The 138,314-nt window shown below is 51.8% G+C and overlaps 8 protein-coding genes across 11 annotated transcripts in view; 6 read left to right on the forward strand and 2 right to left on the reverse strand.

Moving 5' to 3' along the window:
- Window positions 1-7,920: 7,920 nt before the first annotated feature.
- COQ8B (coenzyme Q8B) lies at window positions 7,921-23,155 on the reverse strand. Of its 3 annotated transcripts, none has more exons than XM_033158527.1 (14): window positions 22,979-23,155; window positions 20,716-21,015; window positions 20,174-20,240; window positions 18,982-19,068; window positions 18,600-18,722; window positions 17,426-17,511; window positions 17,035-17,175; window positions 16,754-16,835; window positions 15,541-15,634; window positions 14,364-14,505; window positions 12,430-12,537; window positions 12,267-12,332; window positions 10,843-10,929; window positions 7,921-8,257 (listed from the first exon to the last, which is right to left on the reverse strand). In XM_033158527.1, the coding sequence occupies exons 1-14, from the start codon at window positions 23,114-23,116 to the stop codon at window positions 7,955-7,957; spliced, it is 1,824 nt and encodes a 607-aa protein (XP_033014418.1). In that variant the 5' UTR covers window positions 23,117-23,155; the 3' UTR covers window positions 7,921-7,954. The 3 variants fall into 3 exon arrangements, with proteins under 3 accessions (XP_033014418.1, XP_033014419.1, XP_033014417.1); XM_033158528.1 differs by having other exon boundaries at window positions 18,991-19,068; window positions 20,716-21,018; XM_033158526.1 differs by having other exon boundaries at window positions 20,716-21,018.
- A 23,873-nt stretch (window positions 23,156-47,028) lies between these two features.
- On the forward strand, window positions 47,029-60,273 carry ITPKC (inositol-trisphosphate 3-kinase C). The gene is made up of 7 exons (XM_033158529.1): window positions 47,029-47,153; window positions 55,282-55,381; window positions 56,530-56,743; window positions 56,866-57,070; window positions 57,463-57,564; window positions 57,825-57,896; window positions 59,857-60,273. The coding sequence occupies exons 1-7, from the start codon at window positions 47,055-47,057 to the stop codon at window positions 60,058-60,060; spliced, it is 996 nt and encodes a 331-aa protein (XP_033014420.1). The 5' UTR covers window positions 47,029-47,054; the 3' UTR covers window positions 60,061-60,273.
- Window positions 60,274-63,900: 3,627 nt separating this feature from the next.
- On the reverse strand, window positions 63,901-71,663 carry C8H19orf54 (chromosome 8 C19orf54 homolog). The gene is given in 7 exon segments (XM_033158530.1): window positions 63,901-64,324; window positions 66,312-66,382; window positions 67,350-67,446; window positions 67,449-67,478; window positions 67,644-67,765; window positions 69,703-69,771; window positions 71,518-71,663. Coding segments are annotated over 6 exon segments (726 nt in total). The 5' UTR covers window positions 69,765-69,771; window positions 71,518-71,663; the 3' UTR covers window positions 63,901-63,980.
- A 576-nt stretch (window positions 71,664-72,239) lies between these two features.
- SNRPA (small nuclear ribonucleoprotein polypeptide A) lies at window positions 72,240-77,100 on the forward strand. The gene is given in 9 exon segments (XM_033158531.1): window positions 72,240-72,292; window positions 73,282-73,380; window positions 74,701-74,873; window positions 75,089-75,265; window positions 75,605-75,778; window positions 76,010-76,031; window positions 76,034-76,054; window positions 76,057-76,096; window positions 76,565-77,100. Coding segments are annotated over 8 exon segments (840 nt in total). The 5' UTR covers window positions 72,240-72,292; window positions 73,282-73,307; the 3' UTR covers window positions 76,725-77,100.
- A 2,586-nt stretch (window positions 77,101-79,686) lies between these two features.
- MIA (MIA SH3 domain containing) lies at window positions 79,687-83,357 on the forward strand. Its single transcript, XM_033159443.1, has 4 exons — window positions 79,687-80,062; window positions 81,881-82,014; window positions 82,756-82,866; window positions 83,093-83,357. The coding sequence occupies exons 1-4, from the start codon at window positions 79,930-79,932 to the stop codon at window positions 83,114-83,116; spliced, it is 402 nt and encodes a 133-aa protein (XP_033015334.1). The 5' UTR covers window positions 79,687-79,929; the 3' UTR covers window positions 83,117-83,357.
- A 5,042-nt stretch (window positions 83,358-88,399) lies between these two features.
- Window positions 88,400-93,062, forward strand: LOC117051839 (rho-related GTP-binding protein RhoU-like). Its single transcript, XM_033158532.1, has 3 exons — window positions 88,400-88,637; window positions 90,249-90,307; window positions 91,398-93,062. Exons 1-3 carry the CDS (start codon window positions 88,451-88,453, stop codon window positions 91,848-91,850), a joined length of 699 nt encoding a protein of 232 aa, XP_033014423.1. The 5' UTR covers window positions 88,400-88,450; the 3' UTR covers window positions 91,851-93,062.
- Window positions 93,063-102,620: 9,558 nt separating this feature from the next.
- Window positions 102,621-119,220, forward strand: RAB4B (RAB4B, member RAS oncogene family). Its single transcript, XM_033158533.1, has 8 exons — window positions 102,621-102,724; window positions 107,750-107,830; window positions 108,781-108,895; window positions 109,675-109,737; window positions 110,756-110,910; window positions 112,434-112,529; window positions 115,869-116,023; window positions 116,923-119,220. The coding sequence occupies exons 1-7, from the start codon at window positions 102,709-102,711 to the stop codon at window positions 115,982-115,984; spliced, it is 642 nt and encodes a 213-aa protein (XP_033014424.1). The 5' UTR covers window positions 102,621-102,708; the 3' UTR covers window positions 115,985-116,023; window positions 116,923-119,220.
- A 2,988-nt stretch (window positions 119,221-122,208) lies between these two features.
- EGLN2 (egl-9 family hypoxia inducible factor 2) overlaps window positions 122,209-138,314 on the forward strand; it is a 23,977-nt gene continuing 7,871 nt past the window's right edge. For both annotated transcript variants that reach the window (XM_033158534.1, XM_033158536.1), the window contains exons 1-2: window positions 122,209-122,308; window positions 123,097-123,830. In XM_033158534.1, coding sequence (XP_033014425.1) covers window positions 123,252-123,830 — 579 coding nt within the window. In that variant the 5' untranslated portion in view covers window positions 122,209-122,308; window positions 123,097-123,251. The remainder of the gene's footprint in view (window positions 122,309-123,096; window positions 123,831-138,314) is intronic.

The following is a 138,314-nucleotide window of genomic DNA, read 5'->3' on the forward strand; positions in this document are numbered from 1 at the left end:
CCGTATAGTTAAAGCTATGGTTTTCCCAGTAGTAATGTATGGAAGTGAGAGCTGGACCATCAAGAAGGCTGATCGCTGAAGAATTGATGCTTTTGAATTCTGGTGCTGGAGGAGACCCTTGAGAGTCCCATGGACTGCAAGAAGTTCAAACCTATCCGTTCTGAAGGAAATCAACCCTGAGTGCTCCCTGGAAGGACAGATCCTGAAGCTGAGGCTCCAAGACTTTGGCCACCTCATGAGAAGAGAAGACTCCCTGGAAAAGACCCTGATGTTGGGGACTTGCACCCCGATGAGCTGGGCTGTTGAGTAGTCTCTCACCCCGGAATTTTTCCTTAACAGAAACAAAACAGGATAACACCCCCCCTCCCGGGATGTTTTGGCTTGGCTGGCCATGTATCTCCTTCTGATGCACTCTTATTCATTTTATTTCTGCATTTATACCACACCTTTTCCTCCAAGGATCTCCGAGCGGCATTTATACCGTAATTCTCCTCCCCATTTTATCCCCACAACAACCCTATGAGGTAGGTTAGGCTGAGAGAAGACAGTGCCTGTCCCCCCCCCCCCGCCCAAGGCCACACCCAGTGAACTTCATTGCTGAGTGGCAGAATTCGAACCCTGCTCTCCCCCAGGCCCTGGTGCAACACAATAACCGCTACACCACACAGCTTCTGGGGCCAAACATGCCAGGAGGAAGCCCCACACACCTCTGGGCCAGCTTGGATGCCGTTTGCTTTTGCAAGGCAGGCGGGGGAGCCGAGTGCGAGGTGCGAAGTGGAAGCGATTCTGAAAACCCATCTCCCTTCAGCCGCTGTATCCGGTTCTCTGGAACAGCTCCAAAACACTCACGCAGATGTGATAAGAGCATCTCCTTTACATGCCGACAGGCTCGGCTTCAGTCGACTTGGCGTCTCCTGGCAGAGCTGGAGAAATTCACCAGCTGGGATCCTGGAGAGCTGCGGTGGTTGCTGCTGCTAGCCAGGGTGGGCAATATTGAGCCAGATAGGTCTGTGGCCTGGCTCAAGATAAAGCCACTTGCTGGAGCAAGTCAGGGAAAGTTCTTGTTTGGTTAGTGGGCAGCTCCTGAACCCGGCACAATAGCAAAAGCGCTCCCAGGCGTTTGCAAACATTGCTCTGCAGAGAGGATATTGTGTTGCTGAGGAAGAGTTCAGGAAAGGGCAGCCACAGGGATGCAGGCGATGGAGAGATTCTCCCGCAAAGCACACAGAAAAAAAAGGAAAGAGGGGAAAGGTTATCCCCCTCTCTCCTTTTTTAAAAATAAAATAAAATAAGTCTTTATTAAATTTGTGTTTCTTTAAAAAAAGAACAAAACAAAACATTAAATCTTTCATCACACAAATAATAAACATAAATTTACAATAATCTCTTTCAAATTATACATCAACTTTAAAATATGACTTCATATTGCTTCTACAACGGTTTTCTTAGTATAATACTCATTTCATTACTCTAACTGATAATTTAGTTACTCTCATTCTTACAAATGAACAAAAAACAGCAACAATATATATATATAATTTAAATCTCCCACGTGCGTAACTTAATCTAAGCAAATCATTAGTTCCGTTTCAAACCTTTTTTAAATATTCTTCCACATATTTCCATTCTGCTTTTGTTTTCTGTTTTGTATATCTCTTATTGCCACTGTCATCCTTGCTAAATTCATATATTCTATTAGCTTAATTTGCCATTCTTGGACTGTTGGTATTTTTTCTCCTTTCCAGGTTTTAGCTATAAGTATCCTAGCTGCGGCACATGCGTACAGAAGGATGTTTTTTCTGTCTTCAGGAATATTCTCAGGGGTCATACTTAATAGAAATATTTCAGGTTTTTTCCCAAATGTAATTTTCAACATTTTTTTCAAATTTTCATATATATTATTCCTCTCTCCTAATGCGAGAACTCGCAGGCATCCAATGCAGCTGAATGTTGGACGATTCAGGACAGATAAAAGAAAGCCCCCCCCCTTCATGGAGCAGAAAGTTAAACTGCGGAACTCCCTCCCACAGGAGGCCACCAAGCGAGATGGCTTTAAAAGATTAGGACTCAGCTACATTAGTCAGTAAACAACATTTTGAATTCATTATAAACATGCAGCACCAGATGGCGCCAGAGAGCAAAAAAAAAATTATATGCGATTTTTACATAGTTTTCTTCTTTCGTTATAACGATTTAATTTCTGACTTATTTATAGTGGGTCGTCCCCCCCCCCCCGTGTGTAGAGCTGTCCTTAGACCAATTCACAGACGAGGAGAGGGCTATCAATGGCTACTAACCAGGATGGTTGTGCTCTGCCCTCCACTCCTGAACACAAGGTGTTGGAAACTGCAGGGGGGGGGGATAAGGCTTTGGGGTCCGAATCCTGTTTGCAGTGTTCCCAGAATGGGCACCTGGTTGGCCACTGCGAGAACAGGAGGCTGGGCTAGATGGACCATTGGCCTGATCCTGCAGGCTCTTCTGAGGTTATTAGATCATCCCAATGCACAAGATACGTTCTGAGAAATAATCTCATTTTGAGCCTGCGTTTCCAGTGGACCCAAGCAGACATTTAAACCTACAGAGAATTTTTTAAAAATTTAAAGCTTCCTGGAAAGGGACTCTGGGATTCTAATTCTTTAATAGCAAATCTCATTGCTGCTAATATTATAGCTGCCCAGAGTGGCTGGGAAAACACAGCTAGATGGGTGGGGTATAAAAATATACCACTACTACTACTTTTACTGGGACACATTTTTTTTTGAAATTTCCTTATTTGGCTTTTCAGATTACAGTGGTACCTCGGGTTACAGACGCTTCAGGTTACAGACTCCACTAACCCAGAAATAGTACCTCGGGTTAAGAACTTTGCTTCAGGATGAGAACAGAAATTGTGCTTCGGCGGCACGGCAACAGCGGGGGGGGGGGGCATTAGCTAAAGTGGTGTCTCAGGTTAAGAACAGTTTCAGGTTAAGAACGGACCTCCAGAACGAATTAAGTACTGTACTTAACCTGAGGTACCACTGTAAAGCTTTACAGTCAATTATTCAACATACAAGGGATGTGGGTGGCGCTGTGGGTTAAACCACAGAGCCTAGGGCTTGCTGATCAGAAGGTCGGTGGTTCGAATCCCTGCGATGGGGTGAGCTCCTGTTGCTCTGTCCCAGCTACTGCCAACCTAGCAGTTCGAAAGCACGTCAAAGTGCAAGTAGATAAAAAGGTACCACTCCGGCGGGAAGGTAAATGGCATTTCCGTGCACTGCTCTGGTTCACCAGAAGTTGGTTAGTCATGCTGGCTACATGACCCAGAAGCTGTATGCCGGCTCCCTTGGCCAGTAAAGCGAGATGAGCGCCGCAACCCCAGAGTCGTCCGCGACTGGACCTAATGGTCAGGCGTCCCTTTACCTTTGCTACTATTTTTGCCTGAGTGGAACAGGCCTGTCTTCCTGGGAGCAAAGAGGGCATCCTAAGGAACCTAGATCTTGCAGACGTGGGACAAGAGGGTCATTGTGGTTAGAGTGCTGGGCTAAGGCCTGGGAGAGACCAGGGTTCAAATCCTGCCATTCGGCCATGAAGCTCACTGGGTATGACCTTGCGGGACAGTAATTACCTCTTGGCTTGACCTACCTTGAAGGGTCGTTGTGAATATAAAATGTAGTGGGGGGTGAAGTCTGCAGACCACCTAGCACCCTTGGATAAATGTCACATTGGTACAGTACAAATAACCAGGAGGAGATGATTCATTGGAGATGAACCAGATCAGGCTGGTTACCCCACAAAACAGTGAAAATCTATTTCATAGCGGAATCAGTGTTGTGAATGGGCATGACTGGGATTTTCTCTGTTTCTGCACTTTTAAAATTGATTTCCCAATATCATTTTTTTAAAAAAGTACACACATTTGTAACTGCCCACATCTTTGTGAAGCTGCTTGCTTTAAACCCTCCAGAGCAGTTCATATAAATTAACTGTATGGATCAATTCCAGTATCACCAGCTGTTAGCCGGAAAAAACATCTGCTGAGATGCTAGAGCGGTTAACCCTTTGGCTGGCTCCTTTCCTGGAACAGGAGGAGAATGCCAAGTGGGTCTTTATAAAAAAGGAGGCATCCTGCCCTCCCCCCCAAGGCAGACTTGCTTGCCCAGCCAAACTGGAGCCCACCGGCAGCAGCTCCCATTGGGGCTCCCCCCCATTGTAGGGAAATGGAGGCATAAATAATTGAACTTTATTTAGAGGTATTGATTGGCACACACCTGCCATTAGCTCCAGCAGAAGGCAAGCAAAATGTCCTTTTCTGTTTTGCCGTTCCTGGCTTTATGAAACTCACCTCCCTGTTTTCGTAGGAGGGAGAAAGCCCAAAGATTATCGATCTCTATGCACCCCCTGTGGTCCAGAGATCAAGGATGGTTGGAGGTGGTCTCGTGTGCCTGCTTGGATCAGGCCCCCCATGGCCCGTTCAATTGGCAGCTGATCCCATGAAAACACAAGGGGAGGAATTCCTGGGTAAAATCCGCACAGGGCTGTGCCTCAGTTAGCTTCCTTTTGCTCTGCTGTGCAGCTCAGCTCACTTCCTTGAGCTGCCTGGAATCACCCGCTGTGCCCTCTGCTGGGTTAACAAGGGGTGTGCAGCCAGAGTGGGGGAGGCTGGTGGATAAATGGGAAGTCCAGTGAACAGGCTGGATCAGGCCAAAGGGGGCCTCCCATGCGAGTCCGGGATGCTGTTCTCACAGGGGCCAACCAGATGCACATTATGGGAAACCGGCAAGCAGGATCTGAGCACAAGAGCAACTTCCTGGAGTTTCCAGCCACTGGGATTTAGAAGCACCACCAGAGAGCCCTCTCTCCCTCTGTGAATTTGTCCAATACTCTTTTAAAGGCATTCTCATCGGTAGCGATCACTGCCTCCTGGGGAAGGGAGTTCCGCTGTTTATATCCCATTATATCTTTTAATCTGTTTTTAGTGTGTCTTTCAACATGGGGGAATTTCACTGCATGCTGGGTGAAGGAGCCTACCCAGGGAGGTAAATCACATTTCTAACCATAGCTGTCAAGTATCCCTTTTTTGCGGGAAACTCCCTTATTCCAAGCCGTTTCCCGCAGTTATCCCTTATTGTTGATATCCCTTAAATTTCCCTTATTTCCGGGAAGGAGAGTTGGAGTCCGGAGATACTCCTTGGGTCCCTGCATTTCTCAGCCTTGCCTGCCTGCCTACCTCACAGGACTGTTGTGGGGATTAAATGAGGACTAGGACCAGGGAGCTCCTTGGAGAAAAAGGTGGAGTATAAATACCTAATAACAGACAGACAGACAAATATATAAAGAAGATAAAATAGATGAATGTTTCTCGGCAACAGGTGCTCAGATTAAGCATTGCTGCCCCTAACTGGAGGCAGAGCAGAGCCAACCTGGCCAGAAGCCATCAGTGGTCCTCTCCTCCTGCATGAATTTGCCTAATCCTTTCCTAAAGCCATCCAAGTTGGTGGCCATCGCTGCTCCCTGTGGCAGGGAGTTCCAGAGGTTAACCGTGTGCTGCGTGAATAAGTGCTTTTTTTTCTCTGCCCTGATTTTCTCTTTCCTGGGAGCTCTTTCCTGGTGCAAATTAATTTGTAGCCTGGGGGGGGGGGATTACCATGGCATGGACTGTGTCCCTGAGAACCGTAGACTGTCCCCAGGACAGGTGAGGGTGCTGATCCCTTATTTTCAAATCCGAAACTTGACAGCTATGTTTCTAACACATTTTAATCCTGGAAAACGTTTCCCCAGAAATCAGTTGCCTCTCTTTATCCTTCTCTCTCTGTTTTCTTTCTCCTTTCTCTCCCCCTTTCTTTTCTCCTCCTTTTCTCCCTTCCGCGCTGCCCTCCCTCTTACCTTAATTGTTACTAACCTTAGTTCTGTTTCTATAAACGTCTTTCTCTCATTTCCTTTTTTTCTTTTGGATTTGATTATCCTAATATGATTTCCCACAGATGGGGTCATCAAGTATGTGATCGTTGTCTAATGAGACGCGCCATGTTTCTCCCCATTTACAGGACTTGCTCAACTTTTCCATTCTTCAGGCACTCCCTCTGCCCCCCCCCAAAAAATAAAAGCAAGGATGAGAAGCCAAGACGTCAGAGCCACAGGACAGTATCAAAGCATTTATCTGAGCTTTAAAAAAGATTATATGATTTCTCCAATAAAAACAGATACCAAAGGGACGCGGGTGGCGCTGTGGGGTAAACCACAGAGCCTAGGGCTTGCTGATCAGAAGGTCGGCGGTTCAAATCCCCGCGACGGGGTGCGCTCCCGTTGCTCGGTCCCTGCTCCTGCCAACCCAGCAGTTCGAAAGCACATCAAAGTGCAAGTAGATAAATAGGTACCACTCCAGCGGGAAGGTAAACGGTGTTTCTGTGCGCTGCTCTGGTTCGCCAGATGCAGCTAAATCATGCTGGCCACATGACCCGGAAGCTGTACGCCGACTCCGATGACCAATAAAGCAAGATGAGCGCGGCAACTCCAGGTCGGACACAACTGGACCTAATGGTCAGGGGTCCCTTTACCTTTACCAAACAGTGAAAAGCCTTGCTAAATCTGCAGGAGCCAGTGGGAAATGTGACAGGTCGTTCTGACGGATCAAGTGCTTCTTTCACGTCCCTTGAATATTAGAGACTCTAGGAGGCTAATCCCCTCTCAGATTTTGGGGTCTCATCTGTTAGGTCTTTTTTTTTAAAAAAAGAAAAGCTAGACACGTGCCCCCCCCCCCCCGGCCATTTCCCAACTTCTGAAGAGAGGAAGCTTTTCCACCGGGGTGGGGTCTCAAACAGGGTCGGTTCCAGCAACTTCCATTTCCCAGACTGGGTGTTGGCTGTGTTAGGCGCTCTGGGGCGGGGCTGGGAGGCCCTCCCTGCGCAAAAAATGCCCCCAAACTGCAACTCATGGCTTCCCTGCCCGCTTTTGGCCCATAAGGAACAGCCGCTTGCTCTTCTGGTCCTCAGCACCTCCCCGTTTGGATGGCAGAGAAAACACACAGAGACCGTTTTTTCCTTTTAAAAAACAAAACACCTGGTAGCTGTAATGGGCAGAAACACATACAGACAGACACACACACACTTTGGCCACCCAAGTCAGGCCAGAGACCCTGTTGCTTCTGCCGGAAGAGGAGAGATGGATCCCTCTCCCGCCAGATCTCTAGCTGCCTTTCTCTCTTTTACAACACTTAAGCCTTCGTCTAGCTGCCCCAGGTTAAAGACACACCCAAAGTTTATATTTTAAAAGCAGAGAGAGGGGAAGGGTCCCTTTCACGGGTGGGACGAGCCGAAGCTCAAGGGCAGTGTAACAGCGCTCATGTTCTCCTGCTTCAAAGGCCACAGACGGAGGAAGCCAGGACTTTCCTGGCTGGAGTTAGGAACCGGAAACGGACGTGGGGAGGGTTGGATCTCCTTGGGGGGCACCAGCGAAGCTCCTTTATCATTCCCAGGAGAGTGACAGCCTGAGCTTCTTCAAGCCTCTTTGTTTGGCAATGAGAACCGTCGGTTCGTCCAAGGGAGTCGATTGCAGGGAGTGCCAAACCTCTCCGATTTGACCCTACCCTTTGGGGCAGCGGTGGCATCTCAGCTCTTGCTGCCCTGGGGACACCTGGAGGGGGCTGGAGAGCGGGCAGGAGGCCAAGCGAGGGCATGGGGCAGAGCTGGCTGGCGCTACCCCTTCGATTGCTCCAAAGAGACCGCCAGAGGGATCGAGGATGGAGAGGCCAGGCAGCTGTGTTAAGAGGGCAGGTCTGCCAGGGTCTAATACCGGCCAGCGGCTGGTCCAAAGAAAGACCCCCGCTTGGCAGAGATGCTGCCCCCAACACCGCAGAGGACCGCTGCCCCACACAAGCTGTCCCAGCAGCAGAATGGTCAGGGCTCCCTCATGGAGAGTTCCGGCTGGCTGGCAAGTGAGCCATGGGATCCACTCGCGAGAACTGTGGAGGATCCCCCTAGGCCCTGCCGGCCATGGGGGCTGGGCGCTCCCCGGCCAAGTATCGGGCATAGGCCTCTTCGAACATCTCCCGGCAGGGGATGGCGGCCCCGAGTCGGGCGCAGATGAGGAAGGATCCGGCGATCTTGCGGTGCAGCGAGTAGCTCTCCTCCGGAGGTGGGCTGAGGCGGTGCTTCAGCATGACGGGGATGAGGTCCTGGATGCAGCGAGTGGTGCGCTGGGTGCCGAAGTCGAAGGGGCCCGGCGTGGAGAAGGCCTCTCCCAGGATCATCACGGCGTCCACATGGGCGTCCTCAAACACCTGCCGGGAGAAGGAGGGAGGTCAGTCCAAGGGCAGGTGTTTCTGGGACTGGCTGCTCAGGTAGGGGGCCACAGGGGCTGAAAGGAAGGGGAAGAGGGGTTCCTGGGCATGGGCAGACTGCCTTTAGCACTTTCTTCAGCCTCGGTCAGACCCCACCTGTGCCCAGTTCTGGAGGCCACAGTTTAAGAAGGGCGTTCACGAACCGGAAGGTGGGCAGAGGAGGGAGACAGAGATGATCAAGGGTCTGGAAACCAAGCCTGATGAGGAACGGTTGAAGGAGCTGGGAAAGTTTAGCGTAGAATCATAGAATCATAGAGTTGGAAGAGACCACAGGGGCCATCCAGTCCAACCCCCTGCCAAGCAGGAAACACCATCAAAGCATTCCTGACAGATGGCTGTCAAGCCTGCGCTTCAAGACCTCCAAAGAAGGAGACTCCACCATACTCCCGGGCAGCAAATTCCACTGTCCAACAGCTCTTACTGTCAGGAAGTTCTTCCTAATGTTTAGGTGGAATCTTCTTTCTTGTAGTTTGAATCCATTGCCCCGTGTCCGCTTCTCCCTCCTCTAGATGACATCCTATTATATATTTGAACATGGCTATCATATCCCCCTTTAACCTTCTCTTCTCCAGGCTAAACATACCCAGCTCCCTAAGCCGTTCCTCATAAGGCATCGTTTCCAGGCCTTTGACCATTTTGGTTGCCCTCCTCTGGACACGTTCCAGCTTGTCAGTATCCTTGTTGAACTGTGGTGCCCAGAACTGGACACGGTATTCTAGGTGAGGTCTGACCAGAGCGGAATATAGTGGTACTATTACTTCCCTTGATGTAGACGCTATACTCCTATTGATGCAGCCCAGAATTGCATTGGCTTTTTTAGCTGCTGCATCACACTGTTGACTCATGTCAAGTTGATGGTCTACCAAGACTCCTAGATCCTTTTCACATGTACTGCTCTCAATCCAGGTGTCACCCATCCTGTATTTGTGCCTTTCATTTTTTTTTGCCCAAGTGTAGTACTTCACATTTCTCCCTGTTAAAATTCATCTTGTTTGCTTTGGCCCAGTTCTCTAGTCTGTTAAGGTCATTTTGAAGTGTGATCCTGTCCTCTGGGGTATTAGCCACCCCTCCCAATTTGGTGTCATCTGCAAACTTGATCAGGATGCCCTCAAGCCCATCACCCAAGTCATTGATGAAGATGTTGAATAAGACTGGGCCCAAGACAGAACCCTGTGGCACCCCACTAGTCACATCTCTCCAGGATGAAGAGGGAAAGAGGCTGAATGCTTTCTTAAGTAAGGGGAATGAGATAAGAGAATGAATCTACTTGCTGGCCACAAGAGAGAGAGGCACTGGGTTTCACTAGGGGGCGCTGCCCTACCTCGAATCGGCTAGGAAGGAGGGCTTGGGCCCTGGGCTCTCCTGTCTTGCGTTGTAATCCCCTATTCTGGGGGCAGCACCCTTGCAGGATTAGGCAGGCCCAGCAGCACAACATGGGATGGAGCTGGGTGTGGGTGGGCCCTGGAGGAGGCGAGGAGTGTGTGCAAGGAAGGAATTGTTCGTTGCTGCCCCCCTTTTCTTTCTTTTCAAATTTCAAAAGTGTCCACAAAACCTTCAAATAATCTAAAACAAACAGGCCAGAACCCCCACCCACAGCTAAATTACCCAATGGCAGAGGAACTGCCCAGAGGAGGGGGGGGCAGAGAATGGCTCCCCACTCCGGCCAGTATGGGACTCAGGACTTTGCCTTCCTAAGAAGAGCCTGGCTGTGGGATCAGGCCCAAAGGGGCCCATCTAGTCCAGCCTCCTATTCTACCCAAAAGAACCGAGGACTCCAGATAGACTGCTGCTGGATCTGGAGGCTCCATAAGAACGTTGAGAAGAGCCTGCTGGATCAGGCCAAAGGGGGCCTATCCAGTCCTGCTCCCACAGTGGCCAAGGAGATGATGCCTCTTTGGGGGAACCCACAAGGATAAGGGGGCGCTCCTCCCCTGTGGTACCCCTGGGCAAATGGTGCCCAGAAGTGTTGCTGCCTCTTGTCTGTGGAGGCAGAGCCCAGCCATCCTGGCTAGTAGATGCCAATGAATTTGTGCCAGCCCCTTCTAAAGCCATCTGGGTGGGTGGCCTTCACTGCCTCTTGTGGCAGGGAGTTCCACAGTTTATGTGCTTCGTGATGAAACTCTTTATCTGCATTCAGCTTCATTGCAATGACCATGAGTTCTAGAGTTATGATACTGAGAGAGAGAGAGAGAGAGAGAGAGAGAGAGACTTTCCTCTCTTCCAACAATTATCATTTTATAATCTCCTCTCTGTAAGCAGCAAGAACTCTGGTGCTCCTTGAGAAACTTAGCGACTGTTACCAACTAGCTTAAGGTGGACAGGCAGGGACAAAGACCATCGCAGCAGATCGGTGGCAGGGTTGGGGAGAGATTTAAACCTCCCCTCCTCTTCCTGCCCCCCCCCCGGCTCACAGCCTCTTGAAATCCACCCGCTTTGCCCAGGGCCCCCCAATGCCAACCCAAAACGCTGGTTCCTGCTCTGCCTGGGGCAGCTGGCGAGATTAATCTCCCGACGGACACGCTCACCTTGGTCTCGAACCCCGTCATGAACTTGAGGTCTTTGGACTTCTGCAGCACTTTGGCCCGGTCTCCGTCCGCTGCGGCCCTCACCACCTTCACAGAGAGGAAAGAGAGGGGCTGAGGTGGTGACTCTCCCCTGGATATTGGGGGGGGGGGGGCTCAGCCCTGCTCTAGCCAACGGCTGACATTATATAGCCATCACTGGAGCCCCACTTCCCCAACCTGCTAAATGTGTGTGGGGGGTGTGTGTGTGCTGCTATTAGGATTCTTTTAGTATTATTATTTTGTGTATTATGCGAGAAATGAAGTTACAGGGAACCAGGGAGAGGGCCTTCTGGGCAGCCTGCCCTGTGGAACACCCTCCTGTCAGATGTCAAACCACTATTTGACTTTTAGAAGACATCTGAAGGCAGAACTGTATTATTATTATTATTAATAATAATAATAATAATAATAATACTTTTATTTATACTCTGCCCATCTGGCTGGGTTTCCTCAGCCACTCTGGGCAGTTTATGGCATATACAGGTGAAACTTGAAAAATTAGAATATCGTGGAAAATTCCATTTATGTAAGCAATTGTTTTCATTAGCTACTGGAGTTTAATATATGAGATAGACTCACGACATGCAAAGAGAGATATGTCAAGCCTTTGCTTGTTATAATTGGGATGATTATGGCGTGCAGCTGATGAGAACCCCAAAGTTGGGATTGTTAATTTGGGGTTCTCATCAGCTGTACGCCATAACCATCACAATTATAACAAATAAAGGCTTGACACATCTCGCTTTGCATGTCATGAGTCTATCTCATATATTAGTTTCACCTTTTAAGTTGAATTACTGAAAGAAATGAACCTTTCCATGATATTCTAATTTTTCGAGTTTCACCTGTATAAAAAAACAGTAAAACATCAACCACTGAAAACTTCCCGATACAAGACTGCCTTCAGTTGCCTTCTAAAAGCTTTGTAGTTCTTTATCTCCTTGACATCTGATGTTTTATTGTGTTTTTAGTATTTTGTTTAGAGTGGCTGGGGCAATCCAGTCAGATGGGTGACATATAAACAAAATAATAATAATAATAATAATAATAATTATTCTCTGAAGTATGTTATTGTTATTATTATTAAAACGACAGAGATAACACATTATGGAAGTGATGGAAAAGGCCAGGAAGTTAAAATGGACACATGCAGGCGAGAGGTGACTAAAGGCTGATGGACTAAAGAAGGGTCAGTATGGAGACCCTGTCCTTTCCAACGGCCAAGGGGACGCCCACCTGTGTGATCTAGAAATCAGGGTTTTGTGCGGATGCAGGAAGCAAACAAACAAACAACAGAGAACGATGGAGAGAGCTTGAAGAGGCATCTATCCCAGGAGGGGTGTGAGATGCAGTGAAAGGAGGAGAAGATGATAACCGGCACTCACCTCGATGTAATTGTCAGTGAACTCTTTGCTGAAGTCTCGGCTGGCTCCAAAGTCCAGCAGGGTCACCTGCGAGGAATGAGGCCGAGGGGTTTAGACGCGCCTGCAGCCTCTCGCACCCGGCAACCATCTCCCCTCACCCCGGGAATCCAGCCCAAACTCCCACCTTGTGCCTCTCGGCATCGTAGAAAAAATTGGACCAGTTCGGATCCGTCTGCATGAAGCGGAACTCAAAGACCTCTCGGAGGCACAGGCGAAGGATGTGGGAGCAGATCTGCGGAGGGAAGGAAGAGGGAAGGAAGCCCTCCTTTATTTTTCAGATACTTTTAATGGAAGGAAAGGCAAAATTCACAGGAAGACAGTAAGAAGAGAAAGAAGGTACCAGAAGAAAAGCATTGGGCGGCAGCAGGACAGACACGGAACACGAATATTGTGTCTTAATAAATACTTTAAAAATATTACCAAATATTTTTACAAAAACGTTAATCTTAATTTCCTTGCTTTCTTATCACGTGTGCACCATGTGAATGGAGAGGCGGCAAGAATAAAATGGAAGACAATGGGCAAATTCTATCTTATTTTCATTAGCGTAACCAGGAACGGCCATCCATCCGTTTGCCTCCTCGTTCATAAATGATGTGAAATCAAACCATACTGCAAGAACCCTTCCTCTTTTACTAGATCCTAATAGAGACTTATTTTTTTTTCTGGCCAGGCTCTTGAGCGCCACTAGTCCAGAATGACTAGCTAAAGCGTTTCCCAGAACCTCGATAGAGACATTCTCGATGCGAGAGATGATTTTTCCATCTCTTTATTTGCTTCAGAAAATCAATTTCAAAGCGCCAAATACAGAGAAGGCACAACAGTTCGATCGGTTACTGGAGATGTTTCCTTTAATGCCTTGGCCCAGAAATCTGCAGCCTTGAGGTCATCCTATTGCAGGTGCCTGCCATTTGGCAGCATTTATGCTGCCCTCAGTGGGATGCGGGGGGCGCTGTGGTCTAAACCACTGAGCCTAGGGCTTGCCGATCAGAAGGTTGGCGGTTCGAATCCCCGTGATGGGGTGAGCTCCCATTGCTCGGTCCCTGTTCCTGCCAACCTAGCAGTTCGAAAGCACACGGTATAAGTAGATAAATATTTTTCGCTCCATAAGACACACTTTTTTCCTCCTAAAAAGTAAGGGGAAATATCTGTGCGTCTTATGGAGCGAATGGTGGTCCCTGGAGCCGAATTGCCCAGGGGCCAAAAGCAGATCGTGCTTTTTTTTTTTTTACAAAGAGAAAAGGGTGTGTGTTGAAAGGACCCGCTCAGCAGCTGATCAGCAAGAGATCGGGAGAGAGATAAGAGTCCCCGGTTCCCTTTCTCCCCGCCCCCTTGCCCAGGCCTCCATTGTTGAATGTGCTGCAGAGGGAGGTTGTTTGTTTCCCCAGCGACATGTGACTGGCTGATTAGATTATCTGTCTGGAAACTGTAGAAATGGCTCCCTTTCCTTTAGAAGCTGCAGAAATGTGAGTTGAACCCCATAAAAATGGGGCTTTTCCTCTTTGCTTTTCCCTTTGCAAAAAAAGCTGCACAAATTTGAGCTGATCCTCAAAAAAACAGGGCTTTTAGAGGAGGAAAACCAGAAAAAAATAATTTTTTTCTTGTTTCCTCCTCTAAAAATGAGGTGCGCCCTATGGTCCGGTGTGCCCTATGGAGCGGAAAAATACGGTAGGTACTCCGGCGGGAAGGTAAACGGCGTTTCCGTGCGCTGCTCTGGTTCGCCAGAAGCGGCTTAGTCATGCTGGCCACATGACCCGGAAGCTGTACGCCAGATCCCTCGGCCAATAAAGTGAGATGAGCGCCGCAACCCCAGAGTTGGACACGACTGGGCCTAATGGTCAGGGGTCCCTTTACCTTTTTATGCTGCCCTCATGGCAGTCTTCCCTGGGCAGGCAGGGAAGGGGATTGCAGCCGCTGGGGGGTGTGGCAAATGCTAGGAAGCTCTTCTATAGGGACGCTCCGTTTTGGAGGGTAACGCCATCCACTGACACAGAGGCCTCTCCTCCTCCACACAAGCTTTCTCTGTAAGGAGCCCTGCGTTTCTGGCCCCCGCCTCACCTCGTTCCGCAGCTCCTGGCTGAGCTCCTGGCAGCGGTCCAGCGGGACGCCCCCCGCCAGCTCCATCGACAGGACCCTGTGGGTGGACAGCTCCTCTACCACCTTGGGCACCTCGAAGAACGGGTCACCTTCCAGGAGGTGCCTGGGGGAAGAGAGATGCTTCAGCAAGGAGGCTCTCTCCAAGTGGGAGGGCCACAAGCCACCACGCCCCCCCCCCACAAAAAGGGTGGTTGGTCCTGAGGCTACAGGGGTCCTGCAGCCTGGTCCCGAAAGGTCCCAGACGTGGGGCTGCCAAGGAGAAGAAGCCACCAGGGGAGCCCGGAGCCTGCCGGGTCCCAGGACGAAGGGGAGTTTCGGGGATTTCTTCAATAGCTACGACACCGTGATGCTTAAGGCAACGTCACTCGCTCATAGCATCAGCCACTGCAGAGTCCCCAAGGGGGGGCGTCCTCAGGTCTATAAGTCGCACAGCCCTATAGAGAGGCCGTCCCTCGCTTTTGTTTTGCACCAGCACAGAAATTACGTCGCGTTTTCCAAGGCATTATTGCATTATCAGAGCTGGACGCCCGATTCAGCAAGAAGGACAGAGCACCTCCTTTCAATCAGCTCAAGGCTGAGTTTCTCCTGCACACGCATTCATAGAATCGTAAGAGTTGGAAGGGATCCCCGAGGGTAATCTAGTCCAACCCCCAAAACGCAGGAATTGCAGCTCTTGGCACATTCTTAATCCAGTCTGAGCAAGCTGTCAGATTCGCCTCCGCACTCTAGCTGTGTTCCTGATTACAACACAGTCAGGTTTCCTGATAGGAATTAGTACCCAACTAACTAGGGAGACGTGGGTGGTGGTGCTGTGGTCTAAACCACTGAGCCTAGGGCTTGCCGATCAGAAGGTTGGCAGTTCGAATCCCCACGACGGGGTGAGCTCCCGTTGCTCGGTCCCTGCTCCTGCCAACCTAGCAGTTCGAAAGCACACAGTGCAAGTAGATAAATAGGTACCACTCCAGCGGGAAGGTAAACGGCGTTTCCGTGTGCTGCTCTGGTTCGCCAGAAGTGGCTTAGTCATGCTGGCCACATGACCCGGAAGCTATACGCCGGCTCCCTCGGCCAGTAAAGCGAGATGAGCGCTGTAACCCCAGAGTCGTCCGCGATTGGACCTAATGGTCACGGGTCCCTTTACCTGAACTTCCGGGCGCACAGAGCCTCCCGCTGGTAGTCGCATTCCCACTCCAGCTCCTTCTGAAGCACCTGCAGGGTGTTGTCAGCAAAGAGGCCTGCAAGGAAGCAGAGACGGGCAGAGGCTGCTCACCCACAAGAGACTGTGGAACTGTGGAACTCCCTGGTGCAGGAGGGAAAGACCAGCCACCCACCTGGACGGCTCTCAAGGAGGACTGGACAAATTCAGGGAGGAAGAGAGGGCCGTGGCGCTCAGGTCCTGCTTGCAGGTTGCTACCTGGTAGGCCCTTGTGAGAAGATGGACTAGATGCGAAAACGCAGAGATTGCTCTTGGAATGTGAACAGGTTACATCTGTAATAGTACACTGGGCAAGGGATTTGAGGCATAACATTCAGATTGCAGATTGGGAAAAGGTTACGGAAAACAGATTTGAAATTCACAGCCTGTTGTACGCTGAAAGAAAATGATGTGTCAGTGGTATTTGACTCCTAGTAATCATAGTAAGCTAACAAAAATGTATAAAACAGGTACAAATACCTGCTGAAAATGTAAAGGGAAAAAAGGTACCTTTTATCGTATATGGTGGTGGTATAAGGCAATGAAGGCTTTCTGGGGAATGATATACAATGAACTGAAAAAAATGTTTTAAATAACCTTTATTTAAAAAATAAAAAACACCCAGAAGCCTTTTTATTAGGAATTTTATTAGGAATCCCAAAGGAACAGAAAAGAACCTTCATGTACGTGGGAACAGCAGCACGGATGCTATTAGGCCAGAGATGGAAAGAAGAAACCGGGTCCCTACCAGAGAGGAATAGCAAACCAAGCTATTAGACTACGCTGAAATTGCAAAACTGACAGGAAAGCTCAGGGACCAAGAAGACAAAAGCTCCCAAGAAAGAATGGGGGGAAATTATAACTGATTTAGGAGACCACTGTAAGAAGATGAAAATAGGATTTTAATCTCACTCGTAACAAATACTATGGACAGATATAAAATAGATTATGAAATAATATGCAGTTGAAAATGCTGACAATAGGACCCATGGAGGGGATGGGGGGGGTGAGTCTCGAGATTCAGATAAATCTCTCTATATGGATATATATTTGGTTTTGTTATAAATTTATACCTGTAAAATCAAATAAAAATGAAGAAAAAGAAGAGAGAAGATGGGACTAGGTGGGCTCGCTTTGGCTCACCTTGTTTTCTCCTTACCTTCTGGGAGCACCATGCTCATCTTGAGCACCGCCAACAGGTTATCCACATCGCTCCGGATGCTCTGGGCAATGCCTGGGTACTGCAGGAGGAGAGGAGGGAGAGGGAACATCAGGACCAGCTAGGCTGCCAAGGGCTTCCAACCCCAGCAGACCCAGAGACTTGTCTCGCAGTCAAAGTCTCTCCCCCTACAGGCTCCGCCCTCGCCCCGTAGCCAGAGCATCTTCCTTGCGTGCACAGTCCCGGGTTCAAATCCCGGCAGCGTCTGAGCCAACGCCTACCTGGATCTTCACGGCCACTTCGGTCCCGTCCTTCAGCACCCCAAGGTGCACTTGGCCGATGGAGGCGGCCGCAAAGGGCGTTTCCTCAAAGGAGGCTACTCTGTCCCGCCAGTCGGCACCCAGTTCTTCCACCAGGACGCCCTGGAAGGGGAAGAGCAGAGAGTCCCTGAAGCAAAATGTTGGAGAGAGCTGCCTCAAACCGGCAGCGGCTGCCACCTGAACTGAGACAAACCCTGCGGGGCTTTTCCTACACTGGCAACGTCTCAGTTTGGCGGCTGAGCCGGACTTCCCTGCTCAGAGCATCCATGCCAACCCTCCCACCCAACCACAGGCGGAGGGCAAAGGCGGCTTCCCTCGCAGCCCCCTGCCACCCCACCCCACAGCAACGCACCATCATCTGAGAGGGCGGCATGAAGTCGGCGCTTTGTCGGACGCGCTCGAAGATCTGCTGCAGCTGTGGGCTGATGAAGCTGTTGTCTGCGGGGAGAAGTGGGCGTCCCGAAGAAACCGTTTTTTAAATATTGTTTGCAATGCTGCAGCCCACCCTGCTGGCCTGGAGAGGCTCTTTGATTTTGGCTTGGGAGGGCAGTCCTTCGATGGGTGTGGGGGACTCCCTGGTCCTGAATGGGGTAACTGTGCCCCTGAAGGACCAGGTGCGCAGCCTGGGAGTCATTTTGGACTCACGGCTGTCCATGGAGGTGCAGGTCAATTCTGTGTCCAGGGCAGCTGTCTACCAGCTCCATCTGGTACGCAGGATGAGACCCTACCTGCCTGCGGACTGTCTCGCCAGAATGGTGAATGCTCTAGTTATCTCCCGCTTGGACTACTGCAATGCGCTCTACGTGGGGCTACATTTGAAGGTGACTCGGAAACTACAACTAATCCAGAATACGGCAGCTGGACTGGGGACTGGGAGCGGCCGCCGGGACCACATAACACCAGTCCTGAAAGACCAACATTGGCTCCCAGGACGTTTCCGAGCACAATTCAAAGTGTTGGTGCTGACCGTTAAAGCCCTAAACGGCCTTGGTCCTGTATACCTGAAGGAGCATCTCCAACCCCATCATTCTGCCCTGATACAGAGGTCCAGCTCCGAGGGCCTTCCGGCGGCTCCCTCACTGCGAGAAGTGAGGTTGCAGGGAACTAGGCAGAGGGCCTTTTCGGTGGTCGCGCCTGCCCTGTGGAACGCCCTCCCATTAGAAGTCAAGGGAATAAACAACTATCTGACTTTTAGAAGACATCTGAAGGCAGCCCTGTTTAGGGAAGTTTTTAATGTTTGATGTTTTCTTGTATTTTTAATGTTCTGTTGGGAGCTGCCCAGAGTGGCTGGGGAAACCCAGCCAGATGGGTGAGGTATAAATATATTATTATTATTATTATTATTATTATTATTATTATTATTATTATTTAATAATATAACCTTCCAGGCTTGGAGGGACGGACCTCTCTGGAATTTTCCCAATGCCGACCAGCCAGCAGCCCCACCAACCCTCCCATCGATTCTGAGCAGGCCCCCATGGGAAGATGTGGGCAGGCATGGGAACATCCCCTTCTGCCCCCGATACCTTGAATGCTCAGCATCTGGCCAATCTTGAGGGCAGCCCCACGCATCTTGCAGAGGGTGTCCACGATCCGCTTGGCGTTTGCCTCCGACAGGAAGGGGTTGGATTCCAGCAGGAAACCTGCGTCTGCAGAGGGGGAGGGAAGAAAGAGGTGCTTGTCCTGCGGTAGCAGAATAGGATCCTGCTGGGTCAGACCAAAGGGGCTCCAGCTAGTCTGGCATCCTCTTCCCTTGAGAGCAGAAGAAGAGTCCAGCCACTTTTTGAGGCAAGGCCAGCCCCAGCCACACATCACGTCCTGCAAAATCCTTAAAAGCAGCCCCTTGTGGCCTCGCACGTGCATGTGCAAGGGAGCATGAGCGCACAGGGGCAGGCCCTTCTCTGGCACCTTCCTTACCCTTGGTTTTTTGCTCCCCATTAAGGGAGTTCCTCGCCACTTCCACCAAGGCTCCAAAGCCCAGGCCCACAGCCAGACCTGGAAGGGAGAAAGGATTGTATGAATGGCTTCACACCAGCTCGATTTCATGCCACCCCCACAGCATTCTTACAGGGTGTGTTTTCCAATACTCCTCTGGATCTTCGACTCTGCCCATGCAGCAAAGGAAAGATAGAGGACTTTATTCACTTCTTCCTCTACTGCCCACTATATGCCTCAATAAGATCCAGGCTTCTCCCTCTAATCCCGCCGACTATCGCCAGGGACGTTGACCGCATGAAATACTTACTGGCGGATGCCAACCCCTTGATTTCACGTGGAGGGGCCATCTATACATTACAGGCCCTGAAACTCAGGACCACCTTTTTGGCTAACTTCCCTTAGCCTTAGTCCTATGTATCTTCCTGACATGGACACTACTGTCGTCATGCCCTGCCATTGCTCTTTATTTCATTTGTATTACCCAGTACGATTTTACCTCTAATGTTTTAACTGTATCTGTTGTATTCTTTGTATAATCACGCCAGGCTACTGCCTGGTCTTTTACTATGTGCTATGGCCATATGGCTAATGCAATAAATAGATTGAATGGCAGGCGGGGGAGGGGGGAATAGAATGAGTCCAGTCTCCCTCCTCAGCCCAGTCTCTCCCACCACCAGCTCCAGCTGCTCCTCCCCACCCCACTACTGTGGCACCCATAAGGTCTACTCTGCAAACATAAATTACGTTAGGATCGTCCTCAAGAAATGCTTAGGGTTGTAATTTTCTGAGTGGAATATTCATTTCAAGCCATTAATTCTCAGCCCTCTCCAATTCCCAAATGACAAAATTTATTGTCATGGTTTGATACTTCTTTTTGGGAGGGGGGCTTGCTACAATTCAAGGGCCTGCCTGGGTTAGTTTTTGTAGGTGTGCATTCAACTTCCATGCTCCTGCAGCCGTTTACAATGTTCCACCGCTGGTCCTTTCCTCTGAGCAACTGGCGTCTGTCTAAACATTCCATGACATCACAGCAGCCAAAACCAATGGCAGAAAAGCATGCAAACTAAAGGCAAAATCCAGCCGCATCACCCTGGCATTCTCCCTCCTTCTCTGTGATGCAACAAATCCTCAGCTGCGAATGCTGCAGCCTGGAGGATCTCACCTCCAAAATTCGCAAGGCGTCCAACGCGGGTCACTGGCACTTTCCGTTCCCGGGCCCTCTCGCTCAGCTGAGGAACAAAGCAGACAGCAGAAAAGGTAAGCCAGCCAGATGTTGGGGGACAAGGAAAGCTCACCCCCTCTTGTGAGCTCTCCAGAAACACCTGCCAGGTAATGTTGGGAACAGAATGTTAAGACTACCTTGGCACATCCAACCAGCTTATTTTTATGCTCTTAAGCATAAAGTTTCTAGAGTAGAGATTCGAACTATTTCCACAGCCAATAGCGGCAATTAGCAGCCGTACCTGTGCATACACCTTAACCCAGAGCTTCCCAAACTGTTTGCCGCAACACATTTGCTTGTCGGCTGCAGCGTGTAGGTGCGTCGCGAAACGATGTGTGTCTAAAAAGTGTGTCACAAACAGGGAGAATTTGGGAACTTCTGCCTTAACCGTTGTGCTCAACACTGCATCCCTGCTGGATCCTGGTGGGCTCAGGGTTCAAGCCACCCACTTCTTCCCCCCCCCCACGAGACCCAGGCCTTACCTTCTGCCTCATTTTCCCCAGGCTCTCAGGGTCTTTCCTTGGCAGAGATTCTCTCGCTTTCTGGATGTCCTCCACCGTGAGACCTCGAAGTGGCGCACTCTGATGAATCAGACAGGGGCGACCAAAGCTGGAGCCTCCCCGAAGCCTGGGCATGGGGAGCGGCCGGTCACCGGAAAGATCGGCCGCCCATCCTGTGGCGCTTGTGGTGTGGCAAGAGTTTGCCCCCTGCGGGAACCACCTTCCCAGGCAAGGCAGGTTTTCCTGCTCCTCCCGAGGAGATGCTGGGAGCTCCACAGATTCCTGCTAAAAGCAGAAAGCAGATTGCTGTTTCCTGCTGGGTCCAGGCCACACACCTCTCAGCCCCCAAACCCCAATTTCTTCTAAAGTGCTGGGATCAGGTGCGGCAACTCTCGGGAGGCAGAGGTGTCATTAGCCCCCTCACTATTCCTTAGCAGGGTGCTCAGCCCCCCCCCCCAATATTGAGGGGGCAGAGGAGGGCAAAGGACTCTCCCCCCAAAGAATGGAAATTGCAGAGGTCAAGTAATGGAGCGGTTGAGCATCCAAGAAACAGGTGGCCTCATTTTCTGCTTCTTGAGCTTTAAAGGCCATTACCCAGCAAGGAAAACTGAGCTTGCCTGTGTGCTAGACATGTATCTATCTATCTATCTATCTATCTATCTATCTATCTATAAAAAGATATAATATCGTGACAGCAGTTCCCAATGGAGGTGGGCATCCTGGGCTCCACAAGGCACAGTGGCTTTTGTGTGTTCACCAGGAGGAAGACTGGACTTGTGCCATGTGGGCACATCTCCTGGTATGTCCCGTGTAGGACCTTAAGGTCCTCAAATAATAATCTTTTGGAGGTCCCGAGCAACAAAGATGCAAGGTTGGCCTCAACTAGGGCCAGGGCTTTCTCAGTATTGGCCCTGACTTGGTGGAACAGTCTGTCACAAGAGACCAGGGCCCCGCGGGATTCGGCATCTTTCCGCAGGGCCTGCAAGACGGAGCTGTTCCACCTGGCCTTTGGGGTTGGTTTCTGTTTGATAGTTATGCTTCGTTCTTTTATTGGTGGGCTATTTGAAAATGAGACTGCAGTTTTAATTTTTAATTTTATATTTTAATCTATATTTTAAATTGATTGTTTTTATGTTTTTGCTGTGATTTTAATTAGTGTTAGCCGCCCTGAGCCGGTTTTTGGCTGGGAAGGGCGGGGTATAAATAAAATTATTATTATTATTATTATTATTATTATTATTATCTATGGATGAAGGTCAGTACACAAATTAAACACACAATAATATGGGCATCCTCCTCCTCACTTCCCCATAGTAATAGTGACCCTCCCCAGGTTGTGTAAAGAAAAGCACGCAACACACTGTCTGATGTTTAAGTGGCAAGCAATTTCTATTTTGGCTGCAGGCGTCAACCTGCTTAACCGGTTGAGTCCATCTCTCGGGGCTGATTTTTATCCCTGAAGCCAGGAGTTAAGGGCAGGTGCTTGAGTTTCAAAGGCCATTTCAGCCCTGCTCTCCAGCCACCTTTGGGCAGAGTCAGCATCCACGGCCCTCTTCCAGCAGGGAGGCAGTGATGGCGTAGTGGTTAGAATGTCAAGACTGGGAGAGGCCGGGGTTCGAATCCCCACTTTGGCTACAAAGCTCATGGGGGGGGGCGTGTGATCTCGGGGGACAGCCACTGCCTTTTTCTGAGCCTAACCCACCTCACAGGGTTGTGGTTGTCGTGGGGGATTCAAGGAAGGGGTAGGGAGAAGAACCACGTGGAGCTACTCGGAGGAAAGAAGGAGGGCTACAGATGCAACGCATTAAATAAAAGCGGCCGCACAGAGGCCTCTGCCCTGCAGGGATCAGCGCAATCACAGAGGCCGGTTGACGCTCACAAGGGCAGTGCACACTTGCGAGACTTGTTGCACACTTATGAATGAGCACCGGCGCATAGCTGTCAAGTTCTCCCTTATTTTAAGGGAAATTCCATTATACTGGAAACAAAATAGGAAATTCTTTCCAGTAGCACCTTAAGAGACCAACTGAGTTTGTTCTTGGTATGAGCTTTCGTGTGCATGCACACTTCCATTATACTGAATAGGCTTCCTCATGAGAAAAGGTAAAACTTGACAGCTATGGCACCGGGTGCTGGACCCTTGACCCTGACCCAGCAGGGTCCTTCTGACGTCTGGGTTGGTGTCCAGAGCCCCAACCCAAGGACTCTCTCCCCACACACTTCCACCCCACCCCCAATGACTCACCCTCCTCTTCCTGCAGCTGTCGGGTCTCCCCTCGGAGCTGTGGGTCCCGGAGGAGGGTCGTGCCAGCCTGGCCCCCTCAGGGGCGACCCTCCCCGCAGAGCAGCTCCCCAGGAAACGGAGCCCCCGCTTCCAAGGCATCTCGGCCCGGGGGGGGGGGAAGAGGGAACCCGAGTCCAAGGGCCCTGAGGGGGGGCAAAGGTCAAAGGGCGCCCTCAGGCAACGCCAGAGAGAGGGGTTCGGGGGCAGAGGAGCTAAATGAGAGAGACCCCCCCCACACACAAAAAAACGAGCGGGGTCAAAGGTCACCAGGTCCGGGGTACGGGGGGTGAGGCTCAACGGAAACGCTCTGTTCCCACCGCGGTCCGACCCTCGCCGCTCGCTTCTCCCCTCCCCACGCCACCGGCATCTGCTTCCGGATCCGGCTAGTTCCGCCTCCCTTCCGGACGGGCGCCCAATCAGCGGCGCCTGCGTGCTGTCCCGGGCGCTGGAAGGAGTCGGCCAATCAGGGCGCGAGGATCCGCCCCCCACCCGCCCGCTTTGATTCATTCATTCATTTCTCTCCCGCTCGCCCCGCCCTCTTTCCCCCCACCCCCGCGCGCCCATTCAGGAGGAATCCGTGGCCGCTTCTAGGAGCCCCAGGTGAGAGCAGAGGGCAGGATGGAGGACCAAAGGTGGACAAACTAACCCAGAAGGAGCACGATATGTTAAAAACTACTGTCCTTCCCTTTACGTTTCCAACACACACTTGAACTAGTTTTGTACATTTTAACAATTTTACTCTTGTGTTAGATACCAGCGAGACATCGTTTTCATATAGCTTTCCTTCAACAAACAGCATCGCAGTAAACTTTATTTCCTCTTTCCATAACGTTTCCCAAGATGAAAGTTGGGTATTATATCCAAAATCTCTAGCCCAGTGTATCATCACTGCCTTGACTTCTGTTAACCAGAAGGTTGGTGGTTTGAGCCCATCCAGCGACAGATTCCAGGCAGATTTCCTGCATTGCAGAGGGTTGGACTAGATGACCCTCGGGGGTCCCTTCCAACTCTATGGTTCACTGTATCGCTGCTTTGGCTGCTTTCTCCTCTGCCAACCAGGTGGTGGTACAGCTACATTTCCTGCCATTCTCAAGCTTATCCGAAAAGACATGGCTCTCGCGAGGGACTTCCCGTCTACGCACAAAGGAGCTGGGAGTGGAACATATATTTTGGTCCAGCGCGTGAGCAGCTTGGGAGTAGGATGTCCTCAGCAGCATCCTGGAAAAAGCTGGGATCCTGAATGCAAAGCAGATGGAAAGTATCAGATGGAGATTTGGAGGGTGGGCGGAGACAGAATTGCAAGGCTGCCGTAAGTGACTCAGGAGGAAGCAAGTCAGAGGGAATCAGGAAAAACACCAGGCATTTAGCAAGACCTCGGATTTTCCCAGCTCACAATTCCTGATAAAACATTTCGGTCATGTTTGGTGAACATCAGCCTTGGATGAGTCAGGTCCTGAAATTCCAAAACCTCTTTTGGAATGAAAACCTCTTGGGATTATATTAGAAGAGTTTGGATTTGATATCCCGCTTTATCACTACCCGAAGGAGTCTCAAAGCGGCTAACATTCTCATATTACAAGACGTTCATTCCTAAACGTTTCTTCCAGAAGGTATGGAGCTATAAGGATACAGGCCCCCACAAGGGATGTGATCTAGGTGTTTCTGGGATGGCTAACCTGCTTCCCTGGGCTGCATCCCTCACCATCCCTGACCATTAGCCCTGCTTGCCAGGGCTGGTGAGACTTGGGGGCCTCACAACATCTGCAGAATGTTGCATGCAGAAGTTCTCAGCTTCAAGTTCCCAGCAGCATCTCCAAGCAATTCAGGGAGTGCTGAAAAATTTGACAGCGCAGCCAGCTGCCAGTCAGAGTATGCACCACTGAGAACTGTTACACAAATTTTAGCGGACGCATGCTCCAGAGAAAACCAATCCTTCACTTTTCAAAATATTGAAATATTCCCTGGGGGTGGGGAGGAAGATAGACATTGTTATGAGAATTATAAGGTCTAAGATATAAAATAAATGTTCAGAAGTATACTTGGCCAGACTGCCCAGGTAAACCCATTAAAAGACAGGATTTTGCTGTAGACCGCCATGTGATGTATGTATGATATATTGGGGGGGGGGTGTGGAGGCCTTGAGCTGTTGTTTAGTTGTTTAGTCGTGTCCGACTCTTCGGGGGACCCCATGGACCAGAGCATGCCAGGCACTCCTGTCTTCCACTGACTCCCGCAGTTTGGTCTTGAGCTACAGGGTGGCAATTGCAAAAGTCTATATAAGGGCTTGCACACAATTGTTCTGGGTTCCTCCTCCCTCCTGCGTGGGGGTGTGTGTGAGCACCCTGTTGCAACAGTTTAATAAAGATCAGGCTTACTAGCTGCTTTATCATAGAGTCATAGAATCATCGTAGTTTGAATCCATTGCCCCGTGTCCGCTTCTCTGGAGCTGCAGAAAACAACCTTTCTCCCTCCTCTATATGACATCCTTTGATATATTTGAACATGGCTATCATATCCTCCCTTAACCTTCTCTTCTCCAGGCTAAACATACCCAGCTCCCTAAGCTGTTCCTCATAAGGCATCGTTTACAGGCCTTGGACCATTTTGGTCGCCCTCCTCTGGACACGTTCCAGCTTGTCAGTATCCTTCTTGAACTGTGGTGCCCAGAACTGGACACAGTATTCCAGGTGAGGTCTGACCAGAGGGGAATACAGTGGTACTATTACTTCCCTATTACATCGTGGTGGATGTGACTTTGGTGGGTGCCCAGTTGTGGACTCTCCTTCCTTTGAGGTTTTTAAGCGCAGGTTGGATGGTCATCTGTCCTCGATGTTTCAGCTGAGATGCTGGCATTGCAGGGGGTTGGACTAGATGACTCTTAGGGGTCCCTTCCAACTCTACAATTCTATGATTCATTCCATGATTGAAAATGCGACGAAAGGGCACCAGAAAGTCACCATTGTCCCCAATACTGGCTAATACTGTATGCTTTGAGGCACCTGGTCGGCCACTGTGAGAACAGGATGCTATACCAGATGGGACCCCTTAGGCCTGATCCAGCAGATGCTCTTCTTGGGTTTGCGTCCTTGCTCTGAATTTATTTCTGGGTGTTCGATACCACAAAGGTTTCCGGCAGGCTTTGGGCTATTTCAGGCACAGCCTGTTGGAAATCAAAGTCATAAGGGTCTTTAATTTTTTTAAAAAAATAATAATAATAAAACCAGGGACCCAGTTTGACGAAGATAGCGCTTGCAGAGCTGCTCTCCACACCACTCCCTAATTTTGCTCCTTGCCCCAGTGACGCTCAGCCAAGTGCAACATCAACCACACACAGGAAGAGGCTTGAGAAACAGGCTCTTGCACACTTGCTTGGTGGAGAAAACATCTTCCTCTGCGCAGCAATTCCGTCCTTGTCCTGGCGTCCTCTCGAGCACACCCCTCGAGCATCTCTTCCTCTTACAAGATCCCTGCGAAAGGGAGAAGGAGCAGAGGAAACTGAGCACCCTTCTCACCCCCCCCCCCCAAATTCCGGCAGGGGCAGAACACAGGAGTCAGGGCTCCCTCCCTGCTTCATCCAAGGCCCTGCGCCAAAAGCACAAAAGCAGACTCGAGCAAGGCTGCTGTTCGCTCCTTTCCTGGAAACATGAACAATTTCATTACACTTTAACCCACCTATTAGGGGTCATGGGGGAGCAGCGGAAGAAAAAATCCTGCATGCCTTGACACAATGGCATTCCTGAAATTGCACTCCTCTCTTGCGCAGAATTAAAAAGGACCAATCTAAATGGAAGAAACTACATCTGGGATGCATTGGGGTCTAGCCAAATGGTGATAATAGCTACATTTTTAGATCCCTTTGTTCTGTTTGACTTCCACCCCATTTGCTTAAAGGTAAAGGTAAAGGGACCCCTGACCGTTAGGTCCAGTCGCGGACGACTCTGGGGTTGCGGCGCTCATCTCGCTTTACTGGCCGAGGGAGCTGGCGTACAGCTTCCGGGTCATGTGGCCAGCATGACTGAGCCACTTCTGGCGAAACCAGAGCAGCGCACGGAAACGCCATTTACCTTCCCGCCGGAGCGGTACCTATTTATCTACTTGCACTTTGTGCTTTCAAACCGCTAGAAGAAGAAGAGTTTGGATTTGATATCCCGCTTTATCACTACCCGAAGGAGTCTCAAAGTGGCTAACGTTCTCCTTTCCCTTCCTCCCCCGCAACAAACACTCTGTGAGGTGAGTGGAGCTGAGAGACTTCAGAGAAGTGTGACTAGCCCAAGGTCACCCAGCAGCTGCATGTGGATGAGCGGAGACGCGAACCTGGTTCACCAGATTATGAGTCCACTGCTCTTAACCACTACACCACACCATGGGAGCAGAATCCCAACATGCAGTGTTGCCTACAATTCTGCTGTGTGTCCCTCCCCCCCCCCATCATTTCTCCTGTCCATTGGCAACTCAAATATCATAACAGCGTTGCTGTATGCCCGAAACAACAGAAAGGTGTTTTGTAAAGCAAAGGCTTAAATCAGCTGGCTGGAGTTGGTGGCAGTTTTAGTCCAAAACCACAGGAAGTGGCCAGGCCGTCAAAGGCTGATTTCGAAGCTTCTCTGCTGCTGCCAAACCTGCCTTCTGACTGGTGCCTGGGAGTGGCCGCCGGGGCCACATAACACCGGTCCTGAGAGATCTACATTGGCTCTGTTATGTACTGAGTTGAATGGGATCCAAAATGCAGCCGTCTGATTGGTCCTAGAACAACAGGATCCAGAATGCAGCAGTCTGATTGGTCCGCAGGAGCCACCCAATCCAGCTCCAGGTGGAAGTGAATCCGCAACCCGATTGGCATACAGGAGTATCCTGGAATTAGCCAATCACGTGGGGCCCATTGTGTAAATAGTGTATATAAAGCAGACGTTTTGGGGCAACTGCATTCCTCGCTACAATGAGCTGAATAAAGAGCATGAAATCCACACTAGACTCCGAGTATCTTTCAGGCTCCCAGTACATTTCCGAGCACAATTCAAAGTGTTGGTGCTGACCTTGAAAGCCCTAAACGGCCTCGGTCCTGTATACCTGAAGGAGCATCTCCACCCCCATCATTCAGCCCGGACACTAAGATCCAGTGCCGAGGGCCTTCTGGTGGTTCCCTCACTGTGAGAAGCAAAGCTACAGGGAACCAGGCAGAGGGCCTTCTCGGTGGTGGCGCCCGCCCTGTGGAACGCCCTCCCATCAGAAGTCAAGGGTATAAACAACTACTTGACATTCACAAAATACCTGAAGGCAGCCCTGTTTAGGTAAGTTTTTAATCTGTGACATTTTAATGTATTTTAATATTTGTTGGAAGCCCAGCCAGATGGGCGGGGTACAAATAATAAAATTATTATTATTATTATTATTATTATTATTATTATTATTATTATTATTATTATTATTATTATGTCAAATCTTGTCTCCCTTCCCTTGTTTTGTTTCTGCATTGCTGATGCTTTCTGGATACATCAGAGTGGCCAGCCAGCAGCTCTGCAGAGGGACATTGGAAGTAGTCCCTATCAAGGGACCCCGTGTCCCCTAAGTTCATTATTTGTCAGAGAAGAATGATTCCAAGCAAGGCATGCTTTTATTATCTGTTGCAACAGAGCCCCCTGGCCTATGCCCTTGCAAGAAAGGACCCAGAACAAAGGTATGTGTCGGCTTTTAAAGACTTTAGAATTTGCCCAACCCTTTAGCCAAAGACCACCCAAAAGCATCCTATCAGCGTCACAGAAAGAGGAAGAAATGCAACAGGAATTGGAGTGTTGGCTTGTCTCCTGTTTGTCAGGATACCTGATAATGTTAGCTGATTACCTTATCCTGACCAGTCTGGACATACTTTTGAAATGGTAAATACATCAGTTCTGGAATCCATTATTACAGAGCTACCCCATTCATGTGACAAGTTTATCTATTTATAGGATTTTGAAGGATTTGCAAGTGAAAAGAATTCAGCCAGTCTATCAGGAATAGTAAATCCTTCTACCCAGAGGAAATATTTGGGGTCCTTAATGCCCTTTTAAATGTGTTGTGGAAGGGGGAAATTGTTGGGTTGCCTTTGTTTTTGTTATTTATTTGGAGTTTTTCATATTGTAATTTTATGTTGTGAACTGCGTTGAGATCTAAGAGTACAGGGCGGTATACAAATTTAATTAATTATTCAATAATATTATTAATAAACATAAGAGTCAAGATAGCTCTGGGACTGCTCTGTGAACTCAAATAAAGTGTCTGTTGTAAGAAAAAACTGCTCCTTTTCTCTTATGGGGTACACACTTCAAAATGACCTTAACAGATTAGAGAACTGGGCCAAAACAAAGTACTACACTTGGGTAAATAAAATAAAATAAAATAAAATAAAATAAAATAAAATGAAAGGCACAAATACAGGATGGGGAACACCTGGCTTGAGAGCAGTACATGTGAAAAGGAGTCTTGGTAGACCACAAACTTGACATGAGTCCACAGTGTGATGCAGCAGCTAAAAAAGCCAATGCAATTCTGGGCTGCATCAATAGGAGTATAGCATCTAGATCAAGGGAGGTAATAGTACCACTGTATTCCGCTCTGGTCAGACCTCACCTGGAATACTGTGTCCAGTTCTGGGCACCACAATTCAAGAAGGATACTGACAAGCTGGAACGTGTCCAGAGGAGGGCAACCAAAATGGTCCAAGGCCTGGAAACGATGCCTTATGAGGAACGGCTTAGGGAGCTGGGTATATTTAGCCTGGAGAAGAGAAGCTTAAGGGGGGATATGATAGCCATGTTCAAATATATAAAAGGATGTCCTGTAGAGGAGGGTGAAAGGTTGTTTTCTGCTGCTCCAGAGAAGCGGACACGGAGCAATGGATTCAAACTACAAGAAAGAAGATTCCACCTAAACATTAGGAAGAACTTCCTGACAGTAAGAGCTGTTCGACAGTGGAATTTGCTGCCCAGGAGTGTGGTGGAGTCTCCTTCTTTGGAGGTCTTGAAGCGGAGGCTTGACAGCCATCTGTCAGGAATGCTTGGATGGTGTTTCCTGCTTGGCAGGGGGTTGGACTGGATGGCCCTTGGGGTCTCTTCCAACTCTAGGATTCTATGATTCTACGATGGCATGGTGGATTTCCTTCATTTCCTCCCTTGGAGGGAGGAGGTGGGAATGAGGGAAGGGGCATTTACTGGAATTTGTATACTTTATCAAACACTATTTATTTAAATAAAGAGTGCCACTGAGCATGTACAGAATGCCCGAGCACGTGGTACAGCGTACAGAGCGTTTGACCTGTACCGGGAAGACTTGGGTTCAAAGCTGGACCGCACTCATCCTGATGACCAGGGAGCCGGTCACGCCAGTCACTCCCGGCTTTCCGGAAGCCATAAATGGCGAGGGCCGCATTCTGCCCCAGAGTGACTCACTCTGCCCTGGGGGGGTTATGTCACTCATCCTCTGGAGTCGTGTGCAGGATGGATGTCTCCTCCTGCCTCCGTCATACTCCCGAATGTGTCAGCAAAAGCCACATCGCTGAGGAAAAGGCTCTCTTTTGTCATCCCCCCAGCGGGGAGTTGAGTAACCCACACATGCCAGCCAGTTTCCTCCCACGAAGTTCTTTTTAAAGTTCAGAGATTTGAACTTTGAACTTTTAGAGAACAACCAGCTTCCAAATTTGCCTTTTCTCCTCACGAGACGCACACGGTACATTTAAAAATAATAATAATTAGCAATATTTAGGTCATCGCTGTCTCTTCCATGCTGTATTTTGATCATTTCAGAGTTTGATTTGATTTCTAGGTTGCTTTTCACACTCACATGAATCTCAAAGCGGCCGACAGACAATAAATAACAGCAACCTAGTAAAATATAATAGGACAGCGCAAATACATCAATTTATAAAGCCGTCAATGAAACAATTTGTGTTGCACACCACCCTGGGATGTTCTGATAAAGGGCAGTGTATAAATTGAATTAACAACAACAATCTATAAAATGCTGTTAACAGAAACAGCAATAAAAAAATAAGCTGAACGGCAAAATTACAGCAAGAATCTAATTATGATTCGATTAACAAATCAATACGGCATTAATGATCTATAAAACAATTGTGACAACATTAACAAAGCAGCAACTAAAAAAATAAGCTAAGTTCAGGCTGCGAAGTTAAGAGCCTCATGATGCTCGCAAGGGGGCCGTGACCTTTCATGGCTCGGACTAAGCTGCAAATCCTGCATTGCAGGGGGTTGGACTAGATGACCCTCTGGGGTCCCTTCAAGCTCTAGAAGCCCATGAGATCTTGTGGTGCCAGATATCTCTTGATGTGCTGCGCTCTTGCCCAGAAAGATGGCTGTGGCAGCAGCAAGTGGCTCCGATGAGACGCAAAGCAACTTAAAATAATTATTTAAAAATGTGACGTGGTTGTGTTTGTGGGTGATTTCGTGTTTCGGGTACCATGCTGCGTTATTTCTCTTTAAAATTCCCAATATATCGAATCGCGCATAACAGAACAATATAAGGACAGCAAATTGTTGCTTTTATTTCACATTTGCCTGTGCAGGCAGCTTCCTACGCTTCTGAGAATCCCAATTGGGGAGAGTTCCTTCCTGCTGCAGCTGTTGTGGTCAGATCCTGCTTGTAGGCTCCCCCCCCCGGGGGGGGGCATCTGGCTGGCCACTGTGAGTATAGGATGCTGCACTGGATGGGCCACTGGCCTGATCAACCAGCCAGGATCTTATGGAACCTCCAGGTCCAGAGGCAGTCTATCTTGCTTCCTATGTTTTTAGGCCATTAGTCCATAGTGAGAACAAGATGCTGGAAATATCTATCTATCTATCTATACACACACATGAGAGAACAAGATGTTGGGCTGGATGGGCCCCCTTTGGCCTGACCCATAAAGGCTCTCCTTACGTCCTGATGAAGCCTCCAGGCCAGGCGCAGTCTATCTGCCTCCCTGGGTTCTTGGGGGCATTTGGCTACTGCGAGAACCGGAGGATGGCCCTGATCCTTGCGCCCCCGGGCTTCCTCGCAGGGTTGTTGCTGGGAGGGTAGACTTGGGGCGGGCGGCGAGAGCAAGCGTGGCCGTCGTCGGGGCTCCTCCCGCGGGGCGCGCCCAGGGCGGCGGCTCCACCTCCCGGGGCGGAGCGCAGGCGGCGCAGCGGCCGCTGGTGCGGAGCCCGACGGGCAGCTCCGGCGCAGCAACCCGGCGGCCGGAGGGACGGAGCGCGCGATGCGCCTCGACGTGGGAACCGCCGCCACCGCCGCTGCCACGGCGCCCCCGACGACCTCGGCGCTTGCCGGGCCGGCCGCGCCCTCCTGTCCCGGTCCCAGCAGCAGCAGCGGAGGCTCCGTCGGCTCCGGAGACGGCCAGGTGAGGCTTCCCCTCGGCTTTCGGCTCGACGGCGCTCCTCGCTCCGGGGTCATCATCCTGCCGGGCAGGGTCCCCATCCCCTTGCGGGCTTTCTGGGGAGCCAGCCTCGAGGGGGCGGCCCTAAGCCAGTGCGCCTGTCTTGGTCCGGAAGGCTCCGGTCCGATTTCCAGAATCGTGGTTATTGAGCTGGGATTACCTGCGTGGCAGGGGGTTGGGCTAGATGACTCTTGGGGGTCCCTAACAACTCCACAGGTCTGTCATTCTCTCCTTATTACAGAGGAAAGAGGATAAATATCTAAAAACGGGAGAGATCCGCATGGGCACCAGAATCCAGAAGCTGGTCTCTTGGGCTTGCTTTCTTTAAATTGCAGTGGCGAACTTGCATCCCCTTGAAATCAGCTGGGATTACTTTCGAGTAAGCGCGTTCTAGGGATGTGTTAAGTGAACACTTGCCCTTGCTGTTGTAGTTATACTTGCTGATATATTTTTGAGATATGGAAGGTGCAGATTGGGGTGTCCTGCCTTATTATAGGGCTCTTGTGGGTTATCGAGATAACGCAAAGCACATTGTTTGAACTCTTGCAACAGGCCGCCAGCCTTCAGCGTTGTCCCATTTGCCCCCCCCCCCCCGCAATCCTGTACTGGGATGCAGGGTGCTGAACTGGGATGCAGGGCCAGAGAGACCCACATGCAGGGGTGTTGCTAGGTAAATTGGTACCTGGGGGCAAAAAAATTTTTGTCACCCCCCCCCCCAAGGCGTGGGAAGGTCAGGTAGTACCCGGTGCGGAAAATTTCTTGTCAACCCCCCCATTGATTCCCCCCCTGCAAAAATGGTTTTACGTTATTCCATATTTTCTTACAAAGGAATAACAAATAATAATAATAATAATAATAATAATAATAATAATAATAATAATAAAACAACTTTTATTTATATCCCACCCTCCCTGGCCAAAGTCGGGCTCAGGGTGGCTAACATCAGATACCGGTACATAACATGGGTATAAAATCAAACAATAATTAAATTACCTACTAAAAACATCTCAAAGTCTAATTAGATGGCTTTCCACAGGGTTAGGGTTGGGAACAACAGTAAGTGTTCCACTGAACTGATATTTCAGCTTTCACGACATAGGAAAACAGCCAAGTGAACAGCTATTTTGGTGGAGGAAGGTCAAGATATTAACTGATGGGCATGAAATTTCATATATAGCTATATATATTGTTCCTTGATAATTTGTTACCCCCTCCATTATGGAACCCGGGGCGGCCCGTCCCCCACCCCCCTTGCTATGCCCCTGCCCACATGCAAATCCTCCTTCAGCCGGGATGCTCTCTCTGCAAGCCTGACCCAAGTCAGAGGGTTGTTGTAAAGATGAAACAGAGTGTTGATAGATAGATGCGAGTCTGCATGGTGGCAAGTCCCACTGAATCCAAGGGGGCTAGCTCTGGTGGTAGCCCTATAGTAATAATAATAATAATTTAATTATTTATACCCCGGCCACCTGTATGGTTTGGTCAACGCTCCTTGGCTCAAGGGAGGAGCGATTGTCCTGGAAAACAGCCACCTACAACAGGGGTCGGCAAACTAAGGCCCCCGGGCCAGGTCAGGCCAGCCTGGTGGGTAGGCAATCGCAGCGGCTGGGGCTGAGGCTGGGGAGTGGGGAGGAGGACTACTTGTCCCCCTCACCTCATCTTCCAGCCCCCCCCCCCACGTGCCGCTTTTCTGGCCTGCCACAAGGTCTGAGGGACAGTGGACCGGCCCGCTGCTAAAATAATTTGCCGACCCTTGCTCTACAAAGTGGGCCAGGAGGACAGGATGAGACCTGGCAGCCCTTTTGGTAACCCTGCATTGCAGGGGGTTGGACTAGATGACTCTGGGGGGGGCCCTTCCAACTCTATAGTCCAGGCACGTTCAACAGGTAGATTGTGATCTACCGGTAGATCACTGGACGCCTGTGGTAGGTCACTGGTAGATCACTGGCTCCCCCAAAGAAGTTCAACAACTTTGGCTCCTCCCAGAAAGCTCAACAATTTTTGACCTGAACCCCCCAAAAGGGGGTAGATCACTGCCAGTTTTTAACTCTGTGAGTAGATCGCAGTCTCTTGGGAGTTGGACACCCCTGTAGGATTCCCATGGGGTAGAGAGCTCTCAATGGCCTCTACTAGCCAGGATGGCTCTGCCCTGCCTGCACAGCCGGAGGCAGTAAATGCTTCTGAATCCCAGTTACAGGTAGGTAGCTGTGTTGGTCTGCCATAGTAAAATAAATAAAAAATTAAAAAAAATCCTTCCAGTAGCACCTTAGAGACCAACTAAGTTTGTTCTTGGTATGAGCTTTCGTGTGCATGCACACTTCTTCAGATACACAGTGGCTGGAAGCCGCAGCAGGAGGGGAGAGTGTTGCTCTTGGGCTCGGATCCTGCTTGCAGGTTTCCCATAATGGGCTTCAGGAGGAAGGGCTAGATGGGGCCCCCTTGTGCCTGATCCAGCTGCAGCCTCTTCTGACATACCGTATTTTCCGGCGTATAAGACGACTGGGCGTATAAGACGTCCCCCAACTTTTCCAGTTAAAATATAGAGTTTGAGATATACCCGACCGCAGATTCTCCACCCGGCGTATAAGACGACCCCCGGCTTTTGAGAAGATTTTCCTGGATTATAAAGTAGTCTTATACGCCAGAATATACAGTAGTCTACACACAGACATGGGCACAAACCGGAGAGTTTCGGCTTTGCTTTGCATGCTGCAAAAGGGAAGGGAAAATGACACCGGTGTACGCAAATGTTTGCAGTTGCCGCTGGCTCACCTGAAAAATGTTCCCGTTGGCTCAGCGCGTGGTGGGAGGAGGTGGAGCAGAGGAGAGGAAGCTGCGTTTTACTCAAATCAGGCCGCTTGCACGGCTTGTCAGCTAAATATTGTCAGCACTGACCGGCAGCAAAGGATTTCCAGGGTTTCCGGCAGGGGACGTTCTTGCCAGGCTTACCCGGAGCTGCCAAAGATTGAACCTGGGGCATTTTCCTTCTTGCCGCTCTGGCCAGGCTGCTGCTCGAGGCGCCTGCAGTGGGGGGGCTGCTGCTACTCCCCACTGGAAACCCATGAAAGATGTCCTCACCCCTCTTGTGGGCTTCTCTTCTTGCTCAGGTGCCAGGGCTCACGCTGCGCTGGCAAGGGCCTGCGCTTGGCCTCCTGGGCCTTGTATGGGGTGAGGGCAGGCCCTGCCAGCTGAAGCCGTGCTCTGGGGCACCCCCCCACCATATACACACTTGTAGGATGGGGCAAAGGAGCCTTCCCACTGGTCAGATCTTGCCTGTTTCATAGAAACAGGAATGGTTGGCTTGTCAGTGGCAAGGATTCCTGAAACTTATTATATTTATCTGTTGCAATTATTATATCCCACTGATTGCTGCCACCCCAATTTAATCCCCACAACCTTCCTGTGAGGTGGGGTAGGCCGAGAGGCAGGAACTGGCCCCCAAGCTTGACCAATGAGCTTGGTGGCTGAGTGGAGGGATTTGTTTTTTTTTTAAATAAGAATTTATTGGTATTTTTTAAAAAAATACAAAAAATAGATACAAAATACAAAATACAAAACAGAACACTAATACAATACACAACAACACAACTAAAAAAGACAAAAAATAAAACCTCACAAACAAACATCTATTTAACTAAACTAATCTTATTTATAACCTTATTTTGGGGACTTCCTCACGTCCTCTCTTCTGCGTTCATTTCAAATATACTGTAGTAACTTTATAACACCTTTAAATTCTTCTTTCTCAGCTATTCTTAACCCTTATCTATCATCTTATATCTATAATCTTATTCCTAACCAAAAATACACAAAATCACAATTCTACCTTCTTATACCCTATTTTAATCTAACAATTTATTGCTATCGCCTATAATGTCCTCTGATTTCAATTTCAGATATCTAACTTCTCACATCGTTTCAAATATTCTTTAAATTTCTTCCAATCTTCTTGCACCTTCTCCTCCCTCTGGTCTTGGAGTTTTGCGGTCAGTTCTGCGAGTTCCATATACTCAATCAACTTCATCTGCCATTCTTCGACTGTTGGTAGCTCTTCAGAGTGGAGGGATTTGAAATCCGACCTTTCTCAGGTCACAGTCCAGCACTCTAACCACTACACCAGGCGTTTCTTTCACCCTGAAAAAGCAACCTTGTGGCCACATCATCATCCTATGGGGTAGCTTGGTGGGAGAGCGTCTCTTTAGCACGAAATGGGGTCATTTTCGCAGACACCTAGAGTTGCAACGGACCCTGAGGGTCTTCTAGCCCAACCCCATTGTAACTCAGGAATCTTTTGCCCAATGTGGGGCTCGAACCCACGACCCTGAGATTAAGAGTCTCATGGTCTACTGACTGAGCTATATGATTAACGACAATAGTAATAATAACAGTGGGTGGGCTTGCTGATTGGAAGGTCGGCGGTTCGAATCCCTGCGACGGGGTGAGCTCCCGTTGCTCGGTCCCAGCTCCTGCCACCCTAGCAGTTTGAAAGCATGTGAAAGTGCAAGTAGATAAATAGGTACTGCTCCAGCAGGAAGGTAAATGGTGTTTCTGTGCGCTGCTCTGGTTCGCCAGAAAGCGGCTTAGTCATGCTGGCCACATGACCCGGAAAAAACTCGCAAACCTGCTCGGTGCACGCTTTGCTTCTTCTGGCTGGGACAGAGGTGAGGGGTGGGTCAGGTGTGTGTGTTGGGGGGTGGGCCTCCTCAGGTGTCACCCTGTAGGGGGTAATACTCACCCCCCCCCCCGCCTCTGCCCGAGCCGGAAAAAGCAAAGTACGTTTGCGAGCATGCTGTCGGTGTGCGCTTTTTACCGGGTGGTGGGGCTTGGCTTGGCCGTCGCCGGGGGGGGGGGAGAGCCTGAGTGTCAACCCCTCCAGGGTGGTAAACAGGGCGGACCGCCCCCAACGCACCCCCCTTGCTCTGCCCCTGAACCCAGGAGGCGGCCAAATGAGGAGCAAGCCCTTCCCCATGGCCTTATCTCGTATTGTTCCGTTCATTATTTGTTCCCTTGACCCAGTTAGCGACTGACATGCAAAGTGATTTGTGTCAAACTGAGATCTGAACTCCAAAGCGAAAAACAACAACAACACCCCCAGCCCTTTATTTTCTGAATCCTGGACCTTTTGCTGCTTCTTGGCAAATTTACAGTCACACTTTCCTGTTTTTTTTAACGTACGTTTTTCACTGGTAACAAAGGTCTTGGGGAGAAAAGGCAGGGAGGGAAACTTGACTCTTAACCTTATATATTTTTCCTCCTATGAAGCGAAAGCACTTTTGGGTGAGCCAAATCGAGAGGGTTTCCCCGGCCTTGCCTGGAGTTCGAGGAAAGTATTGGTGTATTTTTTAAAACAACAACAACAACTAGTTGACAACATTGATTTTTTTTTTTTTTTTAAGACTGAAACGTGAAGTCTTGCACCTTTTCCCCCCCTCTCTGCCTCCGAAATATTTCCCCATTAGCTGGCAGTTCTTGCCCCAGAACAAAGCAAAATGTTTCCTTTCCTGATGACGCTTTTTGAACTTTGGCACTTGCAGAATGAGTGTGTGTTTGTGTGTGATCTTTTTGCAGCAGCAAACTGGGGTCTTTCTCATTTAGGGGAGAGGGGAAGACTGGCTTCAGAGAGCATGGTTTCTCAAAGGGTTGTTCAAAAACCTAGCTGGGATTTTGCGAGTTTTTGAGAACTGCTCATTTGACCACAGATGTCCGCTACCATAACAGAATGGGACCTGCATTGCCGGGGTTGGACTAGATGACCCTTGGGTCCCTTCCACTTCTCTGGTTCTATGGGTTGCTGTCTTGCACAGGCTAAAGATCTCTGGTTTCTCCTTCTTTTCGTAACGTAAAATCAAAAGATACAGAAAAACCAAAGCGGTAACAAAGTCACAAATGACAGAGGGTATATTTTCCAAATAGGCAGAGAAAGGTAAAAGAAAGCAAAACAGATCCCAGTATTTTGTGATTTTTTTGGGGGGGGGGGAGAGGATATTGTATATATGAGTCTGACAAATCATAAATGAAATCCCACCGACCGGTGTAGAAACGAAACACACAGTTTGTGGGTTCTTTCCTCTGCAATAGCCAGCGCCCGCATCTTCTCCTCTTGCAATGAGAGATTTCAAGTTCCGCAATGTCTTCCATTTCTGGGCCAAAGAAGTTCTTGTGGCAGGCAGCACCACTGCTCAGACGAAGTTACTGATCATCCCTAGAGGCTTGACTGGCTTAGGGTCAACACGGTTAACGTTCCCGGCATTGCCTCTGAGAACGCGCAGAGCGCATTTCCGCACCACCGCGAAACCGCCACGTGCGGGGGGTGGGCGGCAGGGATAACGGGCAGGGCTTCTGGGTCACAACGTGGCCTCGGCGCTTCTTTCTGTGAGCAGCACCCGGGCGGAATTGTTCGCTCCGCAAAGGAGCTGTTCACTTCCTGCCGCACCAATAATCCCCATTTCCAAAGGGAGCTCCAACCTGCCGGTGATTCACTCCTGCTTCTTTGCTAGTTATGTGCTCAGAGGCACCGAAACCAGGCCTGGCAGCCTGGAACTCGGAGATGCCAGTGGGCTGACTCACTCTGCAGGAGATGGCTCACCCGCGACTGGAGATACCTGTTTTCCCCAAGAAGGTTGCTGCCTTCCTCCTGGCTCTGATGCTACCCTTTTGTGAATTGTTTGGGCAGGAGCTGCGGGGAATCGAGGGGGACTTTCTGCTTACGCTCATTCCCAGACTGGGCATTGCATGGATCTGGGTCTCCCGAGACTGTCGCCTTTCATTTGCGCATTTAAGCGCGAAAAGGATTGCATTGTTTTGCTCTTGTTTGTTCCTGTGACGGTGTTGTTGCTTGGGGCACGAATACTACTATTATTAATATGGTTATAGCTATTTATAAACATGAGTTTGGCCAAACTGCGAGAGGCAGTGAAGGATAGGCGTGCCTGGCGTGCTCTGGTCCATGGGGTCACGAAGAGTCGGACACGACTGAACGACTGAACAACAACAACATTTATATCTCAGCAAAGACATCACCTTGCCGACAAAGGTCCGTATAGTTAAAGCTATGGTTTTCCCAGTAGTAATGTACGGAAGTGAGAGCTGGACCATCAAGAAGGCTGATCACCGAAGAATTGATGCTTTTGCATTCTGGTGCTGGAGGAGACTCTTGAGAGTCCCATGGACTGCAAAAAGATCAAACCTATCCATTCTCAAAGAAATCAGCCCTGAGTGCTCACTAGAAGGACAGATCCTGAAGTTGAGGCTCCAGTACTTTGGCCACCTCATGAGAAGAGAAGACTCCCTAGAAAAGACCCTGATGTTGGGAAAGATGGAGGGCACAAGGAGAAGGGGACGACAGAGGATGAGATGGTTGGACAGTGTTCTCACAGCTACCAACATGAGTCTGACCAAACTGCGGGAGGCAGTGGAGGATAGGCGTGCCTGGCGTGCTCTGGTCCATGGGGTCACGAAGAGTCGGACACGACTGAACGACTGAACAACAACAACAACAATTTATATCTCAACCCTTTTCCTGCACCAGGGACTCAAAGGCAGCTTGCACAAAATTTAGAAGCGACACGGTTAAAATACAAAAAGCTAAAGACAGGTTTCATTCGTTTATTTCGTGAAACCTCCACGCCGCTTGGCTGTAAAAGCAGGCAAACCTCGGAGCGGTTTGCAAAAAGAGAAAACAGTAGAATCAAGAGAAACAGACGATGCTTTAAAACGTGCAAAAAATGTAATTATTAAATAGATAAAAGGCAATTGTTAAAAGGTAAGGAGACACTGATAAAGTCAAAACAATATAAGAAACAAATCTATTAAAATATAGCAAATAAAGCGCCGCAGCACTGTTAAAAGCCCTTTCCTCGAAAAGCGGCCAGCTCCTGGAGGCCTGTCGGAATAAAACCGTCCTCATGGTTCATGGATGGAGGCCACTGGTTGGCATGGAGGCCCAAGGATGGATGTGTGAGTTCAGGGCAAGGTGAACTTTTGGAATTGACAACCACAAAATGCAGCAGCGATGGCAGCTCTTTAAAGAAAACAACAACCCAGAAGCATTTGACAGAATGAGGGCTGTCTTTTTGCAGATTGCTGTGGGTTCAGAGTTTCCTGTGTATGAAAATGAGACTTGAAAGGCCCAAAGGGAAGAATTGAGGCAGGCTGAAGCCGTTGCAGAGGAGGAGAAACCGGGCAAAAAGTTTTCATTTTCCCTCTTCTGACTGTCTTATGAGAATCTGGTGTTCTCTGAGCACGGGCTGGAAACAAACATCTCCTGTTCCATCTGCCCCCAAGCTGAGATCTCGGTGGCGAAAATATCGGCAAGTCTGTGTCATTGGAAGGGCACGTGATTCTGGGAATGAGCTGGCCATGTGCGGTATGGGGAGATCCACACACACCCCACCGCCAGAAAGAGACTGTGATGCCGGGGGCGGGTTGGGGAATCCCTGCGGCCTCCACTTATATTCAGATCCACACGGCACAGATTAGACAGCCATGTTTTTCTTGGTTGTAGTCCAAAATGTCTGGAGGGCACCAGCTTGGCAAAGGCTGGAGCAGATATTAAAAATACAGTGTGCGTTAGAAAGGCGGCGGGGTGTGTGTGTGGAATCCTTGGATTCCAGAACTAAAGTATTTACTGTCTCAAAAGAATGGCCAGATTGGCCAGGCAATGCAATCAGTGACCATTATCAGGTGTCAAGACACACGCCCAAATTTCTGTTACAGACGGCTTCTTTCTGTGATGTACGTATGCATGATGCTTTTGGCTAAGGAGTTGGGCAAGTTCAAAAGCCTTCAAAGGTTCTTGCACGCCTTTGCTCTGGGTCCTCACCTCCTTGCTAGTGGAACTCAGTTGCAACAGAAAAATAAACTGGATCATGCCCCCTGCTCAGTTTTTTCTGATAACAGACTTAGGAGGACACCGAATCCCTTGATGGAGGGTTGGGCTGCAAAAGCCAACCCCAAATTTTGCTATAGCAGCCAGAGCCATCTGGATAGGGCTTAGTGGTGCAATGTGCCAGGGCGCCGGCTTCTCAGGGGCGCCCCAGCGAGTTGGGAGCTGTGCGGCTTTGCCAGCAGCCTCCCCTTTCCCTGCACGCCCGCCAGCTGCGCCCCACCAACCATAAGGCTGGCGGGCTTGCAGCTTGCCTCCCAAGCCTCTGTGGGGATCACTCTCCTCCCGAGGAGGCTTGGAATGGGTGCAACTCCACTCACAAGGCTCTGCGAGGACGGCCCTGATAACAGCTGGCTTCTTGGGGTTAAGGACATAAGAGTCTGGTGGAACAATCGCCCATGGCCCGTCTTGTCCACCCTCCTGTCCTCACAGAGGCCAACCAGATGCCTCTATTGGAAAACCAGCAAGCGGGATCCGAGGACAAGAGCAACTCTTCCCCTCCTGCAGTTTCCAGCAACTGGTTTTCAGGAGCATTGGGCAGAGCCATCCTCGCTAGCAGCCATCAATATTCCTCTCCTCCTTCATGAATTTGCCTAACCTTCCTTTAAAACCACTCACATTGTTGGGCATCGCTGCTTCTTGTGGGAGGGAGTCCCACAGTTTCCACAGGGAAACTTCATAAACTGCATAATCTTTTTTTAAAAAAAATAATATTTATTAAGATTTTCCAATTAAAACCAAATTACAATACATGTTTAAATTTTCCATACTCCCCTTTCTCTCACCAAGGGGAGCCTAGCAAAACAAACCCCAATCCTACTGGGGCAACCAACAATTCTTTCCCAATTTAACCACTTAGTTTGCACATAACATCTTTACTGACTTCCCCGATCCCCCCCCCCCGTTGATTTCCAAATTAACCTTAATTCACAGTTATTACCAATTAGACCCCATATTACTTTTTTTTCTTCGAACATTTTCCTTTTTAAACTCTTTTACAAATAATTACTCATCTTACATATCTTAATTATAAATATAACCTATCCTCTGCATTTACAATATTTCTGAACCTCCATTGCCTAATTTTTAAATTTCAATGAAACAACCTAATTAGATTAATTCCATTTTAACTCTTCTCCCCCCCTTTCCTTCCTGCCATCCCACAATTAAATTCTATTCATTGACCGTTGTCCTTTACCATAAACTGCATAATCCTATAAACTTCCCTGATGTCGTCTCTTAACTCACCTTTTCTCTAAACTAAGGAGAAGTCCACTCCCTGCCCGCTATGTCACCCGTGGGGCAGGAGTTGGAAACTGATGAACCTGTCAAGGCCTTACGCAGACATCGAGCTCAGTATTGCCTGCACAGGCGGGGGCTTTCCCAGATTTCAGACGGGGGACATTTCCTGGTCTACCTGACTGAACCTGCGGCTTCCTGCACGAAAACAAATGCTGTGACACTGAGCTGTGGTCCTTCCCAAGGTGTGCCACTGATGGATGATCTGGTTTGGGGGCCTGTGAGAGAGAAGGGGAGGGTTTGTGGGAGAGACCCAGAGGGCTTGGTGACTGTCTCCAGCACCTGCCTTCGGGGGGACTGGGGTGCGCATGGAAATTGCAGGGTGCCGTGGACGGATTAAGCGTTGGCATGAATTAAGACCCGCGAACGGGATCTCTCTGGTTGCTGAGCTGACTTGCAAGAACCTGGGATTTCCCACCCCCCAGGTGTGGATGTGAGCTACTGAAGCTAAAAATAGATCTTTTTGTCAGGTTGAGAGCTCCCTGGCTGCCTCCTGCTTCGAAAATGAAAGAAAGGAGTGTAGAATGGGCTCTCGTGGTGACTTCAGCGTGAGCTGTTCTTGCCTCCAGCCAGTGACGGCTTGGGAATTAATGTGATTCAGTTTGACAACCTGGTTTCTCTCTACCAACCACAACCCACCCCGCCGGAGGTTGCAACAAAATCTGGCTCCTTGCGAAAAGGATTAGCACCCACCAGGAGCTACAGATCCCAGGACAATTCGGGGGAAGCTGTGGTGGCAGGGGCGGAGCAAGGGGGCGGGGGGGGGCAGGCTGCCCCGGATACCGCCCTGGGGGGGGTGACACTCAGGGCGGCGCCCCACCCCTGCGATTGGGGCCGCCAGCGCATGGCAAGTTTTAAGGCTGCAGCGTGTGAACAGCAGCACAGCGTCTGTGCTTCTGTTCGCGCGCTGCAGCCTTAAAACTTGCCATGCAGCCGCACGGAAGGGGTGCTGGCCGCTCGCGCCCGCCATATCGGGTGGACATGCTCAGTCCATCCAAGATGGTGGGCGCGAGCGGCCGGCACCCCTCCTGACCGTGCGCCAGCAGCGGCACGGCAAGTTTTAAGGCTGCAGCACTGCATGGTCGGAAGGGGTGCCGGCCGTTCGCGCCCGCCATCTTGGGTGCGCAGTCCACCCGGGATGCTGCACGTGCGCCGTAACATCACGGCGTGCGCTAGGGAGCGGTGTCCCGCCCCCAGGGGGGTGCCCCCGCTTTGCTGCCCCGGACGGCAAAGCGGCTCGCTGCGCCCCTGTGTGGCGGCTTACTGTGGCAGTAGTAACGTATGGAAGTGAAAGCTGGACCACAAAGAAGGCTGATCGCCTTGAGAGTCCCATGGACTGCAAGAAGATCAAACCTCTCCATTCTGAAGGAATGCTCACTGGAAGGACAGATCCTGAAGCTGAGGCTCCAATACTTTGGCCACCTCATGAGAAGAGAAGACTCCCTGGGAAAGACCCTGATGTTGGGAAAGATGGAGAGCACAAGGAGAAGGGGACGACAGAGGGCAAGATGGAAGACAGGAGTGCCTGGCGTGCTCTGGTCCATGGGGTCACGGAGAGTCGGACTCGACTAAACGACTAAACAACAACAAGTGGCGGCTTAAAGTGCCATGAGGATTCTTTAAATTCCTGGTGCAGGCGGTTTCTCTGCCCCATTCCCAACTCTTGTGTTCTGCGACTTTTAACATGTGACTATAAGAAGGGCCTGTGCCGGATCAGGCCAAAGGTGACCCCATTTAGCCCGGAAAGGAAACCTGTTTCCACAGTGGCTGACTAGCAGCCCGTTGTGGGGAGCCTGCAAGCAGGATCCGAGCACAAGAGCCCTCTCTGCTCCAACTGTGGAGCAGAAGAAGAAGAAGAAGAGTTTGGATTTGATATCCCGCTTTTTACTACCCGAAGGAGTCTCAAAGCGGCTAACATTCTCCTCTCCCTTCCTCCCCCACAACAAACACTCTGTGAGGTGAGTGGGGCTGAGAGACTTCAGAGAAGTGTGACTAGCCCAAGGTCACCCAGCAGCTGCATGTGGAGGAGCAGAGACACGAACCCGGTTCACCAGATTACAAGTCTTCCGCTCTTAACCACTACACCACACAGGTGACTTTGGGTAGCCCTCTCCTCCTCCATGAATGCATCCCATCCTCTTTTAAAGCCACCCAGGCTGGTGGTCCTCACTGCCTCCTGTGGGAGGGAGTTCCACATTTTAACTGCACTGCGTGAAGAAGTCCTTTCCTTTTATCTGTCCTGAATCTTCCCCGCCTTCAGCTTTACGAGAGAGGGAGGAAAACTGTTCTCCATCTGCTTTCTATTGCGCTGCCTTTTACCTGAATTTTCTTTAAAGCGTCCCAAACGCTGCCACCTTCCTTCATAAGGAAGTTGCGTCCTTCCAAACTCTTCCCTTCACCCTTTTGGCTGCACTTTTCTGAAACTTTTCCAGGTCTGCAATATCCAGTCAACTGCAACCAACCAGTGTTCGAAACTCCCATTGTTCTAGGCGCACTTTGCGATGATGCCTTATGAGGAACGGCTTAGGGAGCTGGGTATGTTTAGCCTGGAGAAGAGAAGGTTAAGGGGTGATATGATAGCCATGTTCAAATATATCAAAGGATGTCATATAGAGGAGGGAGAAAGGTTGTTTTCTGCTGCTCCAGAGAAGCGGACACGGGGCAATGGATTCAAACGACAAGAAAGAAGATCCCACCTAAACATGAGGAAGAACTTCCTGACAGTAAGAGCTGTTGGACAGTGGAATTTGCTGTCAAGGAGTGTGGTGGAGTCTCCTTCTTTGGAGGTCTTTAAGCGGAGGCTTGACAGCCATCTGTCAGGAATGCTTTGATGGTGTTTCCTGCTTGGCAGGGGGTTGGACTGGATGGCCCTTGGGGTCTCTTCCAACTCTAGGATTCTATGATTCCGGGGGTTTCATTAATGCCAGCAGTTTCTGACCTCTGGGTGCAGTACTGAGCCTAAGATGTCAAATTGATACTGCCACTGCTGGAAGGAAAGGGGGGGGGCTTTTTCTGCCTCCTCAATTCCAGCCACTCTCTGAAGACTGGAGAAGAGACCCTCTTAAGAATATTAGGGGGGTGGACAGGGGAATCATAAAATCATAGAGTTGGAAGAGACCCCAAGGGCCATCCAGTCCAACCCCCATCAAAGCATTCCTGACAGATGGCTGTCAAGCCTCTGCTTAAAGACCTCCAAAGAAGGAGACTCCAACACACTCCTTGGTAGCAAATTCCACTGCCGAACAGCTCTCACTGTCAGGAAGTTCTTCCTAATGTTTAGGTGGAATCTTCTTTCTTGTAGTTTGAATCCATTGCCCCGTGTCCGCTTCTCTGGAGCAGCAGAAAACAACCTTTCTCCCTCTTCTATATGACATCCTTTTATATATTTGAACATGGCTATCATGTCACCCCTTAACCTTCTCTTCTCCAAGCTAAACATACCCAGCTCCCTAAGCCGTTCCTCAGGGAAGGACTAGACCATGTGAAAAATGAAAAGATTTAAGCTGCAGTTCATTCATTTCCAGCTTTGTATTCTTCTTATAAAAAAGCACGCCTAGGTATTCCGTTGTTGCGCCCGTAACCTCGGTTTAAGGTGCCATTTGAGCCAGTTGCCTCTTGGTTTGGACTTGGGAGTCTGGGGGAAACGTGGTCCCTGCTTGCAGGCCTTTTCCCACCTGGCCTCTGAAGGCCCTGACTGACTCCAGTTTCAAAAGCTGAGGCTGCTGAACAGACTACTGATCTGGGTTTTTGTTTAGGGATGTTTGAGTGAAGGGGAGGGAGTATTGCCGCTGCTGTTATCAATATCCATGTTTGGTCTCTTTACTTTCAATCTTCCCAGGATTTATGTGGGTTTCCCCCCCCCCAATTGGGTTGTGTACTTTTTGATGTTCATATTGTTTCCAGAGGCTTTTGTCATGTTTGTGATGACGTCGCCTAGAATCCTGGAGTTGGAAGCGACCCCGGAACCCCGAGAGTCATCTAGTCCAACTCCCGCAGGGATCTCAACTAAACCACTCGTGACAGATGTCCACCCAAAAATTGTCAATTTTTTTCTATGTTGCAAGCATGGCTTTAGCTTTGGAAAGGCGGCACACAAACAAAACGACGGACGGATTGGGAGCCAAGTGGAGTGTGTGTTTGGGTGCAGCTGTGCCTCGGCCTCCCCCCCCTCCCTTTGCTCCCATCCTGGGCAGCTTCCTTTGCGCAGCCGCTGCAGCCTTGCGCACAGGACGCGCGCGCAACATCTCTCTCTCTCTGCTTTTGCTGTCATGGAAAAATCGGCCGCAAGATTCCCCCGTTGCCTGGCAACGCGATGGGATCAGCATCATCAGCACCAAATGCCCCGCCCTGCGCGGGAGGGGGCGGGGCGAGCAGGAGGGGGAAGGGGCGGGGCGAGCAGGAGCGGAGAGCATAAAAGGGCCCCGCGCGCCGCCCGACCGCAGAGGACTATGCGGACGCTCCCTCTGGCGCACGAGCTGCGCGCACGTCTGGATGCGGCTGCGGGCCTCGCGGGGGCTATGAGAAAACTGGACCGGAGCGCCTGCAGGGTGAGGCTTTTCCTCTGCAATTTTGAGGTTCAGGTAGGGTGGGGGGTTGGAAGCAAGGAGCTGGGCGCGGCGGAGCGCGCTCTGCACGTGCCCAGGGGGCATGTTCATGTCCCGCAACTAGACGCCGGGGCTGAGGGAGTCCTTTTCCCCGAAGCCATCGGTGTTTTAAAGCGCCTTGGGATCTTCGGAGGGAGGCTGAATATCTGTTTGCAAACGTTTTAACCACGTTGCAGCCACGCTTAGCTGGGGGGTGTCACTCGGTTCCAGCGAAGTCTTAACTCAGAGCAACGCGCAGGATTTTACTGGGGCCCGTTAAGTGCCAGGGATCTGGTTGCACTCAGTCGTGGTGCCGGTGCATTTGGAGGGGTCTACTCGGAGTAGGGCTCAGCGCCGTGGCTCCGGCCAGGCAGGATGATGGATGCAAGTCTTCAGGGAGGGGTGGAGCATCCAAGCCGCACCCCCCCCCCCAATGTGAAGTGCAAGCGAAGAGTTTTGCCGGGGAGGGCGTCTAAAAAGCGTTGTGTGTCCCCCACCCCCTCGACGCTCAGTGGTTCTCATTTGGGTCAGTCTCTCTAACCTACCTCACCAGGTTGTTGTGAGGATAAAGCTGTTGTTGTTGTTGTTGTTGTTGTTGTTGTTGTTGTTGTTGTTAATTAGATTTATATACACCATAAGATCTCAGGGCAGCTCACAATAAAAATGGAGAGGGCGGGGAAGCTTTTGTGCCCCTTTGAGCTCCTTGGAGAAAAAGTGGGACTTGTGTCAGTGCCTTGAATCTGTCTGCAGAGCTCCAGCTGCCTCTGTTCTCCATCCTTTAATAGTCGTCGATGTTTTGGGGTGAGCCGAAATGGGGCTGGGGGCGCTGGGGCTTCCTACTGGAGCATGAACCTAGCAGGCCTCTGAACCTGAGCAGCGCTACTACCCTCCTGGCATGCCTCGGTTTCCCCTGCGAGAAATGCATTGCTGACGTTTCCTCCACTGCAGGGGGCTGGACTGGATGTCCCTTGAGGTCCCTCCCCACTCTATAGTTGTGGGATTTTGTGGGGTGGGAAGGAGAGAACAGGCTCTACTCACATCGCTGGCTGTTTACAAAAGGCAGGTGGAAAACTTGGCATCAGCCGCTCCGGGCACTGCGCCCGCAGGCCGTGCCAACCAGTCCAACCTGTCAGGGCAAGTGGAACTGGTGAGGTTTTCTGCTGTTGCCATTTCCCATGAAGATCTCTCCCGTGCTCTTTTTTCCTCATCCTGCCTGGGGGGCAGTTGGAAGCAGATCTTGGAAAGACGGAGAGAGAGGGGGCGAAAGGGCAGCCTGGGTGTGTGGAACAGGTTTGGGAGGAGTGGCGAGGGTGGCAGGCTGCAGCTGCGTCTCTCGCCTGCCAAAGCTCACTTTGCAAGAAGGCACAAAGGCTTTGAACCCCAGCCAGATAGATGTCCGGGTATAAATAATGAAATTATCATCATCATCATCGTTGTCATCTTAACCTGGAAACTTTTCCCAAAGTCCCAATTGCGTGGGCTCTGATTAGATCCTTGATGACAAAAGAGAAAGCACTCTGTACGCTCTCAGAAGCACCCTGTCTGTACGTGTCTGGATTTGAGCCCTGGCACATTCTGAAAAAGGAAGCTGGAAGAGGGTCAGCCCAAGGGCAACTGAAATGATAGAGAGGATACAACAACTGCCCTATGAGGCAAGGTTGCCACATTTGGGGCTCTTTTAGCTGAGAGAAAGAGCGAGTCAGAGAAGGAAAGACAGAGAAGTGGAGAAATTATTCAAGGCCAGCATAAGAGTGTTTTTCTTCTCCCTCCGTCGTAACAAGCGGACTTGAGGGCATCCAGGGAATGCTGGAAGATTCAGGACAGCTAAAAGGAAGGAGTTTCTAAGACAGCGCAAAAGGTAAACTCTGGAACTCCCTCCCACAAGAGACAGTGATGGCCACCAGCCTAGGTGGCCTAAAAGGGGATTGGACAAATTGATGGATAATTATGGGCCACAGCTATCAGTTGCTACCAGCCACAATGGCTGTGTATGCCATCCACTGCCAGAGGCGGTGAATGCCTCTGGTCGCCAATTGCTGGACAGCCCGAAATGTCGTGCTCAGGTCCTGCTTCTCACTGGGGCATCTGGGTGGCCACTGTGGGAACAGAAGGCTGGACTGGATGAGCCCTTGGCCTGATCCAGCAGCCAGGCTCCTCTTAGGCTCCTGTGGAACCTCCAGGTCCAGAGGCAGTCTATCTAGATTCCTAGTTCATTTGGGGGTATTTGGCCCCTGTGGCAAAAAGGTGCCGGACTAGATGCGCCCCCGTTGGCCTCATCCAGCAGCTGGGCTCTTCTGATGTTCTTGCGCTTCCCTCTTTCTCTCTCTCGAGATTTGGGACCTTTAGATCTCCGAGGAAAACCAGCAAGCAGGATCGAAGCACAAGAACAACTCTCTTGCTCCCTCTTTGCATTTTCCAGCCTCTGGCCTTCAGAAGCATGACTGCCTCGCATGTGGAGGCAGAGCCAGCCGTCCTCCATGAATTTGCCCAGTCCTAGTTCACACAGGATGGTAGAGTTGGAAGGGACCCTTGGGGGTCATCTAGTCCAACCCCCCTGCTTAAATACCTCCGGAGGTTTGAAGCCATCCAGGTTGGTAGCCGCCACTGCCCTCCTGAAGGAGCGAGTTCCATAGCTGAACTCTAGGCGATTTGCACTACGGTTCCCATGGATGGGAGTTGTAGTCCTCCAAAGCATCTGGCGGGTGCCGGATTGGAGAAGATGGCCGAAGGGCATGGCAGAGAGGAGGAATTGTGGCTGAGCATGGTGGGAGCTGTGAGTTATTGGCTTGGTTTCGTATTTTCGTTTTTTTTATTTTCCTGTTGTGAAACCACCCTGGTATCTTTGGAAGAAAGGCAGTAAACAGATTTTAACAAAACAAAACAAAATACAAAAATTCCTTCCAGTAGCACCTTAGAGACCAACTAAGTTTGTTCTTGGTATGAGCTTTCGTGTGCATGCACACTAGATTTTAACAACAACAACAATATAATATAATATTAAAAATAAAAATCAGTGGTGGTGGGAACTAGCTCAGGAGCTGGAGCCAAGACCCCGGGCCCCCTCTCCCTTGGCCCCTTCTTATAAATTTGGCAGTGGCTCAGCCTTGCCAATTTCAAAGTGAGAAAAACCAAGGGTGTTTCTGAGCATATGCAGAGTGCCACTCACTACCACCCCGAGCAGGTCTTCCTTGTCTCACCTGGGCAATAAGGCATGGCCCTTTGTCAGGTGTCAACCGCCCCCCCCCCCAAGGCAGCTCTTTGCTTTTCAGCTGTGGCAAATTGAGCAACTCCCCTTGTTGTCTCCTGCCCACAGTGGAAACTCTGTCGCGCTGTGGTTAGAGATGCGGGAGGAAGAGGGAGGTTTTTTTCCGCTGAGCTGAGGTGCAACTGGATGGACTCAGAGCAATGCGGATCTCTGCTTGTGAGCTGGGGGGGGGGGGTGAAAGTAGGAGCGCCGTGGCCTGCCTGGGGTGGGGGCTGCAAGTGAAGAAGGGGCCCCCATCTGCCTTCCTTTCACTTGTCAGGCTCTGCACAAGGTTCCTTCAAGTGCAAGGCATGAGAGAGAGAGAGAGAGAGAGAGAGAGAACTGGGAGAGTTGTAGAGTTGTTAGGGACCCCTAGAGTCATCTAGTCCACCCCCTGCAAAAGTAGGAACAAAGAGGCAGGGCTCCTTCAGTGGTGGCCTCCAGGCTTTGTGCAGGATGCCTATACCAGCCCATTTTGGCTTTTTGCTGTTTCAATTAGGCCAGTGGTTCTCAGACTTTTTAGGGGTGCCGCACCCCACCCCCTCGGTTCCATAAACCAGTGTTTTTCAACCACTGTTCCGCGGCACACTAGTGTGCCGCGAGATGTTGCCTGGTGTGCCGTGGGAAAAATTGAAAAATTACTTTATATATAGTCAATATAGGCAAGGATTAAATTTTTTAACATTTTCTAATGGTGGTGTGCCTTGTGATTTTTTTCATGAAACAAGTGTGCCTTTGCCCCCAAAAAGGTTGTGTTATAAGAATTACCTGAAATGCCACTGCTTCATATGGAAGTCTGTGGCGATACGGAGACTCAATAGTTGATTCTAGGTTCAAAGCTCCGGTCGGGAAAAAATGACAGAGACCAACAATGTTGATCAGGCAAAACAATACTGATCCTTTATTGAGACACAGAAAAAACTACAGCTGTAGGGTCCCTGCCTTCTAAGAAAAAGGAAAGGGGCCCCGATGAATGGGAACCCTTAATATTTATACCCTCCTATTCCCATACAATCCAATGGTGGCTGGAAGGCGTGAAAAACAAGGGTCTTACACGGAAATTGGATAGTTCATGGAAATAATAGGTGCTATATGGGTGTTCGTTTGATGTGGAGGGGTGTCAAATATTTTCCCCCTTATCTTCTTTTCTGAAGTGGACCTTTGAGATGGTGGAGCGATTAGCGACTGTCTGGAATTCTCACACCTTTCCCGGCAATGGCTTACAATATGGGTGGGTGTGAAATTCATGTTCAGGATGTTTTTTCTTCATTAATGAATAACATTACTGTCCATGTGTAATTGTGTCCTATCTAAGCAGACAGACTAGGTGTCACCGTGGTATGGGAGTGGTAGGTTTCAAACAATATAATTCCCTTATTACAGAAGAGAAATCTAACATGGTTATAAAAATTACACTCTTAAAACATTTGTCAAATATAGCAAAACAATTCTAACGTATTGGGGTTATAGCATTAAGGTTACAGTATCAGCTAAATAGAAAAGATTCAGAAAGGGAGGTCTGACATAAACATTGGTTACACTCGGAAGGGGAAATTTTGTACATTGTTTCAAATAGAGAGCATCAGTGTATCAATAAAGCAATTAAGAGAACAAAATATAACTCCAGTATCACTCAGCAGGGCAAGGGATATTTACAATAATATTATGGTTTTTGAGTCTGACAGCTGTCATTGAGATGAGTTTCTCTCCCCTCCTTCCTATGTGAGACAATAGCTGCTAGCTCATCAAAGGAGCAGATTGACAGCCCTGCTGGGCTGTGGAAGTTGTGAATCGTTGCTGCCTGTGACCGATTGAAAGGAGATTTTCCTTCCTGAGGGGTGATAGGTGATCTGGGGGTGATAGGTGATCTGAGGGGTGGTAGGTGATAAATTCCTGAGGGGTGATTTGCAAATGGAATGAAGAGGAAGATGTTTGAAAGCTGTGCCAGTGGATCATGGCGTTGAAGAGGAGGATTCTGGGAACTGGAGAATTGGGCCTCATCTCCAGTCCAGTTACCCCTCTCTGTTCATGGCTAAAATAGTAAAACTAGACATGCCCTGGCATCGCCCCCCCCCCCTCGTAAATTCTTATAACAGTTGAAAAACACTGCCATAAACTCACCCCCTGTGACCCCTTCCTCACCCCATGGAAAGCATTATTCAGAACATCGATTTGCATGGCTTCCTTAGGGAAGATAAGAACGCCATAAAACCCAGAACGAAACGGTGACAATTAATTGCGCATGTATTCAAAATCCAGTTGGTTCAATTACTTGGGTTGCTAACCATTTTGTGTTCTCGTATTGTTTTGTTCTTTATGTCGTGGACTGCCCTGTGATCTTTGTAGGTATGCAAATTTAATAAATAAAAGCAAAACTGAGAACCCCCCAGGTAATCTCATTCCACCCTGGGTGCCACTGCCCACTTTGGGATGCACTGAAGGTGCTGCGTTCAATCTCTGCTGCCGTCTCTTAGCCAGGCTGGGGAAGAAGACATTCCTGTGATTTTATGACCGCTGCATGGACAATACCCAGCTTGGGACAATTTCCCCAACTATTTTAGCAACGACTCCTCTGCAGTGTCTCTCTCTTTCTCTCCCTCTCCCTCCCCCCCCCCCCGTGAATTCTGCTTTTGGAAATATGGGGTCTAATTGGGTTTCACAAATAGACGGAGAACGCAGGCAGGGCAGACCGGCTGTGGGCTGCATCCCCCCCCCCCCGAAGCAGTCTGATCTGGCCTTTCTTCGGACATCTTCCTCCGTGGCCACCACTGTCTTAGTTCTGAAGATTGTAGGCCCCTCAGGGCAGAGACCTCCATCTCAACTTTTGTTTTGTGCATTTTGCACACAGGCGGCGCTGGAGAAATAAACGCCGGTTTATTTGGTGGAGGTGCGGCAGCATTTCTGCTTGCGGTTCAGTTCTGCTTATCTGGCTGTCCCAGCTGCCTCCATCTCAACCTGCCAGACCCACTGCCTTCCATCAAAAGGGGGGGGGAAGGGTTGGATTTGGGGAAGAGCAGATGGAACCCAAGAAACAAAGTTTCCCGTCTTTCTCTTTTTTGCTTCTTATTATACATGTATTTTTTAAAATATGAGCTCTCTTGGGAGGTTGTGGACTCCCTTGGAAGTTTTTAAGCAGAGGTTGGGTGGCCCTCTGTCCTGGGTGCTTTAGTGGAGATTCCTATATTGCAGGGGGTTAGACTAGAGGACCCTTGGGGGTCTCTTCCAGCTCTATGATTCTATGGAAAACCACTCTTCTCACGGGGGGGGGGGGCTTCTAAAGACATGTAATTTGGATGCCTGTTTGACCGTTTGGGGAAGAGTGCAATGGGTGAAATCCCTCCTTTCCTGTAAGTTCAAGGTGGATTTGGCAGCGTGAAAAATATCCCCCGTTGCTGCTTTTCAGAAAGCCCCTCTTCCACGCAGCCTTTGCCAACCTGGCGCCCGTTAGATATTTTGCACTGCAGTTCCCCATCCTTCCCGTGCAAGGGTGGAAATGGAAAGGGAGTGCCTCTGAACATGTGCAGAATGCGATTTTGCGAGGAGCTGCAGCAGCCTGCAGTCACACACCTAAGATGAGGGCAGGACTTTGTGGATGGAGCTGAAGCTTGGTCAGAACAGGGCAACTCTTGGAGCTGCCTGGTGCGAGCTCTTCCAAGTTTGCTGGATCAGGCCAGTGGTCCATTGAGGCCAGCATCCTCTTCCCCCAGTTGTCGGCCAGGTGCTTCTTTTGGGAAGCCGGAAAGCAGGATCTGAGCGCAAGAGCCGTCCTCTTCTCTTGTGGTTTCCAGTTCCCTCCGTCCTGGCTAGGAGCCCCCCCCGAGAGCCCTCTCCTCCTCCATGCTCCCCTCGGGGATGGGGGGCAAAGAGGGCAGCCATTGGGAGCATCTCTGAGCAGAGTCCCAGGTGTGCGGCCTGAGCCTCTGCATTCTTAATGCTCTGCGTTCTTAAGGCCTGGGGGGTGGCGGCGTTCTGGAGGGAAGCTTTCCGGTTTTTGTTTCTGATTTTTTTGGGGGGGCGGCGTGGAGAGATGCACAACGGCGCTTTGTGAAATTGGAGAGGCGGACATTCCAGCTTTTGCTGTTGTTCTGTAGGTTTGAGGTAGATCAGGAAAGGTGCTCCTACATGCAATGCAGAAACTGTGGAACTCCTTGCCTCAGGAAACACAGTAGGATTCTTGGCTGAGTAGGAAATCGAAGGAGGCTCTACATTGGCCCCATGCCTGACATTCTAGTCACCCACCCTGATGCACACCAGGATCCTTGGCAGTCTTTCCTGAACCATAGCGGGTGGATTATTGTTGTTTTTTTTGTTGTTTTTTTGCTGGGACTGAAGTAATTTATTTCCTGCCACTCAACTGAGGCATCGTACATAAACTCTGGGGGCAGAGGTAGACCCCCAGGTCCAAAATGAGCTGGACAGCAGATTTTTTTCTCCTCTTTGGGTAGAATCAGAGAATTGTAGTGTTAGAAGGGACCCCAGGGGGTCATCCAGTCCAACCCGCTGCAATACATGTATTGCAGCTAAAGAAACCCAGGCGGATGGCCAGCCAACCTCTGCTTAAACACCTCCGGTGAAGGAGAGACCACCCTGGGGACTCGGAGCAGCTGTTTCTGTAGTGGGTGAGAGCCTGCCTGAGTTTTGCACACTCCACAATGCCATGGCATCTGCTTAAGCAGCACAGGGTGCGATGGAGCAGAGCGTTTTGCCTGATGTTTCAGATACGAAATTCTTGCTCTTGACAAGTGGAGAGGGTCAGTTCTCTCCCCCCCCCTTCTTGGATTGCCCCCCAAAGGGCTGAAATTCTTCTGTGTCCCGGGAGGCTCACTGCATGTTTCCTCTGCTCTGCAGAACAAACCCTGGAAGAAGCTGAGGAACATGGTGCAATGGTCTCCCTGTGTGGTCTCTTTCCGCAAACGCTACCCCTGGGTCCAGCTGGCCGGCCATGCAGGTAACTGGGGTTGGAGGGGAGGAGGCTGGATAGGGTGGAGGGTCCTGCCGGGGGGGGGGGGGAAGCATGTGTACAATTGTGGCCGGGTCTCCAGGCAGACCTTGGAATCTGTTGGGGGGGGGGAGAGAGAAGAGAGGCGGGGGATCCCCTCCGGAGACGCCTCCCCCCCCCCAAGTTAGGAACCTTTGAAAGGTTTCCCTTCCTCTCTCATAGCACTAGAAATCATGGGGAATGTTGGCAGGCTCAGGAACGCCCTACGGAACTCACTGTGGCAGGAGACAGCGATGGACACCGACGCTTTAAGAAAGGAGAAGACAAATTAACGGAGGGGGAGGGCGATATTGATGGCTGCTGTTGATGGGGCAACTGGTCAGAGCCGGATGATGGACTTGATGGGGCCAGGGCCTGATCCTGCAGGCTATTACGTCCTTAGTGCTCAGATTATTCATGCGGCAAAGATTAAGAGAGCAAGGAGAGCCGTGCTGGATCCGGCCAAAGGGGATCCATGTAGGCCAGCCTGTTTTACGCGCAGGGGCCAACCAGATGCCCTCTATGGGGACCTCGCAAGCAGGATCCGGGCACAGGAGTAAATCTCCCCTGCTGAAGTTTCCAGCAACTGGTGCTCAGAAGCGCGGCTGCCTCTGGACGCAGAGGCAGAGCTATTCTGGCTAGGAGCCGTCCAAAGTCCTCCTCTCCTCCCTCAACTTGTCCAACCCTCTAAAAGCTATCCAAGTCACAGAATCGTAGAGTTGGGAGGGACCCCGAAGGTCCTCTAGTCCAGACCCCTGCAATGAAGGAAAACGCAGCTGTCCCTGCCTCTTGTGGCAGTGAGTTCCATAGCTCGCCTGCCTTTTCTCCAAACTAGAAAAGCCCGAGACGCTGCAATTTTTCTTCTTGCTGCACTCCATCGTTTCAGTTGTCCCTTTCTGAACTCCGCAATTTCCTTCTGGAGGGGAGGTGACCAGGACCCGACATGGGATCCCAAATGCAGCCGCAGAGTTGCATTGTGACACCAGCTTTCAATTCCTTTCCCAATGCTCTTTCGGCGGCGGCTGCAAGCGCCCCAGGGGTCTTGCTTTGCCCCTGAGGGCAGCATCTCCTGCCCCCTCCCCAACTCTTCTTGATACCTTGTCTCTTCTCCCCCGCAGGCAACTTCAGGGCCGGGGATTTTGGCCGCATCCTGAAGAAGTACTGCCCCAGCGAGCAGCAATGCCTGGAGCGGCTGGTGTGCGACACGCTGCACCCCTACGTCCCGGCCTACTATGGGGTGGTGGAGCGCGATGGGGAGACCTACATCCAGATGGAGGACCTGCTGTCCGGCTTCGAGGCGCCCTCCATCATGGACTGCAAGATGGGAGTCAGGTGAGCCCTTCAAGCCGCCTGGGGGAGGGGATACCAGGAGGTCATCCAGCCTGACCCCGATCTGGAGGTGCTGCGTCAAGATGGGCGCCTGACCCTGTGCTTCTCTCTCCCCCCCCCCCCAGGACGTACCTCGAGGAGGAGCTGGAGAAGGCGAGGCAGCAGCCCTGTCCGCGCAGAGACATGTACGACAAGATGGTGGCCGTGGACCCGGCGGCTCCCACGGCGGAAGAGCACGCGCAGAGCGCCGTCCTGAAGCCCCGCTACATGCAGTGGAGGGAGACCCTCAGCTCCACCACCACGCTCGGCTTCCGCATCGAAGGCATCAAGGTGAGCGGCCGCAGGGAAGGGCGCTCTTGGGGGCTACTAGCCACCGTTGGAGGGGAGAGCTGCTCTGGTGCTCGGATCCTGCCTGGGGCATCTACTTGGTTCCTGTGAGGAGGCCAGACTAGATGGGCCACCTTTGGCCCTGCCAGCAGCCAGGCTCTTCTTACAGTTTTACGGAGCCTCCAGCTCCAGGAACAGTCTATCACGATTGCTAGTTTCTTATGGGGATCTGGCCACTGCGAGGACGGAATGCAGAACTAGATGGGCCATTGGCCTCATCCAGCGGCCTCTTCTTACTCTCTTATGACTGTGATGGGGGGAAGGTCCCACTTCTGATGCTGCCAGGGCTATTCATAGTAATGCACCAACCTTGTGTGTCTCTTTCTCTTTCCAAGAAAGCGGACGGCACCTGCAACACCAGCTTCAAGAAGACCCGCCAGCCAGAGCAGGTGACGCAGGCCTTCTGGGACTTTGTGGACGGAGACAGGAGAGTCTTGGTGAGGGTCCGGATTCTGCCCGAGGGCACTAAGCCCTTTGCGGGGGGGGGGGGGAGGTTCCATTTGACACTTTCCCTGCTTTTCCCTGACATGCCGCTTTTAAGATTTCCGTGGCCCCCTGCCCACTTTTGGGAAAAAGCAGCCCACCTCCTCCAGGGTCTTCCTGGCACCTGCCCCAGTTATGGCTCTGAGAAGGCCATAGAATTTGGGAAGGGGCCATTGTATCTCCTCTCATGTCTCCCCTTTTTCTTTCTCCCCAGACCAGCTACCTGGAGCGGCTGCAGGAAGTCAGGCTGGCGCTTGAACAATCAGAGTTCTTCAAGACACACGAGGTGGGTCTCCTTCTGTGGACGAGGGAGGACTTCTGGGGCCATCTGCTGCAGGGACTTTGGGGCTTGACTTTGGGGGCCCTGCCTCTCATTCCCCCACCAAGCAGGAGCCAGGGGTGCTTTTTCATCTCGTTTTCACTTTCCGTTTTTATGGTAAAAAAAAGAAGGTAAATGCGGTTTGCAAGCTGAAGAAACGGCAGGATGCGCAAGGAAGGTGCCACATCAATCTGATCCAGCACAAACAAGCCTTAATCTAAAAACAAAGGCTTAAAAACAAACGACTCATATCAATAAATATTCTCCAGTCCATTAGGACAGTACGCAATAAAATTAACTTTCAGGATCTTGGCACATAATTTGCTCTCAACAATTGCAATAGACCAGGCAAGTCCAACCGGCCGGCCGTGATCTACTGGTCGATCGCAGGGCGTCCCTGGTCGATCCCGTGATCCTTCTTGATCGCCCCCCCAAAAAACAAAACTCAACAACTTAGGAAAATGCTCCCCCCAAAAAGCTCAACAACTTTGGCTTCCCAAAAAAAGCTCAATAATCAATGGGTAGAGAACTGCCAGTTTTTTTTATACTGGGAGTAGATTGCAGTCTCTTGAGAGTTGGACATCCCTGCAATAGACCATCGCTAAGTTATAATTGATAAAAATAACTGCAAAGTTGCAATGCCATGACACATAAGAAACCCTGTGTAAACCAAGCTTCTTTGCTTTACACCTCCCCCTGCCAGCAAACCCACTTTGGAATCCCGGATCTGCATCGACAAATATTATTTTTATTTATTTCATGAAACCTATACACCGTTTGATTGTACCCCTCAAAAAACTAAAAGCAGGAAACAATTACAACATTAAAAAAATGCAGAGTTTTTTTTTTATATAAAAAAAAGATTCACACCAGCATTTCTCAGCATCTGGGTAGCAGGGCCGGTTGATACCTGCTTTTCAACATCGCGATATATCACCAGCTAAACATTGCAATGTGCCGATACGTCACGATATCTGAAATAGGATGGAGCTATGTAGAAGCATTGGCTGGCTTCTGTTTTCCCCTGCATTGTGATTTTTGCACAGCAAAGACACACACATCGTGATTCACGATATATTGCCAGGTCAAACTCTCAATCCGAGACCACGATAGGGACTTCAAACCGGTTTGGACAATTTTATTTCATGAAATCTATGCACCGCTTGATTGTACCCCTCCCAAGTGGTTTGCAAAAAACTAAAAGCAAGAAAAAAATTGCAACTCCTTAAAAAAAAAACAAAACCCAGAGAGTTACAATTAAAAAAAAAAAGATTAAGATTCACACCAGCAATTTCTAAGCATCTGGGTAGTAGGCTGGCCAATATCTGCTTTTCGTCATCGCAATACATCACCAGCAATCTTAAGATTTAGTGTCAGGAGTATAACGTATTCCTGGACACCGCAGAGTTAGACGCAGACTTTTCTGGAAGCTTCTGGCTGTTGTGAAATTGACTAGACAGCTCAACGCAGGAACTCAGCAACTCACTGGATAACTATATACAGTATTTATTGATTGAAGCAACTAGCATCCATAAGTTACTATGTACAGACTTTACAAAACAAAGAAACAAAACATAAAATCTTTTCCTCTCTGTCTCTCTCTCTCTCTCTCTCTCCACACACTCACCACACAGCTCTCACACAGAGCTCACCTTATCAGGAACTCACTGACCAATCACAGGTCGTTGCTAAGGGTCTGAGAGAGAGCAGATCTGGGCTTTCTGCCAACTAGCTAATTGCTTAATTGCTTGGAGATAAGACAGCTGCATTTCTGCACGTAGGCAACTCTGAAATCTCTAACAAGCGAAACATTGCGATAATACCAATATGTCACGATGATGGTAGGCTTGCCGAAGCGAGGGTGCTTTAGCAGGTGCCGAAAGGCAGTCATTCAAGTTCTCTTTTTCTCTTCCTTTCTCTCTCCCAGGTGGTGGGAAGCTCTCTTCTCTTCGTCCACGACCAGACAGGCCTGGCGCGAGTGTGGATGATTGACTTTGGCAAGACGGTGCCCCTGCCCGAGAAGCAGACGCTGACTCACCGCCTGCCCTGGCAGGAGGGCAACCGGGAGGACGGATACCTCTGGGGCTTGGACAACCTCATCGCCATCTTGGAGAGGATGCTGGGGGATTGAGCCAGGAAGATGGCAGCCGACACGTCGAGACGGGGGCCGACTTGGCCTCTGGGACTTGTCATTTAATTTATTCAGCCAAATATGCTACTGGAACCAGGGGGGTACAGGGCCTGGGGCGGAACTGGAAGAGCCCCAGGGGGCCTTTTGGAAGGGGCCAGCTGGTTTTTGCACCCCAAAGTTTATTTATTGGTGTGATGGACGTGGTGAAAACCACCCCCCCAACTGCTGTCCTGCATGTGGTGGACAGTGAAGACTTCCGTGGGCCAAGACAAAGCTCACCAGGAGCGTTGGGACTGAGTTTGGGGGTGTGGGATTATTGGAGAGACTGGAAAGCAGAAGAAAAAAAAGTTGGAGAGGCGGGGCTTGCCTCTACTCGTCCCCAAATAAGCCCCGCCCACACCTGAGCCACAGCCAGGGGGTCTCGGTCAAGCAAAATACTTTCATTTCTCTTCAGGGTTTGGGGAGTAAGAGAAACTTGTGTCTTCCCTCTGCTTTGACTGTTAACTTTCCTGGCACCCAGATAACTTAATTTTGTTGCTTTTGCACCAGGGGGGTTGGGGGAGAACACCTTCCCCAATTGCTGCAGAAATGGTGGAGTTCCACTGCCCCCCCCAATTGCTTTGGCAGGGCCAGGCTGCCTATTTTTGGGTGCTGAATTTGGGTTAGTTTTAACAAGCAGAAAACAGCAGGTAGTGTGTGTGTGTATTTTCAAGGTTGGGAGTGGACTGTGGCTGTCCTTCATCCCGCTAGAGAAGGGAGCCGCTCCTCTGTATTTGAATGTATGTGTTTCTGTAAATTTTATATGTAAAAAAGTTTTTCTTTTTTTAAGGGACATAAATAACTGCAAGTGATGTGCTGTTGCGTCTTAACTTTCTTCAAGGTTGGATAACGAGAGAGAGAGAATGAATGAATGAATCTTCAGAAGATTCTGGCTTAGCCTTTACCAAAGAGTTGATTGTTTAGGAGGGACCAGATTCCTTCCTCCCTCCCCAGACCATGGTGAAAGAAGCCCACTTGTCCCCATGCACCTCTTAGAACCACAGAACTGGAAGGGACCCAAAGGGGTCATCTAGCCCAACCTCATTTGCTTTGAGAGTGGGGCTTTACAGGCTGTGACCCACAGAGAAGAGGGCTGGAAGACGGCCCAGCAGAGACGGAGAGGCAAGACCCCCACTCCAATTTGCATGAGGATCTGCAAGCCTTTCCCCAATCCTTTACAGCGAGACAGCCTTCGTGACCGAGATCTGTTCGTGAGGGTTCAAAGGCCCCAGCAGGGCGGGACCGGCAGACGACTGTCACCCTGGAAATCCTAGCCTGTCTGCAACACGGAAAGGTTAGCTATTTTGGGAGCAGGACACAAAGACTGCTCCATTTCCCGCTGCCACAACCAGAGACCCTCCCCAGGAAGGGGTGGGCAGGAGAGGGAGATGGAAATAGCATTGGGGGGGGGGACAGGGCTGTGGTTTATGTCAAAGGACCCCACGGACACTGAACACTGCTGCTTCCGGGCCCCAAAGCACCCCCAAAACCAGCAGTTTGCTTGGAGTGTTTCACCCTCAAAAACGGGAACCACTCTGCTGTTTTCTCTTTTAATTTTCGAAAGTGCTTTCCAACAACCTCCATCTTCCGTACTCGGAACAGGCATGCAGCCGTGGGGAGCAGGGAACCATTTGCAGAGGTGGGGAAACTGAGGCCGAGAGGGGTGACTCACCCAAGGGCTGGCAGACACACACACACCACACACACACTCCCTAGCAGAGGCAGGACCGGACCCAACATTTCCTCCCCTTCTCTCTCTGTTGGACACACGTTCCCTCAAAATCACAGCTTTGGCAACGCAGCTCGATGCAGAGAAGACACTCCGGAGGGCAGATTTATCTCTCCGTTTCCCTGATTAGCTTATTCTATTGTGTTCCTTTTTAAGAATGCACACATGGTTATTATTGGCATTGGACCGGCTTGGCTCCAAAAGGAAAGGAAATTCCAGGCATTATCTTTTTTTTGTCCTTGACAGTTCGCTATTCTGGGAAGGCAGTGGTGAAGAGATGGCCTCTTCCTGCCTGCCTCAGAGGCCTCAGCCACGCCGGATTCCCCAGGGTCCACTTGCACGGCTCGGCACGTGAAGAGGGATTTGCTGTTCTTGGTTCTGTGGCAGAGAAGGCCAAGTCCTCCTGGGCAGAAAAGAGCTGGCTTCTGGCAGAAAAGTGCTCTTCTCCAAGAGAGTCTGCCACAAAAGCCAGACAGGACCTTTTGGTATTCCAAAAAACAGGGGCCTGGGTCACTCTTTAACCTGAGATGCAACGCCTTGAGACGTATGCAAGAGCCCAAGCTGATCAACTCACTGTTCTGTGTGCAGCAGCTCCGAGGAGGGCAGGTGCCCCCCAGGGACCCATGCAGAGATGCAACGGACTGCCTCTTTCGTGGGGGGGGGGCTCTGGGCTCTCACAGCAGCAACCTGGCCTGGCCTACAGCCAGGGAATGAGGTGGCGGCCTTCTGGTTTTCCAGAAGGACCAGGTGCGCAGCCTGGGAGTCATTTTGGACTCACAGCTGTCCATGGAGGCACAGGTTCATTCTGTGTCCAGGGCGGCTGTCTACCAGCTCCATCTGGTACGCAGGCTGAGACCCTACCTGCCCGCAGACTGTCTCGCCAGAGTGGTACATGCTCTGGTTATCTCCCGCTTGGACTACTGCAATGCGCTCTACGTGGGGCTACCTTTGAAGGTGACCCGGAAACTGCAATTAATCCAGAATGCGGCAGCTAGACTGGTGACTGGGAGTGGCCGCCGGGACCACATAACACCGGTCCTGAGAGATCTACATTGGCTCCCAGTACGTTTCCGAGCACAATTGAAAGTGTTGGTGCTGACCTTTAAAGCCCTAAACGGCCTCGGTCCTGTATACCTGAAGGAGCGTCTCCACCCCCATCATTCAGCCCGGACACTGAGATCCAGCACCGAGGGCCTTCTGTCGGTTCCCTCACTGCGAGAAGCAAAACTACAGGGAACCAGGCAGAGGGCCTTCTCGGTAGTGGCGCCCGACCTGTGGAACGCCCTCCCATCACAGGTCAAGGGAATAAACAACTACCTGACATTCAGAAAACACCTGAAGGCAGCCCTGTTTAGGGAAGTTTTTAAACTGATATTTTAAATGTATTTTAATGTTTGGTGGAAGCCGCCCAGAGTGGCTGGGGAGACCCAGTCAGATGGGCGGGGTACAAATAATAAATTATTATTATTATTATTATTATTATTATTATTATTATTATTATTATTATTATTATAAGAAGCCAAGGGGCTTGCCAGCTTTAGGTGACGGCTGGAGTGAGTTGCTGGGGTGTTCATGTGCTGGGGCACCATAAAGAAATAAACTCTGCACTTGCAGTTGGGTAGGAGTCCAGGCAGTGGGTCGTAGTGGTCTGAGTGTCAGGCTAGGACCTGGGAGGCCAGCGTTCAAAAAACCCCTCGGCCATGAAGTTGGGGGCCCTTGGGTCACTGCCTCTCTCAGCCCAGCTGGGGTATAATTGCAATAAAAACATGGCCTGTTCCTGTTTCTTCCCAGGCAGCTCAGCTGGCACAGGAGAGCTACCCATTGGTGGATGGAGTCTCTCACCCGAGACAAGTCCATTACACAGAATTTCAGAGTTGGACCGGGATCCCAAGGGTCATCTAGTCCAAACCCCTGCTATGAAGGAATTTGTCCCAGAATCCTCTTTCCAGGCAGGCCAGGTGCCGCTGCAACGCTCCTAAGGCAAAAAACATGAGCCCTCCCCATGTCTGACCCCTGCAGCTGAGACTCAGGGGTATACTGCGCCTGCACAAAGAGGCTCCACAGCTTCCGTCTGCATCCACAGCTACTTCTGGCTCCTGGTTCGTTTCGTTCTGGTCGGAGCTTTGGAAAGCAGTTCCTCCTTCTGGCCAGCTCAGCGTGGCCGGTAGCCCTCTGGCCCAGCCGGCCGCAGAAGCACCGCCTTCCCGCAAAGTCCCTCGCGCACCCCCCCGGCTGGCACAATGTAGACCTTTCCGTCGGCTGCCCGCTTGGGGCTGAAGTCAGTCAGCTGCCCGTTGCTGGCCTCCACCTGGGAGTAGTGCCAGAGCTGGTAGCGGCCGCTCTTGCCCTGCTTGGAGAGCAAATATGTCTCCGCTGCGGGAGAGTCCAGCGAGAGAGTCGAGGCCACGGCTGGGCTGGCATGGAAGAGGCCCCGGATCTCTTCGTCCTCCTGGCAGGCGGCCAGCTGGATGCTGTCCTCCAGACCCAGCAGAGCTCCTAGGTGGAAGGAGGGAAAAGAGAGAGGTCTATGAAGGTGACCTGGGTACAATTGTTGGATAGCCCTGGTCCTCAACTGGCAGCCTTTGACTCTCAGGGAGCCCATTGAGCTGGCACTTGAGTCTGCTTTGCACTCAAAGTACGGCCAAGGGATGCCAAAATCCCAAGGGAGCAGAGAAGATTATTTACAGGTGAAACTCGAAAAATCAGAGTATTGTGGAAAAGTCCATTTATGTAAGCAATTGTTTTCATTAGCTACTGGAGTTTAATATATGAGATAGACTCATGACATGCAAAGCGAGATATGTAACAAGCCTTTGCTTGTTATAATTGTGATTATGGCACACAGCTGATGGAAACCCCCAAAGTTGAAATTGTTAATTTGGGGTTCTCATCAGCTGTACGCCATAATCATCACAATTATAACAAATAAAGGCTTGAGCTATCTTGCTTTGCATGTCATGAGTCTATCTCATATATTAGTTTCACCTTTTAAGTTGAATTACTGAAAGAAATGAACCTTTCCACGATATTCTAATTCTTCGAGTTTCACCTGTATGTATGCGACCATGCTACTCGGATGCTATTGGCCCAGAGATGGAGGAAGTCCGTAACAGAAGTCCGCACCAGAAAAGAATGGCAAATTAAGTTGATGGATTATGCCGAAATGGCAATAATAATAATAATAATAATAATAATAATAATAATAATTTATTATTTGTACCCCGCCCATCTGGCTGGGTCTCCCCAGTCACTCTGGGCGGCTTCCACCAAACATTAAAATACATTTAAAATATCACAGTTTAAAAACTTCCCTAAACAGGGCTGACTGGAAGGATCAGAAATCAGGAAGACCAAAATTTTAATAAGCAGTGGGGGAAATGTATAATTTGTCTTAAAAACCATTGTAAACAGCTAAAATCGTTAGTAGGTTTGAAATAACACTTGTAGTTTAATGTTGAATTTTGGACATAATGGAGATGTAAAGAACTGGATTATCATAAAAGATGCAGGAAGAAATGATTAACAACAGGACCCACAAAGGGGAGGAGGGAAGTCCCAGAGATTTTTTGGAATCTTGTTTTTATGTTGTATGTTGAATAATTGACTGTAAAGCTTTAATCTGAAAAACCAAATAAATAAATTTCAAAACAACACAACAACAACAACCAAAAGTACAACCAAAGAGCTCAAAATGGTGTACATCGTTCTCTCTGTTCCATTAATCCCCAGGCTGAGAGGCTGTGACTGGCCCTCAAAGTCACACCCAGGGAACTTCATGGGTGGGATTTGAACCCTGGTCTCTCCCAGGGTCCTAGTCTGGCACTTCCAAGTACTACACCGCTCTGGCTTGACCATGGTGGATTCTGCATCTATTTATGCCACAGAATGCCAGACTGCCTATGTCAGAAAGTGACACACACACACACCCCCTGAAAAAAATGTAAATGTAAGGAGCGCAAAAGAGGAAAAAGCTGGTTTTGAGCTATGAGCCCAGAAGTAATTAGGTAATAATATTGCGGTTATGGCTTGGTAGACAGAAGACAGCGCACAGCAGAAGGGAAGAAACAACAACTCCATGGAAAAAGGGGGTGGGAAGTCAACAACAAAAAGGAAAAGACGTATTTGGGTTTTGACTGTATACGATAAAAATGTTGAAAATTATATCTGCAGAAAAAGAGGGTTGTGCTTCAAAGCCAGGGCAGAATAAGGGTCCCAAGGAGGGGTGGTTTGAGAGGTTGCAGGAGAAAGTTGTTGGTGCAGATTGGGGAGTCATATGCCCTGGAATTGAGCTTTGAGCAACTGAGTGCACGCAGAGGGAGGCCCAAGGCACACAGCACCAGCCTGGGCACTGCTGCCCCCTCCTGGGCAGTGCCCTACCTTGCCAGCAGAGCCATTTCCCTCCTCTTGAGCCTCGGAGGAGAGGGAGCAGCCAGGCACCGGCCGGCTCCCTGTGAGGACAGTTGCAGTGAACTGGGGGACGTACCTGAGGCAATGGCCCAGTGAGCCTTGTAGCCGCTCCGGAGGCAGGGCTCGTGGTTGGAGTCTTCGTCGTAGCTGCGCTGGGTGTTAAGGTCCGGGTGAAGAGAGTCTTGCTCACCTGGGCAGAGCAGAGGGCAAGCAGGGCCGCTTGGGGCACCTGTCTCAACAGAGAAGCCTGGAAGAGGGCCTGGCAGGAGGGCAGCCCCTGGGGCAAGGCAGACCCAGCCTTGGACCAGCTCATTTGTGCCTAGAAGAAGCTTGTTTTCTGCTGCTACACTCTAGTGTCCAGATCAAGTCAAGGGAAGTCATAGTCCTGCTCTCTTCTGCATTCTCCAGATCCCACCTGGAGTCCTGTGTTCTGGACACCGGTTTAAGGAGGTGATTGAGAAGCTGGAAAGTGGGCAGAGGAGGGCAACTGAGATGATTAAGGGCCTGGAAGCCAAGCATTATGAGGGGCACTTGAAGGAGCTGGATATGTTTAGCCTGGAAAAGAGGAGACGGAGAGCAGATATGAGAGCCATCTTCAAATACCTTAAGGGCTGTCCCATGGAAGATGGAGCAAGCTTGTTTTCTCCTGCTCTGGAGGGTAGGAATTGAACCATCGGATTCAAGTTACAAGAAAGGAGATTCCGACTAAACATCAGGAGGAACTTTTTGGCATCAGTAAGAGCTGTTTGACAGTGGAATGGACTCCCTCGGAAAGCGGTGGACTCTCCTTCCTTGGAAGTTTTTGAGCAAAGGTTGTGTGTCCACCTGTCATGGATTGCAGGGGGTTGGACTAGATCACCCCTTCAGATTCTACAGTTCTGCAGATAGAGAGGTTTCTGACAGTAAGAGCTGTTTCACAATGGAACGGTCTCCCTTGAAGGAGGTTTCTCCTTCATCAGAGGTTATTAAGCGGAGATCAGGTGGGCCAATGTCAGGGATTCCTGTATTGCAGAGGGTTGGACTAGATGACCCCACCATTCTATGAAGAAAGCAAACATGAAAAGCTCCCACCCCCTCCCCATATCCCCCCCCCCTTTTCCACCAGGAAGGATACGGTATCAACACAGGGAAGCCTTGGCTAAGGTGATGAAGGATCCTTTGGTAGTTTTCTCCCCCTAGGCCTCCAGAGAGCAGCTCTGCCTGGCAGGGGAAACCTCCTCAGCTAGCTTGGACATGTTGGCAGCTGGAGCAAGACCAAAAAGGCAAGGGAGGAGTTGGGGGGCTGGGGTGCTTCCAGAGCAGCATTAGGCAGCCCCCCCCACTTAGTCTCTGCCAGGCTCATGCAGAGGGGATGAAACGGATCCAATTTGGGCAGCGGTGTCGGCCATTCCCCTTCTTGGCGACCCACCTGAGAACATTTCTCCCTGGGCTGTGTAGCCTCTCTCCAAAGCCACCTGAACAATTGTCTCCAGGGAAACAGCCTTGCGGGGAGAGCGCGCCCCAGCCATCCACAAGGCCACCAGGCCACATCTAGGAGGAGGAGAAGAAGGAAGAAAGGCAGAGAGGTTGGACGGCTATACTAAAATCTGAGACCTACTTTTCTTTTAAGCCTTTTGCAATCTGAGAAAAATTTTTTTTATAACCCCGCCCTTCCCAGCCAAAAACCGGGCTCAGGGCGGCTAACACTAATTAAAATCACAGGAAAACATAAACCCAATCAATTTAAAATAACAGATTAAAATACAAATTTAAAAATTCAATATTAAAACTGCAGTCTCATTTTCAAATAACCCACCAATAAAAGAATGAAGCATAAATATCAAACAGAAGCCAACCCAAAGGCCAGGTGGAACAGCTCTGTCTTGCAGGCCCTGCGGAAAGATGCCAAATCCCGCAGGGCCCTGGTCTCTTGTGATAGACTGTTCCACCAAGTCGGGGCCAATACTGAGAAGGCCCTGGCCCTAGTTGAGGCCAACCTAGCATCGTTGTTGCTCGGGACCTCCAAAAGATTATTATTTGAGGACCTTAAGGTCCTACACGGGACATACCAGGAGAGGCGGTCCCTTAGCTGAAGCTATTATTTAAGAACATAGGAAGAGGCTGCTGGATCAGGCCAAGGGGACTCCATCTAGTCCAGCAACCTCTTCTCACATTGGTCAGCCACATGCCCCTTGTGGGAAGGCCACAAGCAGGATCTCAGCACAAGAGCAGCCCCCTCTCCTCCTGCAATTTCCAGCAACTAGTATTCGGAAGAATCGTTGTCTCCTACAAGGGAAGGAAAGAGCAGAGCCAACCTGGCTAGGAGCCACCGATAGCCATGAATTTGTCCAATTCTCTTTTAAAGCCATCCAAGTTGGGGACCATCACTGCCTCCTCTGGGAGGCAGTTCCAAAGTTTAACTGTGTGTTGCATGAAGAAATACTTTCTTTTATCTGACCTGAATCTTTCTTCCTACGCTCAACTTCATCGGATGTCCACGAATTCCAGTGTGATGAGAGAGGGAGAAAAACCATTTCTCTATCCACTTTCTGCATACCTTCATTTCAGAAACTTCTCTCGTGTTGCCTCCTGCTGGCCTTTTTCCTAAACTGAAAAGTTCATTGCACTTGCTTCTTGTTTTCCTAGCCCTGCCCGTGAAGGTGAGAAGGGGAAGGAGAAAAGCAGTGCCAGAACACCCCATCCTCTTGACATCTGTGACCCTCAAGGTCCCTTAAAGGTAAAGGGACCCCTGACCATAAGGTCCAGTCGTGTCCGACTCTGGGGTTGCGGCGCTCATCTCGCTCTATAGGCTGAGGGAGCCGGCGTTTGTCCGCAGACAGCTTCCGGGTCATGTGGCCAGCATGACTAAGCCGCTTCTGGCGAACCAGAGCAGTGCACGGAAATGCCGTTTACCTTCCCGCTGGAGCGGTACCTATTTATCTACTTGCACTTTGACATGCTTTCGAACTGCTAGGTAAGCAGGAGCAGGGACCGAGCAAACCCCGTCGCAGGGATTCGAACCGCCAACCTTCTGATCAGCAAGCCCTAGAATCTGTAATTTAACCCACGGCGCCACCTGGGTCCCATCAAGGTCCCTTACAACTCTATAATTCTACAATTCTAAGAACTGGCTCAGTTAGCACTGCCCCCTGGCTGGACGCTTGCTTTCACACAAAGAAAACTGTACTTTCAGTGCAGCGATGAAATATACAGAATCCTGAAGCATCCCATCTAAAAGCAGCGGGCTGGGGCCCAGGTTCAAGCCCCTTCTCCAGTCTGAGAAGCTACAGAGCCCTCTACTTCACAGGGCTATTATGGGGATAAAACACTGTTCTGTGCTCCTCGGAGGACGGGTGAACTATTAACATAGTTCCGGAGTGCATGAAAAGGTATGGAGTGGTTGTGCAGCATAGTTCAAACTCCCACCTCCTCAGCAGGTTGCTACTTCACAGTTTCCTTTTGCAGTAAAGAATAAATTCCATACTCACTGGGGGCCTTCTTGGATTAAGGAAGACACGGGGTGGTTGAAAAGGAGCCACTTCAAATGCATGCTGAAGCTGGGGGAGAGAGAGAGAGAGAGAGAGAGTCCCTTAAGAGCCACTTAGGGGGACGGCCCAACATTAGCAGCACTTTCGCCCCCTGCATAATTAACAAGGCTCTCCTCCCCAAACACTTAATAGGAGCAATTCTAGGGAAGTTGCCTCTTGGGGGTGGGGAGTGCTCCGTGGCTTACAGGAAATGGAATGCGAAATTGGAGCCCTAATGAGACAAAATGGACCACATTCAAAGGCAAGCATCCTCTTTCCAAGTGGAGAGAACTTTTTGGAAGTAGAACATTTCAGTGGCACGTTGCAAATGAAACCATCACAGATACAAGCCTCTAATCAAGCATTAAGAAAAATTTACTGGTGAAATGGCGCACGGTTCCCCCCTCCCCGCCCTGGGAATGTTTTCAGCAGTATTTGCAGTGACACAGGGCTTCTCTTTGGTCCAAGCTGCTCACACCAAATATAGATGTTGCAGGTTCAGGCTGATGGTTGCGAAGCCCATCTGCCGTTTTTAAAGCCAAAAAACACAGGTAGTGGAAGAGGATACCGTGAACACGACACAGCCCCAACTGCCCCTCTGAGCAATGAAGCTTGTAGACATCGTAGACATCACAGCATCTCAACCAACAGTGCCAGGGTTATTAAGCCTACTGGCAATCTTTGCCAAGTGGATTCAGTATGAAGAAGCTTGACTAGATTCTACCAAATTCTATCCAGTAGCACCTTAGAGACCAACTAAGTTTGTTCTTGGTATGAGCTTTCGTGTGCATGCACACTTCTTCAGATACACTGAAACAGAAGTCACCAGATCCTTAAATATAGTGAGGGAGTGGGGAGGGGTATTACTCAGAGGGTGGTGGGAGTCGTCAACAGGTTTTCCACACCTATCAGCTCCCTCCCCACTCCCTCACTATATTTAGGGATCTGGTGACTTCTGTTTCAGTGTATCTGAAGAAGTGTGCATGCACACGAAAGCTCATACCAAGAACAAACTTGGTCTCTAAGGTGCTACTGGAAAGAATTTTTTATTTTGTTTTGACTATGGCAGACCAACACGGCTACCCACCTGTAACTACAAAATTCTATAATTCCATGATTCTAGAAATCACACAATCCTAAGCTTTTAAGAAAGCATATGGTGCAGTTTGCATTTCCGTATTTTAAATGAAACCTAGGAATGTAGACAGGCTGCCTCTGGACCCAGAGGTTCCATATGAACAGGCACCCCTAAACTCGGCCCTCCACATATTTTGGACTACAATTCCCATCATCCCTGACCACTGCTAGGGATGACGGGAGTTGTAGTCCCAAAACATCTGGAGGGCTGAGTCTGGGGATGCCTGCATATGAACATAGAAGAACCGGGCTGCTGGATCAGGCCACCATCCTGTTCTCACAGTGGCCAACCAGATGATTCTTTGGGGAAGCCCCCAAGCAGGGCCTGAGCACCAGCGCAAATCTCCCCTCCTGCAATTCGGACGCACTGCTGCCACCAAGGAGCCATCGGCAGACAGCCCCCCTCTCCTGTCCTGTGACATTTTCACAAGGACTATGGCATGGACAGCAATACTCTGATGATGATGATTATAATAGTACCCCACTCCTCTGACTGGGTGGCAGCTGCCCCTCTCCTTCCTCCGAGACAAGGAGAGAGAGAGCAGCACTCTGGGCAGCACCGCAGAGACCTGAAAAGCGCCCCTCCTGACCCCCAATGAGAGGCAGGCACCCCTCCACCCCCCCACAGGCGCTCCCCACCTGGCCCTCCGGCGCCTCAGGAGCTCCCGAACACCGTCCTGGTCCCCAGGGTCCACTTGCTCCAGCGCGGCCTTCAGGAGCTGAGCCCCACATAGCCTGGGGGGAGGCGGAGGGGGAGGAGGGGGTGGGGGAGGGGGCAAGGGTGCTGCTGCCGCACCCTGGGGTGCTCTGGACATGCTTCTGCTTAGCAGGGGCCTAGGAGGCCTTTGCCTCAGGAGGACCATGGGTGAAACTTCCCCCAAGGAAAGAGGGGTCACAGGTCAACGCAGGTCAAAGGTCACGCCGGTCTCTGAAGTTGAAATCTGGGCATGGGTCGCTCCCCGTAACTGCCTATTCTCACCGCCGCCTCTTCCCTCGCCCGGCTTGCGTGCTACTACGTCATCAACAGGCGACAACGCAGCTGCCGCCTCTCCGTCCCCCAAATGCCCGCCTTTCCTTCAACAAATCAGTGAATAAGGACTCCGGACAGGGGTGACTGGCAGGCCTTCTGGCCCTATCGGCGGACGCGGAAGGAGCGCCCAATCAGAACATTCTTTTTGGAAAGGGGCGGGGGCAGAAGCGAGACCGCAGCGTCGTTAGAGGGCGGGGAAGTGGGAGAAGACAACCTCTGATTGGGCGGCGCGGCGTCCAAGAGAAGAAACGCCGTTACGGCGGCTTGCTGATTGGGGAGTCCGAACTGGGGGGGGGCGTGGCTTGGTTCCGCGCGCCGGGAAGGGCAAGGCGTCTTTCTTTTCTCTTCGTCGGTTGTCGCCTGCGCTGGGCCTGCGTCGAATCGGTGAGGCATCGGGCGTCGGGAGGGCCATCGGGGCGGGAGGCGACACGGAGCCGGAATGGTGGGCCGGGCCTTCCTGGCGGCAGCGCGGTTTTTGTCCCGTCGACTATTTTTGGATGTCGGCAGCGGGCGGAGACGCCGCAACATCCGGGTATTTTCCCTGCTTCTCGGCGCTCGACATCCGGGCATCTGCTGTGCTCCGCTTGCCTTAACATCCGGGCTTTATCGGCCTGTGCTGATCCAGCAGCCAGGCTCTTCAGTGTGGAACCCTCCAGGTCGCAGCGGCAGTCTATCTGGATTGCCAGGTTCTTTGGAGCATTTGGCCCCTGGGAGAAGAGGAGGCTGGGCTACATCATCAGCATCATTTTATTTGGATGCCGCCTTTCCACAGTTAAAACAATGCTCAAGGTGGCTTACAATATGAAAAGATGTACATAATTACAAATATAGCATAGTACTGAAGTCATACAAATAAGCGAAGCACATTAAAAACTACATAGCAAACTGAACAATTTCCACATAAAAATAAAGACACAAAAAGTTAATATTGGTAATATCAGTTAATATCGGTAGCAACGGCAACAACTTCCAATGAAACTTCTCCCACAATACCCCAGTCCTTGCTGGGCAGCAGCCACAAAAGCAGTCCTTGGACCAGGTGCAGAGAGGCAGGGGAGTCCTCCCTGGGCAACATGGCCCCCCTTGGCCTGATCCACCAAGATGTTCTTACCTCCCTCTTTCCTGTGTAGTGGAGCCATGCAGTGAACAGTGTTGGATGGGAAAGGGCCAAATTTTCGATGCCTATAACTGCTGCCTCATCTGGAGTAGAAAGCTATATTGCCTTATTCAGGAGGGTCTGCATTAATTCTTTCTGAGAAAGTGTTCCAGCTTTTTTTTGCAGCAGCTGTGTCTACTTTTGCATAAGTGTCCCTGTTGTTCAGAAATGTGTCCCATTTCTTCCTGTTCTGACAAGTTTTGTTTTGCCACTCCAGAGTCTGCTGTTGACAGTGTGGTCGCGATGGCTGTCCCCGAAACACGGCCCAATCACACCATCTACATTAACAATCTGAACGAGAAAATCAAGAAAGATGGTGAGAGGCTGTTTATTCCTCCTTTGCTTCTTACCGGCTCACATCTCAGATACTGTCCCAATTTCCTTGATTTTGCACAGAGAAGGTTGGAGTACTACTTCCCTCTGTAGTACTGGGCGTATTTTGAGTGCCCATCACGGTATGTAAATTGGAAGGGTGCAGGTTCCAGTTGTTCGTTTTGATCGTTTTTAATTGCAGTTCTGCTTGGACCTTATGACCACTGCAGCACCTCGGGTGCAGTTGTGCTATCTTAGAAGAATGTACAGTGGAGCCTCGGGTTACGTTGCCCCAGGCTTCCGTCACCCTCGGCTTGCGACCGGCACAAACCCGGAAGTACCAGAACGGGTTAGTTCCGGGTTCCCACCGTTTGCACACATGCAGAACCGCTAAATCGCACGTGCACAGACACGACGCTTTGGGTTGTGCCGTTTTCGGGTTGCAGTGGGGCCTCCAGAACAGATCCCCGCCGTAACCCAAGGTTCCACAGTAAAACAAAATAACGAAACTTATTTGCTGAATGCCCACTGCTGGTCCCGTGCTGTGCAGGGTTATATAAACCAAAATCAGCACTTTGAACTTAGGCAGTCAGCAGCCAAAGTTGGTGCAGCTGCATCAGCCGCTTTGAATGAGCCGCACACAGAGGTACCTGGCTTGAGGGTGCCAAGCTGCATTTGATTGGCCTCCTGCCTTGCGGTAAAGCCCAGGAAGTACAGGTGAAACTCGAAAAATTAAAATATCGTGGAAAGCTTCGTTTCTTTCAGTAATTCAACTTAAAAGGTGAAACTAATATATGAGATAGACTCATGACATGCAAAGCGAGATACGTTAAGTGTTTGCTTGTTATAATTGTGATGATTATGGCGCGCAGCCGACGAGAACCCCAAATTAAAAATTTCAACTTTGGGGTTTGCATCAGCTGCACGCCATAATCATCACAATTATAACAAGCAAAGGCTTGACATAGCTCGCTTTGTATGTTGAGTCTATCTCATATATAAACTCCAGTAGCTAATGAAAATAATTGCTTACATAAATTGACTTTGCCACGATATTCTAATTTTTCGAGTTTCACCTGTATTTGAGGAACACAATGACTCCCCTCTGTGCCCCCTTCCAAGAGGCACAGGGAGGGCTATTTCTGTGCACCTGCCAGCAGAAGACTCTCCCCAGGGAGGCTTGCCTGGCACCGACTGCCCTCCTTCCAGCACCAAGGAGAGACCTTTATATTCTGCAGGATGCTTAGACAGGTTTCCTGGGGTCAAAGTGTAACCATGTGTCTTCCCCCCCCCCCCACTCCATGTCTGCTTCCCCCCTCTTTAGAGCTGAAGAAATCCCTCTATGCCATTTTCTCCCAGTTTGGCCAGATCCTCGACATCCTGGTCTCCCGCAGCCTGAAAATGCGGGGACAGGCCTTTGTCATCTTCAAGGAGGTCAGCAGCGCAACCAACGCCTTGCGCTCCATGCAGGGATTCCCCTTTTACGACAAGCCCATGGTAAGTGGGGGCTGCTTCTGTGGGGTGAGGCCGCCTTCTTTGCTCCTTGGCGAACAAGGAAAGGCTCACCTAGGCTGAGGCTTTAAAAGTTTTCTTGCAGCCTCCTTAGCGTTCGGAGGTCCTCCTGCGTTTTGGGTTCTGGCAGGCCTGGTTACGGTGTGTGCAGCATGCGTTTCCCTCCCTGGCCAACCAAGCGCTCCTCTTTCCACCCCCAGAGGATCCAGTATGCCAAATCCGACTCTGACATCATTGCCAAGATGAAGGGCACGTTTGTGGAGCGGGACCGCAAGCGAGAGAAGCGGAAGCCCAAAGGCCAGGAGGTGCCAGTCACCAAGAAGCAGATCCCTGGGGGAGCAGCGCCGGTGGCCCCTGCCGTCCAAGGCGCTGTGCCGGTGAGTATCCGGATCCGGGTGCCCACAAGGCGCTCCCTCTCCTTTCCATCTGCTGGGCCTGGGATGGGGCAGTCTCTCTCGATGGTTCCCAGTTTCAGTCTACTCCTTGGAGACCCTTTCCCAGTTGGGCTATCCTACCACAGGGTGACGGGGCTGATAGCAGAGTTTGGGACCTTGGGCCTCTGGGTTAGCTCTCCTTCCTGCTGTGATCCCTTCTGCTCCCTCTGTCCTTTTAGTGGGTTGAACCAAGCAGAGAGGGGGCTCTTGGAAGCCTTTCTATTATTCCTGGACATTTGCAGTTTGTCCACGCGTGTGTTTTCTCTCTCTCTGCCTCTGTAGGGCATGCCGCCCATGAACCAGGCCCCTCGTATGATGCACCACATTCCAGGCCAGCCGCCCTACATGCCCCCTCCGGGGATGATGCCTCCCCCCGGCATGGCACCTGGCTCCATCCCCCCGGGGGCGATGCCACCGCAACAGATGCTGCCTGGACAGATGGCTCCAGCCCAGCAGGTGAGTGGGGATGGGGAGAGGACTGCCCAAGGCTCGGTGGGGCAGAGCCACAATGCAGAACCCACTGTTTTGGTGGGTCTGGCACTGATCTGCCATCGGGCAAGACGGCGGGCCTGTGAAGTTGTGGGTGAGATGGGAGGAGGGTGGGGCATCGGCAAGAAAGGCAACCTGCCTCCCAGCACAGGGTGTCTTGGAGTTTCAGCATGCCTGGATCTTTCTGCCTGTTTGCAGCTGTCAGAGAATCCTCCGAATCACATCTGTTCCTCACCAACTTGCCGGAGAGACAAACGAATTGATGCTCTCCATGCTTTTCAATCAGTAAGTACCTGGATGTTTCTTGCACTAGGAGGGGCAGGTGGAAGTTTCCAATCTGTGTTGCTTTCTGGAGAAGGCAAAGCTGGGACCCCTGCTCGTTGGTTGTGACAGTTGTGTTGTGGTCTTCTTCAGTTAACCACAACAGTTGCGTTAAGACAGCTTTAGTGTGGTTAAAGCAGCAGCCGCTGGGGAACCCACAAAAGCTCTGCTGCTGAGCCAGAATTCCTTCCTGCTCACCATGCCCACATACCCCCCCCAAAAAAATCCTTTCCCCAGGCCCCTGAACAACACTTCCAGGTCCCATCTATCTCATCATTCCTTCCTCCTCTTCCACCTTTGCCCTGGTACTGGGCTCCGTCCTGGTATTCCATTTCCATATTGCTCCCCTTTCTCTCCACTTTGCACCCTCTGGTTCCCGTGTTGGGGCGAAGCCTTCAGCTCCTCTCGCTTCTCCCCCCCCCCCCCCTCCAGGTTCCCAGGCTTCAAGGAAGTGCGTCTGGTTCCCGGGCGCCACGACATTGCCTTTGTGGAGTTTGACAACGAGGTTCAGGCTGGAGCCGCCCGTGACGCTCTCCAGGGATTCAAGATCACGCAGAACAACGCCATGAAGATCTCCTTTGCTAAGAAGTGATGCCTCCGCTGTCCCTGGGCAACTCTCCTCCTGCCCTTTCTAGTTAGTGCCTGTGAAATGGTGGGAGGGGGGGGCTGTTCTGTTCTGTTCTGCGAGGTAAGTGGTGTGTGTGCATGAGAGCGAGAGGGAGCCCAGCAGCACAAGAGGCAACCAGATATTGCTGTTCATGAGCCAAGAGACCCAGACAAGCCGCCCCCTGGCTACTCTTGGGACTTGGATGTGTGTGTGTGTGTGTGTGTGTGTGTGTGTGTGTACACAGGCAGCTGGGGATAGTAGCCGACTCCTTGCAAAAGCATTGTACCCAGGGTCTGACGGCCAGACATTGCACCTGGAGCTTTTCTGTTTTGCAATAAAACAACCACCGGTTTATTTTTCACCTTGCACTTTGGCTCTTATTAACTGGAGACTCCCGGGTCGTCTTCTTTGGATGGGGCTGCACACCGTATTTCCACACACATTCAGTCTTGCAAAGAGCGCACTGACTATTACTGGCCTGTCCTCCCAAACGGACCAAAGTTAGTCACGGAAACTTAGAGGAGATTCTTAACACGTCATGGGCAAGTAGCTACATGGGTGTTCCAAAACCTGCGGGCGCAGCCTCACCTTATCTTTGTAGCATTCTTCTCCAGCAGCCAGGATGGGGCCACTGTCTTATTTATTGCAATCACATCCCACTTTTTTAATTTTTTATTTTATTTTCTACAGTAAACAACAAATAAGCAAACAGAGAACCAAAAAACAATTAACAATAAACAAAGAACACATCAAACACATTAAAACAACATTAGAAATAACAAAAAAGAGATACATACCTAACAGGAACATAAAATAAATCCTTATTTACTTCTACTTTCAAATCTTCTTGGGGGGAATTCCCCCGCTCTCTCGACTGCGTTCAATACTAATATACGTGGTAACTTTGTAACTATTTCTAAACATTCACACATCCCACTTTTTCTCCATGGAGCAAAGGTGGCATATACAGGTGAAACTCGAAAAATTAGAATATGGTGGAAAAGTCCATTTATGTAAGCAATTGTTTTCATTAGCTACTGGAGTTTAATATATGAGATAGACTCATGACATGCAAAGCAAGATATGTCATGCCTTTATTTGTTATAATTGTGATGATTATGGCGTGCAGCTGATGAGAACCCCAAAGTTGAAATTGTTAATTTGGGGTTTCATCAGCTTGTGCGCCATAATCATCACAATTATAACAAATAAGGCTTGATATATCTCGCTTTGCATGTCATGAGTCTATCATATATTAGTTTCACCTTTTAGTTGAATTACTGAAGGAAATGAACCTTTCCACAATATTCTAATTTTTCGAGTTTCACCTGTACATCATTCTCCCTCCACATTCAATCCCTACAACAACCCTGCGAGGGAGACTGGCCCGAGGTCGTCCAGTGAGTTTCCTGGCCAAGTGAGGCATTTGAACCCTGTCCTTCCAGGTTGTGGTCCCACACCCAAACCCAACACATCAACTTCCTTTTGCTCTTGCCTCGCAAGTGCCAAACAAAAGTACCAGGGGTCTCACTCTTTAGCTCCAGGGAGCTGAGGCTGATGGACTTTTGAACTGTGCACTGGAGGTGGCCAAGAAGCTGGCGTGAGTTTTGATAGCCAGCTGTGAGCATCCTTGGGAAGGTGGGTGCACACGGGGGGAGGGGGGCTTAATCTTAGGGCTCCCTCTCTACGCCAGGCCTGTGGTTCCTCAGCAACCATGGCCTTGCCTCACTCTGCATCAAGTGCTCCTTATGACCGGGGAGAGAATGCATTTTGCTTGGGGGACTTGGGACTGTAACGGAAAATCCCAGGTGTGGAACTGCCCAGCCACCTGGCCCTTAGGGATAAGCCCACTGGTTTCTGTGGAGTTAAATAAAAGAAGTCCAGCCACTGGAGCAAGGACAAGACAGGGTTTATTGCGCAATAGGTTACAGTCAAACTGCACACCCAGAGCAGCGTTACAGGAACTTTTAAAAACTCCTACCATATCCCAGAATACAGTTTGGAAACATCATTACTACATCATCACTACATCACGAAAGGGAAGGGTTATACATGATTGACATATAGGAAAAACAAGATTAGCATATGGGGGAAACAGCAATATCAGGGAGATAGCCCTGGGCCAATGTGAATGGGTGTTAAGTATTGGCAAGGATACCTTGAGCACTTATCTGGGAGAGAACAATGGGATTCCAGCTGAGGGATATTTGCCCAGTGGCTTCCTGAAGCACCCAGAGATTACCTGCTGAGGCATTTCCCTGTGCATGTGGTCTCTCGCCTACTGGATCATGGCAGAGAGATGGGTCCCCTTAAGGGCATCACTCCATACCCCAAATGAGTTTATTCAGGAGGAGACTTTGCTTAGGTGACCCCCCCCCCATAATTTCCGTAACAGGACAAGTTCAGCAGAAACTCATAGTGAATAAGTTTCCTTCTGAAGTTGGGGGTGTGTGACCGGGGGGGGGGGGGGCTTGCTTGGTCAACCTGATCTCGGGTAGCTCTTTCTGCACCCTTCAGGACAGAGACTCCGTAGCCAACTGATCCTCTGCGTTGTCTCTTTAAAAGCTGTTGTGTAGTCCTCTGTCCTGGGCAGCTGAAGCCCGGCTCCCTGGCTCCCTTCCAGGTCCTGCTTTGCTCCTTTTCCTGCCCTCCCGAGAAAGGAGGGCAGCACACAAGGTGCTCTGTGTGTGGACAGGGAGCCCTTTTCTTCCAGGGCTGGCCTGTTCTGCCGTCTGCTTCCTGTTTAGCCAGGCAGCAGCCCCAGATTGGATCTATTTGCCCCCCCCCCGCCCCCAACTCGCTGTGTTTATTTGAAGCCTTACAAAGTTGTGCAGCTAGCTAGAAAATTAGATTCAGAGTTCCTGGCCTGCTGTGTCAGGCATGTGAAATCCAGGAGAAGGAGAAGGAAGTGTGAAGATCTGAGTTATGTAGTTATTCCTGCAACACTATCCCCTTCCAACTATGGGAGCTGGATCCCTACTCCTGAGAAACTGGAGCGTTGGTGGAAGTTCCATGACATCAGGGCAGCTCAGCCAGTGGGGGAGAGGGTGGGGCTGGCAGGCTTCAGTCAATGATGCCACCTGTGCAAACCTAGACAGGCTACAAACAGCAGCGTCGTCCAGTCTGGGAGGCTGACCAGTTCCTCCATCAGAGAAGCCTTGGAGGCTGTGTGTCCGGCCAGTCTGCAGAAATGGGGGGTCCTGCTTGGGGCATCCTCGGGGCCTCCCTTCTACTCCTCGGAGCCCTTTGGGGACTCGCATGGGGCGGGCAGCAGATGAGCAAGCTCGCGGACAAGAAGCTGTGTGCCGACGCCGAATGCGACCGTGAGTCCCCCCCCCCGCCTCTTCGTTGTGGGAAATTGTGGGGTGGGTGGAGGAAGAGGTCCCTGCCAGCCAGCTAGGGGCCTCTAGGAAGCACAGTGAGATGGGGGAAAGGGCACACCACAATTGGTTCCCAGCAGCCAGAAGTTTGGAACAGGAAAACCCAGGAGGGGAGAGGGTTCGGATCCTGCTTGCTGTTTCTCCACGAAGATCTGGTTGGCCACTAACGAAGCCCCTTTTGGCCTGACCCAGCAGGTATGGAAGAGCTGGAAAAAGGACAATCAAACCATTAGGGGCCAGAAAACCTCTATCTGGGAGAGGGCAGTGTGTTGGGCTTCTTGATAAAAGTGCATGGGGTACAGAAATAATTTTTGCACCTCTCCCCTAATACGAAGGCTGCCTCTGCATAGCAGTTGTTGGGGGGCAGCAATGAGGGAAGGGGTGCTGCTGTCCTCTGTTTCCATTAAAAATAAGGTTAAGTGCAAGTAGATAAATAGGTACCGCTGCGGCGGGAAGGTTAACAGCATTTCCATGCGCTGCTCTGGTTCGCCAGAAGTGGCTTTGTCATGCTGGCCACATGACCCGGAAGCTGTACACCGGCTCCCTCTGCCAATAAAGCGAGATGAGCACTGCAACCCCAGAGTCGTCTGCGACTGGACCTAACGGTCTGGGGTCCCTTTACCTTTATTCAAAGATACCTTCTAATGCGTATGAATTTTTATGTACCTTTTTATAAGGCACGGAAATAAGACAGATATTTAATCTAGAAAAGAACAGGCAGAAGGGATAAAAGAGAAAGCAAAAGAAGAGGAAATAACCAAGATAAAAAGACATTTGGTTCTTTGGTTGCAGCTAAATACAGTCTTCACTCATGAACATTCAACCATTCTGTCTTCTATAATTTTTTTCAACCTTCAAATGCAGATATTACAAGTTCGTTTTCTCTTTCATGCAAAAAGCCCATAAGAGGTTTCCAGTCCTTAAGAAATGTCAGAAATTATTTTCCCTTCGTTGGGGCTTTTTGAGCATAGGTCTGAGGCCGGGGATTTCTGCATTGCAGGGACTCGATGACCCACAGGGTCCCTTCCCACAGTAGTGTGTTTTTATGATCCTTTCTCCCCAAAGGGAGCAGTGGAACAAGATTACATAATGGCAACTTTAAACTTTAAACCAGCTGTGTTGAAAACTTCCATTGGCCCAAAAACCTGGATAAATCACTCCATTTCTATCCCACCTTTTCCTCATTTATCCTCACAACAACCCTGTAGGGTAGGTTCGGCTGCGAGACACGGAGCATCCCAAGGTCACCCAGGGAGCTTGACCCTGGCTGAATGCAGATTCAAACTCTTAGAAACGACATCCTGCCGACTCCCCACGAGCAGTGAGGATGCTTGGGGCAGAGAACTTTCCAAAGCTATGGGGGGAGAGACTTGTGACTTCCCACTTCCTCCAGTTGCAAAGGATTCCGTCGTTCGGCTTTACATTCCACTATAGGAACAACTTTTAAAAATAGCTCCTGAGCTTTGGTTTTCCTCTTCCCTCGCAGTTCTTATTTCCTTGCGTGCCGTGGTGTTTTTTTTTTTGATACATTGTAAGCCTGTGGGGCAGAGACTGTCTTGTTGTGATTGTGGATAAGCTGCCTCCCTGGGAGCCTCTTTGCCTGAAGAGAGCGGTACAGATGCTCTGATGTGGGAATGGCTTTGTGGAGTGAAGGAGAGGGCAACCCTTCCCCAGATGCATCACGCAGGCGCCATGTTCCTTTGGGAAGGCGGGATCTCAGGCGGCCCCCTGTGCTTCTCTCCCCACCCCACCCCATCGCAGATCCCATCTCCATCGCGGTTGCTCTCCACGACTACATCGCCCCCGACTGCCGCTTCATCCACATCCAGAGAGGCCAAGTGGTCTACGTCTTCTCCAAGCTGAAGGGCCGCGGGCGACTCTTCTGGGGAGGCAGCGTGAGTAGCTGCCAGGGGGCACCAGTTGGCCGTCAGATCGCGGCGTGGCAGGGGGTTGGGCTAGATGGCCCCCAGGGACCCTGAAAACTGGGAAGCAGTGAGGATGTCCTGCTTTGTCCCAGCTCCTGGGTTCCCAGAGCCGTTGCCCTGGGTTCGGATCCTGATCCTCCCCCTGGCTGTGTCCTTCCTGGTCCTTCTTCATGTGATGGGACTGAGGAGAAGCTGGTTGTGTTCCTGCCTCTGAAACAGGGGCAATAAATAGTAGGGAAGATCTCAGGGAAGGCAGTTGAATTGTAAGGTAAAGATGTTTTAAGCATGGTGTGAGCCATATGGCATGAACCTGCTTTACATGTATCACATAATACCCGTTCCAAACTTTTAGTGGCCTTTGGAACTCCCTGCCTATTGATACCAGGCTGGCACTTTTTTGGGTGCCTGAAAGTGGCTGCGGGTTTAAATCTGCTGTTAAGCCTCTTGTTATTTTTTAATCGGTTCAGAAGCCTCAAGTTATCACTAAGGAAAACCAACAACAACAATCTTATTGTTTTGTAAGCCGATTTCTGGTGTTGTTGTTTAATCAAGTGTTGTATAAATTTGATGAAAAAGCGAATCATTAAATCGCATGAAGGTGCCATCCCCCTGGGAGAGGGAAGCTGGCACTTCCCACAATAGCCAGCAGAGGGAGCCCCTTCTATGGGGAAAACGGACCCAGGTGTGTCCTGCCCCCCCTTTTTTGCACAGGTGCAAGGAGACTATTATGGGGAGCAGCCGGCCCGCCTGGGATACTTCCCCAGCTCCGTTGTCCAGGAGAACCAGTACCTGAAGCCAGGCAAGGTGGAAGTGAAGACTGACGTAAGTTTGGGGTGACTTGGGGGGCGCGCTGGGGAGAGCTCCCCCTTTTCCATCCCTGACCCCTTTCCCTGCCTCCGCTCCTTGTCCGCCGGGCCATGAGATACGAAAAGCATGTGCCGTCGGGCGGGGAGAGCAGCCCCCTACCATGTGGGGCAACATTGGGAGATTTGCATTTTTGGGGTTCCCTGCCTAGGAGGAGCAACCTTCCTTCCTTCCTTCCTTTCAGAAATGGGACTTCTACTGCCAGTGACTCAAGCAGACCGGATTCGGGTGACGCCCCAGATCTCGTTCCCGGAGACCGCGCCAGCCTTGCAGGGTAGGCCGCCCGGGAGTCTCACGCCTGCTCTGCCTAGTTCTCTCTACAGTAGATGCTGCTGCTCTTCCTACGTGGGCCTTGCAGCTGGGGAGGGGGGGGGCTGCATCCTGCAACTGCCCCAGGTGTAGATAAAAGATGGGAGCTTCAATTGACACAACTGACCCCTTCCTCCCTTGAAATAAAGTGCTTTCTGAGCAAAAAACCGTATTGTACTGATATTTTTGATCTTGAGAACCAAAAACCTGCTGGGTCTGGCCAATGGCCCTTCTAGGCCAGCATCCTATTATGGGAAAAGAGCAAGCAGGATTCGAAACACAGGAGCAATATTCTCCCCTCTTGCCGTTTCCAGCAACTGAGATTCAAAGCATAGCGATCCTGGCCAGTCGCCATCCCTAGCCCTCTCGTCCTCCGTGAATTTGTCCCATCCAAGTTAGTGGCCCTTTGCTGCCTCCTGGGGCAGGGAGTTCCACAGGTTAACATAGCAGCTAGGATGGCTGCCAACGTGGATGGCTCCTGAACCCCCAGTTTGCTCCCGTGCTCGGATCCTGCTTGCTGCTTCTTTCCCAAAACAGGCATCTGGCTGGCTGCGAGTCTGATCAGCCAGCCCTTCTGCTGATACTCTCGGGAGTCCGCCAACAGTCATTGCCCTCTGCTCATGCTCGGAGGCGCTCTTCAAACCCGGAGCGCTGCATGCTCCTCCACGGTCACATCGGGGGACTGAGGCTGTGGGGCTGGGTCTCCGAAGTGAGCTGCGATCTGCTGCCCTCGCCGAACAATCGCCTCTGGGGAGAGAACACATAGAATCATAGAATCCTAGAGTTGGAAGAGACCCCAAGGGCCATCCAGTCCAACCCCCTGCCAAGCAGGAAACACCATCAAAGCATTCCTGACAGATGGCCGTCAAGCCTCCGCTTAAAGACCTCCAAAGAAGGAGACTCCACCACACTCTTTGGTAGCATATTCCACTGCTGAACAGCTCTCACTGTCAGGAAGTTCTTCCTAGTGTTTAGGTGGAATCTTCTTTCTTGTAGTTTGAATCCATTGCCCCGTGTCCGCTTCTCTGGAGCAGCAGAAAACAACCTTTCACCCTCCTCTATATGGCATCCTTTTATATATTTGAACATGGCTATCATATCCCTCCTTAACCTTCTCTTCTCCAGGCTAAACATACCCAGCTCCCTAAGCCATTCCTCATAAGGCATCGTTTCCAGGCCTTGGACCATTTTGGTTGCCCTCCTCTGGACACGTTCCAGCTTGTCAGTATCCTTCTTGAACTGGGGTGCCCAGAACTGTACACAGTATTCCAGGTGAGGTCTGACCAGAGCGGAATATAGTGGTACTATTACCTCCCTTGATCTAGACGCTATACAGAGCTGAGCATGGGCAGGTCAGGTGCCAGCAGAGCCCGTTCTGCCCCCCCCCCCAGCCAAGCCCTGGGAATGTAGGTCAGCTCTCTCCCTGCTTGGCATCTCCAGGAGCGGGTAAGCAATTTGCCTCCCCTCCGCAGCCTGGCAGAGCAACCCGCCCCCCCCCCCCGGGCTCCAGCCGCCGCCGTGACCCAGTTCCTGAGCCTTGGCAGAAGGCCTGGGTCACACCTGCTGCCCCAGTGCCCCCCACCATGCCAACACAACTGGCACGAGGCCGGGGCCAGTTTCTCATGTGGTTGTGCCATGGCCCCATCCGGCTACCATTGCCCCTGCCCCTGCAGCCTGGCTGGCATGCCCCCGCACCCCGCTGCCTCTGGGGTGAAGGGGTCCAGAGAGGCTTCCTTCTCCTCCCACCCACCCCCCCTTGCTCCAGCCCCACCATTGCTCAGCTTTCCAGAGATCGCTATCTGCTCCGCCAGCTGACTCACGTGAGCAAAGTCCGTGGCGCCACGGGATTAACGGGAGCAGGAGGCTGGCGGTTGGCCTTTGAACCAAGGGGGGGGCCGGGGCAGTAAGGGGGGGGGCCGGTCATGTGCAAGAGGGACAAAAACACTGGGGGAGGCGGGCAGACGATGCCAAGGTAGACAGCTTCCTGGTTTCTCTGTCCTGGCACAGGGACGCAGAGCAGAGAGCGGCGTGCATTTACTGAGTGGGAAAAAAGCAGAAACACAGAGGAAAGAATAACAAAAGGAAAGGCCGATGATAAAATGACAATAGATTGAAACTCATGTCGCCTTTCTAAACCTCAGGGCAGAGGCTTGTTTTTAGCAGGGGCTGGAAAAAACGTGTAGTGAAAGCGTTTGCCCGGTGTCAAGAGGCAGGGAGTTCCAAAATGCACAAATGTGGAAAGGGCACTGTGTGGTATCTGTGCCAGCTTTGCAGATTGGAGTAGTTGGGGGGCACACATGGAAGAAGAAGGGGGTCTCTGGGGGAAACTGGTTTGCACTCAACCGCGTAGAAAAACCTTATCCGTGCTCAGAGGCCGACAAGACCTGAGTCGTCTTCAAAGTGGCTTGCCAATGTCTCTGTTGACTATTTTAGCTTGCCAGGGTGGCACCCACAACCCGCACGAGTAAAGTCCCCCCCCCACCTTTTGGGTGCCAGGAGCACAGACATGGGTGGCGCACAATACCCATTTCACAGGAAGAAGTAGTGAGGTTCAGAGACTCCCCCTGCAAAAAAAGAAACCGATATAAAACGCAGACACACACACACACACACCAGCAGGAAGCAACTCCAACCAGCTCCCCGCTTCCCACATGCCAATCCTTGTGATTCCTGAATTGCAGGGGGGTTGGACTAGATGATCCTGGGTGTCCCTTCCAATTCTGCAGTTCTGCGATTCTCTAACCCACTCTCATTTTAAAAATAAAAGAGGAGGGTCAGTCAGGGGTTCTTGGCTGTTGCCAGGGGTCTGTGGGTCTCCCTCATCCTCCCACTCTGCACTCTTGGGGGGCAGGGCTTGTGGGGGTCTTCCGAGGGAGAGGAGATGTGGGTCACAGCTCAAGGCGGCTTGGGTCTCGAGTGCCGTTTCCGGTAGCCGGCCAGGAGGGAGTTCTCCTTTCGTTCAGAGCTTTGCGCTCTCCGAGTTTCCCATTGAACTAGGCAGTTCCAGGTAGGGCCGGGAGGAGCTGTGGGAAACGGTGAGGACTAGGAAGCTGGAGCTGCTCTGAGCCTGTTTGCCCTGGCCTGCACACCCAGTTTCTCCAGCGCATGGAAAAAACACACCCTTAGCCGTGTCCATGACCTGACTGCCTTCAGAGATGGAACCTGGAGACAAACGCTTTTGAATGTGCCAGCTGGCTCCTAACAACACCCCCGAAAGGCAGGCCCCCATCTCTCCTCCCTCAACTGGCAGAGGCGAGATCCAAACCCGGAGCCTTCCTGCTGACTGAGGCTGCCCCAGGCCGTAGAACAGAATCATAGGACGGCAGAGTCGGAAGGGACCCCCAGGGCTCATCTAGTCCAACCCCAAACAGACGCCCTCGCACTGAGCTAGGAATGTCCAAAAACCTGGCTGAGGGAACAGAGGGCCCTGGTGGAAGGGGCGGGGGCCAAGCAGCCTTGAGCCCCGGCGCCTTTCTTCTTTGGGCATATCTACTAAGTTAGGATTGGCTAATAAGGTGGTAGAAAGGAGGTCCCCCCCCTCCCCACACCTCACGGTACTCCTCCGGCTGCCTGGGCCTCAGAGATGGAAGACCCCGAGTGAGCTGGCGCCTATTGCCCCCAACCCCTGGACAGAGAGAGTTTGGCTCATCTGGGTCCTCCGTGGGGCCAAGGTTGGCACCTGTGGGTAGCTGTGATGGAGGCGCCTTCTCGTTCTGTGGCCGAGGAGCAGCTGGAAGAGGAGGCGGCGGCGGCTGGCACCGCTCTTTGGAGGGGACGCCCCCCCCCCCGGGCTGTCTGCCAGCTGCCTCCCTTGACGGGGCACACATGCGAGGGACAGGACGGAGGTCTTGTCTGCCTCGGCATCTGGGTCAGACCCACACTTTCAGGGCCGAGGTGCCAATGTCCTCGGCTGGCCGGCTGGGTCCACCCTCCTTTCTTCTCTTGCTGCCGGCCAAACCGGTTTGGCAGGATCCGGGAGCGCAAGCGGCGCCAGGTCCAGGTGAATGCCCACCCCACACGGAAGAAGGCGCCTGTGCTAAGGACAGGAGCATGCCGGATCAGGACAGTGCCGCCCCCGGGGGTCCAGCCTCCTGTTTTCACAGGGGTCCCAAGCGAAGCACCAAGCACTAGAACGCATCAGGAGAAGCCCAGGGTCAAGAATTAAGCTGGGGAGGCAGAGCAGAGGAGCCCTCCTGGCTGGGAGCCCTCCAAAGGCCTCTTCTCTTCCTCCATGAATTTGCCCATTCCTCTTTCAAAGCCATCAAAGTGTTCCCCCCCCCCGGGCCTCCTGTGGGAGGGAGTTCCGCTGTTTGCGCTGCATGCCATGAAGAAGTCCGTCCTTCAATTTATCCCGAATCTTACTAATAAGATTGTAACCCGGCTTGGCCAAGGCTGGTGTGAACTCTGGGGGAAAGGGGCCACGTCCAGCCTTGCAGGGGGGGGGGGCGTTGGCGCCAGGGGGTCGCGTACAAAGTGTTTTGGACCGGAGGACCTCCTGCCCCCTCCCTCCAGCCTCCCGCTTCCCAATTTCCAGTAACTCCTCGGGTGTTTCCTGTTTTCGCTGGGGATGCGCCGTCCCGGGCGGGGGTGCTTTCCCCGGCTACTGTCTGATGCGCAAAGCAGGAAGATCCTCCCCCCACCGCCAGAAAGAAACACATTGTCAGGAAGGACATGTTTTCCATTTCAGAGAGACAAAGCAGGGAATGAGGGGTTGCAGAGGGGGGCGGGCGGCCAGGGAGCCTGACTTCACCCCCCCAGCCATCCGGGAAGAGCAGGCAGCCTTCAAGATCTGAAGCGTCGCCCTTTACGCATGGCAGCGGGGTGGGACTGGATGACCCTCGGGGGTCCCCACCACCCACTCTACGATTCTGTGATTTCCTGAGGAACCCCTTCCCTCGAGCCGCCTGAAGCGTTTTCATAGAATCGAGGAGTCGTGCGAAGGGACCCCCGACCGTCATCTAGTCCCATGCTGGAACTAGGCTGCGGAGGGGGTTCGCTGCCCTCCCCGTCGAGGGCGGAGGCTGCCGCGAGGTGAGGGTGCAGGTACAGACCCCGCCCCAGCAAAGGGGCGTGCCCTCCTGGGCGGGGAGGCGTGGCCCGGACAAGGCGCTCCCCTGCTTGCCTGCCTGCCTGCGCCCGGGCGCACAGCCGGGAAGGAGTCTCCGGTGCTGCCGCCGCCGCCGCTTCTCCGCCCGTTCGTCCGCCTGCGCGCTTTCTGTGCGGGGAGCCGGCGATGCCTCCGCAGGGCGAGTCTCTTCCGCCGGTACCCCCGCGCCGCCCCCGCGAGCAGCGGCGCCTGCGGGGCCTCGAGTGCGTCCTGCTGGGCGACGGCGCCGTCGGGAAAACCAGCCTGGCGCTCAGCTACAGCACCAACGGCTTCCCCGCGCGATACGTCCCCACCGCCCTCGACCGCTTCTCCGGTACGCGAGCGATGCGCGGGGGGTTGGGCTGGATGACCTTCGGGGGTACCCTTCCCGCTCTACGGGGACGAGCAAGAGCAACGACGACACTGCTTCCCGGGAGGTTTTTTGTTTTTTTAATTCGCGGGGGTCGGCCGCCCGCCCGCCAGGGATTCTTCACCTGCCAGTGCAGTGGGTTGGGCTGGATGACCTTTGGGGATCCCCTAACCAACCGTGCAGGTCTGTGATTCCATATGGGGCGTGGCTAGTGCTATGTGCGATGCCTGCTCACAGCCAGAGGGCATCGCCAACGTTGCAGCAGGTCTACCTGCTCCCCAAAGAGAGGCCCTGCCCCCCGGAGCCCGATTTGCAGGGGCTCCTGCAAAGACTTTTTCACGGGAGACCCCGGCAAGAGCCTCTTCCTGCTTGCCTCGTTCTGCCAGGAAAGATTTGCAGGCCTAGAGTCAACCACATCCAAGTTTTCCTTTCCTAGCTCCTACCTGGGGAAAGGCAACTTTCATTTCACCAGAGTAGCCTCAGTCTGAGCGAACCCTGCCGCAGGAGATCTAAGGATGACGCGGGGAATGCAAATTAAACAAACGACGTCAGAATAATAACATTAAATAAGTATAAAAGTGGTTGGGGGTTGGCCCATATGATCCCTGGGGTGCCTCCCAACTGGGACTCCATTTTGCAATGGAGCATGGGTCAGGGATTGCTGAGTTGCACTCCCTGGATTGCAGGAGTTGGGTTAGAATTTTATTATTATTGTAAGTATTTTATTAGAAGAATTTCATTCATAAAGAGATGGTGGGGGGGGGAGGAAAGAGTGAGTGGGAATGAAAAAGAAGAAGAAAATACTGTCACCGTACATTAATATGCAGGTGTGTATATTCTTATTAAGGGACGCGGGTGGCGCTGTGGTCTAAACCACAGAGCCTAGGGCTTGCCGATCAGAAGGTCGGCGGTTCGAGTCCCTGCTCCTGCCAACCTAGCGGTTTGAAAGCACGTCAAAGTGCAAGTAGATAAATAGGTACCGCTCCGGCGGGAAGGTAAATGGCGTTTCCGTGCGCTGCTCTGGTTTCACCAGAAGCGGCTCAGTCATGCTGGCCACATGACCTGGAAGCTGTACGCCGGCTCCCTTGGCCAGTAAAGTGAGATGAGCGCCGCAACCCCAGAATCGTCTGCAACTGGACCTAATGGTCAGGGGTCCCTTTATCTTTATATTCTTGTTATCCTAATACACTAATAATTGCCAATAAGATAATATATTCTGCATAAACTCATTCCAAATAGAATTATATTTATCCAAAGAAAGCCTGCTTCTCCAGCCATGTATTAAGGGGAATTGTCTCTCTCTTCTAGGTGACCCCGGGGGGAGTCTGTCAAGAACCACAGCTCTCCTGCCAGGGGTCCTTGACCTGTGAACCTTGTGTTGCAGGGGGTTGGGTTGGATGACCCTTGGGGGTCCCTTCCGCCTCCAGTGCCAGGGAGACTGAGCAGGAAGGCTCTAGGCTCTGACTTCCACCTCTGGGAGAAGGAAAACCCCGATACCATATCTTGATCTGGGGCGGCTGGGTCTGTCTTCCTCCCCAACTCTGACCCCCCCCGTTTTTCTGCTTCACCCCTCAGCTGTGGTGCAAGTCGACGGAGACCCCATCCGGCTGCAGCTGTGCGACACCGCAGGGCAGGTAAGGAGGCCTGACAGGATGGGCTAGAGACTGACCTGGCCTTGGCACTTTGACCTGGCCCTTCCTAACCGTCCCTTTTGCCTTCTTGAGGTCTAGCAACTTGCTTTTTCGAATTTATTCCCGAGGGTTGCAAGCCTATCACTAAACCGCTTTCCCCTCCCTGCAACCTGTAAGGGCAAAGGGCTTCCAGGTGAGAAGCTCAGGTGGGCATCACAGCGCCACGTTTCTTTGGAGCGCCTCCTGAATGTGGCTTGTGGGGAAACCCAGGAGGGTCTGTTCTGGTGTCCAGGGTCCTAATACAGACATGTAGATATTGATCCATTTTGGCTGTGATTGCAATTTGTCTTTGAAATATACACGTTTCTTAATTTTTAAGAATATGACTGTAAAAAAAAAAAATCAAAGGAAATACTGCTGTATTTCAAACTAAATAGTGCAGGAGACACTCCCTGCCACCCCCAGTTAACCCAGGAGCTGGCCCAGGGGTCTCATAGTATCATAGAATTGCTGAGTTGGAAGGGACCTCCAAGGCTTATCTAGTCCAGCCTGGCAAGGCAGGAATCCCAGGTGACCATCTGACTTCCGTTTAAAAACCTCTAATGAATCACAAACCTGAGGAGCTGGAAATGACACCAGGGGTCATCTAGTCTGACCCCCTGCAACTCAAAGGGTTCACTCCCCCACCCTTCCAGGTTTGCTTTCTCAGGCTCCAGCTGTGGCACCTCAGATCTCTCCCTTCTTGCCTTGTCACGCTTGGGGTGTGCACCATTCTTAGGAATCCCTCGGCTGCCCTCCCTCCCTTGCAGGGGGTTGGCCTAGATGACCCCCGGGGGGCCCACTCCCGGCCCCACGGTTAGAATCAGAGCGTCATCGTTTTCTGATTCATCAGAGCGCTTTAAACAGAGGTTGCACGGCCGCCTGCCGCGGATTCTCGAGCGGCGATTCCTGCCACGTCGCGTGGGGTTGGCCTAGATGACCCCTAGGGGGCCCTCCCAGCTCTGCGGTTCCCCAGTTCTGCCTTCCTTCGGAGCCCAAAGGGGCGCCAGCTTGCAGGGCACCCCTCTCTCACTCCTCTTTGCCCCCCCCCCAGGACGAGTTCGACAGCCTGCGGCGCCTCTGCTACCCAAAGGCGGACGTGGCCCTGCTCTGCTTCAGTGTGGTGTCTCCAACCTCCTTCCAGAACGTCTCTGAGAAGTGGCTTCCCGAGGTTCGCCACCACTGCCCCGCCACGCCCGTCCTGCTGGTGGGCACCCAGTCGGACCTGCGCCAGGACGTCAAGGTCCTCATCGCCCTGTCGCGGCGCCAGGAGAAGCCCGTGTCCCCCTCGGCTGCCCGCACCCTCTCCGCCAAGGCCGGCTTGCTGGGCTATGTGGAGTGTTCGGCCCTCACCCAGCACAACCTAAAGGAGGTCTTCGACACGGCTATCACCGCAGGGCTGCGCCGCGCCCGCGGCCCCCCGCCCAAGCCGCAGCGGCGTAGCACCGCCAGCCGCATCCGGGCCCTCTCCAAGGCCTGGTGGAGGAAGCACGCCTGCCTGTCGTAGCGCTGGGTGCGATTCCTGCATGGCCTGACCTCCCCCAATGGGTTCGCCTGCAGACTGGACCAACCGAGGGGCGTTGGCTTTCGAGAGGGGCCAGGCCGGGCCGGCCTTCCTCTCAGGGACGTTGGGTGGAATCTCGGCAGGGCCAAACGGATCCCAAAGACATTCCCTCGTCTCCCGGCCCCGAGAGGGACGTGACCGGACTTTCGTTTAGGGATGCTCTGCCGGCACTGCTGGAGAGAGCGGATGCTTCTTAACGGCTGCATTTGGGTCCTGGTTGCTGGTCTCCCTTTGAGGGCACGTGGTTGGCAGCTGTGAGAACAGAAGGCTGGACCATTCACCTGATCTTCTCATGCTCTTGTGGAACCTCCAGCTCCAGAGGCAGTCTATCCGGATTCTTAAGTTCTGTGGGGGGTATTTGGCTACCGTGAGAACAGGACTTGATGGGCCACTGGCCTGATGCAGCAGCCTAGCTTAAACGTTTTCATGGGGCCTCCAGCTCCAGAGGCAGTCTATCCAGATTCTTAGGTTTTATGGGGTATTTGGGCCCTGTGAGAACAGGAGGCTGGACAGGAGGCTGGATGGGACCAGGTTGGGGACGGATGCTTTGGGAAGGCTGCGTCTGAAGCTCTGCCTCCCCACCCCCCAAAACAAAACTTCTGCGCATGGTTTAGCTGACAGCGAGATGGAGCAGCCCCTTGCCCAGAGTGTGGGGTTTACTTGCAGTAGATGCGGTGACATTTTTTTAACCACTTGAAATCCGAAAATTTTGTAGAGTTGGAAGAGACCCCTCCCACCAGGGGCCACCTGGTCCAAGGCCCTGCTATGCAGCAAGCACAGCAAACTTGGGTTCTTGGTTTTAGGAGGAGAATACTTGGGGTGGGGGCAAGTTTCTGGAAAGGAAAAATTGTAGGGTGATTTTTTACGCCATTTGTGCCTTTCTCCAGAGACGAAACCCAGGCCTTGAAAGTGTGTGTGTGTATGTATGTTTGGTCTGACCCAGGCAGCATGATCAGACTAGGACCAGGGTTCGAATCCCCACTTGGCCACGAAGCTCCCTGGGGGGGTCAGCCACCGCCTCTCTCAGCCTGACCAACCTCGGATCCTCGGATGAGGATCGGGTGAACCAAGTATCCTTGGATAGAGGGGGATAGAGATTAAAGAAAAGAATTAATAAGAAACCCCAAGCTGTGACCCCCCCCAACAAAATGCGGTGAGACAACCTGACGTCTCTGTTGCTCTCCCCCCCCCCCTTGCAAGGAGGCAGGTGGAAATGTGCTCTTTTGGGGGGGGGATTCCCCCACCTGCCCAGTTTCCCTTTCTCTTTCCAGGGCCTCGTTCCCTTTGCCTTGCAGGGAACCTGCAAAACTTTCCCTCCTCTTCCCCTTCATTTCTCTTTCCATGGGAAAAAAAATAATAATCCTGGGATTTTTCTCTCTTTCCCGTTTCCTGTTTTTCTTGCCCCCCCCCCACCTGTGTCCTTCCTGAAAAGCAGTTGTTTTTTTTTGGGGCAAGCTGGAATTCTCCAGTCTCCTGACTGCAAAAGGGGGGGGGGAGCCTGCTTTGTTGTTCTCAATGCAACCCCCCCCCCCACCCCACACACTTACAGGAATTTGGAAAATTACAAAAGGTGACGGGTTTCCAATTTTCCTGCAAGGCAGAGATGAAATGTGTGCCGCTGCTTTTATTTCTTGGGGGTCAGAGAACAGCCTCCCCCCCCCCCGCCCGCAACAAAAATCTCTAGGTTGCATTTGCACAGGAGCATTTCTGACTTTTTTGGGGTGGGGTGGGGGAAGCTCCCTTTGAAGTATTTTCTCTCGATTAAAAATAAGCTCTGTTTTCTTTCCTCTCCTGTGTGGATGCCTGCCGTGGGTCTGGTTTCCCCATGGGGGTCAGAGGCAGAAGGGAGGAAAGGGACTGGGGTTTTCACCCTCCCCCCGAAAAACTAGGAGGCAGCCCCTATTCTTGTGAGCTGCTGCTGGTGTCTTAAGAGTGTCTGGGAGAGAGCAGGGTTCGAATCTGCTGTGAATCTCGCTGGGTGCGACTTTGTGGCACTGGAGCCCCCCTGGAGAAAAAGTTGGGGTAGAAATGCAATAAATGAACAACGAGCAAAGATGTGTTTTTGTTCCTTTGTGCAGAAGAGGGGATTCTCCCTCATTCAGCTAGAGGCAGCGTGACTTGGGCAGAGTTGGCTGGGACCCCATGGGCCATCTAGTCTGACCCCCTTCAATGTCTATATGTGATAAAAAGATGGATTTTGTGTGTATATCCTGCACCCCGTTTCTGTCTCTGTGATTCCCCAATAGCCTCCAATTCCTCCCCCCACCCATTGTTTTGTCACGGTTTCTCCAAATCCCAGAGACAGAGGCGATGGTTCTAACCCAGAGGTTGCCAACGTTGTGCCCTCTGGATGCGGCTGGACCACAAGTCCCATCATCCTTGACCACTGATGGGAGTTGGAGTCCCAAGAACCTCCGGAGAGGGGGCACTGCTGTCCCCGCCACCTTGGCTGCCCTCTGCACCAGCTAATTCAGTGAGTAGGAAAAATGTACTCTGCACGTGCTCAGGGGCACCTGAGCTTTAAAAGCACGGCTCTGCGTGTCCCTGGGCTGCACTTTGACCTTAGTGGCAAGCCTGGGCCAGTTAATATTAACAGGAAGGCAGCGGACATGTCAGTCTCTCCTGCGCCCTGTTCTCTGCTCTGGTTTTCCTCCCCTGGAGGCAGAATCCTCGCCTAGGAGACTCTGCCCAAGGCCAGGCGATTGGGGGAAGCAGCTGGAAAAGGGATAAGAAGGGAACAGAAACCTGGGAGACCTGGCAGACCTGCCTGCCTCTCTCCTCTCTCCTGGCTTAGGCGCCTTCTTTTGATAGACTCATGGAATCGTAGAGTTGGAAGGGGCACCCAGGGGCCATCCAGCCCAACCACTTGCAATGCAGGAATCACAGCTGAAGAATCCCTGACTGATGGCCATCCAACCTCTGCTTAAAGACCTCCAATGAAGCAGATTGTACCACCATCCGAGGGAGCTGGAAGCCAGAGCAGGCCCTTCCTTCCTTCCTCCCTCCCTCCCTTCCTCTCCTCCTTCCTTCCTTCCTTCCTCCCTCCCTCCCTCCCTCCCTTCCTCTCCTCCTTCCTTCCTTCCTTCCTTCCTTCCTTCCTTCCTTCCTTCCTCCCTCCCTCCCTCCCTCCCTCCCTTCCTCTCCTTCTTTCTCCCTCCCTCCCTCCCTTCCTCTCCTCCTTCCTTCCTTCCTTCCTTCCTTCCTTCCTTCTTTTCTTTCCTCCCTCCCTTCCTCTCCTTCCTTTCTTCCTTCCTTTCCTTCCTCCCTCCCTTCCTTTCCTTCCTTCCTCCCTCCCTTCCTTCCTCTCCTTCTTCCTTCCTTCCTTCCTTCCTTCCTTCCTTCCTTCCTTCCTTCCTTCCTTCCTTCCTCTCCTCCTTCCTTCCTTCCTTCCTCTCCTCCCTCCCTCCCTTCCTCCCTCCTTCCCCTCCCCCCTCTTCCTTCCTTCCTTCCTTCTTTCCTCCCTCCCTCCCTCTCCTTCTTTCCTCCCTTTCCCTCTTCCTTCCTTCCTTCCTTCCTTCCTTCCTTCCTTCCTTTCTTTCGTTCTTTCTTTCCCTCTCCACCTCTTGCTTCGCTCCTGCCCGCCTTCCTTGCCTCCTCCTGGAGGTTTTTTTCCGGAGCCTGGTCTACAGGCCCACAACCTAGCAGCCGCCCCTCCCTGCTCTGTGGGGCAGAAGGAGGCTGAGAGCCAGCAGGCCTCTTCCTTTCTGGCAAGGGCATCGCTTCTTGGGTGCCCGCCTGCCTCTTGCCCCGCCACCCCTGGCACCTCCCCCCCCCTCCTCCCCTGCCGCAACCTGCCCAGCTGCCGCCAACTTATCGGGGCATCAAAGGCAGCCTGCTGGCGCACAGCCCTGCCTACCAGCAGGTGCCAAGTGAGGCCCAGGAGTCCTTGGGACTTTGCCCTGAGGGGTGTGCCCAGCCGTTTCACGGGATGCGGTGAAAGGGGGCAGGCCTCTTCCTCTGAGCATGTGCAAAGTGCGTCTCTTGATGACGAGGCAGGGCGAGCTGCAGGCGGGCCCGGATCTCCTTCCTCGCCTTGTTATTAAGGAGGGCAACCTTGGCATTAGAGTTTAGACCTGTCGGATGGTAGAGTCGGGAGGGACCCCTGAGGGCCATCTAGTCCAGCCCCCCCACCCCAATGCAGCAATCTCATTTCAACTGGAAGCGCGGCTCAGCAATGCCAGGCTTCACTTTGCACTCTTTTGTTCCGTGGGTTACAAACCGCTTTGAGAGTCGGACAGTATAACGCGGCACGGAAATAAAAAGCGAAGGAACAAGAGTGCCTCTGAGCACGTGTGGAGTGCACTCGCCTCACCACTCAACCACAGCCAGTTGGAGGCAAGCAGACACCTGCCCTGTGGGTGCTACAACCTGGCCAGAGCCTGCAAAGAGAGGGGGACCAGTTTAGGTGCTGATAAGCCATGTTGGGGGGGGGGCAACCAGCCTGGCCTTCTGGCTCCCGGGTCCCCTGGAGCCCCCCCCCTCTTCCTCAGCCTCCCATTCTCCGGGATGAGGGAGCTCTTGGCCTGGAAGGTGAGGGTTAGACTAGATGCCCCTTGGGGGGCCCTTCCAATTCCTAGGTTCTGGAGCGGCTGCGGATGCAGGACTCCTGGGTCCGCTCCCTGCCCTCATGCTCCCGGGCTGGCAGGCTCCTTGCCTGGCCCCACCCTGCTGCAGGATCTAACTTGATATGGGGGGGGCAGGAGGAGGAGGAGGAAGAAGAAGGGCCCAGCTGCACCCTCCCTGCCCATCAGCACCCGCAGGGGACGGGTTGCCGGCTTGGCAAGGACAGGCTGTTCCTGCCGGAGCTGGCGCTCGGCTTGGCCTCGCCCCCCCCCACCCGTGGGGCTCGCAGGGAGGGCATGTAGGGGCTTGCCGGACGGGGTGGGGGAGAGATGCGAGGAAAAGGGAGAAGCCTGGGATGGGGGAGCAGGGTGCTTGGGTCCCTTCATGCCAGGGAGCAAGAGCTGGTGAATTGGGGGTGTCAGTTGGGTTGCCTTTCAAGTGGGCACGGAAAGGGGTTTGCCAAGTTGTGCCAGCAGCAGGTTCCTGGGGTGCCCTGTGTGCTCCTCGAAACCTAAGATCCTAGAGCCACAGACTTGCAGGCTTGGAAGGGACCCCCCCCCAGGGGAAATCTAGGCCAAGCCCCCGCAATGCAGAAATGCATCCAGGACAGATGGAGAGGTCGGCCCCATGGGTGGGGGCTGTGGGGGGAAAAAAGGCAAATTCCACGCTGGGGGTCCTCGGAAAGGAACTGGAAATAAAACGGACGCCGTTGTACAAATCTCTGCCGCAACCGCACTTGCAGTCCTGTGTCTGGTTCTGGGTGCCTCGTCTCAAAAAGGAGATCGAAGAGCTGGAAAAGGTGCAACCCCCCCCCCCCAATGACCACAGGAGGGAGGGAGTCACTGTGGCAGCATTTGGGACTTTGCAGTTTGGAGAAGAGGTAAAAGGTAAGGTTTCTCAGAATATGCCTGGGGGGCGGGCACGGAGAACAGTTTTTCTTTTTCTCTTGTAACCCATGAACTCGTGGGCACCCAGTGAAGATTCAGGACTGGTAGAAGTCTTCCTTCGCGCAGCACAGAGTTAATTTGTGGAACTCCCTCCCACAGGAGGCAGGGATGGGCACCAACTTGGATGTCTTTAGAAGAGGGCTGGGCAAATTCACAAGCAGGCAGGCTCTTCCCATGTTCTTATGGAGCCTCCAGGTCCAGAAGCAGTCTACCTCGATTCCCTGCTCCTTAAGGGGACTTGGCCACTGTGGAAGGCAGGACCGGGTGGGCCTTGGCCCGAGTCTGACCCAGCAGGCAGGCTCTTCTCTTCGGGTGCTCTTATCCCACAGGGCCACCAGCGCCAGACCAGCTCTAAGCATGAACTAGCCGTGAATTTCACGGAGCCCCAGAGCCCCAGCTGCCCTGTCCTCCAGCACCAAGGGCCTTTCCTTGCCTGCAGGGAGGGCGTCAGAGGAGCCAGCCACCCCAGTCTCCCTTTGGGTCCTCTCCCTCCCAGGTCGGGTGAGAGGGATTAGCTGTTCCTCCTCCCCGTGCCAGGCAACCCGCTTCCTTGTGATCAAGTTGGAGTTCTTTGTCCGCCGGTCAAGGGAGGGGCCTCTGCCCGTTTGCCCGTCTTTGGGAAGAGGCTCTGGATCGGGGCTGATGACTCTTGTTTCCCGCTCCAGGGTGTGATCCAGCTGGGAGTCAGGTTGGAGCCCCCAGAGATGGGCAGGACTCCGCCCCCCCCCCGGGAGACAGAGGGAAGGGTGTGCCCTTTTGCAGGCTGGCTTCTCCTGGCTGCCCCAGGCTGGCACATGGTGGATCAGCGCCATAGCTGTCAACTTTCCCTTTTTCTTGCGAGGAATCCTATTCGGAATAAAGGAATTTCCCTTAAAAAAAAGGGAAAAGTTGACAGCTATGATCAGTGCTGCGGCACCGGGCCTGGCACGCTTCTCTCTGGCCAGCTGCTCGGATGTGCTGTGGGTTAGACGTCACGGGGAGGGGGGAGGGGCAGGATAAGTGCCGGGCCTGACCAAGAGAGAAGAGAGCAGGACTAGGGACTTCCCTTGATCTAAGATTTAAGATTTAAGATTTAAGATTTATTTATTGTCATTGTCCGTATATACACAGTATACACAACAACGAAAATCAAACACCCAAAGACCGGATTTACCATACACATTTGCACATATCTCTGGACACTCGACTTCTGTGGATGCAGCTGAGAATAGCCTTTGCCTGTTTTGCTGCTGCATCAGACTTTTTGCCAACCAGGACAGCAAAGCAGGGCCCCCCCCGACTGTCTGCTTAGGCTCATGAGCACATGGGTTTCACCCACCCACCCCCAAAGGATCTGGGTGGAATTCAGACCTGCTAAAACTTTCCCCTTTCTCTATCTGTACAGTCCTTTGCCCCCCCCCCTTCGCATGAGCCAGGAGGCAGCGACTTTGTGGGCATCTGGGAAAGGCCACGAGGGTGCCACTGCACCCATGGGTGCCCTGTTGGCTACACCTGCAGGAAAAGAAGCTGAAATAACCATGAAGGCAGGCCCTCTGATAACCTCAAGAACTCTGTCCCTGAATCCCAGGTGTGTGCGGACTGCCTGGAAAGATGAAAGGGAAAGGCACTCTGCAGCAGCTCAGAGGCACTCTCGGTATGTCCTGCACAGGGCTCAATTTCCTCAAGACAAGAGACGGGATCTGCAAGTCGGGATCTGCCCTTCGAGGCTCTTAAATTCCAGGCGCAGGTGAACGGGTTGCATTTGCATGGTGCTGGTGGATCTCTGCCCATGCCCAGGGGTCCTTTCTTCTTTTTTACAATTTGCATTTCACCGCACTCATATTGGGGGCACAGAAAACGTCTTCCTGGTTCTTGTAGGCCAGTTCTGGGGCCCATAACCTAGAGAACCACGGAATCGGGAGGGGGACCAAGGGCCTTGCAACGCAGGGATTTGCGGAGCTGGGTTAGAAGTCAGGAAAGAGCCTTTCTGGGAATCCCCATGCAAATGTGGCAAGAGGAGAAGGAAGTTGGAAAGGGTGCAGCAGGCCCCAGAAGAACCTCCACGCTCTGCAAGCTCAGAGAAGTTCCTGCCCTGGTGTTACAAAAGGAGAAAAACACTCTGTCTTTTGGCTCCAGGCATCTTAAGCTTTCGCAACAGGGGATGGAGCAACCTTCCAGGCAGGTTCCTGACCCAATTTATTACACAAAGGTAACTCAAGGCTACCACCTCCTGCCGGAAGTGGGCACTGCAAGCCGGTGAGTTTCCCCTATTGTTGTTGTTCAGTCGTGTCCGACTCTTCGTGACCCCATGGACCAGAGCACGCCAGGCACGCCTATCCTTCACTGCCTCCCGCAGTTTGGCCAAACTCATGCCAGTTGCTTCGAGAACACTGTCCAACCACCTCATCCTCTGTCGTCCCCTTCTCCTTGTGCCCTCCATCTTCCCCAACATCAGGGTCTTTTCCAGGGATTCTCCTCTTCTCATGAGGTGGCCAAAGTACTGGAGCCTCAACTTCAGGATCTGTCCTTCTAGTGAGTACTCAGGGCCGATTTCCTTCAGAATGGATAGGTTTGATCTTCTTGCAGTCCACGGGACTCTCAAGAGTCTCCTCCAGCACCATAATTCAAAAGCATCCATTCTTCGGCGATCAGCCTTCTTGATGGTCTAGCTCTCATTTCCGTACATTACTACTGGGAAAACCATAGCTTTAACTATACGGACCTTTGTCGGCAAGGTGATGTCTCTGCTTTTTAAGATGCTGCCTAGGTTTGTCATTGCTTTTCTCCCTAGAAGCAGGCGTCTTCTAATTTCGTGACTGCTGTCACCATCTGCAGTGATCATGGAACCCAAGAAAGTCAAATCTCTCACTGCCTCCATTTCTTCCCCTTCTATTTGCCAGGAGGTGATGGGACCAGTGGCCATGATCTTAGTTTTTTTGATGTTGAGCTTCAGACCAACAGATTCCCCTATAGAATCACCAAACTGGAAGGGACCCTATGGGTCATCTAGTCTGACCCCCTAGCAATGCACCTGCTACCAGTGGCACGTTCCTTGCGGGAAAAGTACCCCTTGACTCGGAAGCGCACAGAGGGTGGGATGTGTTGAATCCAATCTGGAGGAAATCCGCTTTGCGTACGCTCAGAGGCAGCTTCCTTCTCCAGATTCCTGGAGGATAAGGACATCGAAGGCGGTACACAACCTCTGGGATAGTAGTAGTAGTAGTAGTAGTAGTAATAATAATAATAATAATAATAATAATAATAATAATAATAATTTTTATTTATAGCCCGCCCTCCCCGGCCAAAACCGGGCTCAGAGCGGCTACCATCAAATATATAACATATTACCGTAAAATCAAGCAATCAATTAAAATACATCGTAAAATCAAATCAGAATCAGAGGCACACTGGCAAGTGATGGGGAGATATTCTGCTGGAAGGCTTTGCGGAGGCATCTGGTTATGCCCATGAAAAGAAGGATGCTGGACTCAGACAGGCACCCTTTGGCCTACCTGCAGAGCTCCTCTGAAGGTCTCGCTTGGAAAATGTAGGTGGCGTGCAAAAATTGAAATAACACAAGAGACTGAGACTCCTTCCTCCTGTCTCACGAGGAAGGGAGAGAGAGAGAAAGAGGGAGCTGCCTTCTGCTGAGTGAAACCGCGGGCCCATCCAGTTAGTATTGTCCACACTGACTGGCAGCAGCAGCAGTTCTTGAGGGTTTCAAGAACCCTGCTCCCTGCAGGGATTGAAGTGGAGAACTATCTACACGCAAGGCAGATAGTTTAACTGAGTTAAAGAGGAACAGATGAATATTTACACTACAGATTGAAAACAGATTTGTGTTTGTGAAGCAGATTGAGGCCGGTTTTGCTCTCCTGTGGCTTCCAGCCAGGAACAGGAGCTCCGGGAAGTTGACATTGATTTCTGGCCTTGGAATCCTGGGTGCTGTTCTGGGTGCCAAAGTCTAAGCAGGACCCCCCTGGCCAGCTGGAAGGCGAGCAGAGGAGAGAAACCAGGATGGTAAAAGGGTCTTCTATGAGGGACAGTGGAGGGAGCCAGGAATTCTATGCTATGTCAATAATATGAATATAGCTCAATATGGTTTGCTGTACTAAAAAAAAACAGAATAGCAAACCATAATCATTCTATCTATCTATCTATCTATCTATCTATGAAAAACACAGACATCAATTAACCATTGTGGAAAACGACAATAATCTTTTACTTGGACTTGTGTTACTTGAACCAACCTGAAGCTGCACTCGTTTTATTTTATAGGTTTTGTTTTCCATCCGTAACATTTCTGTTTTACAATTTAAAATACTCATTTAAACAACCTTAAAATATCAATGGCAAATTTCCATGGTTCATTTTGTATAACATAAATGCCTGCATATTTCATATAAACTAAACCATCCAGTATTCCATTATTACACCCATCAAAACTCATTCACACTGTTGAATTTATCTTAATGCTGCCGACGTTTTCAAATGTACACAATCCCCCCCCCCCCATATATTCAATATACGTTTTCCAATATTCTTTAAACATATGTTCTTTGGAAATTGCAAAAATACAGAAACCAGGTATACTCATAAAATCTATAAGAATTATAAGAATGTTAAGTTCTACTTTAAAAAAAATGTTAGTATGTTTTGAATAATTGTCAGTATGAATAATTGTAAGTACGTTTACTTTTCTTTTTTTCTTTGTTTGTATGTATGATTTTCTTTTGATGTTGTTGAAAAATGAAGAAAAATTACTTTAAAAATAAAATAAAAAATAAATAAACATACGTTCTTCTTGTTTTCCACATTTTAAACTTTGTCCGTCGTCATCACCGTTCCGCCCGCTTTTATAACACATTGCAAAATGAAACGGTGATAATAGAAGCCGAAAACGGAAGGAGCCCGCGCCATTCATTCATTAATTCATTCAGCCCACCAAGGCCTGTACTTCGGTCGCCGCGGCGCCAGGGGGCGCTCTGGCTCCAGCCGCGCGCGGAAAAAGAGAGAGAAGGGGCGTGGCTTGGACGGGGCGCGCTTGCGCCGTCGACGCCCGCGGTTCGGGCGCGGCGGCCGCGTGACGCCATAAAGCTCCGCGGGAGGAGGAAGACACCATAAGAGCGCGACAACCCGGAAGCGCCTGGGCGCCGCCATATTGCGCGAAGCGCTTTCCAGGCTCCGGGCAGGAAGAAGAAGAAGAAGAAGAGGAGGAGGAGGAGGAGGAGGAGGAGGAAGAGGAAGGAGGAGGAGAAGAGGAAGGAGGAGAGGAGGGGACGCCTCCCCCTCAGCTCCCCGCAGGCCCAGCCATGTCCGAGACCTACGGTAAAGAGGCGAGGGAGAGAGGAAAGAGGGTCGGGGGGGGGTCTTTCCTGAATAGGTGAGGGGGTTCAAAGGAGGGGGCTTGAGGGGGAAGCCGGACCAGGGTGAGCCTGGGGGGGGGGGATAAGTTGGGAGTGGGGGGGGGAGTAAGGCGGATGTTGTCCCTATTGTCATTTTCCAAAATAAGTTTATTTAAATCATCACTTAGATTGTGATGGGGGTTTTTTCCCCCGGGGGGTGGGGTCTGTCTTGTGGTGAGGATGGGTTGTGTGTGTGTGGAGAAGCCCCCACTCGTGTGCTACCTCAAAGGGGCTTTTTATGGAGGGGAGGGCGCCGCTTGCCTCCTGGGCGTGTTTTTAATTGGGGGGGGGGGGGTTCTATTGGGTTCAGCAGGGGCGGAGGGTGGATTTTTTTTTTGGGGGGGGCTGTGTGTGTCTTGGCCTCCCTTCTGCGGAAGGGAGCTATATCTGTGAGGCAGGCAAGGCCAAGGGGCGTGGGGGGGGCTCCTTCTGAGCTTAGGGATAAGGCGAGGTGTGTGTGGAGGGTGTCGCTGGTTTAGTTTTGTCTCTTTCGCGATGTGTTTTTGTGTTCCCGTTCTGCGTTCCTGTTTTGAAAACCGCCCCGTGGTTAAAGAGAGGCAAACGCACCTAATAAATTATTATTATTATTATTATTGCCGGAGCAGCTGCTGGGATCTCTACTAGGACAGTGGGTGGGGGGGGTCCATGAGGGGAATATTGTTTTTTTTAAAATAAAATAAAATGAATTTTACACCTTTTGCATATTCATAGTCTAAACTGGTCTGTGAACTTTGGGTGGAGGGAGGTATATGAATTCAATAAATAATAATATTTGGGGGAGGGGGGGCTTATCTTGGGCATGTTGGGGGTTAAAATGTTGTGGGTGCCAACAGCTGTTGTGGCCTGAGCTGACGGGAGTTATAGGGCGAAGCATCAAGGAGGGCGCCAGGTTGAGGTAGGCGATGAAGGGCCATAGCTCAGTGGTACAGAGCAGCTGCTTTGCGTGCAGCTCCTGGCAGGGCTGAGAAGGACTCCCTCCCTGCCAGTCAGTGTAGACAATACTGAGCTACATGGACCAATGGACCAATGAGCCTGACTCGGTTCAAGGCAATTTCCTGTGTTTTCCTAAGGCTGGCTTAGAGATTCTTGTGTCCGAGTCCCTTGTCAACCTGGCAGGATAACCTTGCAGTTTCCATACCTGCCACCCCAAAGTGATTCTCTTTGCACCTCCCTCCAACCCTCTTCCAAGAAGGTTGCCCAGTGACTTGCCCAGGCACCCAGAAGATGGGCTGGGTCACAGCCAAGAAACAAACCTGAGCAAGACTCCCTTTACGTGGAAGAAGGAGCAAGCTTGCTCTCTGCTGCTTGGCAGGGTAGGATCCGAACCAATGGATTCGACTTACAAGAAAGTAGATTGCGACTCAACATTAGGAAGAACTTCCTGAGGGTGGGAGCTGTTCAACGGAGGATTGGACACCCTTGGGAGGTGGTGGACTTGCCTTCCTTGGAGATTTTAAAGCAGAGGTTGGACCTGCGTTGCAAGGGGTTGGACTAGATGACCTTTGGGTGCTTCTTCTGACTCTACGATTCAGAAGTGAACGTATTTTTTTTTTTTTTTGCATTGCAGCTCAGCAGAATCGCTGCCTGTCTTTGTTTTCCTGTTCTCAGAACATGACTGTTGTGAACAGAACTGCAAGTGACACTGGCTGGGCTGGTTGGAGCACATTTGTCTCTCCTAGCCTCCCCTGCGCTCCCTAAATTGAGGGAAGCGGGAAGAGGTGGCTGAGGGTGTAATTATGCCCTTTTTCTTATTTGAAATCCTTCACCTCCCCAGTAATGACCCTCATTATGTTCCATTAAGGAGGCTTAGGTCCCTTTTCTTCCATGCAGCCCACAGAAGTCGCACATCCTGGAAAAAATAACAAACCCCGCTGGGGAAAGAAGCAGCGGCAGCCCACATCACAGCCCTAATTATGATACCCTTACTACCTGCATGGCAGGTGAGCAAGATCCAGCAGCAGCATAAACGCCCCGTGACAGACAACGGGGTTAGCTGCCCACCTGGCTTTTCAAAGTAAATTGAAGGTTCTTGGAGCGGAAATGCCTTTTTCTTTTTGCAAAAGTGGTCAGTGCACGGCTGAAACTGGGAATGCTGCAGGAATGTATGGCCTGGCCAAGAACTGGGGATTACGTGTCGTTTAAACACTAACTCATGACAGTTTCTGACCAGACGAATTCAATGTCTGACGGCAGGAGAGTGGAGCAGTCTCCCTCGGAAGGTGGCGGTGGTGGATTCTCCTTCAATGGAAGTTCCTAAGTGGCCATCTGTTGGGGATTCTTTAGCTGTGATTCCTGCATTGCAGGGGGTTGGACTAGATGGCCCTCGGGGGTCCCTTCCAGCTCGACAGCTCGACAATTCTAGAGCTCCACCTTTCTAGAGTCGAGAGATCGATTGGGTATCTGGTTAACTTTTTATTCGGGAACAGGTCCCCCTACACCCCTGAAAATGTGGCCTGTTTTGCCTTTGGAGTGGCAATTTTAAGGATAAAATTTTGCGGGAATTATAAGTTAAATCCTTCAAGGGAGCAGACTCTCATCCAGGCATAGGCAACCTCGGCCCTCCAGATATTTTGGGACTACAATTCCCATCACCCATCACCCCTGACCACTGGTCCTGTTAGCTAGGGATCATTGGAGTTGTAATCCCAAAACATCTGGAGGGCTGAGGTTGCCTATGCCTCCTCTTATCTGACCAAATGTGTGCTTTTAATAATTATTTTACCTGTATAATGTATTTTATTCTTTTTTATGTATTTTGTTTTGTGGTGGCTTTGGCTACACAGATAAATAATAGCTGTAATTCATAACTGTCTGTGGGGTTTCCAAACCCTTCGTTGGGAAGCCAGTGCTAATTATACCTCTTAGTTTTGTAACCCTTAAGTGAACAAATAAAACCCAGTTGAGGGCTGTAAAAAACAGTCCCTTTAAATGTGTGGGAGGGGGTCCCTCCCTCCCCATACATGGGGGTATCTGCCCTGACTAATGCAGTACCTGAAGAGGTTCTATCGGCAGCTGTGAAAATGCTGTTTGCTGTGTTTGCCTTTTCAGACCTGAGCCCCCTTGTCTGGTGTCTGGGTGGGAAACAGTGGGCATGGCAGATATAAGTGTGCACAAATGTTCATAATCGCTGCCTCTGCATGATGTTGGGGCAGGGTGTTCGAATTGCCCAGGTGCCGGAACGAAAAAAAATAACTTAATTGCTGCTTCTGAAAGCTGCCCCAGAGTCCCGCTTCTGAATCCTTCAGGGACTAGTGTGCGAATGGAAATATGAAGTAGTTGATGAGAGCTTGAGAAACTGGGCCCGCCTCGATGTGGAACGTGGAGCAAGAATTCTGAGCCCCTTCAGATTGCAGAGCTGTAGCTGTGTCAGTTCTCCCGCAGCAAAAACAGGGCAAGAGTTCTTCGGGGCTTCCAAGTTTCCCCTGCTTTTTTCAGCAAGAACGCCCCGAGTCCCGGCTGCTGGGGGTCAGGAGTGCAAGAGGAATGTGCTGCCCATGATGCAGCATATAAAGACCGATGGCTGAGGATCATTGAAAGGAAAAATGTAATTCACTCTCTGCAAGGCTCTTCCTGTCAGATGGAGCTGAATGTTCTTTGCAGCCCAGCTGGAGAGGACAGCGTTTTCCTCCACAGGTGAAAACTGAAAAATTATAATATCGTGGAAAGGTTCATTTCTTTCAGTAATTCAGCTTAAAAGGTGAAACTAATATATGAGATGGACTCATGACATGCAAAGCGAGATATGTCAAGCCTTTATTTGTTATAATTGTGACGGTTATGGCGTACAGCTGACGAAAACCCCAAATTAACAATTACAGGTAGGTAGCCGTGTTGGTCTGCCATAGTCAAAACAAAATAAAATAAAAAATTCCTTCCAGTAGCACCTTAGAGACCAACTAAGTTTGTTCTTGGTAAGTGTGCATGCACACGAAAGCTCATACCAAATTAACTATTTCAACTTTGGGGTTCTCATCAGCTGCATGCCATATTCATCACAATTATAACAAATAAAGGCTTGACATATCTCGCTTTGCATGTCATGAGTCTATCTCATATATTAAACTCCAGTAGCTAATGAAAACAATTGCTTACATAAATGGACTTTTCCACGATATTCTAATTTTTCGCGTTTCACCTGTATTCTGGCCACTGCCTCACCTCCGACAGCTGTGCAACATCAGCTCCCAACATATTTTCCTAGTAAACAGAGGAGGAAGGCAAAAGGGGAGAGTTAATCTTGGGCTGGGGCTAGCAGCTCTTATCTTAAGCAGTGAAGGTGTTGATTTTTCCTGGGAGTGGCTGTGAAGTCCAATGGTTGCAGAGTGAGACAAAATAGACTCCTGCCTCACAAATGGGGCCTGTGAATTCCTGATTGCTTCTGTGGCTACCATGCGATGCTGCAGTAGTCTCTGTATCACTGGACGTGGGAGGCCTCTGTTGTTGTGTGAGAGGAGGAGGATCGGTGTCCTGCCATTTTGTCTACCAACTACCTTGGTCTTCTTTGCTAGTAAAGGTAAAGGGACCCCTGACTGTTAGGTCCAGTCGCTGATGACTCTGGGGTTGCTTTACTGGCCGAGGGAGCTGGCGTACAGCTTCCGGGTCATGTGGCCAGCATGACTAAGCCGCTTCTGGCGAACCAAAACAGTGCACGGGACAGCTGTTTACCTTCCCTCCGGAGCGGTACCTATTTATCTACTTGCACTTTGACGTGCTTTCGAACTGCTAGGTGGGCAGGAGCAGGGACCGAGCAACAGGAGCTCACTCCGTCGCTCCGTCGCGGGGATTCGAACTGCCGACCTTCTGATCGGCAAGCCCTAGGCTCTGTGGTTTAACCCACAGCGCCACCCGCTAATCTCCTAAGCGTCCTGGCCAGGTCTTTCCCAACCTACATACATTTTTGAGTCTGTTATTGCCAGGGCACTCTCACTCTCTCTTGTTCTCCTTCCAGATTTCCTCTTCAAATTCTTGGTGATTGGAAGTGCTGGAACAGGGAAGTCCTGCCTCCTCCACCAGTTCATAGAGAACAAATGTAAGTTTATTTCGTGTGTCGCCGTCTTTGCGTCCCACCTTTCTCGGCGTGCGCCAGTTCGCCAAGGGGTTGGAAGCAAAAAGCCGGTATAACGAAAACAACTTTAAATGCCAAATTAAAATGACAGAAACAACAAAGCTAGCTCTGCAAATCGGGTTAAAAATGCACAGTGGAATAACACTTGAGAACATAAAAAGGACCTGCTGGATCAGGCCAATGACTCATCTTGTCCAGCCTCCTCTTCTCACAGCGACCAACCAGTTGCCTCTTTTGGGAACCAGCAGGCAGGATCCGAGCACAAGAGCAGCCCTCTCCCCTCCTGTGGTTTCTAGCAACTGGTAATGAGATTTTTTTTTTTTAAGGATATGATAGAAAGTGCCTGAAAAACAGGAGACGGTGGCTGTAAATCTTCTCAGAAAAATGCCACTCTATTTTTTTTATTTATTACTGCCCTGCATTTTATCGGAGCGCAAGGCAGATTGATGGAATGGGTGTGTTTTCTCCCTCCACCACGCAGAGAGATGTTGACAGGGCTGTTTGTAGCTTCCGAGCACTTAAGGCTGGCTAAAAGATGTGAACAGTGAGTCAGAGATGGAAGGTAGAGATCCCCGCCATTTCCTTCCTGTGTTGCAAAAGGCTGCAGAGGAGCAACCTAGAGGCCTCTCTTTCCTCCCATCGCCAGCCTTGTGCCCTGCACCTGAATCTGACGCCTCTCTTTTCCCTCACCCTGACCATATGAGCCGCCTTTTCTGCTGTCCCCTCTACCCCAAATCTGTTCAGCTGAAAGAGGAGAGGCGGGCACCGTTCTCTCCAGGGGTTGGGGACAGGTAACTTCTGAATTGCAGTGTTTTACATGAGATGCTAGAAGTTTTATGAAGTTCTTCAGTCTTCCTGTGGCTGCGCCTTCCTGCCCATTGCTCATTCCATCCCCCCCCTCTGCACTTTTACAGTCAAGCAGGATTCCAACCACACAATAGGGGTGGAATTTGGATCAAAGGTTGTGAACGTTGGTGGCAAAACAGTCAAGCTGCAGATCTGGGACACGGCTGGACAAGAGCGTTTTAGGTAAGGAGCAGGATTCTCCGTGGGACTCGGAGGGGGTCTCCATCCTCATTTTGCAGCTTGGCAAGCTGTCGGGTGTCCAGATCTCTGGGGATTGAAATTTGAAATACTCACGCAAGTGCGCATCGCAGGATTTTCAGTCCCGTTGCTCATGAAGCTGCATGGTCATCAATCTGCCAACGACCGGTGGTATTGATCTCTTTGCCACACCTCCGACAATAATAGTAATAATGTTATTATTTATGTGCCACCCATCTGACTGGGTTGCTCCAGCCACTCTGGGCAGCTTCCAACAAAACATTAAAACACAAAAAACACCTGGCCATTGCATTTTGTACCTGCCGAGGCTTTGTAGTCCTCAAGGGCAGCCCCATGTAGAGTGCACTGCAGTGATGCAGCCTGGAAGCTTCCGGAGCGTGGAGTCCAGGGGTCAAGCCACCTTTGTCAAAAGGGGCTGCGGCCGGCGAACCAGCTTGCCAGGCTTCAGTGTCCCTTCCAGTTCTGCTGCACCCCTGAGTGCAGGATACAAAGCCCACCCACTTTGAATAGAAGCTCAAGGCCTGTATGGATGAGCAGTGGGGGTTGGGTGGGCGGGCAGGGGGACGCTCTGTGTCTTGAGAGGGGGCTTCTGTGGGCTTCTAATCGGCACAGCATTTTTGCTCAGAAGCAAGCGCCTCTCCCGCCCCCCCGGAAGTCCCTACAGCATCACTGCGTAAAAACCGCATGCCTGCACCCTGCCGCCTTTCAGCCCCATCTGAGACCTTCAACTTCTTTCTCCCTAGGTCGGTAACAAGAAGTTATTACCGGGGTGCAGCCGGGGCGCTCCTGGTCTACGACATCACCAGGTACGTCTCTGCAGTGGCCTTCCTTTCTGACTGTCCCCCCGCAGCCATTCAGGGAGTTTCACTGCCGAGTGGGGATTCGAACCCTGGTCTCTCCCAGGTCCTAGGCCTCATTTACCGTATTTTTCGCTCCATAAGACACACTTTTTCCTCCTAAAAGGTAAGGGGAAATATCTGTGCGTCTTATGGAGTGGATGGTGGTCCCTGGAGCTGAATTGCCCAGGGGCCAAAAGAGGATCATGCTTTTTATTTTACAAAGAGAAAAGGGGGTGTTGAAAGGAACCCGCTCAGCAGCTGATCAGCAAGAGATCGGGAGAGAGATAAGAATCCTGGCTCCCTTTCAGCCCGGCCCCCTTGCCCAGGCCTCCATTTTTTAATGTGCTGCAGAGGGAGGTTGTTTGTTTCCCCAGCGACATGTGACTGGCTGATTAGATTACCTGTCTGGAAACTGTAGAAAAGGCTCCCTTTCCTTTAGAAGCTGCAGAAATGTGAGTTGAACCCCATAAAAATGGGGCTTTTCCTCTTTGCTTTTTCCCCTTTGCAAAAGGAGCTTTGCTTTTACCCCTTTGCAAAAAAGCTGCAAAACTTTTAGCTGATCCTCAAAAAAACCAGGGCTTTTCCCTTTGCAAAAAAAGCTGCAAAACTTTTAGTTGATCCTCAAAAAAACAGGGCTTTTCCCTTTGCAAAAAAGCTGCAAAACTTTTAGCTGATCCTCAAAAAAAACCAGGGCTTTTAGAGGAGGAAAACCAGAAAAATAATTTTTTTTCTTGTTTCCTCCTCTAAAAACGAGGTGCGCCCTATGGTCCAGTGCACCCTATGGAGCGAAAAATACGGTAATCCCCATAGCAACCCTGGGGGATGCTGAGAGCGGCAGTGGCTGACCCACGGTCTCCCCCCTGGTGAGCTCTGTCAGGCCCTAGTCTGACGCACTAACCACTCAGGGCTCTCTTTTTCCTCCTGCCTGCCTGATGGGTGCACTTCTCTCTACCCCCCCCAACCCAATTTTGGTCCCGTATCGCAGCAGAGAGACGTACAATGCTTTGACCAACTGGCTGACGGACGCCCGGACTCTGGCCAGCCCCAACATAGTCATCATTCTTTGCGGCAACAAGAAGGACCTGGATGCTGACCGGGAAGTCACGTTTCTGGAAGCGTCTCGTTTTGCTCAGGAGAACGGTAACATCTGCAGGGGGTGCCGGCGGGGTGCTGGGGGGGGGAGGGCCAAAATTGACAGATCCATGGAGGAAACGGAAAATCCCAGGTGTGGAACTGCCCAGGCACCTGGCCCTTGGGGATAAGCCCACTGGTTTCTGCGGAGTTAAATAAAAGAAGTCCAGCCACTGGAGCAAAGGACAAGACAGGGTTTATTGTGCAATAGGTTACAGTCAAAACTGCACACCCAGAGCAGCGTTACAAGAACTTTTAAAAACTCCTATCATATCCCAGAATACAGTTTGGAAACATCATCACTACATCACGAAAGGCAAGATTAACATATAGGAAAAACAAGATTAACATATGGGGAAAACAGAGCAGTATCAGGAAGATAGCCCTGAGCAGATGTGAATGGGTGTTAAGTATTGGCAAGGATACCTTGAGCACTTATCTGGGAGAGAACAATGGGATTCTGGTTGAGGGATATTAGCCCAGTGGCTTCCTGAAGCACCCAGAGATTACCTGCTGCTGAGGCATTTCCCTGTGTATGTGGTCTCTCGCCTACTGGATCATGGCAGAGAGATGGGTCCCCTTAAGGGCATCACTCCATACCCCAAATGAGTTTACTCGGGAGGAGACTTTGCTTAGGTGACACCCCCTTCCCCCATAATTTCCGTAACAGGAGGTAGCTATGCTTCTGAATCCCAGTTGCTGGAAACTGCAGGAGGGGAGAGGGCTTGTGTTCAAATCCTGATCGCGGGCTTCCCATTGGAGCATCTTATTAGGTTAGTGCGAGAAAAGGATGCCGGACTAGCCGAGCCCTTGGCCTGATACAGCAGCTAGGCTCTTCTTTGGTGCTTATGGAACCTCCAGGTCCAGAGGCAGTCTATCTGGGTTCTTTAGGGATATTTGGCCACCGTGAGAGCAGGATGCCGGACCAGGCAAGCCATTAGCCTGATCCAGCAGACTCTTTTCTTGTTCTTAGCTTGCAAGTGATTCCTCCCCTTCCTCCCCTTCCCCTCCTCACCTCCAGTTGCAGCTGCTTGTTTAGGGCGTACCTTGCTGAGGTGCTGCTGCTGCTGCGCTTCCTTCCTGTACCGCCTTCGTGGTTGCACCACCAAGGACAGAGGTTGGGGCGGCCGGCTGAGCTGTGCCTGGCAGGGAGCTGCTGAAGTGCCGCCACAGGGTGGCTCTGGGGCTGCCTCTCTCTGGGCTTGCAAAAGGCAGCTCAGCCGCTAGATTCCTGCACCCTCTCGGCTTGTTAATGAGTAATGGCATTTTGTGACTCCTCCTGTTGCTAACTCTTGAGACGAGGAGGGTGGGGGAAGACCAGAATCCGGGAGACCTGCAGTTTTTAATTCAGTTTTTTTTGGGGGGGGGAGCCCCGGTCCTTTTTGCTTTTATCTTCCCTAGGAAATCCACCCCCCCTCCCGGATTTGGGCGAGGAGGGGCTGCCTCCTCCTCACACCTCTTCTGCTTCATCTTCCAAGGCTGGGCAAAATTTATCACCTTTATCCCGTGTCTGTTTTCCTTTAACCTGGCAGAGTTAATGTTTCTCGAGACCAGCGCCTTGACCGGGGAGAATGTAGAGGAAGCTTTCCTGAAATGTGCACGGACCATATTGAACAAAATTGAATCAGGTACCTCGGGGGGGTTTCTTTTCCCGGCCCGACTCCAAACGAAAATGAACATTGGGCGAAAATGGCTGTGATTTCCTAGGGGGTCATTTGTCTCTCTCTCTCTCTCCCCTTTGGTTATTTTTAAAATTATCATTAGCATATTTTTTATTTATAACAACAAAGTACGATGGCAAATGTCACATAAAATAAAAATAGAAAGTGTTACGGAAAAATTCCGGGGTGAGAGACTACTCAACAGCCCAGCTCATCGGAGTGCAAGTCCTCCGCAGGTTTTATGCAGTCAGTAAAAGAAGGAAGCTCCAGCCAAGTAATTTGGAGCAAAACCGCAGTCAGTAGACCACGATCTTTATTGTTGTTGTGCAGCAGGTTCCCACACGGAGTAAGACCCCGAACATAGGATATAAGCTCTTTTAAGACCTTCCTTCCCTTCCTATACAGTCATACCTCTAGTTACGATAGCTGCGGGTTGTGTTCGTCACGGGATATGAATGCACTGAATCCGGAAGTACTAGAACGGGTTACTTCCGGGTCTGGCGGTTCGCGCATGCGCAGAAGTGCCGAATCACGCCGCGCACTTGCGCAGACGCGGCGCTTCATGTTGCGTTCTGCTCAAGTTGCGAACGGGGCTCCGGAATGGATCCTGTTCCGGTGACCCGGAAACTGCAATTAATCCAGAATGCGGCAGCCAGACTGGTGACTGGGAGTGGCCGCCGGGACCACATAACACCGGTCCTGAGAGATCTGCATTGGCTCCCAGTACGTTTCCGAGCACAATTCAAAGTGTTGGTGTTGACCTTGAAAGCCCTAAACGGCCTCGGTCCTGTATACCTGAAGGAGCGTCTCCACCCCCATCGTCCAGCCTGGACGCTGAGATCTAGCGCCGAGGGCCTTCTGGCAGTTCCCTCACTGCGAGAAGCAAAGCTACAGGGAACCAGGCAGAGGGCCTTCTCGGTAGTGGTGCCCGTCCTGTGGAACGCCCTCCCATCAGGGGTCAGAGAGATAAACAACTACCTGTCATTTAGAAAATACCTGAAGGCAGCCCTGTTTAGGGAAGTTTTTAATCTGTGACATTTTAATGTATTTTAACATTTGTTGGAAGCCGCCCAGGGTGGCTGGGGTACAAATAATAAATTATTATTAATATTATTAACCAGAGATACCACCGTAATACCTTTCCAGAAGCAGCATTGATACATCACTGATACATCATCAACATGTCACAAAGAAGGAGGGTGATATTGAGGTTCATCAATATTCATCAAAGTTCATCAACCTGCCCCCCCCCCCCCGTTCATGGCTTTCACAGAAATGCATATCTGTCTAGAGCTAAACATATAGGAACAGAATTCCCCTACCAAAATTGAACACAATAAATTAATATTGCAAAGTTCCAAGTAACACAAATTCTTCAGTGCCTCATGAAAAGGCTCCATTTCTTAATTAAGAAATCGTCTCTCTCTCTCCCCCCCCCATCTGCTTCTCACCATCTGTGTGAGCTTCACAGTGCATTTTGTGTCCCAGATTTTAGTTCCCTTGTTCTCTCATGGCTGGTGTTGTCATATCCCCCCCCCCCATTCTGTCAAATAATAATTCTGACATATGTTGCATTAGTTCCCTGTCCTCTTCATATACAGTTCCTTTAATATACTGAAATAGGAAAATTCGAGGATCCATGTAGAGCATAGCCAGTTATTGCTTCCATTTCCACTGCTAGATCTTCCCGGAATTTCCTGATTTTGGGGACACATCCAGAATGTACGTCGTATCTCAGAATTCGCCACTTTACACCTCTGGCAAGGCATTACTGTTCCATTAATCCAGTAAAGGCATTGAGGCACCATGTTAGGCACCAATGGAAAAGAAACTTGTAGAAACTTTATTTTAAGGTTGCACTAGCCGTTTGCTTGCAGAGCTGCATGCCAAATCCAATTCCAACCGTCTGACGGAATGTCCAAAATCCCCTTCCCTGCTACGTTGGTACTAATTCCTTGCAAGATCTGCCATAGATGTAAAAGAATTTCATGGGGGTTCACCTTAGATGGAACCCACTGTAGCTTGTATTCATAAGGCCTTTGGGGCACCTGGAGATGGGGCTGGGGGCTCAATGGAGGCTTCCGGCCTGCCTTTCAGGGTCCCCACAGGCGCATAGTTGGGGATTCCTTCGAGAGGAGGGGCAGGTGGGTGACTTGGTCGCTCTTGACAGGTCTCCTGCAGCTGCAGGGAGTGTTGGGTGCCAGAAGGCACAGAGAAGGTTGCCTCTCTCAGCTTGGGCTCCTGTCAGATCGTCATTGGTTGCTCATGAGTAATCAGCCAGAAGCCGAACTTCTTAACAACTAAGTTCTTTATTGTGCAGATATTTACAGTGGAGCTCAAATAAAAACGTCCATCTCATCCCTCAGCAGAGTCCGGGAATGACCGTTTCCGGTTCTTGGTCCAGCACAGAAGGCGCGGGATTCTAAACCCCCGCCTCCCCCTTCCACGTCCTTCCTCCCGTTGTTGCGATCGGAGCGCGGGAAAAGGTCCCTGTTCCCCACTTCCTGCTTGGTGTTGAGGCTCTGATCCTGACACAGCCCCTGTCCCGACTCCCTGCTTCCATCTCCCCCTCCCCTCTGGAGGAGTGGTCTCCTCCTCCAGAGGAGGAGGATGACGAACTGCGGAGAGGGGGAGGTGGGTCCCTGTACCGCAACGGATCTGGGAAAGCTACCTGTCGGGGTGAGGGGGGTTTCCTGACAGCTGCCGAGTGTGCAGGGATCCCTCCCGACACCGGCATGGAAGGCGCTTCCTTGCGGCACGCAGAGCCGAGAACCGGCCATGCCGGAGGAGGAGTTTTATCAGGACCAAACTCGCATCAATCAGACTGGAAGCAAAGCAGCTCCACTGCAGGGCTTTCAGGCTGTTTAGAATCGGAGAATGGTAGGATTGGAAGGAGGGACCCCAGGGGTCATCTAGTCCAGCCCCCTGGATAGCAGCAATCGCTGCTTTACCAATGCAGACATTTGGGTTTTTTTTTTTTTTTGAGCTTCAGATAGGAGTGGCCCTGCAGAGCCAGGGCTTGGATTCTGTTTCCAAGCCATGGCACAGTACCTGGATTCCCTTAGTCCCGTCTCCGCCAGGCAACCAGGGCCTTTGATGTGCAGCCTTTCAGTTAGGAGAGAAGCACATCCTTCGGCTTCCTGCCTGTTCCGGAAGTGCAAAAAAGCATTGTCTGGGGAGAAGCGCTTGGGAATCGGGAATGGTCTGGCTGCGGAAGGGCAGTCGCTACAACCTGCCCCCGAATTGCCCCGGTGACTCTGCCTTTTTCTCTCTCCCCCCCCCCCCGCCCTCCCCACACCCTGCCAGGTGAACTTGACCCGGAGAGGATGGGCTCAGGCATCCAGTACGGGGACGCTTCCCTGCGACAGCTGCGGCAACCGCGAGGGACCCAAACACAGACCCGGCAGCAATGCAACTGTTAGAGCCGGCGCCAGAGCATGCCTGGAAAACTGCCTTGCAAGGTAAGCTGGGAGGGAGGGGGGGGGTTGTGGAGGGAGCCCCACCGCAGATGCTCCTGTCCAGGGTGGGGGTGGAGTGCTCTGACCGTGTCCCAAGGGTGGCGGAAGTGGGCCCGGACCCTTAAGTTTGGGGTAGGGTGTGGGGAGTCCCTCCCTCCGATGTCCCCGCTTCTCCGCAATTGCGCATGGCATGGTGAAAGCGGAGACGGAAAAGTCTTTCTCCCTGCCACTCGCGGACATCGGGTGAAGGCGAATGCGGGAAGATTCAGGACATCTGGAAGTTGTCATTCATGTGGTTGAACTGTGGAACTCACTGCCACAGGAGGAAATAAAGGTCAGCTACCTCGATGGCCTGAAAAGAGGAGGAGGAGAGGGCTATCGATGGCTCTGCTCTGCCTCCATAGTAGGGGTTTGGACTGGATGGCCCTTGTGGTCTCTTCCAATTCTATGATTCTGCGTCCCAGTTGCTGGAAACTGCAAGAGAAGGGAGAGGGCGCTTGTGCTCTGATCCTGCTTGCGGGATTCCCATTGGGGGCATCTGGTTAGCCTCTCTTGAGAACTGGATGCCGGACTAGACGGGCCACAGGCCTGATCCTGCATTCCGGCTCTTGTTCAGTCCTTATGGAACCTCCAGGCCCGGAGGCAGTCTTATCGCCATTCCTAGGCTCTTAGGGGTATTTGGCCGCAGTGAGAGCCCAGACGCTAGACTACGTGGCACCCCTTTGGCCTGATCCAGCGGGGCCCTATGTTAATGAGGCACCTGTTGGCTGCAGAGAGGAAACTGAGGCAGGCGACTTAGCAGCCAGGCCCTGGAGTGAAGCATGGGAAGAGGAGGTGCCTTCTTTCCTGGCGGCTGCTGTTCCCTGAGCTGCTTCTCTCCCCCCCCCTTTCTTGTCTCTCAGTGCTGGGACTCTGCCTGCTTTGGACCCAGAGCCGTACGAAGCACTGCCACCACCGCCTCCTCCTCTTCTGCTCCTCCCCGGGACGACCTGCCCCGTTGGCCTCCTCGCTCTCCCAAGCCTTCGCCCTCCATCTCTGCGCTGCTGCTGCTGCCGCCGCCTCCTTCCTCCATCTCCCTCCCCGGAAAGAAGCTTTGCAGGCGGGCATCGTGCGGGAGGAGACTCTGGCGCCGGTTGGTTGCTTCTCCCTGGCACCGGCCGAGAGCCCCCCCCCACTCCTCCTGGCCACCCCCGTGACTCTTGGTGGCTTTGAGGTCAGTGGGCTCCGTGCTGAGGAGGAGGAGGAAGGGGAGCTACGAGAGAGTCCGAGAAGTGGGGTGTTGGTGTCACTTTGGAGATATTTAACTTGCCTTCCCCCCCCACCTCCCTCCAAGTGAATTTTAACACCCCCCCCCCCGCCCTTTTGAGGAGAATTCGGCCTGGTTGGAGGCGTTTTGCCGGGGCAGAGCGGGGCCCCGCCCCCTCTGCGATTCCTTCATAGGAATATTCTGCCTGGGGAGCCAAACCAGACAGACCCTCTTCCTGAGCAGCCTCTATGGGGCTCCCCTCCCTGTGGGTGGGACCCAGCTTGAATTTGCACGTCCGTGGGTGTGTATTCCTCTCTCTGCTTCGTGCCCGTTGGAGGGGGCGCCTTCTGTTTCCCCCAAAGCCATGGATTCCTTTGCAGGCCCTCCCCTTGCCCTCCGGGGCTAGGTGGGGGGGGGCGCCCTTGACTGCACAACTCGCCTGTCCCCATCACTTTGCGCGTGAGAAATGTCCTTCCTTGGGGATGTGTGTGTGTGTGTGTGTTTTGCACAAGCGTCGCTCTCTCCTCTGGATGGCCTTTCCGTCGGTCTGAGCGAAGAGTCTGCAAAGAATGAGCCATAGCTTATGTGTTCAGGAACAACCCCCCTTGCAATGGGAAGCCAGCCGTGTGTGTGTGTGTGTGCGCCCCCTCCCCTCGCAGCTCCTACGACCCTCCCTTTGGGTTGTCGCCTGTGAGTGTTGCGAGAGGCTCCCGTGCTTCGAAACCTGTGACCAGGCACCGCTGCGAAATGCTTGCGAGATTTTCCGGCCCGGGAGCTGAAGGCGAGCCCCTTTCCTCTCCAGGAGCCCTCCCCTTTGACTCCCCCGCAAGGAGTTATTTGGGTCGCCCCTCCAGCAGAGCCCCCCTTCCTGCAGCTTCAGAAATAAACCCACTTCCCAAGCTCTTGTCCTCGAAACCCAGCAGAACTCTTGCACTTCCCAGGTCTCAGGCGGGATTGGATCTGGAAAAATGCTTTAGGGTAGGCGGGTGTCTGTTGCCTTTTGCAAGAAGGCCTAGGAGCCGAGTATCCCCCCCCCCCGTCTCTCTCCTTTGTAGTGTCGTGTGGTAGCCCACTTCATGGGGGATCCCTTCTCTGAAGACCTTTGCTTATGCTGGCCTGGGACTTCCCATCCCTCCTCTGCTGCTCCAGAGAGTCTTTCTCCGGTTGTCTCTCTTAACACCCTCGGGCGTTCTGAGTGTCATGGCAGCCTCCAGGCCCACCAGCGCAGCCAGCTCTCGACCAAACCAAGCCAAACCCAGCATGATAACTGGGGAGCCGGGTCTGGGGGCCTGTGCACAGGCCTTGCCTCTGAGCATGGCTGGAGTTCTGCCCCCTCTCCCTCTGCCTTGCCTTGCTTTACAGATACCTGACAACGGGTGGGGGAGCCGTTCCTTCTGCTGGAGTATCAGAGGCGCTTTGAGAGACACCCCCCCCCCCGGTTCCACATCCCCTCCATCAGCTGAGCAACTCATTCATTTTAAAAAGTCCCAAGAGGGGAGAAGGCAGGCAGGGGGGGAGGGTGTGCCAGTGAGAGAGAACTAGTTAGAATTTTCTTTTGCCTTTTATAAATACCCGCCCCCAAAAGGTATAATGCTTAACTCTGTTATTTATTACTTCTGTGTTGGGGTGGAAGCACCCCGTTGCTTCCTGGGGGTCCCGTCCTCTTTCTGCCCCCATCCCCAAATGCTTCCACACAAACAAATCTCTCTCTCCGTCTCCGATTCCAGGTAGCCCTCCCTCACGGTTTGCCCTGAGGTGGGCAGGGAGGGGGACACTGGCAGTGGGGGTGGCCCCCCTCCTTTTATCAATCAACGGTTATGAAAAAAATAGTTTATGGCCCAGATGTGCCGGTTGATTTCTCTCCAATTGCAAACATTCCCTCCAGTTTAAGGCTGTGAAACTTGATTTCTCCTACATAAAATGTTCTTTCGTTTTGTTTCCTTTTTCCAAAATTTGAGACTGGCGGTGCCTTCTTTCATTCATGAATGTGTGTGTTTGTGTGTGTGTGCGTTTGCTAGCCAAGCGGCAAAAGAGCCTGACGGAGTTAAGGAGCCGTCCCATTTGCAAAGAATTTCCACGATGTACAAAGTAAAAGCACGAAACATGGGTGGCCAGGCAAAGACCTAGGAACCCAGCCAGATGGGTTGGGACATAAATAATAACATTATTATACTGAGAACTGCACCTACCCAAGGCTGCATCTTGGGAGACAAGGTTGTCTGTCTGGGAGGGATGAAGGTCCCAGTTACATCCCTCCAGCCCTTTCCAGGCTCACACGCTCCCCACCCCAGAGCATCGTGATATTTGCACAGCGGTTTTCCTGCCACGGCTCTACATGCACTCTTGCGTTTTCCACCCCGTTCCGACGGGGGAGCTCTTTGCGTAGGCTGGTGGCGAAAGGCCAATGGAGCCGGCCATCGAGCCAATACAGCCCAAACTTAAAGCTTGAGGAATAAGAGAGCACCTTCAGTTTGGGAACGCTCTCCTCCCTCCCTCCTAAAACCTCCAGGAAGGAGTGGACAAGACTTTCCCTGACTTAAATGACTTGGTTTTCTCTGAGCCTCAGCCGTTCCTGGGAAGGTTTGTTTGTTTGGAGGGAGAGGGGAGAAGAAGAATGAAGTGGTTTCCATGGTGACGGGATGCAGGCACCACTGAGAGGAGCATCCTGCCCCCCAGTAGCAGCCATGCCTCCTCCGTCCAGTCTGATTAGACACCAGTCACCCATTGCATTCCTTCTGATCGGAGAGGAAATTTAGATTTACGTAGTTATAACTGTATATGAAGAACCGCTCTTCAGAATGTATGTAGATTGTAATTGCATCTCTGTACGTGATACTATAAAGCTTGGCAGCTTGGAAATCATCAGAATTGTAGAACCGGCAGAGTTGAGAGGGACCCCGGTGGGTCATCCAGTCCAACCCCCGGCAATGCAGTAGTCACAGCTAAAGGATCCTTGAGAGACAGCCACCCAACCTCTGCTTAGAAACCTCAAACGAAGTACCGTCCGCCACCTTCCAAGGGAGTCTGTTAATCTGTGCCAAGGATGGGGCGGGCATCCTGTGACTCTCCATGTGTTGCCAACTGGCAGCCCCATTGAATTCCAGTGTTCGGGGCTGCATGTTCTCGCAACCCCACTGCCATTGGCCTGGTTTCTGACCGGTTATGTGTGTGTGTGCATTATACATTGGGATTTCGGTGTGTGTGTGTGTGGGGGGGGAATGTGGGCAATAAACCAACCGTATTCACAATGTTTTTCCAAATTCAGAGATGATGTGGGGGAAGACTGTGCTGCCAGTCAGCTCAGCCAGAGGTCTGGGAAGGGGCATGTGTGCAGTCCAGCAACATCCCTAGGCTTCAGCTGTGAGAGGGATGGACTGAATTGGGGGGGGGGGCAGGCAGGTGGGTAACCGAGATGATGCCCCCTCGATGTTCTTGGGCTCCTGATTCCCATCAGCCCCAAGATCTGGCCTCATGGGAGTTGTAGTCTGCCGCAAACAAACTCTTCCCCGCTTCATCCTAACCCGGGGAATGAGACGTCTCGCGATGCCGTTTTACAAATCTCTGCTGCGGTCGCATTTGGAAGACTGTGTCCAGTGCTGGTCGCCTTGTTTCAAAAAGGATATTGCAGAGTGGAAAATGCTCAGAAAAGCGCAGCCAAAACCCAGCAAGGGGATGGAGAGACTCCTCTTTGAATCCCAGCTGCAGGAAAGCAGGGGGGGGGCAGGGATTGCTCTCGCACTCGGATCCTGCTTGTGGGGTTCCCTTTGGGGCAACTGATTGGCCGCTGTGAGAATTGGAAGCTGGACTCGATGGGCCCTGGGCCTGATCCAGCAGGTTCTGCTTACATTCCCATGACAGGGGACAGAGCTGGCAGGGAGAGGTTGCCCCTCCTGTGCCCTTGGCTGCCCTCTTGCTTGGAGGGCATGGTCTCATCCTGCAGGCCCTTCGTGGCCAATGAGAGACGGAGAAACCGAGAGAATGAACGCCAACTTAGAGAGTCACACAGAGCCACTGGCTTCATCTTGGCTCAGTGGTGAGGAATAACAGGAGTTGCAGCCCAGATGTGCCTACTCCTCGCTGCATTCATATCCCACCTGTTCCTCCAAGGAGCTCAAAGCAGGGACATGGCTTCCCTCCTCCCCATTTAATCTCCAACAACAGCCCTGTGGTGCAGGTTTGTCTGAGATAGGCAGTGACTGGCCCATGGTTGAGTGAGGATTCGAACTCGGGTCTTTCCGAGGTCCTAGTCCCACACACTAACTGCTGTGCCACACACAGTGGCCCTCCTATTCAGACAGTAAGATCTAGAAACTTGCTTTAAAATAAAATAAAATAAAATAAATATCTGCAGTTGCCAATACACTGCACCCTGGTCCTTCTGCAGCTGGGCGGGATGACACCTGCACCACCAAGGCTGCTTGAACCCCCTGCAACAGCCTGCCTGTTCTTCCCCTCCTTCCCACCGCAATGACACCGTGCAGAGGACAGCAGACCCCCAGCATTGCAGGGGGTTGCGCTAGATGACCCGGTGAGGTCCCTGCCAACGCCGCGATCCTATGGCCGGGCGCTGCTGCTCTGCTCCGAAAAGGCGTAAAGAGAAGAAAGGCGGCGCGGAGCCCGGTAGAAGGAACCCAAGGTTGCCCCTCCCAGGTATTGGCGAACTACAACTCCCATCCTCCTGGCCACCCCTGGGAGTTGTAGTCCGGGAACCCCCCCCCCCCCGCCCTTCTCTCTTTCGGCCTGCCTCGCAGCGCCGGCGGTGGCGGGTCTCCGCGCGCGCCGCGCTCTGCACATGTTCAGAGAGGCGTCGCCACGCCTCCCGGGGCGAGCCTTATCGTCGGCGGCCGAGGCTCCTCCTCCTCCCCGCGCAGCCGGGATCGGGCGAACAAAAGCGGGAGGCGGCGGCGGCGGACGGCGGAGGAGGAGCGACGGAAGAAGGAGAAGGAGGAGGAGAGGAAGAAGAAGAGGCCTCGCAGCGGCCGGGGGCGCATTGAGGACTAGCCGCTTGCGGGGCGACACCGGATCCTTCCCGGCGAGCCAAGGTACGAGAGACGGAATGGGGGGGGGACCCCTGACTTACCGGGTTGCGGGGGGGGACACCCCTGGCTCACCGGGTTGCGGGGGGGTGCCTTCGCGCAGTGGGTGACGCACCCTGGAGCCCTTCCCGGGGGGATTCCCGCAATTGCTCCCCTGATTCCCCCCCACCCCCAGTCCTGGACACCTCCTCCCGGGGAGGCCTCCCGCAATCGGCGCCTCTCTCTCAAAACCCTGACACTCTCCCCCCCCCCCAACCGAGTCCCCCCCCCCCCAAAACAATCGTGCCGGTTCTCTGGCCAACTTGGGAAACTCCCGAGAAGGAGCCGGGAAGCGCCGGGATCGCTTTTCCCGGGGGTGGGGGTGGGTCTTTTGGGGGGGCTTAAGGCTGCTCTGTGTTTCTGGGGGTGTCCAGTCCCTCCCTGCCGCTCCTGGGCGCCCCCCTTTCCCTCTTTCCCACCCCATACCTTTCCCAAAGGAGCAGGGGGGGGGCTGGCTTGGTTCTCCCCTTCCTCCTTTAACACCCCCTGCAAGGTGGGTTAGACTCAGTTGAACTTCGTGGTCAAGTCCGGGAGGGGGCCAGATTTGAACCCTTGCCCCCCCAGCTTTTATCCACACTTCAACCCTGCGAGGTAGGTCTGGCCCGTGAAAAGGCAGCAAACAGACCTGCGAGCCAAGTGGGATGATTTGAACCTGGATCTCCTCCATGCCAAGAGCAGCCAGGGTGGGGAGGGGGATGTTGGCCTTGTGCAGATCTTTGCCTTGACCTTGCCTGCCTCTTCCCCCCCCCCATTAGGCAAGGGGGCTGAGCACCCCCCCCCCCCAGACGGCAACATGGCACCCCCAAGAGCTTCTCCTTCTCCGTGACCTGCCTTCCTGCCCCCACCAACCCCGCTGAATCCGCCCCGGCCGCAAGATGGCGCCGGCCCCCGCCTGCTCCCGGGACATGCCATGGAGGAGTCGCGCCCCGAGGACGCCGCGCTAGGGTTCCCACCCTGCCAGAGGATGGGTCGGGGCAGCCAGGCCAGAGAGGCCTGCCCCCTGGAGGGCGAAGGGGCTGCCGTGGGGGGCCTCCTCCTGCTGGCACTCACCGGGCACCCGAAACGCCGCAGGGGGGGAGAGCATGGAAGCGACAACGACGACCCTGCGGGCGAAGGGGCGGCCAAGCGGCAACGAGAAGCACCCCCGGACCCCCGGGCGTCCCCCTCGGGGCGCCTGGCGCTGGACTACGTGGTGCCCTGCATGAACTTCTACGGGATCTGCGTCAAGGACTCGTTCCTCGGGGAAGTTCTGGGCGCCCGGATTCTGGCGGAGGTGGAGGGCCTCCACCGCAGCGGCAAGTTCCGCGACGGGCAGCTGGTCAGCCAGAGGGCGGTGGCCCCCCGCAGCATCCGGGGGGATCAGATCGCCTGGGTGGAGGGCTGGGAGCCCGGGTGCCGAGCCATCGGAGACCTCATGGCGAACGTCGACCGGCTCATGCTCCAGTGCGCCGGCAAGCTGGGCACCTACGACATCCGCGGGCGGACCAAGGTAAGTTCCGGGGGCGCCGTGGAATTGTGGCATTGGGAGGGGCCCACCAGGGCTCATCTAGTCCAACCCCCTGCAGTGCAGGACTCCCGGCTCTCTCTGTGCATGTGCAGAGCGCATCTCCCTCTCTGCGTAAAGTAGGTTCCTACGAAATGCTCTGCTTTCTTGTCCCGGCGCTGGCCTAGAGGGGGCACGTCCTGCTTCCGGTGAGTGGGCGTCCGCATTGGCCTTTTGGAACTCTGCACGGGAACAGAGGACTCTTTTTTTCCGCTTCGCCCAGGTGCGAGGCGGCAGCGTGGGATGGGGTTAGGGTCGTGTTGCGCCCGTACTTCTGAATCCAGGCGTTTAAGTTGGGAAAGCCATCGTATCGCTCTGGAATTGTGTATTGGGAAGGGACCCCCAGGGGTCATCCAGTCCAACCTGCTGCAATGCAGCAATTGCAGCTAAACAATCCCTGAGAGATGGCCGTCTGACCTCTGCTTGGAAACCTCAGCGGCTCCACCACTGACCGGCTCCTTGGCAAGTCCTTCCTCATAATAATATTGATCTTACCCCCTGAAACAGCAGAAAACAAGCTTACGCCATCTTTATTCCCTGTGTGGCAGGGGGCTGGATTGGATGACCTTTGGGGGGGTCCCTTCCAGGTGTAAGATTCTAGAATCACAGAACTGTAGCGTTGGAAGGGACCCCGAGGGTCATCCAGTCCAACCCCCTGCAAGGCAGGAATATTTCGCCCCACTTGGGGCTCAAACCCACAACCCTGAGATTAATTGTCTCGAGCTTTACCGACAGAGGCAGGCCTTCTATCCCCGCGGAATCACAACAGGATCTGGGATCTTCCTGGTGCCGCCTGCTTTGCCGTGCGCCTGAAATGTGATGTTGGGGACCAGGAACTCCCCAAGGCTTTTCCCTGCTGTGCGCCCCCCCCAGCAACAGCTGGACCTTTGGTGGAAACACTCAGCTGCTGCAGAGGCCTGGTGACCTCTGGGCCAGCCAGGGCGGGTCCTGGGCCCTCCTGCATTTGGGGTGGGGTGGGGTCTGGGGAGGAGGAGGAGGAGGGGGCTCCCAGGGCCCCTGGAGCTGCTGCATTTCAAGGGCACCCTTCTACACCCTATGTTGCCCGTTTTGGGTGCTCGCCAGGGGTCGCTAACTTATCCCACCTGCCAGAGGGAGATGGAAGCTTTTTCCTGTCTCTGGGGGTGTCTGGGTGTGTGTGTGGTCCGTTCCCGCTTTCCTGGAAAGACAGAAGCAGGCAGTGGCAGTGCCAGCCGGGCGAGAACTGTATCTGTTGTGTAACGAGCGCACGGATCGTTGTGGTGTCCCTGTGTCCCCCTGCCTGGTCTTGGAGAAGGTGGATTTTGGATTGCAGAGCAGGGAAAGAGTGTCTCTGAGGACGTCTAGGGTGCATTTCTAAGAAGCAGCAGCCAACTCACCCTCCTGTGTGCCTGGAACTGGGGGAGGAGCTGAGCCGCTTGTCGTTTGTGTTTGTGTTCTCTGTGGGGCAGGGAAGGGGGCTGGATGGTCTTGTGTTGCTGCGTCTATGTAACGACACCCCCCCCAATAATTTCCGTAACAGTCTTATCATTTCCGCAAAGAACTTTGCCCTGCTCTCTCTCCTGTCGCAACCAGCGCCATCGGTCTGACCTTCGCCCAGCCCGCCTTTCCCTAAATCGTGGAATCATTGAGTCGAAAGGCACCCCCAGCGGTCATCTAGCCCAACCCCCTGACAGGGGGGGCGTTCAAACTCTGCTTGGAAACCCCCAAGGAAAGAGAGGCTGCCACCTTCCCAGGGAGTCCATTCTCCACTGCCGAACAGCCCTCCTTACTGTCAGAAAGTTCTTCCGGACATTGAGTCGGAATCTGCTTTCTTGCAAGTCGAAGCCATGGGTTCAGGTCCCGCCTTCCGGAGCAAATCTAGGGACTGGCTTGGTTGCTCTATTGAAAGGGAAAGGGCTCTGCGTATGCTCAGAGGGCCCCTGTAGTGGATTTCTCACAGCCCCTCCTCCTCCTCTCGGCTATTATCTGCCTCTGAGCCCCGTAGAGCTATTAGCTAGGCGGGGGAAGGTCTGTGGGAACCCAAAAAAGCATAACCAAACACGTACAGGTACGCTGCCACCACTCCCTTGCTGTGAAGCCGATAGAGGTGTCAGGGAGTCACACCTCCACCTTAATTACACAGGCTTCACACCTTGGCCCACTTTACGGTGTAGCCAAAGGATACTCAAGAACCTGGTAGGGTCCGAATGGTCAGACGCTGGACTCAGCTTCACTATTAACCAAAGGCAAAACAAGGCAACAGAACTAAAGTTCAAAAGTTTATTTAAAAGCAAAGAAGTTAAAACAAGGTTACACGTTTCTTAGAAAAGAGTACAAACAGAAAATAAGAACGTTGTAAAATATAACTAACTAAACATACTCACACAAGGCTTGGTTAAAGTAACAGACAGTTGTTCTCGGCTATCCAGCACGAACACAGAGTGAGTTTTCCCGGGGCAGCTAACCGCTTGCCCCCAGCTGAGAGTTACAGCCTCCTGGTCAAAACCAGCCACCGGTCTCTGACAATTAGCATCTCTAAACGCGGGATTAATATACATAATAATCCCCCGTGGTATCCCGATAATTATCCAACCCGATTTAAGCTTGAATATACATCCTCCAATCCCTAAGGACCTCAGGCATAATTCACAAGTGTCAGGTAGTTAACGCAGCTGTATGCATGTTATTTAACAGCGGCTCCGGGTGTCTGTATACTCCCCAATTTTCCCAGCCTCGCTGCTTTTCTCTAATGGTCACTGTTTGATCTTTAACTCTCCCTCCCAGCTGGGCAAGGACACCAATTAGCGTAAATCTTGGTTTGGCTAGATAGCCCCTTAAGAAGGGTAAGAGGGGAAAGTTTATCTTTAAAGGGAGCGCCAGGCACGGCAAGCAGGCTCACATTCTCAAGATGCCGCTTTTATTATACTTAGCAACCTCTAATTCACCTAGGAGAGGCCCACTCGCACTACACCCTCCCGTCTAAGATGAAATTTGGGGTGAAGTCCCGAAATTTCAGCACTATTTACACAATGAGGTAGATCTGGCCAAGCTGTGAGTGACAAGCACCCTTAAGTTTAGCAGCATCACTCTCCAGCTTGATACATACGAGAAAGAGCATCAGCAACAATATTTTTCTTCCCAGGAAGATGGGTCACAGTAAATTGGTAGTCTTGCAGTGTCAGACTCCATCTCAACAGTTTTTGATTTGTATTTTTCACCCTCTCTAACCAACACAGAGGTGAATGATCAGTTTGGACCTCAAAGACATTTCCCCACAAATATGGGCGCAATTTTGTCAAAGCCCACACCAAAGCAAGGCATTCCTTCTCAATAACTGCCAGATTGCGTTCTCGAGGAAGTAGCTTTTTGCTCAAATAAACCACTGGGCGCCACTCCCCCGCTTCATCCTGCTGAATTAAAACAGCCCCCAATCCTGTCTGACTGGCATCAGTCTGAACCACGAAGGGGCGACTTTGGTCTGGAGCAAGCATCACACGAGAGCTCACTAGGGCTCGCTTTAGCAACTGGAAAGCCTGTTGACACTTATCAGTCCAATTCACCTTAAGGGGTAAGGACTTTTTACACAAATCAGTCAGAGGACTGGCCAGTGTGGAAAAATGGACAATAAACCTTTTATAGTAATTAACCACACCAATGAAACTCTGCACGTCCTTCTTGGTCTGAGGGCGAGGCCACTCTTGCACACTCTGGATCTTAGCTTCTAAAGCCTTGATGTTTCCAGAGCCAGCTTTGAAACCCAAGTATACAACCTCCCCCTGAGCAAACTGGCACTTAGCAAGCTTGACCGTCAGGTTGGCTTCCGTTAGTCTGGACAAGACTTTCTGTACATGCTCCAAGTGCTCCTGCCAGGAATTGGAATAAATGGCAAGATCATCCAAATAAGCACAACAGTACTCACTCATATCATGAATTAATGAGTTAATTAACCTTTGGAAACAGGCAGGTGCGTTTCGAAGTCCAAACGGGAGAACTTTGAATTGAAACAGCCCCACATGAGTGGTAAAAGCTGACTTTTCAGCCGCTTCAGGGGTCAGGGGGATCTGCCAGTATCCTTTGGTCAAATCCAACACAGAAATGAACTTGGCCCCTCCCAGTTTCTCAATTAAGGTATCAACCCTGGGCAGGGGAAAAACATCTGGGGTAATCACCAAGTTTAACCTCCTATAATCTGCACAAAAGCGAATTCCGCCCCCGGCCTTGGGCACCAGAACTATAGGAGACGACCACGGACTCTTACTAGGCTCTATGACGTCTAAGTCCAACATTTCTTTCAATTCCGCCTCCACACTGCGGGCATGCGCCTCACTGACCCTATAGGGACGAGAGGCAATAGGAGCGGCATCCCCTGTATTAAAGTGGTGCTGCGCCAAATGGGTTCGACCAGGCTTGGTGCTGAAAGTATTTTCAAAGGGCTTGAGGGCCTCATACAGCTCCTCAGCTTGCCGTTCTGACAGTCCCGGCAACCGTAAAACATCTGAAATAGCACCAGCCTGCTTGTATTCTTCCAAAAGATCCAGAGGTGCAGAAGGGGTATCCCCTAAACCTCCTGAAATGGCTAGGATAGGGACCCCGGGCTCAAAGTACCGTTTTAAGGAATTAGCATGGTACTCCTTTGGGCGCTCGTGCAACTCAGAACAATCCACCAAATAGCGCACAGTACTTAGCTTAGCTGTAACCACCCCTGGTCCACTCCATTTAACATCCAGTTTATGTGGGCGACCGGGTTTCAGGATCAGGACTTTGTCTCCCACCTCAAAATCCTTTTGTACTGCTTTCACATCATAATCCCTTTTCTGGGTCACACGTGCCCCTTCTAAATTCTCTTTGGCAAGTTCCCAGATCTCAGACAGAGTTTTTCTCAAGTTTACAAAATATTCTGACACAGAGGGTAACTTAATGCCTTCTTCTCCTTCGGTCCCCTCCCACTCGCTCCTGAGCATGGACAGAGGAGAATTCAAAAGTCTCCCAAAAACCACTTGGTTTGGGGCAAACCCCAGGCTTCTCTGGTAAGAGTCATTATATGCAGCTACTACAAAGGGCAAATTCTGATCCCAATGGGGACCATGAGCCAAGGCATATTTCCGTAACATCTGGCCCAGGGTTCGTTGTACCCGTTCCACCGCCCCATTTCCTTGGTGTTGAAAAGCCACTGCAGGGTGATGGGAAATCTTAGCAACCTGCAAAACCTTTTGGGTCAGTCCTGCCATAAAATTCGTACCCAGGTCTGAAACAATGACTCTAGGCATACCCAGAGTGCAAAAAGCCTGCATCAAAGCTTTCACTAAACTTTGGGCGGAGGTATTAGGTAGAGGCACCGCCCACAAATAACGAGAAGCATAATCCAAAACAGAACAGATGTACATCTTCCCGCCTTTAGCTTTCGGCAAAGGCCCCAATAAATCAATTCCCCACTTTTCAAACACATGGGCCTCCAAAGGGACACTCTGCAAGGAGTTAGGTCTAGCATCTCGAGCATTCCCCACCCTTTGACACACATCACAAGACCTTACATAATTTTTTACACTTTTATGAACATCAGGCCAATAGAAATAACGAGAGACACGTTCAAGAGTCCCCTTTACCCCAAAATGTCCAGCTAAAGCATCAGAATGAGCTAGAGTTAAGACTTTCTCACGCCTGGACATAGGGACTACTAATTGCAAAACACAGTCCTGGTCTGCACTCCTCTTCGGCCAGAACTGTCGATATAACAGATCTTTCTGATACGAAAACCCCACACGTTTCTCCCCTCGAGAGGGTTTCTTTGCTGCCTCCCGACAATCTTGCAAGGAAGGATCAGATTGCTGCTCAGCTGCAAACACTTGTAGATTTTCCAGCACGGCAGGAGTCCCAAACTCAGTCACTGCGGCCTGGCTGGGTGGAAAGGGCGGCCCCCCTTCCTCCTGAGGATTCTCAGCCAGCTGCTGACAAGAATGGCTCTGTTCCTCTTCCTCTGGCACTTCAGCTGCTTGTGTCTCTGTCTCTGGAACACACTCAAAGAGGGTTTGTAGAGACACTTCGTAACCCAAAACATCCTCCCCCAAAACCACTGTCTTACCCTCATCAGGATCATGAAGGATTTCGAAGTGATCTCCCTCAGACCCTTGAAAAGACACCGGCACACTCACAGTAGGGTGAGAAATGGCTTCCACCCCACATGGGAAAACTTCCAAAGGCTTTGGTTGAGTCTGCTGAGGCAGAACCAAGTTCTTTGCCACGCTGGTGATATCAGCTCCAGAGTCACGAAATGAGTTAACTGTAATGCGATTAATTCTAATGGGTGCAGAATACTCCATATTCGCCCAATCTATGTGTGGTGCCACAGCCACATTTGTCCCAGTCCCAACAGGTCCCACACTAGGAGCAGAGGCAACAGACATAATACTTCTAGGAGCCACAGCAGGCGGCTTCAAACCCTGCTCCCTCCCGTCCAGGTCGGTGGTCTCCCTTGCCATCTGGGCTTGGATTTCTGCATCCCAGTCTTCCTCAGGGAGTTGGATCACACGGACCGCCGGAGTGGACGAAGCTACGGGGCCCCGCTTTTCTTTCAGAAGCGGACAAAATGCTTTGACATGGCCCTCGCGCCGGCAATAAAAGCAGAGTCCTGAGGCAGGGGTAATTTTGGCCTTGTCGCCTCCCCCCGACACAGAGTCCTTAGGCACCACTCCAGGTTTTTTCTCCCACTCTCTGGGTTGAAAAGCAGCCTTCCCCGCCGACCCTAAATTAGCAGATCGGCCTCCGGCCGGCTGGCTTTTATTGCCCAAATTAGTCCTGTTCAAGCGGAACGATTCTGCATACTTCGCAGCCTGCTCATAAGTAGTTGGATTTTGGTCTGCCACTAAGCTAGCCAGTTCTGCAGGCAGATAGCGCATAAATTGTTCCAAAATCATAGTTTGTCTTAACTTCGCAAAGGTATCCACTTCTGCGGCTGACAACCAAAAATCAAACTGCTGCGCAACTTTTGCTGCAACAAGAGGAAAGTTCTCTGTGGACGCTGACTTGTCCACCTTTCGAAAGGCGCGTCTATAGCACTCCGGCTGGCGGCCATAACGTTGAAGCACAAGCTCTTTATAAAGACGATAATTTAAGAATTGTTGCGCTGGCATCTGGCCCAACAAATCAGCCAGCTCTGCTGTGACTAAAGATCGCAAAACAGTCATATACAGACGCTCAGGCACACCCACTTCTTTGCAAGTCAGTTCGAACAGTGTTAAAAAACTTAACACATCATTGGGTGGCTTGTAAGTAGGAAAGAGCTTCAAATTAATGTCTTGCAACGCCACCTCGCCTGGTGATCGTCTTGGGGCAACCCGGGGACGCTCTCCCTGGCTGTATTCTCGAGGAGGGGGGTAATACGCCCTACGTCCCTCCGGACGCTCTGCCTGTTCTTCCCAGTAGTCCTGCCGGTTCCTTGGGCGTGGCAGATAGACTTCCCCCTGCTCAGTCCATTGAGGCAGCCCCCTGGGTCCCCTCTGTCCATCCGGCGAATATGCTCTCCCAGGGCTACCCTCTCGATAAACAGGGTGCCCCATCTCCTCTTCCCGCTGGGCAGTGGCTCTGCGAGCCCCTCTATAGTCCCCCACATCCGTGGTCTGCCCTCTAAACTGTGGTCTCAAACCCTGATAGTCACTCACGTCTTTGGCACGGCCCCTGGGCTGATGTCCCGGCTCGCGGTAGTCATCCACATCCCTGGCACGGCCCTCCTTGAAGCATCTCGGCAGCTCCTGCTGAATCCGCTCCCCCACGCTAGCTGGTCCGGCTGCAGCAGGGTGACGCTGACGCGCTCTCTGGACGTCCATAAGGCTGCCTGAACCCCAGCCTCGACCTGGCACACACACCGTCTGCTTGGGGCGTACTGTCGGCTCGGAAGTTGTGGAATATCTTCCCTCTAAGTGCACCTTGGCTGCACGAACCTCTTCCTCCCAACAAGTTTGGAATTGCTGCTGCACCTCTTCCCCGGCTTCTGCTAGAGGCCCTCTGGAACGGTGAGCTTCCTCCCCCTCCGGGTCATCATCTGAGAACAACGAAGCCTCCGCTCCCTTTGAAGTTGGTCTCCTTGGCGACTCTGTCCCATAAGGCGGGGGACTGAGACTTTCTCTCGACCCCCATCGGTCCAGAGTGTGCAAAGTCTCGGTCGGGTCTGACACTCCTGCCATCCCTAACTTACTAATCCAATTAGAAAACGTTTGTACTCTTCACAAGAAATACGTGCCCACACAATTAGTGTTTCTTAGTTTGCCTTTGATCAGCGAAGTCGAAATCCCACCGCTTGCCACCATGTAGTGGATTTCTCACAGCCCCTCCTCCTCCTCTCGGCTATTATCTGCCTCTGAGCCCCGTAGAGCTATTAGCTAGGCGGGGGAAGGTCTGTGGGAACCCAAAAAAGCATAACCAAACACGTACAGGTACGCTGCCACCACTCCCTTGCTGTGAAGCCGATAGAGGTGTCAGGGAGTCACACCTCCACCTTAATTACACAGGCTTCACACCTTGGCCCACTTTACGGTGTAGCCAAAGGATACTCAAGAACCTGGTAGGGTCCGAATGGTCAGACGCTGGACTCAGCTTCACTATTAACCAAAGGCAAAACAAGGCAACAGAACTAAAGTTCAAAAGTTTATTTAAAAGCAAAGAAGTTAAAACAAGGTTACACGTTTCTTAGAAAAGAGTACAAACAGAAAATAAGAACGTTGTAAAATATAACTAACTAAACATACTCACACAAGGCTTGGTTAAAGTAACAGACAGTTGTTCTCGGCTATCCAGCACGAACACAGAGTGAGTTTTCCCGGGGCAGCTAACCGCTTGCCCCCAGCTGAGAGTTACAGCCTCCTGGTCAAAACCAGCCACCGGTCTCTGACAATTAGCATCTCTAAACGCGGGATTAATATACATAATAATCCCCCGTGGTATCCCGATAATTATCCAACCCGATTTAAGCTTGAATATACATCCTCCAATCCCTAAGGACCTCAGGCATAATTCACAAGTGTCAGGTAGTTAACGCAGCTGTATGCATGTTATTTAACAGCGGCTCCGGGTGTCTGTATACTCCCCAATTTTCCCAGCCTCGCTGCTTTTCTCTAATGGTCACTGTTTGATCTTTAACTCTCCCTCCCAGCTGGGCAAGGACACCAATTAGCGTAAATCTTGGTTTGGCTAGATAGCCCCTTAAGAAGGGTAAGAGGGGAAAGTTTATCTTTAAAGGGAGCGCCAGGCACGGCAAGCAGGCTCACATTCTCAAGATGCCGCTTTTATTATACTTAGCAACCTCTAATTCACCTAGGAGAGGCCCACTCGCACTACAGCCCCTCACTTGCAAGTTATTTTTATTTATTAAATTTCTATACCACACTTTCGTCTGAAGATCACAGGGCAGTTGATAACATAAAACACAAACAAACAAACAAACAACCCCCCACTCAACACATTTAAAAGGCCATGGATGGTTTAACAGTCCAAGTCCTGGTTAAATGGGAATGTTTTTGCCTGGTGCCTGAAGATGTGCAGTGAAGTCCCCAGGCGAACCTCCCTGGGGAGAGCCTTCCACAAACGGGGAGCCACCCTGGGAAAGGCCCTGCTCTCGTGTTGCCAGACCTCTCCTTCAGACGGGCGTCGGATGATAATCAGAGCATCTGGGTGGGTTCGTATGGGGAGAGGCAGCCCTGGAGATATTGCGGTTCCTAGGCAAAACCGGCACTTTGGGGGGTAGGGCCCAGAAACTGACTGGCAGTCGGCGCAGTCGGACCGGGATGGGGGGGGGGCAAGAAGCTCCATCCGCCTTGGCCCAGTGAGCAGCCTGGCCACCCGATTACGCTCCGGCTGGAGTTTCTGAGCCGTCCTCGGACGCGGAAAACCATAAAGGCCGACAGCCGTTTCCCAGCCGGGACCCTCTGTGCCTCGAAACGGGTGCTGGGGCTGAGCTGCGAAGATTGCTTGGCTCGAAGCCATCCCGGAGAGCTCTTTGCACCCGGATCGGTGTCAGGAGCCACCCAGGCTGACCCTGTCGGTTTTTTTTTTTTTTGGGCAACCCCGGGTGCCCCCTTTTGTCAAGATCCCCATCTGACCCCGGCTCCCTCCCTCCCAATGAGCAAAATTGCTGATGGAAGAGCTCTTTCCCCTCTCGCCTCTTCCCTCTGTTTTTGCTTTTTCCTGCAACGTTGGCAGGATCTTTCATTTTTTTGGGGGGTGGGTGGGTTGCAGGGGGCTGGGACGGGGGGGGGGGAACGCAGCATTCGCCCCTGGAGGCAGCCCTGACTCTTTGCTCCCCGTTTCCCAGTAGGGAGAGGGATCTGTGAATTCTAGGAAAGTCCCTGGCTGCCTTTTATCTTTTTTCCTGGAATCCAGAGAGAAAACTTCAGCCCTCCAGCTGTTACTGAGCTATGATGCCTGCCACTCTTCCTGCCTTCTGGGAGTTGGAATCTGATCGCATTTGGGGGGGGGGCTGTTTGCTGCAGCCGGCATAATATTTTTGGGGGTGGGGTGGGGGCGGAGGTGGGGTACAGCCAGTGTTAGAAACTCAGATTTGTAAGCGAATCGGAATGTCTGGGTGCCATTTTTGGCGACGGAATTTATTGCGATTTATTTATTAGTCCTTTCATTCTATGCCGCTTCGTATTTTATAGGGGAAAAACCCACCTCGTTAAATTAAATTAAAAGATAAATTAAAACGATCCAGAATGAACCAAATTCAAGCTTCAAGGGAAATATTTCAGATCCTTCTCTAAGTGACATTTTCCTTTCTGCAAATTTATTCACCTATTTAATTTCTAGACCTGCCCCCATAGCAGAAGTGCCTTAGGAAGCCATTGTGGTGTAGCGGTTCGAGTGTCGGACCTGGGAGATCAGGGTTCGAATCCCCACTCTGTCACGAAGCTCACTGGGTGACCTTGGAGTCAGCCGCAAGCCTCTCAACCTCCCTCGCAGGGTCGTTGTCGGGATTGAGGAGGGGGGGGGTGAACCGTGTGCCAACCTGTCACCCGGAGATCTCCACGGGGTCGCAGTTTGACCCAGGGCAGTTGCAAAACACGCCTGGCGGATTTTGAACTCTGGATCGAGGAACCCTGAAGCGTGCCTGCTTTCTGGGAGCTGCACCACTGTGGGGTTGGCTTGAGGGAGGCGTGTTCAGTCCTCCGCCCCTGGGGGGCCGGTGGGGTGGGAGTTAGGGTGCCTGGGAGGTGACCTTCAAGGGCCACCTTCAGGGAAGATGGAGAAAGCTCGTTTCCGTCTGCTGCGGAGGGCAGGACTCGAACCGGTGGATGCCGGCGACAAGAAGAAAGGAAGGGGTTGGATTCTTGCATTGCAGGGGGTTGGACTAGATGGCCTCTGGGAGGTCCCTTCCTTGTGGCAACTGAAAAGCAAGCGTATTAATTGAGGTGGAGCCCCCAGTGCCGTCCCCTAATGCCGATGCCGCAATAAAATCCACAGGCGCCTCTGTTTTTTACTGCAGAAGCTGAGGCCTCCCCTCTGCGCCCCCCCCCCCCAGCTCCATGGGGCTCAGCTGCATTGGCCCCCTTCTCACACTTTGGAAAGTGCTCCTGCACAGATGCACCAGGGTGTCTGGTGCAGGAGACTTGCCTTGGGCATGTTCCCACACTGCCAGGGGATGGGGGGGGGGGCGGCAGCAGCCTCAAGCCAAAGGAGGTTATTGGTGCCCAGGACTCCTGGGTCCTAATCTTTGACCGTGGGGAGGGCCTGAGAATCCCAAGGTTTCTGGCAGGTTTCTCCTTACTGGGTTGCTGCCAGGGGGCAGGGGGAGAAAGCCCAAAGTCCTGGATTCCACCCCCCCCCCAAAAAAAGCGAGGAGCAGCTGATCCGATTTTATATTTTTAGTAGCATTTCAAAAAACCACTGAGATCAAACGCAGCTGCAGATCCTTCGCAGCGATTCATGCCGTTTGGTAAAGCCGCAGCCGCTCTGAGTGTTGCCAGGATACTTCCTCCAGAACGGTGGGAAATGGTCCAGCGGCTGCTTATCGCATCCTTTGCCCCCCCCATGCCCCCACTGCGGTGGGTGCAAAAAATGGGGGCATTGCCAGCCTGCCAGTACTGCTTCTTGGCTTGACTCAGTGTGTGTGTGTGTGTGTTGGGGGTCCCCCTCCATGTCCTGGCGCGACCCCTGCAGGTGGCTAGCGAAGGGGAAACCGAGGCACAGCAGGGCCCCCCCTTCCCTCCACCTCCTGGAGCGTGAAGGGGCTCATTATCTCGAGGCGTCTAAGGGCAGAGCTGTGCCGTGTCCTCGGCTGACCCCGCCGGCAGCCTTCCACACTTTGGTCCGAGAGCGGATCCTGCGTCACGGGGACTGCATGTCCTTGGTGCTCCCGGGAACGGGAGGGAACAGGACGCACCAGCCTTTTGCCACTGGGGGGGGGTTGTTGGAGGTCGGGGGGGGGGGGAGATTACAGCCTCTCTCGCCTCCTTCTCTGCCCCACACCTTCTTTCTTGCAGGGTTGGGAAGCGGTGGGATTTTGGCTCCTGGCTTTGCTTCCAACCCCTTCAGAATCCCCACTTGATTTTTTTTGGGGGGGGGCACAGATCTGTGGGAAAAGGTTTGGCCCCCTGCCCAGGCAGCAAACTGCGACCCTTTCTTGTCTCTCTCTCCACACCCCCCTCTCCAAAACCTCAGGCGTCAGCCCTTTAATAGTAATATTAATGCCCATTTTTCACTGCCTTCTTCATTTCTCCAGCTTGCTCCCCTCCAGAATTTCCTTTGACTTTTGAAGTAGTTTTGCTGTTCCCCTGCTTTCCGTTTTAGCAGCTGAGGGCCCCCCCCCCCCGAGCATACACAGAATTCCCTTTGCTCTGGGTTCGAGGAGCCCTAAAAAGGTGCCGCGCGTTTCGGATTTCCACGGAGAGGCGTTTGTGGGAGCGCATCCTGCCTTTGTCTCGCAGGGACGAGGGGCTTGCGGTGCGGGGAAGATGCGCCCCAAGGAGGCTGTGGGGGGAGGGAACAAGCTCTTGGGGTCAGGAGCCCCCTGGCCGCCTTGGGGACCCCTCCTCAAACTGTCCTCAGGATGGAGGCTTGGCTTGTGCTGTGCTCCAAGGCAGGGGAGTTTTGTTCTCATTTTTCATAAATTATATTGAATTGTTTTTAATGTTGTGTTTTGATGCAATAACCTACCGGGGGTCCCTTCTGAGGAAGGGTGTGTTATCAATATATTACCAATGATCATTTTTAACTATAAATACCCTTGCTAACGATTATAATTATTTTCAGTTATTTTTGTTACCAATTGTTAATCGTAGTTAATTATTTAAAAAACTATATTCTAAATAATAATAATAATAATAATAATAATACTAAATCCTGAAAAGGCAGAGATGTGATGTATCCCAGGTTCTCAAGTCTAGGCTGGGGGGCTGTGCTCCCCTGCACTTTGGGGGGAGGCCTCCTGGATTCCCCCCGTCCCTGGGGGGCTCGGGTGGCCTCGGTGTCTGGGGGCGCACACTTTTATCTCCATCTACAGCCCCTTTTGGACAGAGACGACTTGACCACTGCAACTCCACGCTCTGGCAATGTCCAGGCTGGATTACTGCAATGTGCTCCGCATGGGGCTGCCCTTGAAGACCTCTGGGAAACTTTGGTCGGTCCCAAACACGGCAGATAGATTCCTGTCTAGGATTCTCTTCAGATCTCATAGGAGCCCCGATTTAAAGCAGCTGCTCTGGTTTCCGGTTCCTTTCCGGGCCTAATTTGAGGTGTCTAAACACGGGTGTTTAAAACCCTGGGTGACTCGGGACCCCCAAACCTGAATGTCTTGCCTCCTTCGCCGCAGACTCTCTTGGGTGCTGAGATGGGCACCTTGCTGGTTCCTCCGCCCTTAGAGGCTCCCGGTGGGTGGGTGGCAGCCCAGGGGGGGGGAGAGGGCCTTCTCTTCAGGCCCCTTGGCTTGGGGACCCCCTCCCCACAGAGATGTGCCTGGCACCTTCCTTGCTCTTCTTCCATCCTTTGCTGAAGACTCACCTGTTTGCTCTGGCTCTCGGCACTCGAGGTGCATGTTTCTAGGGACCCACCTGATTTTTATAGCGGGTAGTTGTCTTAAACTGCTTTTAACAGTGCGCTTTAATTCTTGCACGTTAGGACGTTAGGGAGAAGGGCGGGCAAGGAATAGATGGACAAAGAAGCCGGCAAATTCCTGCCTTGCCGGGGGTTGGGCTAGATGATTCCCGGGTTCCCTTCCGACTCGACCCTTCCAAGATTCCATGAAAGGATTTGGTCTTCCTGCCCAAGTGGCTTCCGGACCCCGACTTGGGTTGTTTTAACAATCGGACACCCCCAAATTCCTTGCGTCTGCCTGCCTGCCTGCCTGCCTCTCCTCCTTCCTTCCCCGCTCACCCCCTGGTGCATGGTTCTCCCCTTGGAAAAGCTACAGACTGGCCTCCTCCGCTGTTGCCCACCCGGCCCCAGAGCGGGGGTGCTAGGGGGTGGGTG

This window comes from Lacerta agilis, chromosome 8 (genome assembly GCF_009819535.1).
Source record: "Lacerta agilis isolate rLacAgi1 chromosome 8, rLacAgi1.pri, whole genome shotgun sequence".
NCBI classification, from domain to species: domain Eukaryota; kingdom Metazoa; phylum Chordata; class Lepidosauria; order Squamata; family Lacertidae; genus Lacerta; species Lacerta agilis.

What these genes read in the sequence shown, in the direction of transcription:
- RAB4B (XM_033158533.1), top strand. An exon ending in CTGGTCTACGACATCACCAG is followed by an intron (nt 109,738 to 110,755) that starts GTACGTCTCTGC and finishes CCCGTATCGCAG; the next exon opens with CAGAGAGACGTACAATGCTT. An exon ending in TCGTTTTGCTCAGGAGAACG is followed by an intron (nt 110,911 to 112,433) that starts GTAACATCTGCA and finishes TTAACCTGGCAG; the next exon opens with AGTTAATGTTTCTCGAGACC.
- LOC117051839 (XM_033158532.1), top strand. Translation starts at nt 88,451, where the DNA reads ATGCCTCCGCAGGGCGAGTCTCTTCCGCCGGTACCCCCGCGCCGCCCC. An exon ending in CGCCCTCGACCGCTTCTCCG is followed by an intron (nt 88,638 to 90,248) that starts GTACGCGAGCGA and finishes TTCACCCCTCAG; the next exon opens with CTGTGGTGCAAGTCGACGGA. An exon ending in TGTGCGACACCGCAGGGCAG is followed by an intron (nt 90,308 to 91,397) that starts GTAAGGAGGCCT and finishes CCCCCCCCCCAG; the next exon opens with GACGAGTTCGACAGCCTGCG.
- MIA (XM_033159443.1), top strand. Translation starts at nt 79,930, where the DNA reads ATGGGGGGTCCTGCTTGGGGCATCCTCGGGGCCTCCCTTCTACTCCTC. An exon ending in GACTCTTCTGGGGAGGCAGC is followed by an intron (nt 82,015 to 82,755) that starts GTGAGTAGCTGC and finishes TTTTTTGCACAG; the next exon opens with GTGCAAGGAGACTATTATGG. An exon ending in AGGTGGAAGTGAAGACTGAC is followed by an intron (nt 82,867 to 83,092) that starts GTAAGTTTGGGG and finishes CCTTCCTTTCAG; the next exon opens with AAATGGGACTTCTACTGCCA.
- ITPKC (XM_033158529.1), top strand. Translation starts at nt 47,055, where the DNA reads ATGCGGACGCTCCCTCTGGCGCACGAGCTGCGCGCACGTCTGGATGCG. An exon ending in TGGACCGGAGCGCCTGCAGG is followed by an intron (nt 47,154 to 55,281) that starts GTGAGGCTTTTC and finishes TCTGCTCTGCAG; the next exon opens with AACAAACCCTGGAAGAAGCT. An exon ending in TCCGCATCGAAGGCATCAAG is followed by an intron (nt 57,071 to 57,462) that starts GTGAGCGGCCGC and finishes TCTCTTTCCAAG; the next exon opens with AAAGCGGACGGCACCTGCAA.
- COQ8B (XM_033158526.1), bottom strand. Translation starts at nt 23,116, where the DNA reads ATGCCTTGGAAGCGGGGGCTCCGTTTCCTGGGGAGCTGCTCTGCGGGG. An exon ending in ACAGCTGCAGGAAGAGGAGG is followed by an intron (nt 21,019 to 22,978) that starts GTGAGTCATTGG and finishes TTCTGCTTTTAG; the next exon opens with CAGGAATCTGTGGAGCTCCC. An exon ending in TGCCGCCCTCTCAGATGATG is followed by an intron (nt 17,176 to 17,425) that starts GTGCGTTGCTGT and finishes TTCCCCTTCCAG; the next exon opens with GGCGTCCTGGTGGAAGAACT.